The 136,930-nt window shown below is 40.5% G+C and overlaps 22 protein-coding genes and 2 non-coding genes across 35 annotated transcripts in view; 8 read left to right on the top strand and 16 right to left on the bottom strand.

Moving 5' to 3' along the window:
- LOC102706031 (ABC transporter G family member 14) overlaps positions 1-180 on the bottom strand; it is a 4,730-nt gene extending 4,550 nt beyond the window's left edge. Inside the window, exon 1 of the mRNA XM_040526824.1 lies at positions 1-180. This exon is cut by the window's left edge and continues 361 nt beyond it. The gene's annotated coding sequence lies outside the window, so the exon portion shown is untranslated.
- Positions 181-31,463: 31,283 nt separating this feature from the next.
- Positions 31,464-38,216, bottom strand: LOC102701747 (protein FAR1-RELATED SEQUENCE 5-like). 8 transcript variants are annotated; one of them, XR_005812317.1, is made up of 5 exons: positions 35,230-37,937; positions 33,066-33,254; positions 32,809-32,917; positions 32,581-32,716; positions 31,464-32,509 (listed from the first exon to the last, which is right to left on the bottom strand). XR_005812317.1 is itself a non-coding variant. In XM_006659102.3 (1 exon), the coding sequence occupies exon 1, from the start codon at positions 37,740-37,742 to the stop codon at positions 35,184-35,186; it is 2,559 nt and encodes an 852-aa protein (XP_006659165.3). In that variant the 5' UTR covers positions 37,743-37,937; the 3' UTR covers positions 34,539-35,183. The 8 variants fall into 8 exon arrangements, 1 of the variants encoding a protein (XP_006659165.3); XR_005812318.1 differs by having other exon boundaries at positions 31,465-32,716; positions 33,066-33,145; positions 33,225-33,254; XR_005812316.1 differs by having other exon boundaries at positions 31,464-32,716.
- A 360-nt stretch (positions 38,217-38,576) lies between these two features.
- LOC102705742 lies at positions 38,577-41,926 on the bottom strand. Its single transcript, XM_006659805.2, has 3 exons — positions 41,378-41,926; positions 40,971-41,250; positions 38,577-38,935 (listed from the first exon to the last, which is right to left on the bottom strand). The coding sequence occupies exons 1-3, from the start codon at positions 41,924-41,926 to the stop codon at positions 38,856-38,858; spliced, it is 909 nt and encodes a 302-aa protein (XP_006659868.1). The 3' UTR covers positions 38,577-38,855.
- Positions 41,927-42,938: 1,012 nt separating this feature from the next.
- LOC102705457 lies at positions 42,939-45,166 on the bottom strand. Its single transcript, XM_006659804.3, has 3 exons — positions 44,436-45,166; positions 43,999-44,311; positions 42,939-43,266 (listed from the first exon to the last, which is right to left on the bottom strand). Exons 1-3 carry the CDS (start codon positions 45,081-45,083, stop codon positions 43,205-43,207), a joined length of 1,023 nt encoding a protein of 340 aa, XP_006659867.3. The 5' UTR covers positions 45,084-45,166; the 3' UTR covers positions 42,939-43,204.
- Positions 45,167-45,897: 731 nt separating this feature from the next.
- Positions 45,898-47,906, bottom strand: LOC107304786. Its single transcript, XM_015840397.1, has 3 exons — positions 47,228-47,906; positions 46,784-47,084; positions 45,898-46,293 (listed from the first exon to the last, which is right to left on the bottom strand). The coding sequence occupies exons 1-3, from the start codon at positions 47,813-47,815 to the stop codon at positions 46,217-46,219; spliced, it is 966 nt and encodes a 321-aa protein (XP_015695883.1). The 5' UTR covers positions 47,816-47,906; the 3' UTR covers positions 45,898-46,216.
- Positions 47,907-48,714: 808 nt separating this feature from the next.
- LOC102705182 lies at positions 48,715-51,111 on the bottom strand. Its single transcript, XM_040527113.1, has 3 exons — positions 50,275-51,111; positions 49,839-50,106; positions 48,715-49,064 (listed from the first exon to the last, which is right to left on the bottom strand). Exons 1-3 carry the CDS (start codon positions 50,875-50,877, stop codon positions 48,994-48,996), a joined length of 942 nt encoding a protein of 313 aa, XP_040383047.1. The 5' UTR covers positions 50,878-51,111; the 3' UTR covers positions 48,715-48,993.
- A 912-nt stretch (positions 51,112-52,023) lies between these two features.
- On the bottom strand, positions 52,024-58,202 carry LOC102704909. Of its 2 annotated transcripts, none has more exons than XM_040526703.1 (3): positions 57,789-58,202; positions 53,726-54,353; positions 52,024-53,629 (listed from the first exon to the last, which is right to left on the bottom strand). In XM_040526703.1, exons 2-3 carry the CDS (start codon positions 54,307-54,309, stop codon positions 52,885-52,887), a joined length of 1,329 nt encoding a protein of 442 aa, XP_040382637.1. In that variant the 5' UTR covers positions 54,310-54,353; positions 57,789-58,202; the 3' UTR covers positions 52,024-52,884. The 2 variants fall into 2 exon arrangements, with proteins under 2 accessions (XP_040382637.1, XP_040382638.1); XM_040526704.1 differs by lacking the exon at positions 57,789-58,202 and adding an exon at positions 54,452-54,861.
- On the top strand, positions 56,130-56,837 carry LOC102704636. The gene has a single exon (XM_006659801.2). It carries the CDS (start codon positions 56,130-56,132, stop codon positions 56,835-56,837), a length of 708 nt encoding a protein of 235 aa, XP_006659864.2.
- A 5,551-nt stretch (positions 58,203-63,753) lies between the features above and the next one.
- Positions 63,754-67,511, bottom strand: LOC102701287 (RNA polymerase sigma factor sigA). Of its 2 annotated transcripts, XM_040526786.1 has the most exons (10): positions 67,245-67,511; positions 66,368-67,132; positions 65,897-66,095; positions 65,664-65,756; positions 65,396-65,524; positions 65,090-65,143; positions 64,913-64,990; positions 64,754-64,816; positions 64,359-64,471; positions 63,754-64,155 (listed from the first exon to the last, which is right to left on the bottom strand). In XM_040526786.1, exons 2-10 carry the CDS (start codon positions 67,102-67,104, stop codon positions 64,047-64,049), a joined length of 1,575 nt encoding a protein of 524 aa, XP_040382720.1. In that variant the 5' UTR covers positions 67,105-67,132; positions 67,245-67,511; the 3' UTR covers positions 63,754-64,046. The 2 variants fall into 2 exon arrangements, with proteins under 2 accessions (XP_040382720.1, XP_006659164.2); XM_006659101.3 differs by lacking the exon at positions 67,245-67,511 and having other exon boundaries at positions 66,368-67,216.
- A 3,823-nt stretch (positions 67,512-71,334) lies between these two features.
- Positions 71,335-72,115, top strand: LOC102701013 (DNA polymerase delta subunit 4-like). Its single transcript, XM_006659100.3, has 2 exons — positions 71,335-71,565; positions 71,649-72,115. The coding sequence occupies exons 1-2, from the start codon at positions 71,421-71,423 to the stop codon at positions 71,873-71,875; spliced, it is 372 nt and encodes a 123-aa protein (XP_006659163.1). The 5' UTR covers positions 71,335-71,420; the 3' UTR covers positions 71,876-72,115.
- Positions 72,116-72,201: 86 nt separating this feature from the next.
- LOC102704356 (MOB kinase activator-like 1A) lies at positions 72,202-75,740 on the bottom strand. The gene is made up of 7 exons (XM_015840613.2): positions 75,564-75,740; positions 75,114-75,162; positions 73,999-74,107; positions 73,747-73,840; positions 72,997-73,130; positions 72,722-72,885; positions 72,202-72,576 (listed from the first exon to the last, which is right to left on the bottom strand). Exons 1-7 carry the CDS (start codon positions 75,584-75,586, stop codon positions 72,505-72,507), a joined length of 645 nt encoding a protein of 214 aa, XP_015696099.1. The 5' UTR covers positions 75,587-75,740; the 3' UTR covers positions 72,202-72,504.
- A 2,063-nt stretch (positions 75,741-77,803) lies between these two features.
- On the top strand, positions 77,804-80,266 carry LOC102700730 (40S ribosomal protein S3-3). Its single transcript, XM_006659099.2, has 5 exons — positions 77,804-77,954; positions 78,042-78,361; positions 79,464-79,518; positions 79,611-79,742; positions 79,847-80,266. Exons 1-5 carry the CDS (start codon positions 77,925-77,927, stop codon positions 79,994-79,996), a joined length of 687 nt encoding a protein of 228 aa, XP_006659162.1. The 5' UTR covers positions 77,804-77,924; the 3' UTR covers positions 79,997-80,266.
- Positions 78,556-78,734, top strand: LOC121055247. The gene has a single exon (XR_005812394.1). It is a non-coding gene; the product is annotated as a small nucleolar RNA snoR143 (small nucleolar RNA).
- LOC121055246 lies at positions 79,023-79,192 on the top strand. Its single transcript, XR_005812393.1, has one exon. It is a non-coding gene; the product is annotated as a small nucleolar RNA snoR143 (small nucleolar RNA).
- Positions 80,267-80,698: 432 nt separating the features above from the next.
- LOC102700451 (probable polyamine transporter At1g31830) lies at positions 80,699-84,755 on the bottom strand. The gene is made up of 2 exons (XM_040526820.1): positions 84,465-84,755; positions 80,699-82,580 (listed from the first exon to the last, which is right to left on the bottom strand). The coding sequence occupies exons 1-2, from the start codon at positions 84,465-84,467 to the stop codon at positions 81,105-81,107; spliced, it is 1,479 nt and encodes a 492-aa protein (XP_040382754.1). The 5' UTR covers positions 84,468-84,755; the 3' UTR covers positions 80,699-81,104.
- Positions 84,756-88,026: 3,271 nt separating this feature from the next.
- On the top strand, positions 88,027-90,052 carry LOC102700167 (60S ribosomal protein L13-1). The gene is made up of 5 exons (XM_006659097.3): positions 88,027-88,072; positions 88,252-88,388; positions 88,930-89,063; positions 89,383-89,541; positions 89,624-90,052. Exons 2-5 carry the CDS (start codon positions 88,280-88,282, stop codon positions 89,846-89,848), a joined length of 627 nt encoding a protein of 208 aa, XP_006659160.1. The 5' UTR covers positions 88,027-88,072; positions 88,252-88,279; the 3' UTR covers positions 89,849-90,052.
- Positions 90,053-92,595: 2,543 nt separating this feature from the next.
- Positions 92,596-95,441, top strand: LOC102699886 (acyl-CoA-binding domain-containing protein 1). The gene is made up of 4 exons (XM_006659096.1): positions 92,596-92,713; positions 93,413-93,530; positions 94,692-94,754; positions 95,103-95,441. Exons 1-4 carry the CDS (start codon positions 92,702-92,704, stop codon positions 95,186-95,188), a joined length of 279 nt encoding a protein of 92 aa, XP_006659159.1. The 5' UTR covers positions 92,596-92,701; the 3' UTR covers positions 95,189-95,441.
- Positions 95,442-95,564: 123 nt separating this feature from the next.
- LOC102699611 lies at positions 95,565-96,436 on the bottom strand. Its single transcript, XM_040526819.1, has 2 exons — positions 95,798-96,436; positions 95,565-95,719 (listed from the first exon to the last, which is right to left on the bottom strand). The coding sequence occupies exon 1, from the start codon at positions 96,371-96,373 to the stop codon at positions 95,810-95,812; it is 564 nt and encodes a 187-aa protein (XP_040382753.1). The 5' UTR covers positions 96,374-96,436; the 3' UTR covers positions 95,565-95,719; positions 95,798-95,809.
- A 764-nt stretch (positions 96,437-97,200) lies between these two features.
- Positions 97,201-99,223, bottom strand: LOC102699330. Its single transcript, XM_006659095.3, has 6 exons — positions 99,073-99,223; positions 98,779-98,973; positions 98,137-98,303; positions 97,860-97,941; positions 97,690-97,758; positions 97,201-97,570 (listed from the first exon to the last, which is right to left on the bottom strand). Exons 1-6 carry the CDS (start codon positions 99,169-99,171, stop codon positions 97,400-97,402), a joined length of 783 nt encoding a protein of 260 aa, XP_006659158.1. The 5' UTR covers positions 99,172-99,223; the 3' UTR covers positions 97,201-97,399.
- An 858-nt stretch (positions 99,224-100,081) lies between these two features.
- LOC102704079 lies at positions 100,082-102,691 on the bottom strand. 2 transcript variants are annotated; one of them, XM_006659799.3, is made up of 8 exons: positions 102,552-102,691; positions 102,315-102,383; positions 102,142-102,171; positions 101,391-101,423; positions 101,244-101,314; positions 100,916-100,997; positions 100,643-100,732; positions 100,082-100,561 (listed from the first exon to the last, which is right to left on the bottom strand). In XM_006659799.3, exons 1-8 carry the CDS (start codon positions 102,639-102,641, stop codon positions 100,517-100,519), a joined length of 510 nt encoding a protein of 169 aa, XP_006659862.3. In that variant the 5' UTR covers positions 102,642-102,691; the 3' UTR covers positions 100,082-100,516. The 2 variants fall into 2 exon arrangements, with proteins under 2 accessions (XP_006659862.3, XP_040382928.1); XM_040526994.1 differs by lacking the exon at positions 102,142-102,171.
- A 6,591-nt stretch (positions 102,692-109,282) lies between these two features.
- Positions 109,283-111,012, top strand: LOC102722883. The gene has a single exon (XM_015840566.2). It carries the CDS (start codon positions 109,316-109,318, stop codon positions 110,840-110,842), a length of 1,527 nt encoding a protein of 508 aa, XP_015696052.2. The 5' UTR covers positions 109,283-109,315; the 3' UTR covers positions 110,843-111,012.
- A 1,566-nt stretch (positions 111,013-112,578) lies between these two features.
- On the bottom strand, positions 112,579-114,691 carry LOC102703797 (pentatricopeptide repeat-containing protein At1g07590, mitochondrial). Its single transcript, XM_040526755.1, has 2 exons — positions 114,297-114,691; positions 112,579-113,853 (listed from the first exon to the last, which is right to left on the bottom strand). The coding sequence occupies exons 1-2, from the start codon at positions 114,606-114,608 to the stop codon at positions 112,603-112,605; spliced, it is 1,563 nt and encodes a 520-aa protein (XP_040382689.1). The 5' UTR covers positions 114,609-114,691; the 3' UTR covers positions 112,579-112,602.
- Positions 114,692-115,460: 769 nt separating this feature from the next.
- On the bottom strand, positions 115,461-118,166 carry LOC102722601 (pentatricopeptide repeat-containing protein At4g22760). Of its 2 annotated transcripts, XM_015840393.1 has the most exons (4): positions 116,429-118,166; positions 116,257-116,364; positions 115,911-116,148; positions 115,461-115,780 (listed from the first exon to the last, which is right to left on the bottom strand). In XM_015840393.1, exon 1 carries the CDS (start codon positions 118,116-118,118, stop codon positions 116,523-116,525), a length of 1,596 nt encoding a protein of 531 aa, XP_015695879.1. In that variant the 5' UTR covers positions 118,119-118,166; the 3' UTR covers positions 115,461-115,780; positions 115,911-116,148; positions 116,257-116,364; positions 116,429-116,522. The 2 variants fall into 2 exon arrangements, with proteins under 2 accessions (XP_015695879.1, XP_006659156.1); XM_006659093.2 differs by having other exon boundaries at positions 115,461-116,148.
- A 3,063-nt stretch (positions 118,167-121,229) lies between these two features.
- On the bottom strand, positions 121,230-130,527 carry LOC102722319 (protein TOPLESS-RELATED PROTEIN 2). The gene is made up of 25 exons (XM_006659092.2): positions 129,903-130,527; positions 129,625-129,804; positions 129,431-129,544; positions 129,166-129,324; positions 128,257-128,437; positions 128,054-128,180; positions 127,846-127,955; positions 127,615-127,753; positions 127,405-127,514; positions 127,205-127,274; positions 126,972-127,045; positions 126,748-126,843; positions 126,536-126,631; positions 126,138-126,265; positions 125,698-125,932; positions 125,444-125,611; positions 124,213-124,320; positions 123,992-124,141; positions 123,591-123,701; positions 123,330-123,509; positions 123,049-123,177; positions 122,712-122,807; positions 122,309-122,494; positions 121,989-122,161; positions 121,230-121,892 (listed from the first exon to the last, which is right to left on the bottom strand). Exons 1-25 carry the CDS (start codon positions 129,980-129,982, stop codon positions 121,691-121,693), a joined length of 3,402 nt encoding a protein of 1,133 aa, XP_006659155.1. The 5' UTR covers positions 129,983-130,527; the 3' UTR covers positions 121,230-121,690.
- Positions 130,528-136,930: the final 6,403 nt, after the last annotated feature.

The raw sequence follows: 136,930 nt of genomic DNA, 5'->3' as shown, positions 1-136,930 counted from the left end.
CTAGAGCTGCAGTGTGGTGGCAGATATATAGTAGCTAGCTGAGGCTGAGGCTGAGGCTGAGCTGAGTTGACAACCTTGTTGTGATGATGAGGAGAAGAAGATGAAGGAGATCGATCAGGCTAGCTTGAGCTCAACTAGGCTGACTCCCAAGTGAAGTGTTGTCTGGTTTGCCTGGGTGATTGCAGTTTCCAGGGTATTTATCATAGCAGAAGAGGAGAGAGAGAGAGACAGTAGAGAGAGAGAGAGGAATGTGAATGTGTGTGGAGTGGGGGTGAAATGGCAAAGGCAAAGGAGGAAAGAAGGGGGGGTAAGATGGACCTACCAATTGGGGCAGGGGAGCTAACACTTGTTGCTGTCACTTTTTTTTATTGGCTAGGATTGCCAATTAGCATACCCTATAAACATGTATATTGTTAGTTACTACTACCTCCATTTCATAATATAAGATGTTTAACTTTTTTGGTTATAATGTTTGACCATTCGTCTTATTCAAAAATTTAGTGCAAATATAAAAAATGACAAGTCATGCTTAAAGTTTTTTTTGATAATAAAGTAAGTCACAAGTAAAATAAATGATATTTTCATAATTTTTTGAATAAGACAAATAATCAAACTTTGCAAGCCAAAAAGTCAAAATTTGCATATTTGTTTAATGATTTTGTGGTTAGTTAGCAATTTGTGTGGTGTGCAAGGGGTAATACACCACTAGATGCTGATGGTATATATCCAGTAGAAGTTACAAATAATGGTGGTGGTAGTTATTGTTCAAACTTGAAAGGGAGTTTATAAGCATGGTGCAGGCTTGGATCAGTGGATATTCAGAAGCTACAGATCATCTCACTTTCTTTTCAGGGAGTAGAGAAATTAATATTGATTGGTGTAGTGTGTACATAATGATTAAACTGGGCAGTTGGTTTGCAAATGGGATATAAATGTAAATATGGCTACAACTTACAAAAATATTAATCCTTATAAACATGCATTCTGGGTAGAGATGGTGTCAAAAATGCTTGCGAGATTGTAGGAAATTGAACACAAGACAAGATCAAGATGACAGGAAAATTAATGATGCACCCAAGAGAAGGAAAGGGGAAAAAAATAATGTTATCTTGAGGGAGAGAGGAGGAACAGAGAAACCTAAACTAGAAAAAGAAAAGAGAAGCTCTAGTTTTATTTGTGTACTTGAGACTAATGAAAGTCATGTGTGGATTCGCACTTTGCCACCATTGTGGTGCTCATGCAAGCTTCATCATGATGTCCTGCCATCGATTGGTCAATATTTAAATGAGATGGTAGTATCAAAGCTCGATCTAGAAGAACTATTCTAACAATGGTAAGGTTAAGCCTCCTTAATTTGAGCATGGTAATTTTCATGACTTCTGTAGGAATTGAACTGAATTTTTGTAAAAATCCCGCAAAATTCTTATATAAATATGGCAAAACCCACATAACCAAAATTACTACTCCATCCAGTTTAATAATTCTTATCGTTTTGGGCAATGATATTTTCTTCAAAATATATGTTTGACTATGATTTTCCACTAAAATATATGAAAAAATAACTAAAAGTTTACTTCTATTAAAATACTCTCCAAGACTCATCTATAGTTATTCCAGTGTTTTCAAACTAAATACTTTACAATTTATTAATAGTCAATGTTTGATCATACTCTTATCTAAAATGACAAGAATTATGGACTATAGAGAGTAATCTTTTGTTTGTTAGCTTATCGGTCACATCTCAAATTTGAATTTTGAAAATAGTTTGAATTTTTTTTCATCACAATATATTTTATAGACTTGAATTTAATCAATGAGTGATATATATAAATATAAAAAGATTTCCCCGTAAAATATTTTCTAGACTAGTGGGGTTGACCAGGATCATTTGGGTCGCTTTGCAAAAGTTAGATTAGGAGCCAGAAGCTCTCCCAACTACGTCTGTAATTCGCTCTCACCTTCATTAAAGGTTTTTCATTACTGGTATGTGTGCTGTGGTGATGTGAATTAATTAATGAAAACGAGTGGATCTTTCTTGGAAAATTTGAGTATTTGTTGCCGACCTTTTTGAAACACACCCAACCCCTCGGTCATTCTACAAGGTGAGTAGACCCATGTTCACATAGCATCCCACTTACACTTGTTGTTTTTGTTTCATATAAAAAGATTAACTCAGAGGTACTATGCTTGAGGTGAACTGGGTATATAAATCGATCTAAATCTATAAACTTTCTATGTAAGACTAATCCCACCACACGAACACTTAGGTCAAACGTGCCTAACAGGACGAATTGAAATGAGAACACACACGGGTTGTGGTATTACACTCCCCCATCAACGCTGGCACCCCCAACAACTTACTGCTACTTTGCAGGTGAATACCCATGATCACTCCTTAGTATCACGATGCTACAACGTGTCCCTCCAATGGCCACCACGTACGCACACTCGTGCAGCATGGGTTGAGGTTTTGATATCACTTGTAACATCCTGGCTCTCAAATCCTCATAGGCCACTCTACACGGTGAGTAGGCTCACATTCAAATAGCACAACATTACATTTTCATCCTCATTGGGTGTAAAAAGGTTAACCCGAAGGTGAACTGAGTATATAAGCTAGCCCAAATACATAAACTTTTTATGTGGAACTACCACCAACCGAACATATGGTGCTAACAGGCCGAATTGGAACGAGAACACACGCGGGCTAGGGTATTGCACCTTTAGTATGGAGCTCGGCTCCTCGATAAATACTCCCTCCATATTTTTTTATATGACACAGTTGATTTTTGAATTTATGTTTGACCATTTGTCTTATTTAAAATTTATATCTAAATATGTAAAATTATAAAGCATACCTAAAATTTCTATAATAATAAATCATATTATAATAAAATAATTAATAATATATGAATAAGATAAAAGGTCAAATCGAAGTAAAAGTCAACCGCGTCATATAAAAAATATGGAGGAAAGGGAACGTATAGTATTTGTGAAGAATGCACTATACAGAATGAATATGAATAGAAGCAGAGAAAGTCATAAAGAAAATGAACTTGAAAATAAGATAATTTGCTTGTCATGATTTAAGCATGTATATACTTAACTCATTATATATGTTTGGTGTATCCTGGTAGCCCGGCATAATAACAGAGATGAAAGGCAAAAAAAAAAAAAAAAAAAAAATTCAAGCATGGGACCTGCAAGCAGGTGCGGATCTATGGGGGTCCCAGTGGGGCAAAAAAAATTCTAATATAAGGTATACATTTATGTGAAAAAAGGAAAATAATTCTAAATAAATAGAAAAATGGAATAATCTCTTAATAACGTGTTATAATATTTTTTTTAGTTATTATTAAACTTGTACGATATATTTGATTTGACATATTATTTATGGTATTTAAATAAATTTATATAAGTTGGACCAACCAAACTAAGAATTTTAGAGACGCCACCACCTGCAAGAGCCTACATATATATGACAATGCAAACATGAGTTCCTGTCACTATATCAGCATAGGTATATCGCACTGGTCGGTCTTGCAACGTCTTGGAGAGCGACAGCTTATTAACACTTTTTGAACAAAAAATAATGAGGATGGAAGATTAGTTAGCTGCTGCTGCTGCTGTGTTAGTTGGCCTTTACCAGCTTTTCATGTTATGACCCATGCATTAACGAGTGAATTTAATCAGTGGGCTGGTTTGTGGAGGCTGACACAAAGAGATCAACTAACCCATCCATGTTCTCAAGCAAAATGCTATAGGAGTAAGAGCTCACATATGTACTTGTGTCTGCAGAAACTTGTGTTAATTTCCTAGCCTCTTTTCTGATTTCACTGTTGAGTTAATTGCATGCCTATGCTTAGCTTTAACCATCCTAACCTAACGCTATCGAAGACCAAATTTTTAGTGGTGTGACACTTGTAGGTATTATCCTAATTAATGGGCTTGCAACTGATCTTCAATTATATCTGAGAACGTACGTGTTTTAAGCCATGCAGGGTGTGTATGTGCTCCCATTTCTTGGTCCAATTTGTCATGAAAAGTTTTAAGTTAATTCAATAACATGATAGAACCTCATCTTTTTGGCTTATATTAACCATAAGCAAAAAAGACTTATTGATGATTAAAAAATATTTTATGAATAAAACTTTTATATACATATTCTTAGTGATTTAAAAGCAAAGGCTAAAAAATAAACTACGATGAAAAACCTCATAATCAACTCCAAATTTATGTTTTAGAATTCATTTTGGCTTTTAAGCATAAGCATAATATAAAAGATTTTGTTTAAAAAAAAGAACAAAATATATACTAGATTGTAGTATTATCTATCACTATATACATATGAAATGTCAAAATTAATATAATCATCTAAAAAATATCAATTCGCATTTGCATCTGGATATTTTTTCATAAATATGTACAAAGTGTTTTTAACCTGCATGTACGTATGGTGACATAATATTCTTGACCATTTTTTTTCAAAACTATTGATAACTATTTGGACAGTTAGCAATCGAGAAAGGAGGAGACATATATGCACTCAAGGTTTTAAAATCCATATCCATTATAATCGTAATTCCAATTCATTTTAATTTCTAGGATATGTATGTTGTGTGGGACTCTGTTTGGCTATTTTGTGAAAGAAGCTGCAATTACCTGAACATTGTTTGGCTTTTTCATGCAAAAAGTCAGACGATATACTTACAAATGAAAAACAATTATGTATTCTTAGCAATCTAAAAGACAAGGCTGGAAAATAAACTTCAGTAAAAAACTTCAAAATCAACTACAAATTTAAAGTTAAGAATTCAAATTTTGGCTTAAAAGCATATGCAGAACTGAAAAGAGACGGTGGCTTCTAAGTTGAAAATTCAAATTTTGGTTTATAACTAAACATGTTGGTGTACATGAAACATATTTAATTCGAAAAAGAACCTTATGGGCGCATGCCTGCATGTTTGAACTGAAAGTACAAGTACTAGCTAGTAAATATGTGTACCTAGGTATAAATATACTTGGTAAAGTACATTCATGATCACCAAAGGGAATCCCCTATTGGGTGCCACCTCAGGTGTTCCACACTTATCTCTAAGCTACGCCTAGTGTCTTATGTATATACGTGAATTGCAATACAAATAAACAGACACAATATAGCTGTACTTAGTACCTACTTTCTGCACTACCCATCTCTCCTCATGAGTTTTGATGACTTGAACAAACCCAACTAGTTTGATTCAAGATACATTGAACGCAACTAGTCTGTTAATATTATTTGTTTTCTCTAATTGTTAATATAGGCAAATAAAGTAACCAGGGTCTACTATTTTAGAATAAGTAACTATACCAGGGGTTACTTAAATTTCCATTTTTTTTATAAAAAGTTAAAATCAGTTACTTTGAATGAAATTATCAAAATTTGGAATTTTTGCTAAATTTGAATATTTTTCTATTAAATAAAAAATATTTTTTCAGTCGGTAGAACATCCTATGAGAACCTACCAAAATTTTGTTCCAAAATTATTAACCCTGGATATAATATGGGAAATTCTAATATCAATTTGTTGATACCAAAATTTGGACCTAGTGATAATATGACAAGATTTGGCCTCACTAGGAACATCCCGAGCCTTTCCTAACAAATTAAGGCAGATTACTTACCCATGGGTTACGAGACAGGCGACATAGTGGTGGTCCGGCCAGTAGCTCTGATGGTCTGATTGACAGACTCCAAGACTGAGTCTAATTGAGGTCTTTCTCATGTTTCCTTCTGTGCACACAAGGTTTCCTATGTAGTTAATCCTAAGACCTAATAACTAGGACGCACATGGTGGAGGCTTTATGGAGGCAAACTAGCTCAACCCTTTTATAAGGGTCTAAGACCAGATCAATTGAAACAACCAATAACACAATCAACAATCAATCCAATTAGCCTGGTGAACCATTCTTTTCAATTTACCTCTCTACTTGTTCCCTAGTTTGCACATCTTTGTTTTGTCTATGTTGTAAGGTATCCGTCCTTTGCCATGAGAGTATGGATATCCCTTTAGGTTTGTCTCATAAATCTTCTATTTTGATCTCGAGACAAGCCATATCCACAAAAGCATTTTTTTCATCCTTAAGGAGGTACCATGAGGTATTACTGTTTTCTATATAAAATTTGATATCTTCTAGTATCTAAGATACCAAGAGGTACCAAATTCTATATAAAAAACAGTGGTACCTCCTGGTACCTTCCTAAGGATGATAAAATTGCTCTATCTCCAATCTATTGGGATTAGCTCCACTGGCCAGTTTTCATTTTGAAAACCCATCTTAATATATGTCAAGGTTGTGACGACTCCGTAACACAGTGAATCTTTAGGTGACACCATGTTGGTTAGAAAAAGCTCCAACACAAATATTTGAGAATTAATGCATGATTGATCACAAGAAGGATCGACGAGAGACAAAAAAGTATTGTTCGCCAGGTATGACAGATGTATGTGTGTCAAGGCCGGAAACCTTAGTACAAGTTTGAGTTATGCATAGCACACTAAGCATTAAAGATGATGTACATATATGAACTCGAATGGAGATGATTGCGATGTCCGGCTGTTGGGTGCGCTCTCGCCCAAATTAATTCTAGAACAAATTAATTATCTACAAGTACATGTACCATGCTGGTTCATCTTTTCATACCTTTTTCCATTTCTTTCATTAATTTATGCCTTGACAAGTTTTAAAGCATTTCATCTTCATATGGAATCCATCCATTCCTGTGTGCAATCTAATCTAGTGCTCCACACCCACCACCTTTCCCATTTTTTTTCTCCTTTGTTTATTTTCTTCTCTCTTTTTTTTCCCTTTCAACAGTTCAACTACTTGATCACTATAATCTGTAGAAAATCATGAAAAACTTGTAGTGTCACTACTCACACCTAACAGCTGCATCTTGGAAGAACAAAACACATATATATAGATAGAACAGAAATATACATACAGTGTAATTAAATTTATAAAATCACTCATGAACTGGATTAAGTGATATCTGGAAAAAGCACATACATACATCACTATATATTGGGTATCCGTTGAGAAATGAGAGAGATCTTGAAACAAGATATGCCTTTGGGCAGTGATGTCACATTAACATTAAAGCCCATAACTTTGGCTCCTTGCTGCACAATTATGCAGGTCCCAGCACCTTTACTTGCAGCACAAAAGCTAGGTACCATGCAAAGCTAGATCATATTACTGATCATGTAGCAGTCAGTACCCATGCATGCACTGGGATTCTGATGAAGAAGTAATTAGTGAAGGTTAATTAAAGAACATGTAATTCTGCCTTCTAGCTCCAAGTGTTTGGGTGTGTGACAATAGTTTATGAATATGTTGGAAAGGCTAGCTAGCTGAGCAATCCAGCCATGCACCTTTAGTAACGTGTCACCAAGTTTGTCCAGGGAGGTGAATCTGTGCCACTCATGTCAAATTGTCATTTGTGTTTATGCTTCTGCCACTAGCTTCTTTTCTTTTCTCCCCCTCTCCTTCTTTTCCTCTTTCTTTCTTTCTCTCTCCCTTTCTCTCCCTCTTTTTTTTTTCTTGATTGCCTGCACTAGACTTGTAGCAGCTTGTTGATAGATCCTACAGATTTGTAAAGGCTGCCAATTTGAGATCTCCGGTAGATCCAGGGGCGAAACCAAAAATTTACTAAGCCTATGGTAAAAAAATGAAATATAAATCATTTGATAAAATTTTAACTAAAAATAGTAATTTTCCAATGTAATTTTTTAGCTAGGCGTGGGGCTCCAGCCTAAACTACTCCACGGCTGGTACCGCCCTTAGGTAGATCAATTGTATATTTTTGTTTGAAGGGCATTTGCACAAGCATTTTGCAGGGGGCATTGGCAATGATACATCTGAGGACCAAAACCAGCCACCTCATGACTATTACATATAGTACAACCAAAATCAGCTAGCTAGTTACCTTTGCATGACATGAAAAAAGTATAGCGGTACTTGTTCAGTTTTTTCCCAACAGCTACCATCTATTGCATGCCTGACCTGGCTGCAAATAATCATGATGTGAGCCCTCCCAAAGGTTTAGTATAGTGACTATAAAGGGCTGTGGTGTTAAGTTTCATGTTTCTGCTGGTGTGCTATCTTTACTTAAAGAAAAGAGATTTGCTTCAATCCAACAAAAAATACCTCGAGGTATCGGTATCTCGCGGTACCAAATCATTTATGATCATTGGATCTAATAGTGCACATCATACTCAGCTAGATCCAATGATGGGAAATGATTTAGTATCTCGAGATACTTTTTATTAGACCAGAGCAAATCTCTTTAGAAAAATTGCGCAGATTGTAAAGCAATGCAGCGATATGTGCCTATCCAGAGATCGTCGCAGATGTTTACAGATCCATATGGTTTTCTTTTTCGATCTATCGACATAGTGCAAAGCATGCTTATGGTAGGGGCAATCCTTTTGGTGCAATGTGTGGTAGTGAAGTTGACTATCATGTGCTGAGCCCCTGAGATATATATCGTAGACTAATGAGCTAATTAACTAGTGGCACATGATTTGTAATGTTGCAGTTGTGTTTCTGGCCTTAAATGGTGGAGAGGTTAATTCTTTTTATGTGGATGATGTACTTTGTGCTTGTTTAATTATTGGCTGTGAGCATATGATGGGTGATTACAAGGGGGGTAGACCCAACTGCTACCTTCAGAATCTAGTGAGGCAATTGAGGGCAGGCACTTGATTTGTTTTCTTGCAACCATATGTGTGCAACTGCATGCATCTCTCTCAACTCCCATATCATGTGAAGTTATTCCAGCATCAACTAAAAATTTTTGTTGCATTCAGATATATGCTCCAAATTAAAAATAATAATCCCAGATACCACTGCTAGAGTGTGCTCCACTCATCCACTAGGGATTAATTTGCTACTCATGAGTCATTTTCACATATCAAGCACATACAAATTAATTGGAGCAATTTTACAGTCCAACAAAAAGTAATAAAAAGTACCTCGCGGTACCAAATCGTTTCTGATCGCTGGATCTAACAGCACACATCCTACTCAGCTAGATCCAAATAATTTGGTACCTCAAGTTAGGTACCGGTAGCTCGAGATACTTTTTGTTGGACCGGAGCAAATCTTAATTAATTGGGGACCATTTGTACACATTTTTTTCGCAATCGATCGATCGAATGAGGCCGCGGATTGATGGATTTGTACATGACAATCGAGCATGCACACATGGCCTGATGGCGATGCCTCAGTGTCGATCTGCTAGCTAAGCCAGCACTTGTTCTTCGAGATCATCATCGATCGATCCAGTGCCCAGGGAATAAATGTCAAGTCGAATAAGATCGGTGGATTAATTATTTTTGATCATGAAATGATCGATCGATATTGATCCCCACAAACATGATCCATGTTTGGTTATAATCGCATACCCTTTTATGGCCTATATATATAGATGTGATTCCTGAAGTTATTGGTCATACTCATACCATGCAATAATTAATCCTTATCGATCGATTAGCTTTGGAGAATCCCATGCAATTGGCATGCGCTGATCTGATCAATCAGGTGTTAATGGAAAGGGCCGACTCCGGTATATTTTACTAGTATTAGAATTTAATCCATACCGTTGATCTACTTTTATCGAACGGATGTAATTAAATTATACTATCAATAATATTATATGTAGTAAGAATTTAAAGGGGTAATATCGTCCTTTTTGTCGTGATCTTTATTGCAAAAAAACAAAATTACAGAATACCGCTAATAAGTAATTAACAAAGTTCAAAAATACTATTTTTCTACTGATAGTATAATACTACCAGTAAAATGTACCGAAGAGTTGCCCTAATGAAAAAGCTAGTGCATATGACTGCACATATATATTAGTTCAATGCTGTGCTAATGCTATTGCTAGCTTCATGAATCTGAAAGAAATATCTGATTATTAATTAGCATTCCTTTCTTCCAAGAGCAGCATATTTATATAGGAATCTAGGAAGAACATGCATGCTAACTGACTAGCTAATAGGTAGAGAAATGTGTATGTATTACGCTTTGCATATATTGACTAAGCTTTATAGACAATTCTCTCTAGCTCTCTGATTCAATTGGTAAAATGAAAGATTCTACTATCTAAACAATTCTCTCTAGAGATCGATCGATGTACACATGTGTCCTCAAGGAACATAGGGAACAATAATTCTACGAGAATATATCAACTTTCTTTGGGTTTGCAAGAACAATTAAAGAGTTGGTCCATTGAAAAAAACACTTAAAGGAGTTGGACCAAAAAGTTGTAGAGAGATAGATAGATAGCTCGTAGCTGGATGGATAGATTCTTGTGGTTGCTTGTGTACATGTAACCTAATATGTCTCTGCTATGTCTTTAGGTCTTGGCCCCTAGCAGGGTATCTTCCTTTCCTGAATGCTTGCCTGTATATATAATCTATGGGGTTAATAAGAGCATGGCAGGCATCTTTTTCATGGTTGTTGTGAAACTAAAACCAGATGCATATATGCCAAGACTCATACACGAAGGCACATGCTGCCCACCATTGATTGATTCTTCATGGATGCATATATGTGTGTGTGAGTGCATCTAGACATGCAGTTTATATATATACTACCTCCGTCCCTAAATATTTGATGCCTTGACTTTTTTATACACGTTTGACTATTTGTCTTATTCAAAAAATTTATATAATTATTAATTATTTGTATATAATTTCATCTATTGTTAAATATACTTTTATGCATATATGTAGCTTTATATATTTTCTAAAAAAATAAATAAAACGAATAGTCAAACGTGTATAAAAATATCAACGGCGTCAAATATTTAGGGATAGGGGGAGCATTTTTTTATGATATATATGCAGGACATGTACAAACAACAAAAGCCATTGCAACCTGATAGAGAGGACTAATCAACTTACTTTTGGGCTATGTGAGGGGGTGTCTGTCTGTGTGCTGAAGATCAAGAGGGGAATGAGTGAAAGGGAATTCAACTCTTCAAAATCCATGTGCTCACTCAGAACCGATCACCCCTCCTTTTGTGCAATGGCAGTAGCTAGCAGCCAACAATGAGACAGAAAGCCTAGCAAAAGGGAGGAAAAGAAGGGGAAAAGGGAGGCTATTGTTTGTGGGTGCTGCAGGGAGAGGATGAGTCAATTGGATTCTCAAGTACATACATTATAAGGAGAAGAATGGTTTTGGCTAGCCATGCATGCAAGAATGTATCCAGCACTACCAGCCATAGAAACAGGAGCATCAATTCAGTACTCCTCATTTGTTTATATATGTTTTATGAGTTTTACTTACATCATTCCTTTTGAACCGCGAGGTACTATACCGTGAGGTATTAATATCCTCACTCGTGTTATTCGTCCCATGACCAAGCTGGTATCTCGAGGTACCATGCAATCGTGATCGTTCGATCTATCATCACCAGTAGTCAGGATTTTAATACCAACTTGATCGTGAGGTAGATAGCACGAGTGAGAATTTTAGTACCTCGCGGTACAAAGGAAGGATGAGAGTAAAGCTTATGTTTTATATATGTAAAAGGCTAATTAATGTATGCCTAGTCATATATACACAGACACACGAACCTCATTCATGCCTGTAACAAAGTGGCCATGAAAACATGTTAGGAAATATGTTACATGTCATACCGTACATTAGTAGACACACATTGGGTCACTTTATGTTTAGGATAGATTAGGACATGTCATATATTATAAATACTCACACACTCTTTTTTTTTCTTTTGAAGTGAATGGGAAATTAAAAAGGAGGAAAGAAGCAGACAATGGATGACCAACCGGGTCCCCTAAGAGATGCTGCATGCCTCACTCCATATATTTCTCTTTCTCCTTCACAAGCGAGGAAATAGTACAACAATCTCGATCACTCAATCATGACCACTGGGAGAGTGCAAATTAATTAGGCAAAAGTCTATTTTATAACTTGAATTTTTATGAGAGTTTGAGAACACCATCATGAGCTATCAGAACATGGTGGTAGCTGCAAAAACAACATTTTGGTCGATTGTTTTTCATTGAAGTGATCACTAGAAGACCTTCCTTAACATCTTGGAAGACCTTAATCAAGGAGGATTTTACTCCACTTCTGCATAGAGTAAAAGAAACAGACAACATTTTGTAATCTCCTTTTGATTTGTTTTCTTCCTCTAGTGGTATACAATCTATTTTACATATTTGTCAACTCTTATATTTAATATAGCACAGTAGGATACTCTCCTGCTATTTCAGATCATAAAAAAAAGAATCAAAACTGCCAACCTCTCATCATTGTCAAAAAATTAGAGAAGTTTTGGGAGACGACGTGAGTTGTGCGTTGCTAATTAATGTGGCCCAAAGCATATACAAAATTTAAAATTTATAACATAAATAGAAATTGGATTTAAATATTTGAAACAAAAAAGAGACTACCACCAGAGTATTATACCCTAGAGAAATTTGGTACAAATAAACAAATACATTACAGTTACCTTGTTTGCGTAAAATACAGTACAATTACCTGACAAAAGTAGTTCCTAAACTAAATAGGACCACTTTGTTTTGCTATTGATCAAATTGATTTTGATTTCAACTACGTACTCCTATGCACAACTAGGATTTTTTTGTCATTTTTATGGAATTTACTAGTTATAAGTATTAGAATACCATTTTAGCCATTGGTATTTTTTTTGAATCTTTACAAATTGTGATGACAAAGTTGAACAGTAAATGGTTTAAGTAATTTAAGTTTGGAGGCTGTCCAGTTTGAAGTTCTAAGTTATACACAATTGGTGTTTCTTACATATTAAGGCATTGAGAAAAAACAAAGGAGAAAGAGGGGGTGGGAAGAAAGCCACCCTTTGTACTCCTCACCCCTTTACAAAAGAAGTCAATGTCAATATCTTGATACCTTTTCTTTTTTTGAGAAAATGAAAATCATTTGGGCTTCCACATTTCATTGCATCTTCCAGGATCTACCATTTTTTTTATTTGACATCTTAGAATTTGTCATGTCAAATTTACAATTATATATATGTTTATATAGATAGATTGATTGGTCGTGGGTGGTTCCTAATGGTGGGGGTCAGTGCTCACCACAGATACTGAAGAACAAAATTAATTGTACAAATAATATATATATATATATATATGTGAAGTTACAAACATAAATAATATATAGGGAGATGTGTAGAATAGATTGCATAGATAGATAGATGGTATGGTGATACCCACCAGATCTTGTACTTGTGATCTGCACTTGCTTCAATTGGCCCAAATGCAGCTGTGGACAAGCCACCACCTGCACCCCCATTCAACAGAACATATCAAACCCTCTCCTCACATATAATATCTGAATCACTTTTCCAAGCCATAAAATTATTAAATTATTTTATGATTAGCTACCCCTGTCCATCCTGTGCTACACACATGCATACACAGTGGCATGAATCATCATCAACCTGCATATGCCAACTAAAGTGTGGCATGCACTCAGGGGCACAGGTACATAAAACATACATTGTGGCCAATCTCATCTAGACAGCACTTAATTAAGCCCCATTTAGTACATAGTAATTAAGGAGCTAGTGCAGAATATGTTAACTAATTCATCGATAGTATTAAATAATTAGCTACTTTTTAGGAATATTATATATTAATCAATTTGTTGTTTCTGGAATAGTGTATTAGCTATACTTGGATGCTCCTATGCACAAGTGGTGCAGTCCAACCAGACTAACAATATTCCTCATGTGATGAGCTACACATGGGAATAAAGGAAGGTTATATTCTGCAGAACAATTAAGCATACAATTCAAGGGGAGAAGGGTGGTATATGTACTTGCTGAATCAGACATGTCAACCATAGCCACGTGCCTGCCCATTTCCTGGTCGTTTTCCCAAGCACATTTTTTGTTCCTTTTTTTTTATTTTTTTCTAAGAAGTGACAAGAAGACATGTAGAGCTGTCTGTGATGCTTGAGCTCCATACCCAAAAATAAACTTGAGCTAAGCCCAAGGAAGCCTTGATTGTAGCTCAAACCTAGAGTTTTTAGGATCAAACATGATCGGCCAACCCGATATCGAGCGGCCAAACTAGCTACTAACTCTGTCCCATAATAACTTTATTTTTTGATTTTTATGTCCAAAATTTGACCGTTTATCTTATTTTAAAAAATTATAAAAAAAACTTTAAAAAAAACTAGTCACGCATAAAGTAATATTCATGTTTTTACCATCTAGTAACAATAAAAAATATTAATCGCAAAAAAAATTAAATAAGACAAAGAGTCAAAACATTGTATCTAAAAACTGAAAATGAACTTGATATGAGACGGAGGTAGTAGTTAGGATGGCAGAATTTGCTATTGAGCATTGTGTAGGATAATTGTTTTGTTGCTTAGCACTTCCAATGCCGTCGTACGACACTAAAATTTTATGTTTATTTGTCTAGGACATTAAAAATAGTTTTTGAGAAGTCAGGACATGCATACAGAGAAATTAATGTCCTGCATACCATGGGTTTGTCTATCTCCCTCGAAGGCATTATGTGGGCCCAACATGTCATCATCCCTTCCACAATCCCCCGCCACGATCCCTTTTCATGTGGAGACCACATATACATCGGCTGCGTTCGTTTGGAGGGGAGGGTGAGTTAGTTATCCGGCGTGGAAAACGTAGTAATAGATTATTACATGATTAATTAATTATTAAAAAAATATAAAATAGATTAATATGATTTTTTAAAACAACTTTCCTATCAAAAATTTTCACAAAAAATATACCGTTTAGTAGTTCGGGAAACGTGCGCGCGAAAAAAGAGGGGTGTTAGATATCTAACTTGAGTTGCCGAACACGGCCATAGTAATGGATATGTTCTTACTTGATGTGTTATGGTAGGAAATCTATTTGTAATATTCTTTTTATTCATCTATTTACAAGAAGAACCTATTTTTTAAAAAAATGCAAAATATACCCATTCTACTAGCACAAGCGATATCTGGCCAAACCAACTAGGCAACATACAGTAGTCGTCATCCCCCATTTTCCAAAGTATGTTACCCTGCAACATGCACCAATTTCCATCTCCCAAGACATGCATGCTTCCCATGCACAACGTCACCGCTTCCCTGGCAACAAAGGTGTGAAGCAAATACATTCAATAATTCATGTTTCAATATATATGTAACGCATGCATACTCCACGCTATAGTTTTCAACACCATGTTATCCCTCCTTTTGGCTATAATGCATGTGAGGCAATCAAGTATTTTAAAAAGACACGCCATTCTAGCAAATTGTGAAGAATAAGGGATATTTTTCAGAAAAATCTTATGGTAGTGATAACATATAACACAGCTCTCTGAAGTGTGCAATAAGGTGGTCACCTATAACATGGCTTTACCACTAGAGTTACCTAAGACCCGGGGCATGTTATTCAATGATATTGGAAAAATGGAAGCCTAACTACTTATTATCAAAGTAGATGTCTTTTGAATATGAGTGGGGTTCCTAGTCTAAGTCGCGCCTTGCATAGAAAGTTTGTGCGCATTGGATACTTTTCCATTGCGGATATGGTGGTGTGTGTAGACACAAATCCCTTAGCAACTCCCCCGCCCTGTCGGCAAAACAAGCATCTAGATGATACTAGCAATGCATTTGTCTTCTTCACTCTAAACATAGCCATAGCCATAGCCACACATACATTAATTGACCTAATCAAATTTGATTGAATTAAAGTTGTTACCTATATCTAGCACGATAACAATTTTGAAGGGTGGACTTAAAGCAATTGAGCAAATAAACACAAACATTGATAGCATTAATTATAATATAAACCAAACAAACTCAAAAGGGACATATTATCATAAGAATGTGATTTGATGTTGTTATTTGTATCATAAACATATAGTTGGCACACCGACAACAAAACCAACTTTCAAAGTAACAGCATAAATTACAAATACTCATATTTCTTTATACTAATTGAAGGATCTCTTAGAAGTCAACCCATTTTTCTTAGGAGGTTAAAATTCTATAAATTTGCATGTTAATATAAAAAAAACTCTTAGGGCTTGTTCACTTTGCTGCCAAAATCAACATTTACAAAAAAAAATGCTAATACCGAATTTTGGCACATTTTTGTATTACAAAATTTTGTTAACTTTTGGTGTGCTTGGTTTGGAGTCTTTCCAAATACTTATAGTGTTTTTATGAGAGGAAACTTCGAGAACTTCCAAATTTTTTAGTGTAACACCATGTCATCATGTACTCAGCAAAACCACCTATAAAACCACTCTAGGGGATATTTGAACTTGTTTCGTACTTTAGGGGGTAGAATATCTAGTTTCATATATTAGGGGGTTAAGTAGACCAACCCTGATAGTTCAGGGTTTGAAGTAGACTTTTTCCTATTTAAATATGTTGAAATGATGGATGAATTTACCTTTTGTGGGATATATAGATGAATGTATGTTAAATATGTTGAAATGATGGGTAAATATACGTTGAAATATTATGAAAATAATATAGAGGATGATGATTTGGCATGCCTACATATTAATCTTTAGAATCTAATAAATTGTAGATGATGCGGCATGCTTGCATGAGCTTTAAATATAATAGTTGTTAGTGGGTGATGATATGACATGTTCGCATGTTAAGCTTATTTAGAATGCTTGCATGAGCTTTAAATATAATAGTTGCTAGTCGATGATGACATAATATGTTTGCATCTTGAGCTTTATAGCTAGTGGGTAAGAACTATATAGGAAGAATACATATGTACTTAATTATGACAAACACATGATATGTTGTAACATTAATAGGGACTAGCATGGTTTCATGTTCAAATAATTCTAACAAGAAATTAGTTGGCTATTCCATTTAGAAAATTAAATAAACCATAAAAATTTAGCTTAGAATTTTATAACCCGTAGTACTTAAAAATAGGTTCGGGACTAGCTTGTTAACAAATAATAGGAAGTGGTTTTCCACACCTTAAGGGGCAGATATCTCCTCATTGTCGCATGTTATACGCGTAGCAGTGAAAAAAGTACAAACATAATAAGATGGATTAATATGTGATATATCATTAGGCAAGGTGGTGAGAACTGAGGGAAGGAAGGCACGGCGAGGGTGGTGGGCATTGTTGAGGCTAGCATTGGACAGTTGTTCCCAAGCTGGCAAGAGCTCTAGATCTAGGTGAGGGAGGGAGGCCAGTCATGGCAGGATTTTGAACTTGTGACCTCTCCCCCTCATGTGCTCACATTATTTATCAACTCACTTGCAAATAAGTGTTGTTAGTATTAGGGGCACAATTAGGCCTAGGACAACTAGCGTGCAAGCCCTGGGCCTAGGATTCAAACTCCGGATAAATTCCTTACAAATTTTAGAAGAAAATAGTGAATTTGTAAAAAGTTTGGATAAAATAGCAGATTTGAGCCCTAGACGGGGCTCCTAACTGGTTTTGCCCCTGGTTAGGATGATATGCACGTATTTGTCCTGTTGACCCTTCCAATCAGAGATTTGAATCGCATATTTGGGCATTAAAATGACTTGAAATAAAAAAATATATCGATTACAAAATTCTACTGCCTCCGTTTTATAATGTAAGATGTTTGACTTTTTTGGTTACATCGTTTGATCATTCGTCCTATTCAAAAATTTAGTACAAATATAAAAATGATAAATCGTGCTTAAAGTTCTTTTGATAATAAAGTAAGTCACAAGAAAATAAATGATATTTCCATAATTTTTTGAATAAGATAAATGATCAAACATTGTAACTAAAAAAGTCAAACATCTTACGTTATAAAACGGAGGGAGTAGATCTCATCAAGAGATACAGTTTCATGTACTATTTATCTTGATCTAAGTTTATATGAAAAAAAGTTATGTTCGTATCAAACCGGAAGTAATATGAAAGGGGTGATCAGTGTTGATTCATAGGAGAATTAATTCACATAGATGAGGCACTCAGTAGTAGTGCCACTTTATATCTAGAACCGACACTAATAAGGTCGACCAAAATTTAAACCGGTTCGTTCCTGCCATGAACCGGCACACGGTATCTCACTAATTTAGTGCCGGTTCATTCCCACAAGCGGCATTAATTACTATAATCATGTCCATCGGTGCTGGTTTATTCCTCAAACTGGTATCAATATTTGTTATCAATATAATGCTGGTTTTTGTCTGAGCAGAAAATTCCCATCAGTGCCAGCTTTTGTCCGGCTAGCAAATTCTGTGGTAGTGACCAAATTAAAGAAACCACGCTGGGTAGGTTTACTGTTAATTACACACCTATCTAACTTTTTAGCCCATGTAAAAAAATTAAACAATGGTACATGGGATATAAAGTTGAATTCGGAAGACCATATATATTGGATATTCATTTCTAAATTAATTGCAGTGTTCTTGAACCTAACCTACACATGTTCAATCAGAGAATCAGACCATATCAGGGAACCAGGCTGAATCTACTTAGAGATTTTAGTTAGTGTGCATGATGGAACACTGATTAGAAAACCTACATACACACGTCAAAGCTAGTGTTAAAATATGTGTCAACATATATACATAGGTTTTACAAATGTTGTGTGAGCTGTCATTTTGCACCGGCTTGACTAAACTTTCTGTGCAATTTTTTTCCCTACCATGTGTATTTTACTGGTAGTATTATACTACCAGTATAACAATCTTAGTCATTGATTAAAAATGATATTTTTATACTTTATTAATTAATTGATTAATAGTATTTTATAATTTTGTTTTTTTGCAATACAGGTCACAATAAAAAGGATGATACTACCCCTTCAAATTTCTAATACATCTAATATTGTTGGTAGTATAATTTAATCACGATACTACCCCTTCAAATTTCTAATACACCTAATATTGTTGGTAGTATAATTTAATCACAGTCTTTCGATAAAAATATATATCTCACAGTGTTGATTAAATTCTACAGTCAGTAGAATGCACTGAAGTCGACGGGCCCTATTTTTTCCTCTATTCTCCTTTTGATTTTTTGGATCATGGAATCATACAAAGACTAGGGCATCAATCCTTGGTCTAGCTAAACCATGTAGCTTTAGCCAGTAGAGCTGAATAAAATGCAGATACGGCCGCCCTAGCATCTAGGGCTAGAGCAATTCGATTGATCGATTGGAGCAACTTTTAGAATCTATTACTTGCGTTAGCATCAAGGCAACACATCAGCTTGTAACATTAACCATCCCTTTAGCATGAGAGTGATCGAGATAAATTAGTGTGTGTTCTATATACAAGTATATAGTACACTAGGCCACTGTGGCCGACAAAAGTTGGGGCCTCTGGATTTCACAAACTTTGGCATCATCACAAACCTCATGTAAGTGCATGGTATCCGTAGGAATTAATGGTTTTCAAACATCACAATGGAATAGGGATTATTCTAGATGATATATTCGCTTTTTAAAAAATATCTTGTTTTTCTTTTTGTTTTACATGAATAAAACCACATTCAAGATTTTGCACAAATAACCCAATAATGGGCATTGTTACGGTACGTACCAGACGGCTCGGAATCATTAAAGAGTACCTTAAAAATCTCATAATAATAACTGCACTGCCAAGCGGAAAAAGGGATAATTTTCCATTGGAAGAGAGAGTTGATCTTAGTCATTTCCAAGCCGAAGTTTACTACATCAGAGAATATGCATGTCAACAACATAAAGGACTAAGGGAATACAAAATTAATGACTGTGGAACCACAGTGCTAATTGCAAGTGTGATTATGTTGTTTATTCTTGTAAAATGGAAAAGTGATTGTTATTTTATTATAGTCATAATTTGAGGAATTGCTATGTGCCTATATGTTGAACTGTGGAGCTATGCATTTAACTTAGATTAGTTCTATAGATTTGATGATCAACTATGCTATCAACTGATATTGGTTTTGACAATGTAATATACTCTATATATATATATATATATATATATATATATATATATATATATATATATATATATATATATATATATATATATATATATATATATATATATATATATATATATATATATATATATATATATATGCAGGATATGATCTGATTCCTTGACATGGATGAATAATTTCACAGTAGGAATTGAAGATTTCCTGATCTTATCAATCAGTTGGGTCCCCCAAAACTCTCACTTCCAAGTAGTGGATTTGTGACCATTGTGCATGAGTATGTAGGAAGTGACGTAAGTGTTAGTACACCTGGAGTAGGTAGGTCTTTTTCTGGCCTATAATCTAGCCATTATGAGCATATCAAAGGTGAAGCACTAGATAAAATAATTTTGCATTTTTGGACGTCGCTTCCTGTCCATTCTCTATTGGTAATGGAGCAAATCTGGAGCTGATGTTGTATCCTAGGACAAATTATGGCTCCCACTTACAATCAAACTTTCCACTGAAAAGTTCTAAACAGAGGTCATAGGATAAATACTACTCTGTTAGATCAATAAAATATTTGATTATCAATAGCACTCAACCCAGCTCCTCAGGGCACTCCCAATGCGGTACCAATAGTAGTTTCTATCTCTATTTATTATGTTATCATATAAGCAAATTGATGATGTGGCAGGTCATTTATTGAAAAAAGAGATAAAAATAAAGAAATTGGTTCTAGATTAAGACCCAGTATGTCTTCAAGTAAAACAAGACCGTATGTGAAAGCGACAAGTGGGGTCATATTGTATGTGAAAGCGACAAGTAGGGTCATATGATAACAAGATACAGAAGTTACACTGTAAAAAATAGTTTCTTAACATAATATACTAGAGTATAGAAATCAAGATAGTTTCTAGCATTGTGAGTGCCCTCAGCTGGTCAAGCGGCTGCTCGGGCTCAATAAGGGTGTGGGATCGACTAGCCGTTGGAAAACACCGTAAAATAAATACCGCCGACGGGTACTATAGTTCTTCACTGCTTAGGCTCAGTGTTCCTGGATCCACCACTTACCCCAGAAAGTTCTTATTTCTTTTCTTTTAATTAATTCCTCAACCATTGTTTAGGCCGGTATTGGAGAATGATATTACATCTCCAGCTTCACAGCCATAGAATTAGTCAGCCAAAGTGGAAATTAACTAGAGGTACTTGTTGAGGGATATAGTTCACACATATTTAAAATTTTCTAACCTTGCCTAAATTCACCAATTGATAAATGTATATAATTTATATATATGTCTAGATTCATTAGCGTACATATGAATCTAGACAAGGTTAGAAAGTCTTACATTATGAAACGGGGGAGTATGAAACTATCGAAGAAAGTTTCCATCATATCCCGTGGCATTGGCCCAAAGAAGTTTCAAGGGCAAATGAGTAGTTGATTTAGAGTTTTAATTCCAACAAGTAGCAAGCAATTAGCTGATATGCATGTCTTCATCAGAAGGAGAAACATGTGTCATGATTTTTAGCACAAAAGTTTCACTCTGAAATTAAATGTGTCTATTAGATGATTTGCTAACTAAGTACAAACTTCGAAGTATAAAATATCGCACATCTGATGGCTTAAGTAAAGATATATAAATTTATTTTTAGTTCCAGTTTGTTTGTTTCTTCCCATATTTATTTCACACTAACTAGGTTTATTTGCTTTTCCACTGGTTTTTGTCTCCTGCATGATTCTCCGTTTGTGCACCCTCGGTATATGATCAACCATGGGCAGGAGAACAGTAGAAGATTAAACAAAGTTAGATTAATTACACCTAAATCAATCATAGAGAGCTTCAAACTGAGAAATAGACTCTAAGTGTGTTAAACTTTATTACCCTCTATTCCATATTGAAAGTCATTTTAGTTTTTTGCTTAATCAAATTTCTCTAACTTCGACTGAGTGATCTTAAAAAATAAATGCACTGACATATACAATATAACAAGTAAATACACAGTCAATATATTTCACGGTGAGAGACTAATTTCATATCGTAGACATTAGTACATTAATTTTTATATAAACTTTGTCAAACTCAGACAAGTTTGATTTAGACGAAACTAAAAAAAATATAGTATAAAATATAGGGAGTAGGTGGCAAGTACAATAAATCAGATAACAAATTCAAGCATTCATTCTACTTTATACTTTCTCCGTCTCTAAATATTTGACGCCGTTGACTTTTTTATACACAATTGACCATTCGTCTTATTCAAAAAATTTACATAATTATTAATTATTTTTATATCATTTTATTTATTGTTAAATATATTTTTATGCATATATATATAACTTTATGTATTTTAAAGAAATTGAATAGGACAAATGGTCAAACGTGTATAAAAAAGTCAACGGCGTCAAACATTCCGGACAGAGGTAGTACCAGCCAGTGAGACAGCAACAGCGGTTTGCCCGGTATGCATGCATCTATGCTAAACATTTATATGCATGCTGCCGTACCCGGATACATGACGAGATATTCTGTGGGCAACCGAAAGTTAAATATACCAGGAGAAAAGTGGTAAAGTGAGTTTGAATTTAATAGATGCCTAACTAAAATTAGTCCAATTCTTAAATTAATTAACCAGGGGGATCTGTACTTAAAGTAAGTTATCTAGGGTAGAGGAGTGGGCAGGGATGGATTCTCCAAAATCCAACTTACATTGGTGATGATCAATAATGATCTTGATTTGCGCAATAAAAAGCTCTCTCAAGTCTAGTTAAAGTTAATTATGCCCTACATTGAAGCCCAGTTGCTTAATTAAATTCCCACCAAAGAAAAAGGTTCTTGGTGAATTTGATAGTTCTGCTCAATTTGGTTGATTTGCATCAATACCCAGGGCCAACCTATCTCTCTCTCTCTCTCTCTCTCTCTCTCTCTCTCTCTCTCTCTCTCAAACTAGATGTTATAGAAAGTGTGTGGTCTACTTTTCAAAACACTAACAATTATTTGTTATAGACTAAAGTATTTAGATATGCCAAGAGAATTATATTGGTAGAGTTGCCATCATAAGTTTCATTGCACATGTACATTTGACAGTTGGTTTTCTAATCATATGTTAGTGGAAATTATTTAAAATAATGGTACATAGAAATCATAGCGATGATTACACTCACTATTTTCTTTTTTTTTATGTGACAGATCATCGTACTAGTACTTTTGTTTATGCTAATAATGGTACATAGAAATTTTTCGTGGTCTAGCTGCAGATATTCTTTACAATTTTATATCTATTTGAGAAGAGTAAGTTCACTGTACAACTCTTTACAATTATAGTTAAAGGTGTCTATAGCGAGCTGTATTAAACAACATCTGTTTAGGAATTAATTAAGAGTGATAGATGACAAATTAACCTGATTGCACCGATATTTAGTCACAAAACATAGTTTATCTTTAAAAATATAGTTGTATATGCATCCTAATTTATGCTGAAGTCAGAAGTACTACCTTTGATTTATTTTTTTAATTTGACAAAATTAACTTTTGAATCTACATTTAATCATTCATCTTATTCAAAATTAAATTTTTATTAATTATTTTCTTGTGAATTGTTTTATCATTAAAGGTATTTTAAGCATTGCTTATAATTTTGCACATTGGGCCAAAAATTTTAAATACAAAGAATGGTCAAACGTTGATTCAAAAGACAACAGCACCAAATAAAAAACACGAAATAGTAATACTTACATTATCTGAAATAGAAACATCATTTTTATGAAAAAAATATGTCCGTTCTTGACTTTGACTTCATCTCAAAATGTCAAATTAAACCCAGATGGAAAGATAAATTAACAATGATTGATTTGTTTTGTTTGAGTTATAGCTAGGTTGCTAATTTTAGTGTATAGCATAGTTTGGTGGATAATAGCCTCTCATTATCATGAATCATTCCTTGTTTAAGTGGGTGTTCATTTTTTTAATTCTTGGGTGTAGGTACAGCAAGGATTAATTTGTCCTTTCTGCAATGGATTGGTTTGGATTGCGAAGTTCAGGAATGCTTTGTGTAAGATATACATTATATAGGAGTAAATAGTGGAGCCTTTTAGAAAAGAAATAAAAATAAATATGGGGTTTAGCACCTACAAATCTTCAGTGCAACTCGTAGCAAACTACTCCCCCTAAATTAACAAATAATTCCAAAAGAATCTTTCAGATATGAGCAAATCTAACTAGCTATAGCAGCTAGTGCAACAAAAAATAGTTGGTGCCTTCTTCTTTTCCATCTTTTAATCAATATAGATTAGTTAATTAATTGATTAATTAATCATATCATTTTTGCGGTGCTATAAGCTATGGGGCAGCTAACTAATTAATTCAACTGCATTTTCCTCTCCTGCAGCCTCAGCATGATGACCACATCGATCCCTATTCCTTTTGCATCTCTCTGTACAAAAATTGGAGATATGCCGTCCTGACCCAAATATCATTGACTCATGTCATTGAGATACCAATGGCATATTTCTAACTTTATAAAATTATAATGGCACGTTTAGAAATTTCCCTAAAAAAATTCTAAGGATGTCATTATAATTTGGGAAAATTCCAAGGATGCCGTTATAATTTTGCAAAATTGGAGATATGCTATCCTAACCTAAATGTTATTGACTCATGCGGGTCCTACATGTCATTGAGATACCAATGGTATATCTCCAACTTTGTAAAATTATAATGGCACGTTTGGAAATTCCCCAAAAAATAAAGCTGATCACTACTACTGTTGCTGCTACGACAAATTTCAATGTTCAAAGTTCTATATATTCTGAACTTCTTCTTCTCCGATGTAAAAGGAATTTGTACTCAACATGTGCCGTCGATGGCGATGCATGTATATGTGTGTATGAGATCACATCAGACACCATAGTTCTTCGATGCCTTTTCAATTTCCTCCTCCTAAATTGGGAGGTTTAATTGATTCTGGAATTGTTAATAGCACCTATTCCCAATGTGTTCAATACCATCGTTGCCTACGGTCGCACACGGAAGAATATATACGAATAAATCTCTTCAAGTATTAAGAAATATCTAATGGTTCCGGGCAAACACCAGTGCATTTTGGCACTTTCTAGTGTATAGAGTATTGTTAGTATTAGGTGAAATTATCCGGTTCACTTTTTTCGGTGTCGTTATGACTTCGTCAATCTTAATATATTCATTCTAGTCGTTGGAGGTGCTCAATGAGTAAATTTTGTCCAAAGTTCATCGGGTGAGTGTGTATACATTATGAGTGACTTGAGTTTATAATGTGTTTTGTATAATAAAGTTAGAGATACTTGCGCATACACCCACACACACCGTACTCATGTCTACACACGCCAATAGAGGTGTATCCTACACACATCCAAAGATATTGGAGGCATAGCCTCACAAAACGTGGTTACATGCCTTAACAACATGCATATGTACTATTCCTCATGAGATTTATCTTAGAAAACAAGAATGCCACGCCAAGTTTAGGACTTGATTGATGTTGCAATATAAGACCCTACGCATTTTTACATTATTGAGTCAGATTGTTATAAGTTGGGTTATTATAAGCTGAATTAGATAACATATAGCACAATAGGTAATTATTTTAAAGTATCCGAGAGTAGTGGGTCTTAAATCACTCAATAATCTAAAAAGCACCCTTGTAGGAGTTTATCATATTACAGTAATATGTGCTCTAGATTATAATAATATAATATAATCTATTTTTTATTTTAGAGTATTTCTAATACTCTAAATTACAATAATCCTAAGCGGTAACAAACAGACCCTAAATCGTTCCATTTAGTTCAGCATTGGAATCATGTTGTGAAGCACATATTAGCAAATAATGCTACGGACTACTAGTCTCAGAAATTTATTGACCTTTTGGAACATGGGAAAATTTAAGGATTTTTAGGGGCCCTGTCAAACACAGGATATGAAAAAAAATGGAAAAAACACAGAATTTTGATGTGAATACCAATGTGAAACAGAAGAAAATTTCCATGAGGTTGGAGATCATGCTAGCTTTCCTTCAAAATCTCCATTTCTTTAGCTATAGGATTCAAATCCTGCAAATTTTCTATGGTTTTTCAACGATCAAATATTCAATCCTATGGATAATATTCCTTCAAAATCCTATGGAATGAGTTGATTCATAGAAATTTAATTTGGAGAAAAACTAATGTGAGGTCTCACCTCATAGATTTATCTTCTTGTGTCTTCAATTCATAGTTTTTCTTGTATGTCATCCAAACAACTATTTTGGAATAATCATGTTTTTTTTCTGTTTCATGTAGAATTTCTTATTCTTGTGTTATCACAATCCCTCATTTCAAAGGAGCCCTTAGAAATTTCAAAAGAACTTTTTTTTAATTTTTTGCTCATGCTAATATCTTGTCAAGCAATTATATGATGATAAAATTTCTTAACTAACCTTTCCAAAATCTCAGGAATTCAGACATCCTGATCTGAGATTTCAATCTTAGTAACGTTAAGTTCTCAAACATTTTCTGTGATGTTAGAAGAAATCCAATTTCTTTATAAAAAAAACAGATTTGTTGTCTGACATTCAACAAAAATTAGGAGAAAATAGGTCTTTTATTGGCGATTGAATGCACACGGAGAAGCGAAATTAGGAGGGAAATATGACCCCTTCTTTAGCCGTTGGATGCATGCCGAGGAAAGAAAAAATCGCTACACATTTGGGAAGTCAACTTGCAACCTCATCATGTACACACACCTCCTACTACGCCAAAAATGATTTTTGCAGACAATGGGACAAAAATTACGAGCGGAAGAATCATCGGGTGTCTATAAAAAATAATATAACTGATGGTTAGATTATGCGCCATGCGGTCCATAAGGATGTCTGCCTGTAAATTCCATTACTTTTGCATGTCGGTAACCTTATGGGCCGCGTGTAAAAATCATTTTTGCATGCGGATCTCTTTATGACCGTCGCTTACAAAAATCATTTTTGTTGGCAGGCCATGTCTACTACTTATTATATGGAGATAAGATCACATATTCATCCCTCTCTCGTCCACTCTCTCTCTCGCCTCTCCACGCATTGTTCCTACCTCTCCTCCACGTCCTCTCTCTCGGCGACGATGAGTAGCGTGTGGTGGCTCGGCGACGGCGGCGCGAGGATCCAACGCGTGGTAGCTCGGCGCACCCATGGAGGTGGCTACGGCGACGGTGACCTGATCCAGCCACGGCGACCCCTGGGAGGCTGCATCTGTCAATGGCGACCTTGAGGAGGCTAGATCCGATGGTGGTGGTGACAACGGCGATGGGCGTGATGTGCCACGGAGGTAGTGACGGTGGCGGTGGCCGGATCTGGCTGCAGGACCACGGGGAGGCCAAATCCCACAGGGGTGGTGATGACGACAATAGCGGCGAGCCACACATGGACTAGCACAGGCAGCGATGACGACATCAGTTAAATCCAGCCATGTCGGTCGCAATGAGACTAGATCTGGCGGAGGTGGCAAAGACGCTGATGACGACGTCAATGGTGACAACGAGCTAGCAACCGACACTAGATGGAGCAATTAGGTGATTTTTTTTGTGAATTTTTAGGATTTCTTTGGATTATTTTTGTCACGATTATTATTACAGGTGGTGGATAAACAGCACCATCTGTAAAAATAGATTTACAGGTGATGAATGAAACGGATCACCTACAAAAATGCATATTTGCGGGTAGTGGATGGGTGCACCGCCTGTAAACATGTATTTTCGCAGGTGACTGCCCAGCTGCTTTGGAAGATTGACCGCATGTAAAAATTGTTCACGAAGTAGTGTCCCCCTCTAAGCGACAATGAGTTTTATGTGGTTACATACAACTTACACCCTAGTCGTAATGTAATTACATGTTGGTTACATAGTACTCACACTAGGATAATATTTTAGTTATATTTGGTAGATTTGAGGGGGGTGTTCTATAAAATGTTAGATAGACAGCCCGCCAAAATCCTCTTCGAAATAAGTTGCAGCCTTACCGGGCTGTTTGTTTTCGAATCTTAATTACAAAATGTCCAAAATGTTGAAAGAAAACCGATGAGTAATATATATGTAATATAATTGTCCAAATTAAAACAGTGTAGTCCGAGAGGTAAGTTCCCTTTTGTCTTGGAGCTAGCTACCACAGTTTGAATTCCACCAACTATATGAGCAACTAAGGGCATATTTAAAGGTAGAGTTTAATAAGAACTTTTATTTGATCCACATCAGTAATAAGAATCTATTTTATGATGGTACGTATAAAGGTTGAGTCATGTATAGTTTCTTTATTAATATAACAAAATAATTTTTACTACACTACTTTTATTTTTATTTATCCTCATGCAACAAAGTTTTATTTAATAAATGCTAAAAGTCGACTCTAAGTTGTTGTTGTCATGTGTAACAATGATTTTTTTTCTCTTCTTTCATCTTGATTTTTCTTTTTTCTCCACATCACCAAATTTGCTTGTACGGTGATTAGTGGAGTAAGCTAATAAACAGCTCTGTACATGATGTAATAAATCATTTACATCCTTGAAAGAAATTGAGTTCGGTGACCAATAGAGCTTCACCTTAACTCGAAAGTGGAGGGACAAATGCAACTTTTCACTACCAAGTTAGGTTTATTGTGTATTTATCTGCACTTGTTTGTGTGATATGTCTTGGCTGCTAATCTTTTAATTATCTGGGTTTGTTTGTGTGGCATGTCTTGGTTGCTACGCTTTAAGAATGACTGTGATAACCCATTATGCCTCTTGCAAACAAAAACAAACCCAAGTTGGAAGAGTTTGGCCCTCTCCTTGAGATGTCAAATCATATGTAGTAACAAAAAATACTATGGCAGCAAACCAGCTTGAGATGACACACTTGTGATTGATTAAGCATGACAGGCCATGATGCATGCACAACGTACATGCCTTTGCTAATCCACCTTTGGATTCAAAAGAATTGGTTAGTTTCTCTAGCTTTCCTCTGCACTTGTAGCCAGGATTGATGCCACTGCAATTCTTTCTTTAATTTTTTCTCTCTCTTGGGGGTCAGAATTAGTGATGGGTGATGATACCATTACCAGCATCTGATTTTAGCATGGACATCTGGTCTTGATTTGGCAAATCAATCACCCCCCATATTTTACGAAATCTCTTCCCTGACAAAAGAAAAGGCAAATGGCACTTTGATATCAGCATGCGTTACGCATTAGTTTTAATTATTGGTGACGGAATCATTTGCAGCGTGAGCGAGTTGGGGAGTTAGTTCTTGGATTAGTTTTAAGAGGCAAGGCCCAATACCAACTAGGCTAGTTGCATCAAACTCCCCAAAGCTGATCTGATCTTCGATCTCTTTCTTCTCCTTCATCTCCAGCAACTTTACTTTGAGTGAGCATGCACATCTGCTCATCCTTTCCCTGTACCATTGAATAGTTAATGGAAGTGAAGATATCATTTGGGTTTCCAAAAGACATTGAGGATATCACTTAGGGGGGGCGTCATCTCGCTTTTGCACGTTGCGTGTTATGGCTCAACTAGAAGTCTAGAACACTTCACCATTGTCCTGAGGTACAAAGGCTACATTCGGCTCTCTCCTTTCTAAGAGCAATTTTACCATCCTTGAGGCGGTATCAAGAGGTATCACTGTTTTCTATGTAAAATTTCATACCTCTTGATACCTTAGGTCCTAAAAGGTACTAAATTTTATATACAAATAGTGGTACCTCATGATACCTTCTTAAGGATGAAAAAAAAAAGTTTCCTTTCTAACCCCAAATTTACTCATTTTTCCTGGTATAATTTTTACGAAAAATTTCTATAGAAAATTTATTTTAAAAATCATATTAATCTATTTTAATTTTTTAATTAATAATTAATTAATTATGTACTAATCTATTATTATTTTTACGTTTTTCATGCCAGATAACTATCGTTCTCCTCACGCCAAACATGGCCGGTGTCTTGTTCTCTCCGATGCCAAATATAAAGTCCATATTGAAACACGGGGCAGGAAAAACGTATGGATTGAAGTGGTATGTTTCAAATTCTAACGCAAAGGAAAAGTTTCCAAAAGATTGGACCTCTTATATATGAGCTATAGGAATGCAGTCCTATAAAAAGATTCCATCCTTTCATATAAATCGATGGGTTCCGTAGGAAAAAATTAAGGGTTTCTTTGGAATGCATGATTCTTAAAACACAGGAATAGAAAATAAAATACAAGATTAGAGTCCTGACAACCTAAATCCTATGGGTTAGAGAAACACATGAAAATACAGAAAAACCGTTTGAGGCTCCTTTGGAATGTAGGATTTTTGAAACAGTGGAACAGAAAAAAAAAGGGTATGACTGAGATGTCCCGTATAAGCAAATCTCATGCGAATGCAAAACACGTGAATTTGCAAGATAATGTGTTTGGATAGCTCATAGCAAAAAAAAACAAAGAAATTTGGGTTGCTTTTAGAGATAAAGAGAGATAAAGGGGGGAAGAAGCATTGGAATTTCAAGGGAATATTAAAATGAGGTTGGAGTTCATGGGCAAAATTCCTATGGAATTGGGGTATAGGATTGCAATCCAAAGGAATTTAGCTAGCTTCAATCATATGTCCCAGACAATCTATTAGGAAAATTTCCTTAGGATTTGGATCTTTTGAAATTCCTACGAAAATAACCCATTCCCCCAAAGTAATCCTTGGATCGAACACAGGAATTAGGAAAAGATGGAGATAAAAAGAAATTTTTCCAAGAGATTGGAACTCATGTTTAAAATCCTCTAAAATTCCTATGTTTGGAGACATTCCTAAGAAATTTCAAAGGAATTTGGAAGAAGCATTTCTTTGTTCCAAATGGTCATTTAGGAATTTTTTTTTCAATAGAAATCTAATCCTTCAAAATTACTTTGTTCCAAAGAAGCCCTAAGTTGAGTCCTCCATACTCTCTATGGCAATCCTCCATCGAAGGGTCCCCGAGTCATTTTAGCTTTGCTTGCTCTTTACTTGTTTCCAATAAATCATTTTACAAGTTCACTTCGAAGCACTTCTTATATATATTCAAATGTTCCTCACAAATAAACGACGTGTCTCCTTAAAATATAGTGTGATTGAGGAGTACAAAATCATTCGAGTTATGTTCCTAGTTCCTGTATACAACTCTAAAACGATGGAGTAACTAGAACTGCACTACCCAAAAGTGAATACTGTTAGAGAAGGGTATTTTTACCCAGCATATATATCCAATGGAATATATGCAGCTATTTTTTTTAATTTTTAAATCTAGGAACTAGCCCAAGTTGGAAACTAGCTCGTCACTGCAACCACTAGTCCACATGCCCTTTCACTACAACCAAAAGTGCATACTTGGTTGCAAAATATTTAAAAGGATAACTGCAACTTAGTTGCAATCTTCAACATACGCTGCCGTCCCTGATAGTTAACAAAATATTTTCCACTTAGCAGTTCCTATCGTTCATAAAAACAAACACCACCTTATCTTTCTGTCTCTTTCTTTGCCAGCATATCGTGTGCATTTTTAATCGATTGAATTGCATGATGTGAAACCACGCATCGAGCCAAAATGCTGCAACTGTTATGCAGAACTATAGTTATGGCTGGACTTAAATGAAGTGGTTCACTTCTCTTGTAAACAAGAAAAAAGGATGAGGAACCAACTGGTCCACGTTGAGTCTGCCCAAAGAAAGGGGATACAGCATCTATCTAGAAATAAACAAACAGTGCAAAGATAATTCATAATCAATCAGATGAAAAGAAAGGTTTGACATTGCACTACTGTTTAATTGGGGGCATTATGCATATGAACTCAGCAAAGCAAATAGAAGAGACAGAGAGAGAGAGAGAGAGAGAGAACAGGAACCTGAGAGTTGGTAAAGGCAGGCATGCTGCCCCTTGCCCCTGGGTGGCCAATGACAGGCCAACATAGTGGTCTATCCGTTCGGCCACGAGCTCCATGCCAGCGACAACACACAACACACAGCACGCCTCCAATCTCTATCTCAAGCCAAGGAGACCGTGGGCCGGCGCGACGGATTTGGTGGGGTTGAGCAAGCCGATGGGGACATGTACAAGGAAGAACCCACTGTTGGGAGTTGGGACACGTCCGCTTGGGCCTGGAAGGGCTGAACTGAAAGCTCAGGCTCAGGGAGCCGCTTTGCAATGCTCCCATTCTGATCCTGACAGCTGCAACCGCACAAGTACCACCTAACTCTGCAATTTGTAACTCAGAAACCACTACCAGAGCATCCATCTTACTCTCCTTTCCACGCGCAAGACGAAGATCTTCGAGTGGGAGCCCGATGCACATGGCAGTTGGCACATTCCTTTTCTTATAAATAACAAGAAAAGGTGTTCCTCTCATTTCTGTTCCCAGGTAAGATGCAGCAGTGGTTTGTGTGCCAATGCTTGATTGTTGAAGCATCCAGTCTCAAGCTATAGGTTTTGCAGTGTGTCTGTGAGCATACATTGCTTTCAATCTTGACATATCTTGGCGCGCTGACCCTCCTCTTTCTTTGCTCTTGTCATTACCTGCACATGGTTGTGGCGTTATGTGCATGCGGCATGCTCTTCGAGAAGAATTCAACCGATCTAACAGCAACCTCCAACTAGCTACTGTGGAATCAGAGTGCAATGGACTGGACTGTGGATATGCCTGCAAGGTGGTGCCTTTTTCTTCACGCTTGCCTCCCTAATGGGGAAAACAGAACTTCCGTTCAACTCCCTGCCTTGATCATTCTGCCAGGTACAGTAAGAGATTGTTAAGGAAACAGTCAACAGAATGTGAAAGATTCTTCTGAAACCGTATCAAAGCGCAAAAGAAAACTTACTGTTCTATCAGCTTGCTGAATAGCTGTATCCAAAGGTTGTCTCCCTTGATACGACATGGTTGATGGTATACAGCTGGTACTGCACTCGTTTCTTCATATCGATGTTAACCTATGAGCAAAATTGGCAAATAATGTTATCACAATGTGTTCACCCTACCTATCCACTGGTACCAAAACATTGACAGGTGGGGAAACTGCTAAAAATGTGTAAACAACAGCAGTTTTAGAACAGAAGTGATGTGAAACGACCACAATACATATGCTAAATCCTCATATTGCTGAACTGTATTATATGCTTTGGCTCCTTCCAGCCTTGGGCAGTATGATTTTTTGTCCACTTCACCAGAAATCAATCAAATCATGTATGTGAAGATAAGCTCATCTAACATTCTGTGGCAACTGGCAAGATAAGCTACCTGATTCAGTGCCCACTACCCAGCTCATTCCTACAATAGGTAACAAAGATGATCTCAAAAAATAACGACCAAAGAAAAGCATCATATCAAAAGGGAGGAAACAGAATGTTAATGGATTTCGCCAGGAGTGAAACCATATCAGAAAGGAACTGCGAAATGCCTAGGATTAAGTAAATGAAAGTACCAAACATGGAAACTATAAAGAAATGTTGAAAGACCAGACTATTTGCCCATTTGCGGTACAAACTGAATAGTTGAAAGAAATGAAATAAAAATATTAAGTACTTGAACACATGGCCAAAGCATCAATAGGCAGCCTTAACTCATTGTCCCAAAGCTTCATGCTAAGGGCCAAAAATCTTGTAGCATCCATTGAGAAATAATGACAGCTCCAAGGACTAACAACACTAGAAGAAACCCAATATAATATTTACAAAGTGATCAAGATCAGTTCATAAATTTGAGGGATTACAAATACTACAAAAGTTGCATTAATCTTAGTTTCATTAACTCATGAGGCACTGAAAATGGGAAGTGATGAAAGGAAGACACACCAGAGTTATGAGAACTACTGACCTTGCATAGGTTTTAAAATAATGCTGGTACTGTTTAAATATAGCAAAACTAATATCTATATTTAATTGTTTAGAGCCATTGTGCAAACAAATGAAAACTTGAAACCCCATGGTTGCAAACTAATTAACAACAGTATTCTCAGTTTTACAATGTTTGTCCATTATCTTAGGAAGCTGGCTTCAAAAGTATCGCTCATTGAAACAATCAAGTTACGTTGAGAAAAATTCATCCATACCATAAAACTTTGCTAGGCACCAATAAATACTACTCCCTCTATGTTTTTTTTTATACGACGACATTGACTTTTATGTTTACATTTGATCATTCGTCTTATTCAAAAAAATTATATAATTATTAATTATTTTGTTATAATTTGATTTATTATTACGGGAACTTTAAGTATGGTTTATAATTTTGCATATTTTGATAAAATTTTTGAATAAGATGAATGATCAAATGTAAACATAAAAGTCAACGGCGTCATATGAAAAAACATAGAGGGAGTACAATGAACTCCCAGTGAATATGCAGCCAAGCTGCTTTGAACACTTCAGTCTGTGGAACTTGATTAATACAAGCAAAAACCAGGAAAAAGAACAGTTCGACCACGACCAGGAATTCACACAGATTGGGCGTGTACATCCGTAGAACACTCCTTGCCGCCGAGGAAAGCGGCAGGAGCGTACTTCCATGGATAGAACAAGGGAAAATTTTCACTGCAATGCTGTACAGGATAACATTTTAGAATCATGACTACGATCTTATATACTACATCTGTTCTAAAATATAAGCATTTCAAGATTGTTTAGCATAGACTAAGGAGATGTTAAAAGATACACTTTTAGTCACTTTAGTGGTCCATTTTTGAACTTTGTTGATTATATTCCCTTTCTAAACATCTGATTGGCTCTGGAATCATTGGATTCAGAGCAGAAATAATTATATTGTGGTACAAATTTTGAATCCTAGAAATGCTTATATTTTGGGACAGAGGGACTACAAAAGAGGGATCCACTTTACAGTAAACTTTATAGCAGCTGATAGTTAGAACAGTGTTTTCAGTAAAAAGATTGAATTGCAACTAGCAAACGAGGTAAATGTCCCATAATCATACGATAGTGTAAAAAAGTTATAATGTAATTTCATATTAAAAAGGAGCTACATTTTACAGTAAAGTTTATCTAAAACTTCCATAATAAGGTCTCTGTTTCTACAACCTTTTTAACATTAGTTGGTTCGCTAGACCCCTTACAGTTAATATATGCACTAAAAGCGGGGAGGAAACAGATACAATCTAGGTGGTACTTATGAGATCAAATGAGCTACTATTGTACAAGTTAGAACAGGTAAGTTTGCATTGTTTCCTTAACTGTGATATATATGTTATGTAATATCATCATTCTCCAAGAGAGAATTTTTGGATGCTGACCTATTTAAGCTCTTGCCAGTACAATGATTAGAATCTTTTCCCTTCACAGACTTCTTGATCGGCTTTTTTACTGATGTGATAGAACTTTGTAAATTTTGCTGATATCTGCTTTTCCTTAAAGACACTAGTTCATCAAGAGCTTTGTGCAATGCCTCTTTAGCAATCTTATAGAGCTCAGAGGATGTTGAACCCTCTTTTGCACATTTGATCGCATCAGAATGGAGATCATTGTACCTTGCAGTTGAAGGATCATCATGGTATCCTCTTAAATCTATGTAATCATCCAAGGTGACAATACTTTTTGCATGCTTTGTCCAGCGTTTCAAGATATAAGCCATTGGAAGAGAACGTACACCTTCAATAATGAAAACACGAAGAGCATGCCGACACAAGATGCCACAGCTCTCAAACAAACAGCAACTGCAACCCACTGTCTTTTTTTCTGGATTGAAAGAAACAGTATGTGCCTCCTCATTCCCTTCACTTACTGTAACACAATACTTGTGTAGCATCACATCCTCGACCTCAAGTCTATCTGCATGGTACCCAAAGGACTCAACAAACTGCTCCTGAAATTTATCAAATATTGACCTGGTGAATATAGAACTTGCTTGCTTTTCCACTGGTGATGCCGTCCTAAGTGTTGGCATTTGAAACGTTGTCAGATAATCTGCCTGGGCTTCCTTTTCATAAAAATTACAAACAGCTTGTTCAAGTTGCTGAACAGCCACTCGCAATTGGGTCTTGCACGAGAAGTGCTTCTCAACAACATTTTCAAGATTATGACAGCTCTGTGGAAGTAGATTTCTGGCACAAAATACCTTCTTTGTGTATGCAGGGGCCCATTGTCTGCGAATATCGTATAGAGACCGTAATAGTTCATTATTTATGAAGCCATATTTTCTGATGACTGAGTCCCAACATGATTCAAATGATTCTTCTAATCTATACCAGTCAATGCATTTTCTCAGATCAGTAACGAAATCTTCTAGTTCTAAATCTAAACTTTGTAGCTCTTCCCTGACAACACCCAAGATATGCTTCTCACAGAACAAACAATAGGTATCGGGTAGTGTTTTGGTAGCTGCAGCAGCCATTGCTTGGTTAAACTCTAATACCAACGAGACAGGAGGACCAGGAGGCATTGATTCAAGCCATTTTTCAAACAACCATACAAATGATGCTTCAGAATCATCAACAATTAGTGCACAGCCAAACACAACAGGCTGCACATGATGATTGACACCTGAAAATACCGCGATAGGTATATGCTCCTTGCTGTTTCTGCACAGCATACCAAACCTAACAGCATCACCAAAATGGAGGTAAGCCATCCTAGCTTTCGCATCAGCCCAGAAAATATTGGCTGTGTGACCATTCTTGTCAAGCTGCGCAGCATAGAAAAATGAAGGATCCTCAGTTTGTGCCTTCTTTAGATATCCAAGGAAGCTTTGAACATCCTCTGGCCCTAGATCATTATATCGCAACTCTCTATGATGCGGGGAATCTAGACCGTTCAATAGGAGATTACGGGTGTCAGAGAAGTTCTTTGCAATAACAAGTACCTCACCCTGTGAGCGAACACAACGAACTCTACTTGTTGGTGCCGGGTTCAGCTCATGAGTATGCTCTAAGATGAGTTTAGAGACCTTCCAGGCATCTCTGTCTTTCCGAATAATCTCGAATAATGCATCACAACCATCCCTGGAAGGATCCAAGGCTTGCACTCTCTTGGTATCCCCTCCATTGGATTCCCTTCCAGAATGGTACCGATGCCTCGAGCAGACAAGCTTCAGCATCTTGAGTGACTCATCCTGCGACTTGCGGGACTGGCGTACACGAGCTTCAAACCCAACACGGGTCGCATATGAGTAGTAGAATGTCTTGGCAGCCTCAAGGGATTCAAACTCCATACCAATGTAAGGGTCGACCACCACATCACTCTCTGTGGCAATGTAGTGCACTCTGCTGGGCATACCGACCTCATGGTTATGCTCCTTGACAAGCTTGGTGGCAATCCACTTGCTGTCACCTCTACGTAGCACCTCGAGCATGGCATTGCAGCCCTCCCGAATGGAGGCAGGCCGCTTCCTCGTCTTCTTCCCCTCAACAACATGCTTTTCCTTGCTGAACCCTTCCTTTGAGCAGACAAACCTCAACATAATGACAGACTCACTGCACTTAGACCTCCGTGACCGAGCAATGCGGACGGAGAACCCCACACGCCCTGCATAGGCAATGTAGAAGGTCTTGGCGGCCTCGCCGGACTCGAACTCCATCCCCAGCCGGGGCTCAAGGCATGGGTCGGAGTCAACCGGGAACAGCTCCTTGCAGACTGACTGCGACAGCGCCGGCGTCGGCACCTGGTCGACGATGTGGACGCCGCCGTGCAGCGGCATGTTGTCGACACCATGGACGCCCAGCGAGGCCCAGAAGTTGATGCTGTCGTCCTCGAGGTCCACCACCTGCGGCTCCATCATCCCGTGCCCCGCCTCCTGCCCATCGACCTCCATCCAGGAGCATGGGGGTTCGGCAGTAGCCGACCTAACGTGGGGTATGCAGATGCAACTGAATCCCTCAGATTTGTTCGAAACAAACTGCCATTAGTACCGCCGCTCAAATGGGGATGAACTGAAACGTCTAATTGGGATGAACTGGTAGTGCTAATTGGAGCGAACTAGATCGATTCAAGTTCAAATGGGTCCCAATCTACCTAATCCAGCGCAGAGGAGGGCGACGAGAAGCACGAATACCTTCAGTTCGATCCGAGCGGAGATGCTCGCCGTCGCCGGGCCGGGCGTGCGTGAGGGAGGACGCCGGCCAGGGGCTGAGTGGTCGGAGGGGAGGGGAAGGGGAGGTGGTCGTCCAGGCCGTGCCTCCTGGGTGGGGCCCAGCTCGCCGGCCGCCGCGCGCGAGGTGTCGAGGCGGAGGCGGAGCCGGCTTTGGGGATTAGCGGAAGGAAGAAGGCAGCAGCAACAGCTGGAGTGGTGACGACTGGTGAGTGCTATTTCCAGTGAATGTCAGGGTTGTTTTTGCAAATAAGGAAAAAAAAGGAAGAAGAAGTCTGAACTTCTGAAGTCACGCTGCATTCAACTGCATGTCCATTTTGTTACTTTCAGTGAAACTTCTGTTGCAGCGCCATCATACAAATCACCCAAAACAAAATCAAAAAGAAAAATTACTCAAAACAATGGCTAAACTTGACCATGGAAGAAATTCCGAGCAATCTGCGATCCTGCGTGCAAATTGGCACCATCAAAGTTCCTAAATAGCCAGACAAGCATAAACCCTGAATGCTTCAAAGTTCAAAATTCAGAAGATTCAGTTACGGTAATCTGTGATTGGAATTCAGAATATCATGCATGTTTCTACCAAGTTTAGCATGATCGGTATTATATTGAAGGATTTAAGCATATTGTTGTTATGTATACATGATAGAGATGGTTACTACAGTAATCATCACCGTAATCAATATTTTTATCCGATAACCCTATCTTACATGTACGAAATCACTTGATATGTACACCCTGACAATTTTAGATTTTTCTACTCTATTGACTCTAAACTAGCACACTAATTTTCTGTCAAGTCCCATGAATTATGCCATAAAATCAGCATAAAAGGATTCACTCTATCATCCGTCTGTAATCCTCTGATCTCGTTAGTGACAATGCATCTAGATCTGGGGATATCAACAGCTCATCCACTGCAGTCAAAGCAAAGAAATGATGCAATTAGATAGTGTGATACATAAACAGTACTACTGTTACAAGTGAAAGTAGTTTCGAGTATAAGCAATGGGCTGGAACAAACAGCCCATGCGATGAAGGATAAATAACTCTTTGCAGCATCAATAACGCTGCTGCTGAGAGATGGCTAGAAGAAAACCTTTTAGGAATCCACATGGGTGTCCTAAATGCCACTCAAGTTGATCGCACCGAACCTATACAAGCACTCCAAAAGGAAGGTCAGGACAACGACTAGGGCATTGTAAGGGGACAGATGGTTTGATAACATCCGCTATGTTTTAACCCTGATATGAGTTCATGAGTTCTTCCTGGTTTGCTGGCACGGATGCAAATATCTCCCTCGCACCAAGGACGTTAGACACAATTCTCTAGAATTGAACATGGTCCAAGGAATACACTAGCAAGTCAGCCTACCAAGCACCGTTTCTAGGATGCACAACTCCCATCAACAAACATGAAATCTTGGACTCCTTCCAAGTGCAAATTATTTGTGTGGCCACTCCTACAAAATGGAGTCTGGACAGCTGACCAACTACAACAAAGACAATGGCCCAATAACTACTTATGCCACTATTGGCGCAACTTGAAAACAACACATCACATGTTCTTTGAATGCCCGACTACTCAAAAGATACTACATGGAATTAAGATATGGGATGAGATAATGACAATAATGAGATGCCCTCAACTTAAACCCCAGAACTGACGACATGCGGACAAGCTCGAACAATTGTGGATCAACAACCTATCTGCAGCGGGCAAGGAGCACAAAGGAGACATCAAAACATTATTCCTCCTACTCTCATGGGAGAATGGGAAATCTAGAAGGAACAAAACAAACAAGTGTTCACGAACAAAGGGGCCACATTGCAAGGGATAGTCAGCTGCATCATTGAAGAAATATGGACATGGTGAGCAAGCCGAGCAAAAGGACTCATATCACTAATGCTAAGTAACCGGAGTAGCACCACGCCCCCATCTATTTCTACCACTGTCAGATAACCATGCCAAAGTTAGCACCTTGTAGCTCTACGTTGTCATTATCCCGCTTCTCTCTGCTCTATGTCATGAGGGACTAGAGAGTAGTGTATGGTTTTCCTCAATGTCTTCTTGATATAATCTTATCTGATGGGTTTTAAAAAAAACAATTTCGAGTAACTGTGTAATTTAAAAGTTATACTCGGTGTCCTAATTTCACACTAAACTACTGACGTCATCATTTGGTCTCAACGACTAGTAATTCTGCTTGTCTACAATATTCAGATCATTATCTAAAAGTATTTACAAAATTCAGCTGAATCCTGCTACCAAGAAATATAGAGTACACCCAAAGTTTCATGATTGACATGAAAATTCGTCATATAAGTCCAAATATATTTCACTTTTGCAGTACTGTTTTTTTCCTTAGAATATGCAACCGCATATCTTCTGTATTAAGGTTTGAGAAAAATAGCTTGACAACAGCCAACAAGTTATGTACGGGAGCATTTTTCTCATCCTTAAATTGATCTATCAACAAAGAGAGAACGAAAAACAATGTTTTCCTAAAATATTCTTCAGACAAGCACAAACAATGCACCGGACTGCATTTTTCCAAAAATTCAATAAACAGGCACAAACAATGCACATTACTGAAAACTGCGTTCCGTTCGCCGCAAAGTTCAGAACAGCATAAGCAGTGTTCAGAAATTTCAGCATGCAACACGCACATCGAACTAATACGATTCAGAACTCAGAACTAATATGATTGCAGCTTCCACAAATAATCTCCAGTGACTAGTGATGCATGCAGAATTCAGAACTAACAAGCGATGTTCAGAAAATTCAGTAACACTCATATCGAACTAATATGATTCAGAACTCAGAACTAATATGATTGCAGCTTCCACAAATAATCTATAGTGACTAGTGATGCATACAGAATTCCGAACTAACAAGAGTGATGTTCAGAAAATTCAGTAAAGAGATCGAACTAGGCTGCTGCTGTTTTACCTGCGCTGTTTGGCCTGAAGAGGACGATGTGCAGGGTCTCCCTGCTGCGAGGCAGGTCGATGAGCAGAAGGGTGACCTGCCCATGGTGGCCGGCGCGGACGCACAGCGTGTAGTTGTTTCCCAGCCGGACCTGGAACTCCTTTCTCAGGTTGGCCACCGACCTCCCGGTGAACTGAAACGAATCCCAGCCTTCCTCGTCGGCGTCGAAGTTGCCGTCGTCGTCGGCCGTCACGAACCGGATCTCCCGCTCCAGAGGGGAGAAGAAATCGTCCCAACAGGTCTGATCAAGATTCAAGAATGGTTACAGAAACTGTTTGATCAGTTCACAAATTGTATCATAATCTTTGACACAAGCATGTTTTGGAGTTGCATCAAACTCGGGAAGGGAGGGGAGAGGAGGAACTCACATCAGCAATGGCGATCGGGAGCTCGGGCCTTTCGGGACTCGGGGGCACGGGCACCACCTCCCACCGCAACGTCTTCTCGTCGTTGAGGCGTCCGTCAACGGAGACGCAGCGGAAGCAACCCATGATACGCTCGTAGGCGCGCAGATAGCGCCACGACCTGTCGTGCAGAAGGACGACGCCGCTGGCGCCGTGCTCCGCTATCACGTCGATGCCACACCCGATGGCCCGCCACATGATGGCGTCGACCTCCTCCTCATCGCGCTCGCGCTGCGCAGCCTCGAGCAAGCAGGAGCGGAGAGGGCAGCAGCCGCAGCAGCGCTCGGTGGCGTCGGCCCTGGCCCCGAGGAACCGGCCGTAGGCGCCGCGGAACAGCAGGTACGGCTCGGGGGGCGCCCCGGCGAAGAGCGCCTGGACGGCCCACACCGAGTTGCGCGAGGCGCCGCAGTGGTTCTCGTGCTGCACGGACCGGCCGTCCTCGTCGGCGACGAGGTACGAGTCGTACTCCCAGCTCCGCAGCCGCACGAAGTCCACGCCCTGGAAAAAATCCATTCCCGGCTGCGCACCCCCCCCCCCCCCCGCGCGCTCGAGGATTGAGGACGCGACGCCGGCCGGCGAGCGGGAACGAGAGAGCGATGCGCGGTGGCGAGGCCGCGGCGTGGCGATGGGGAGGAAGACGAGAGAGCCAACTAGTGGAGCCGAAGAGCGCGAAGGCGGTGGCATTTGAAGGCATCGCGAAGGCACGCAGACGGAGACGCAGGTCCCTCTCTGACAGGTGGGGCCATGGTTCATGCTACTACCAAGTAGTACCAAATTTGCTCAAAATGAGTCGTAGATTCATGATGGAATACGACTAGACTCTATGAAATTCATGCAAACGAGTTCTAAACTTGTTCTGAACGCTGCTGTAAACAAGACGAATCTGTCCAATCCTTCCCAAAGGACCGTGGGATTGTCCAAACGACGTATTCACAAGTGAAGAATAATTCGTGAATAAAACTTTGTTTATACATGTTCTTTTGGTGATCTAAAATCTAATGCTAAAAAATAAACTAGTATAAAAAACTATAAAATTAACTTTAAATTTAAGATTAAAGATTCACATTTTTCCTTATAAGCATAAGCTAAAAGATGAGCGTGAGCGTTTAAAGAATTTCCATTGATTCGAGGAAAAATTCAGCTCTCAAGTCAAATTGCATTCAGCCACATGTCAATTTTTACTTCCAGGAATTAAGGTTACTTTCAGAGATACTCATCTATTGTTGCAGCACCATCATACAAAATCGCTCAAGATAAAGTGTAATCTACGTAGACAGCAAACTGGAAAGTGAGAATTTCAAGCAATCTGCAATTCTACGTACAAACGGGCATCATCATAAAAAAAAAATAGTTGCATATATCCGATAGGATATAAAGGTCAGATAAAAATACTATTCTATAAAAAAATAAAAAAAAGGACACCATCAAAATTTCCAAATTGAGGGACAGGCACAAAGCCCTGAATGGTTCAGGAGATCCATTTACTGCCATCAATCATCAGAATTTAGAACATCATACACATTTCCAACTAGTTTAGCATGATCAGTAATATATTGCAGGAGTTAATCGCAATCATGGCATCAATCCATACAAGGCATGAATACTAGATTGTCATCCGAAAACCCTGTTTCAAAGCATGTAAAACCTTGGGACTACATTCATTGTACACCCCGACGAATTTCTGGCTTTTCAGCCATCCTGCAGCTGAGAGAAAACATACTAAAACTGAAAGTTCCACGCTAATCTTCTGTCGATTTCCCTGATCCTGTCAGAAATTCAGCACCGAAGGATTCACTCAAATGAGGGTTGATCTGGCAATGCATCCACATCTGGGAATATCAACTCATTATCCGCTGCAGCCAAAGCAAAAAAATGATGCAGTTAGACAGTGTGAAACAACACCAGCAGCGTGTACACCCGTGTGCTTGTATGCTATATAAATAGTCATCAAAAAATATGAAAAAAATTGACAAGATAGATTAATATGAGTTATATCAATCCACAAATATACAACTTTAAATTCAACTTCTACAAGTTGTAGAAAAAAAAACAAAACTGGAACTAAGTATACGCATATTCATAATTGTTTTTGTTATTTTTGCTACAACTTATAGAAGTTGAATTTAAACTTGCATGTTGGTGAAGTGATATAATTTATATTAAACTATCTTGTCAAATTTTTTCATATTTTCTGATGACTATTTAGATGGCATGCAAGCAACGGATGTACATACACTCCTGTGCTAAAAAACTTCATCCGTACTATTCAGAACAGTGCAACTGATTCTGCAAGATAAAATACTATTCGGATGTCTAATTTTACACTGAACTACTAATATATGATCATCTTCAGACTGTGACCCACAACAATTCTGCTTATCTACAATATTCAGAACATTAGCTAAAAAATCTACAACAAGAAACACAGAGTACGCAGAATTAATTCTGAACTAACACAAAGGACCTGAAAGAAAAAACATCAACATTGCCATTTGCCCACAGGATTGTCAGTAATCGCTAATCAAGTTCACAGCAAGATTCAGGAACCAGGAGTACCTAAACAATGTTCAGAAAATTCAGCTTACCTGTGCTATTCTCCCTGAGAAGGACGACGTTCAGGGCCTCCAGGCTGCGAGGCAGGTTGATGAGCAGAGGGGAGAGGTGCCCATGGAGGCCGGCGCGGACACACAGCGTGAAGTTCTCGCCCAGCTGTGGCCGCTCACTCGCCGGCGTGTTGAGGAGCACACGGCGCACGACACTGTCTCTCAGGATCCGCACCGACTTCCCTTTGAACGGAAACGACTCCCAGCTTCCCACGATGTTGCCCTCGTCGTCGGCCCTCACGTACCGGATCTCCCGCCGCCGCGTGGGCAAGCACACCGTGACGCCCAAATCGGCCTGCACGAATTCAAGAACGGCAGCACAAGGAATTTTATCAACTCGCGGATTGAATTGTATACACTACACAGTTAGTTCTTGGAAGAAATCGATGGAGAGTAATCTCGCAGCATCAGGAGCTCACCTCGGTGGCGAACGGGAGCTGGGGCCTGCCGAGACTCGGGGGGACGCGCACCAACTCCCACAGCAACGTCGCTTCCTTGTTGGCGTTGCCGTCGACGGAGACGCTGCGGCGGCAAGACAGGAAACCCTTGTTGCCGCGCAGGTAGCGCCCGGACCTGTCGCGCAGAATGGTGACGCCCCGGGCGTCGTGCTCCTCGAACACGTCCCATCGGCCGCACGCGATGGCCCGCCACATGATGGCGTCGACCTCCTCCGCGTCGCGGTCGCGCTGCGTGACCTTGAGCAAGCGGCAGCGGCGCTCGCCGTTGCCGTCGCCGTCTCGGGCGTCGGGGCCCCCGAGGTAGCGGCCGTAGGCGCCACGGAAGAGCAGGTGCAGCGTGGGGGCCGCCCCGTCCCCGTCCCCGTCCCCGTCCCCGGAGGCGACGAGGCGCCGCTCCACGGCCCACACCGCGTTGTGCGAGGCGAGGGCGAGGCTGCCGTGGTAGACGGACCGCCCGTCCTCGTCGGCGTGGAGGTACGTGCCGCACTCGTAGCTCCGCAGCCGCGCGAACACCACGTCCTCGAAAACCTCCATCCCCCGCAGGGACCCGAGCATTCTGAAGTGGCGACGCGACGGCCCAGATGGGGAGTGGAGATAGCCCTCTTCCATGTTGTGGTCGGAGCGAGGCGTGGCGTGGCTTGGTGAGGAAGACGAGAGGGCGGCGGCGGCCAAGTAGCCGTAGGCGAGGAAGAGTTTGTTACGACGGTTACGCTTCGACGCCGAGGCGGAGGCGGTGCTTTTGAAGGCGTCGCGGAGGGACGGAGACGAAGACACAGGTCGCGCTCTGACAGGTGGGCCATGCGGTCAACGACGGTCAACATAGCCAATGACGGGTGGGCCCGTGCACATGGAGTGCAGCAGGTTTTCGTAGTACAAAATTTGCTCAAATGAGGCGTAGATTCAGGGTTGGATTTTCGTGTTCTGGTCGCTGCTGCAAACAAATTAAAACAAAATTTGCTCAAATGAGTCTACATTATTGAACTTCGTTCTGAGCGCTCATGCAAATTACACTTTCTCTATTTCATATTACTCCATATAAGGTTCGTTAGTATCTATATAAATTTTATAATTTTTATAATATGAAATGGAGGTAATGTTTGAAATGAGTGGGTTCACGGAATTAGTAGGGTCGATTAATCCAGTGATTCAGTAAAAAAAAAATTAGATGGATCTGAACTACTACTTTTGATCTCCATGTCATTCTGTAATTTTCAGGTTACTATCAGTGACGCTTTGCTATTTGCAGCACCAGAACACAAATCACTCAAGATAAATTGCAGTATTGCAAACTTGGCCATGCCAAAAATGTCAGGCAATCTTCACGTTAAACTTTTCAAGAACTCTCCTGTAGTCCTGTGTTCTTTGCTTTTGGATCTAGCAATTGGTTTAGGGTAATAATCACCGGAACAAGTAAAAAGCACGATTAAACTAACTAGATTCCACACTGAATGGTTCAGGAGATTCAATTGCGGCAATTACTCATCACAAATCAAAATGCATGAACAGTACTGCATTGCATGAGTTAAGTACAGTGTTATTATCAATCCATACTTAGGCAGGAGTAATTGTCACCCTAACAGCTACAGAATTTTCATTCAGTTATTCTGCAGCTGAGAACAAACATAAAACTGTCTTCTAGCATCGGTTGAACAGAAAATTCCACTCTATGCCTCTAACCAGCACACTAATCTTCTGTCGAGTTCCCTGAGCCTGTCAGAAGTAGTTCAGCACAAAAGGATTCATCAAATCAAGGTTACTTCTTCCTCTGGTTCATCTGGCAGCAATGCATACGGATTTGGGAATTTCAACTGCTCATCCGCTGCAGCCATAGAAAAGAAACGATGCTGTTAGACAGTGTGATACACAAGCAGCACAGCTCTTGCAAGTAAAAACGGCGCAAGTAAATCTGAAAGTCAAAATGCTATTTGGATATGATAAATACCATAATAGACAATCCATTCAGCTACTACTAATTCTGCTTATCTACAATGTTCAGATCATCATCTAACAAGATCCACAATATTCAGACAAATCCTACTGCCAAGATACACAGAATACACCAAATGTGCATACAATTTTCTGGTGATGTCAAACTTGAAAATTCGTCGGATAAGCACAGATATATATATTTTGCTTCTCAAACACAGGCACAAACAATGCACATTACTGAAAATTCAGAACTAATGATCATTGTTCCGTGCTCCTTTCACATCAAAATTCAGAACTAATGATCATTGTTCAGAAAATTCAGCAAATTGTCCTCTATTTCAAAAAATTGTTCAGAAAATTCAGCAACAAGCAGATCGAACCTGCGCTGTTGCGCCTGAGGACGACGATGTGCAGGGTCTCCTCGCTGCGAGGCAGGTTGATGAGCAGAGGAGTGAGGTGACCATGGCGGCCGGCGCGGACGCACAGCGTGACCTCGTACTCCACTCGGTTCGCGAGCTCCTCTCTCAGGATCTGCACCGACCTCGATGTGAACTGAAACGAAGTCCAGTCACCCTCTTCCTCGCTGAAGTTGCCGGCGTCATCGGCCTTCACGTAGCGGATCTCCCGCCGCTGACCGGAGGTGCTCGACGCCGACCTGTCGAGGGTCTCGGCCAAGTCGGGCTGCACAAAATCAAGAACAGGTAGCAGAAAAAGCTTGATCAAGAACTGCACAACTAGAACCAGAAGTCCAGAACCCTCATGTTCTCGCAAGAATAACGCAACGCATGAATGGCGAGAAGAGAGGGGAGGATCGAGGAGCTCACATTGGTGGCGAACGGGAGCTCCGGTCTGTCGAGCGTGGGGATGGGGAGCACCTCCCAGCGCAGCGTCCTCTCGGCGTTGAGGTTGTCGTCGATGGAGACGCTGTGGCGGCAACCGAGGAGATTCTTGTTCCCGCGAAGGTAGCGCCCGGACCTGTCGTGCAGAAGGACGACGCCGCGGGCATCGTGGTGCTCGAAGACATCGGAGCCGGAGCACGCGAGCGCGCGCCACATGATGGCGTCGACCTCCTCCTGATCGCGGTCGCGCTGCGTGGCCACGAGCGAGCCGGTCCGGAGCGGGCAGAAGGCGTAGCAGCCCTCGTGGTCCTCGCGAGCCCCGAGGTAGCGGCCGTAGGCGCCGCGGAAGAGCAAGTACCGCCTGGGGGGAGTCCCGGCGGCGAGGCGCTTCTCCACGGCCCACACCGCGCTGTGCGAGGCGACGCCGCGGAGGCTCACGTGGTGGACGGATCGCCCGTCCTCGTCGGCGGTGAGGTACGTGTCGCTCTGCCACATCCGCAGCGCCGCGAACTCCACGCCGTCGAAGACCTCCATCCACGGCTGGTGCGCTCGCCTCTCGCACAGGGTCTCCATGCTAGCTGTCGTCGAAGCGAGGCGCACGCGGTGGCGAGTAGCGCTCGCCTCTCGGCTTTCTGGGTGGCGAGCGGAGGAGGAAGACGAGAGAGCCAAGTAGCCGTAGCCATCTCGGCGCCGAGCGGCGGGGTATTTGAAGGCGTCGCGAGGACGCAGGTCGCGCTGGCTGACAGGTGGGCCCTCTGGTCAAGCGTGGCTAACCGTCGTCAATGACTTAACGCCGTTAACTTGTGCAACGGAAGATGTGGAATTTGATCAAATGAAGTGCAGATCACACTTTACAGAACATCGTAAATTTCATACTCCTAAACGATTTCTGAACTTCTGTTTGCTGCTGGAACCAAAAATCGATGTCTGAACTCTTGAGTCACACCGTACGCAGCTGCATCTTCATGTTTCAAAAGATTTAAAAAGTTTGATAGAATTTTACTCTAAATATCAAATATTTACGATCGGACGAAGTTCTATTGTCGCAACACCACCGTACAAAACGTTCAATATAAAGGTCCCCTTCTTTTCGCTTTACGTTTGTGCTTATAAGCTAAATTTTAAATTATAGAACTTAATTTTGAAGTTCATTTTTAGATTTTTTTTTAATTGTAGTTTATTTTCTAGCCTTTGTTTCTAGATCACAAACAACATATACATAAAATTTTTACCCACAAATTATTTTTAAACCGTTTATAAGTGGTTTCACCTGTGCTACTAAACAACTAAAAGATAGGTCTGAAAATGTATAATGCCATGAAAAATGCCAGGCAATCTGCATGTTAATAATGAAACGTTTGTCCTACAAGAAGGAAAACAGTTGCAGAAGAACCACAAGACAGGCTATGGATCAAAGACATCCACGGCGTCAAAAACCCTAAATGCTCCAGGAGATTCAGACATTCATCAGTCATCAGAACTCAGATCATCATTTATATTTCAGAATTCATAGTTCAGCTATTGCAGGAGTTCAAGCACACTCTTGTCATCAATCCATACTAAACATGAATACTAATTGTCACCATTGTAATGCTTAGAGCAACATGAAACTGCATTCCAGCATCGGCTGAACTGAAATTTCCACTCTTAAGTCTCTAACCAATACACTAATCTTCTGTCGAGTTCCCTGAGCCTGTCAGAAATTCAGCACAAAAGGATTCACTTGATCATGGATTCGCCTTGCTCTGGCTCTATGAGATCTGTATCATGCGCTCGCCTTCCTGTGATGCATTCAGATATGGGAATAACAACCGATCATCCGCTGCAGTATAGCAAAGAACCGATGCAGTTAGACAGTGAAAACAGTGCAAGTGATTCTGCAAATAAACAGTGCAATACCATTCAGCTTATCTACAATATTCAAATACATCCTACTCTCAAGAACAGAGAGAACACCCAAATTGCATGGGACTTTCTAAAATGTGCATTACTGAAAACTGGAAAATCAACAGTGATGAACTGAACAGAAGGACCTGAAAATCTCTAGAGATGCATGGCATATTGTCATGTTTTCCTTTCACAGAAAAAAAAATCAGAAATACATATGAAATATTAAGAAAAATCATCTGCAAGTATATGGAATGAGGTTTGTTGCATGCATATCGAATTTTTTGCCGGGTTGACCGGAAAGGGCCAACCAGATTTTCATTAAGAGTGAAGGGAAAATTACAGCCTAAGTATCAGCAGTAAGCTGCTGAGGTGGGAACTATACACAAAAACCTGAAAAACCAGATTTTCATTAAGGGTGCATGCATATCGAATAATGCACATTACAGAAAACCGGAAAATCTACAGTACTAAACTAAAAATAAGGGCCTGAAAACAGTGTCCAGAAAATTCAGAGCAGCATAAACAGTGTTCAGAAAATTCAGCAACATGCATATCCAACTAAAATTGCCCACATGATTCAGAACTCAGAACTAACATGACATCAGTTTCCACAAATGATATCTAGTGATGCATACAAAATTCAGAACCAACATAAGTGATGTTCAGAAAATTCAGTAAAGAGATCGAACTGTAGGCTGCTGTTTACCTTCGTTGTTGGACCTGACGAGGACGACGTGCAGGGTCTCCCGGCTGCGAGGCAGGTCGATGAGCAGAGGGGTGACCCTCCCATGGCGGCCAGCGCGGACGCACAGCGTGAAGTCGTAGTTCACATGGCACGCGAGCTCCTCTCTCAGGAGCTGCACCGACCTCCCGCTGTACTGAAACGAAATCTTGGAGCCGTCGGCCTTCTCGACCATGATCAACCGCCGCAGTGGTGGGGAGCATGCCGAGACGAATCGCTCGGACCATCCGTACTGCACAAGATCAACAATGGTGGCACAAAGAATTAGGTCAGTTCACAGATTGTACAATTGGAACCCATCAGCATCACGAAGCGCACAATTAGAACCAGAATCCATCACCCATCACCATCATGGAGGACAAAACACAAACACAAGAATCGCAAGAATCGAGGAACTCACTTCAGTCGCGATCGGGAGCTCCGGCCTGCGGAGACTCCAGGAGACGGCCACCACCTCCCACAGCCCCTCCGTATCGTCGTCGGCGAAGATGTCGACGGAGACTCTGCGACGGGGAGACAGGATACACTTGTTGGCGCGCAGGTAGCGCCAGCTCCAGTCGCTCAGTCGGACGACGCCGCGGGCATCGCGACGCTCGACTACGTCGGTGGGGCAGTGTAAGGCCCGCCACACGACGCCATTGACCTCCGACCACTCGTAGTTGCGCTGCGCGGCCTCGATCGAGTTGATGGGGAGAGGGCACCACCGGCAGCGATTGGCGAGGTCGGCGGCGGCGGACCCGAGGTACCTGCCGTAGGCGCCACGGAGGAGCATGGACGGCCCGCCTGGGCCAACGGGCCCCGCGACGCGGAGCGGCTGCACGGCCCACACCGCGTTGTGCTGCGAAGCGCCGCCGCGGAGGCTTCCGAGGTAGACGGTCCGCCCGTCCTCGTCGGCGTGGAGGTAGGAGCCGTACCCCCAGCTCCGCAGCCGCACGAACTCCACGCCGTCGAAGACCTCCATCCCCTGCCGCCGGGCGCCCCGAACGGACGACGAGTACTCCATGCTGTGGTCGGCGTGAGCGATCGAGTCCGCGCGCGCGCTGGCGACCTGGCGTGGCGTGGCGTGGCGTGGCGAGGAAGACGAGAGGGCCAAGTAGCCGTAGCCGAGGAAGAGTTTGTTACGGCGAGCGGCGGTGGCGTCGCATTTGAGGACGTCGCGACGGGGCGACGGAGAAGCACGTTTCCCTCTGACAGGTGGGGCCCTGGTCAAGCGTGGTCAACGTGGTCAATGACGTGAAAATTTGATAGAATGAAGCGCAGGTTCAGGATTGAATTTGAAGTGGGCTTCTATAAATTTCAAACAAAATGAGCTCTCAACTTGGTTCTGGTGATTAACATGAGTTATTGGTATCACACATGAGAGCATTTTTCCTATCCTTAAGAAGGTACTATAAAATACCACTGTTTTCTACGTAAAATTTGGTATTTTTAGTATTTAAGGTATCAAGAGGTATCAAATTTTATATAGAAAACAGTGGTACCTTCTGTTACCTTTTCAATGATGATAAAATTGATTATGGGGTTATTCCTTTTGCTCAGGTGATTAACATGAGTTGCCTCAATAGGTAAAGAAGCTAGTACTAACCATCTAGACAGTAGATTGCAATTACAATTTAAACCGGTAGTTTAGCATCTGCAAAGTGCAACCTGGCACCATCAAGATTCCCATCTGGATAGAAAAGGACCTACCGTGAATATTTCAGGAGATTCAGTGATTGTCATCACTCTTCAGAATTCAGAACATGCATATCTCTACCTAGTTTAACTAGGGGTGGTAATAGGTCCAATCTTTTTGTCTATTAAATTTAAGGATTGAATTTAAAATGAGTTAAAAATAAAATTAGCTCAGATGAGTCAAATTTAAGTGTTGTGCAAGCACTGCAAGCGAAAAGAGTGCAAGTAATGCTGCAAATCAAGATCCATTGAAATTAGCACTTGTGTGATCAAATTGAAATGAACATCCATTGTATATGCAGATAAGCCTTGAAGTGCTTTGGGAACCGTCCATTTTAGGTAGACCAGAGACAATGTTTACACATCATTTCAGCTACAAGCAATTTTGCATGTCTTCAATATTCAGATAAAACCTACTCCCAAACATACATTACTCCCAAAGTGCATACAATTTTCTGTTCATGCCTGCCATGCATTTCATCAACAGATAATTCTTTAGTGTATTTCTTCACTCTGCTGTTCTACAATAACAAGAGTATATCTCAGTAGTCAGTAGTTCAGTACACCCAAATGGCCAGATTGCATACAATTTTCTAGTGATGCCTGGTATACATGTATGGACATAGATTCGGTGAACATTGTCCCGTGATATTTTCGGTGACATTGAGTCACTGACGCGTAAGACATATGTGCCTAGACCCACATAGGTCCCATACGTCAGTGACTCAATGTCACCGAAAATGTTACGGTGCAATGTCACGAAATCCGGTTCCTATTCCATCCAAAGAGAATTAAAATTCACTTCTTCTCTTATATGAATGAGAAGTCACAGGGATATAGTCGCTGACGTAGGCCTACATGTCATTGAGTCTTTTTAACTTTTACGTCGGTAATCTTGTTCCTTCCCGCCGTGGATGGACACCTCGAGACTTGAAGAAGGATAAACCGGGGCGGATTGGGCGGACACAGCTGGGGGATGAGCGGCGGCGGCGGATTTCGCTGGGAGTTCGTCGGTGGCGAGGTCGCCGCGCGTTGACGGATTGGTGGGGGAGACCAGAGTGGAGACTAGTTTGACCCAATGGATGAGGGTTACCTTGACAGACCCGACGATCCAGGATTGGATTTTAGTAAACTCTACAAAAATTCGTGGAACAAACTTTGAACGTTCTTGATCACTGCAAACGGAAAAAAAAGGAGTGTCCAATTCTTCCAGAGAAGTGAATTTACAAAGCTGGGAGGATTTCATGGCCGCCATGGATGCTCGATTGATCGGTCTTTCCCTTCTCCGCCTGTGCGAGGAAGAAGACGAAGGGTGGGAGATGGATGAATGCACTGGTTACGTGTCCAGGTCGAGGGGATCGGGAGACGACGTGGTAGCCGCCGTCTTCTTGTTCTTGGCCGCCGCCGTCTTCCTCCGGAACGGCCGGCACGCCTTGACGCTGAGGTCGACGGCGGCGGCGAGCGCCACGAACATGGCGGCGTCCTCCATGCACGTGACGTGCCGCATGGCGAGCTGCACGAGCGGCCTGCTGCTCCGGGCCTCCCCCTCCACGCGGCAGCTCATCACGAACCCGCCGCCGACGCACGCCTCGCCCAGGCTCGCCGCGCAGTACTCCGCCCCGCCGGTCGCCGCCGGCGCCGGCGCCTGCCTGTCCATGTCGATGGCGAACTCCCCGCCCTTGTCGCTGCGGAGTGGCGTCTCCGCCACGAGCATGCACGAGTCCTGGCCCTCTGGGAGGAGCCGCAGCCGGAGGCACACCGTGTCCTTGCTGCCCGCCGCGCCGCCCTGATCCCGCCACGCCTCCAGCCGGCCCCACGGCTGCCAGCTCTCCACCGCCGACGAGGACCTCGGCGCCGTCGCGCCGGCGCGCGCGATCAGCCACGCGCCCGGGTTCGACCGCGCCACCGTGTCGCGGCCGTTCGCCGCGACGAACGGCGTCACCATGAACGCCGCGGCGACGGCGGAGCCGGACAGGTCGTGGATCACCACCTTCCACCCCTTCCTCTCCCTCCTCCTCATCATCTCCGCCTCCTTCTCCTCGCCGCCGGAGCTCGACCAGTACTGATCCACCTGCGACCCCCTGCCAACCAAAACAACAACATCAACGACGTGATCGACACCAACACGACGACGACGAGCCAGCCACGGCGGCGTTGATGGCGGCGTCCTCACTCACCGCCTGTCGCGAACAAACTTGCAGCTGAAGATGGGCTGCCGGATGCGGCCATGGAGCTGCACAACCTGCGGGTTCAGCGCGACCTCGTCGTCGAACTCAAAGATGTACCGGGGATCGGCCTCCAGCTTCACCCTCAGATGCAGCTCCGGCCTGGCCTCGCCTCTGCCAACGCCAACCCAGCCATGGTGAGGCATCGCCGGCTTGCCATCCCTCCACTCCGCCGCGCCGACGTCCACCATGACCACGCCAAGAAGCCTCCTCATCCCGGTCACGATGCCGCAATGCCCGCCGCGCCGGCCAACAACGTACACCGCCACCTCAAGATGAGACCCATGAGCTCCGAAACACCCCGGCGCCGACAGCGCATTCAGATCAGACTCGTCGAGGGAGAAGACGGCGGCATTGGTGTGCGGATCAAGGTTGAACTCCGAAGAAGTGATCAGAGGAACTGGAGCTATCTGGACAGGGAACCCTTTCAGCCGGATTTCGCAGAGGAAGCTCCGGGCCGCCTTCCTCGCATTCGCGCCGGGGAGCTTCAGGCCAAGCTGCCCAACTGACAGTCTGACAAAAAACTGGGGATCCATTTCTCTCTGTCACTGGAACTTAACAGCTACTTCCATTGCTCATGCTGAAAATTTTGACAAAAATTTGCTGTCAGATATAATTTGATGGTACAATCAATTGCAGGAAATGGAATGTCTGCATCCGATTTGCCTAGATTAGTACTAGATGTGCAGCTGATCTTGAAATTGTGCCAGTGATGGTGCAAGATATGTCATTACATAAGTAGCAAACCCAAGAACAAAATGCATAGAGCATGTTTCAGTGATAGCTGTGTGCTATACGCATGGCACATGAAAAGTAGCAAGACTGCTGTTGCGTGAGGATATCACTTTCAGTTTCCATTCAAAAAAGTATGACCAGATTCTATGGAAAGGAAAAGCCTAACCAAAAACCAGCAGATCCATAACACAAGGCATGAACAACCAGATTCAGTTCACCACTTGAAAATTACAGATCAAAGGCACAATTTCTCCACCACATGGTAACCAACTTCTATTAGCTCCAGCCTATGCTAAGGTTTAAGATCATTCCAAATCAAACAGCAAAAACTAATTTATTTTCAGTAAATAAAAAAATGGTTTACTTTAAGTTAACTGGTTTTCTTTCTCAACTCCAAGTGGATTTTGCCAACATTTAGAATTAGCTTTGAGACGTGTCCTTAAAAATAATTCTGATGCATTTGAAAGCATATTTCACCCTAAACATCTGCCAAAAGAGAAAGGATTGCATAGGACACGACGCATAAGATACTTTGCCTTTCCCCCATTTGTTTTGTGCAACCTTTGGGATCCTTGACAAAAAATTTAAAGAAAGATGAATATTGATCAAGTAGCATATTCCTCCCCCTTGACAATCACTAGCGCAAGCACTAAAAAAGGCACTCACTCTGTCACTCAAAAACACCTCTTAGCTTAAACAACTAAAAGGGAGAAGAAAGAAAAGGAAGTGGATTTTAAACTCTCAAGGGAATGTCCCCCATCTATTGCATGTTATTCAAATAGTCATAAAAAAATAAAAAATTTTGTGAAGATAGATTAATGTAAGATATATCACTACACAAACATGCAAGTTTAAATATAATTTCTACAATTCATAACAAAAATAACAAATATGACTGTGAATATACGTATACTATTCAGAGTTCAATTTGTTATTTTTGTTATGGATTGTAGAAGTCATATTTAAACTTACATATTTGTGTAGTGATATATCTTATATTAATCTATCTTTAATTTTTTTAAAATTTTTAATAATTATTTAGATAGAATGCAATAGACGAGAGGACATCACTCGAAGGGTTAGAATACTTTTAGAAAGAAAGAAAGAAAAGGAGGCATCTGGTGCTTTGCAATCATGTCATTGAGTGGTTATCAATGGCAATTGACACTGCCATTAACATGCCCAGCTCTAGCTCTGTCCAAAGCTCATCATCAGTTCAGTCAGTGACAGTGCCACACTCAATCCTGCAACAACTGCAAAAGGCTTGAGCAACCAAAGCATCCAAGAACAGCATCAATGGCGCGCCGGGAGACATAAGCTAGGACGGTGTCGCGAAAAGGGGCGGCGGCCATGGCAGCAATGGTGGCTGGCTGAACCAAGGTAGCCCAGGATAAGAATTCTCCCTTGCTCCCATTTCTTTAACCCACCAAGCAAAGCTTCCTCTGCCAAGTATGGTCAATCAGCTTGCGAGGTGGAGATACCAAACCTTCCTCCTCTCCACCAAGAATTACTCCTCCGGCGAAGGCACGCCACGGCCGCCGCGCACATAAGGCGGCCGCCGTCGAGGCACCAGCACGTCGCCTTCGTCTTCCTCCCTCATGCTGCTTCGTCGCGGCTCACAATGCGCGGCGCGAACGACAGCGGTGGCGTGCTGACACACGAGAGGCCGCCGCTGCCGCCGCAGGGGCATTCGTGGCGGCCGCAGACGCAGCTGCACCACCACCCGCGGGGGCGGAGGGCGCACCGGTCGGGGGCGCTGGAGTGGGCGGCGGCGGTGGTGTTCACGGTGCTGGCGGTGGTGGTGCTGGTGGCCGCGGTGTCCGTGCTGGTCGTCGTGCTGCTGCTGCAGCCACGGGCGCCCTACCTGGCCATCCGGTCGGCGCGGCTCGACGACCTCGTCTACGACCAGCAGGGGACGCTGGAGGCGGCGCTCTCCCTCGGCGTCGACGCCGAGAACGGCAACGCGCGGTCGGAGGCGGCCTTCACGGCGCTGGAGCTCCGCGTCAGCTTCCACCGCGTGGTGATCGCCATCCTCCGCGCCGACCCGTTCGCCGTGCCGCGCAAGGGCTCGCTGCCGCTGGGCTACGTGGTGCGCTCCTCGGGGATACCCCTGGACAGCTCCGGCATGGCCGCCATGGAGACCGCGCTTGCCGACGGCGTGGTGCCCTTCTCCGTCGCCGGCCAGGCGAGCACGCGGTGGAAGGTCGGCGGCCTCATCCCCTTCAAGTACTGGACGCGCCTCCGCTGTGACCTCCGCTTCTTCTGGCCCAACGGCACCGCCGTCGACCTCAGCTGCAGCTCCAAGCCCAAGTCCAAATCCATCACCTAGCTACTTCTCATCATCCATCCATGATCCATCCAAAAAAAAAACTTCATCTTTCTTGCTCCAATTCAAATATCCAATCCAAATTCCATGGATTTCTTCTGGGTGGGTGTGATCAAGAACAGGCTAATGCCCTTTCTTGGATTCTTTCTTTGTTTATTTTAATTCACCTCATGTATAGATTAAATGACTACTACTCCCCAATTTGTACAATTGATTAGACTGGCAAATTAGGTTGTGTAACTAAATTGAGCCTTGCAACTGCAAATATCATATCCTAATTAAGGTTGACAAATAAAATGGAAGAAATTGAAGGGCAGTGGAAACTGATTTGTAGAAGGATGGAGCCTTGCTGCAAGATTGAAACAAGACCAGTAGTGCCTCTTTTTTTTTTCTTCCAAACTTTTGTTGGTTGGAGGGAAAAAAATTCTATGGAGGGAGCCAGGGAGGAGGAAAAGGGCAAAAGGATAAAAAGAGAAGACCATAGAAAGAAGCAAGAGGTGTGTGCTTTTGCTAATGGAGATTGCGGTGTAAGTGCCATGCATGTGCTTCTTCCTTCTTCCTCCTCCTTTCCCCCTTTGATCCTTGTCATGTTCATTTGGTTGCTTTTGTTGCAAGGCTTATCTAGAAGAATAACTAGGCTCAGATCCCAAGAATCTCCAACTAATCCATTCAACCACTTATATATGGATATTGATTTTCATTATCGAAAAAAATTAAATTGTGGGCTTCAGAAAAAAAATTAAATTCTTTCAACCACTCCCAAGCTCGAATTCTCGAACCTTACCAATACATACATGCATGCATGTATAATATATATATATACACACACACTTATCTATACTTGCTGTACCACAATATTAACTAATTGCAGTAGTAATCAGTATTCTTGGTGCCTTTAATTGAGCAAAAGGAACAGCAAGAAAGAACTGAGACTAAAACTGAATTGAACCATACCTGTCAAAATCGGTTGGTTTCTTGGCAGAGCGAGCTCAGCGACGAAGAACACCGGAGCGGCCGAGGAGGAAGAAGAAGAAGAAGAAGGAAGAAGAAGCAGAGCAACTGAGCAAGGCACCACTATAGCTCAGCCACGCGACAGGCAGCTCCTCCCAGACTGAACGGCGTGCACGCCGGAACCCACCCCGCCGGCGACCCGCGCTGCATGACCTCGCCGCTGCCGCCGCTGAACCCGAGCTCCATCGTGGTTGGGTTTCGGATAGACGATGGCGGCCTAGTCGTCGCAGGTGCAGAAGAGCTTGGAGCAAGAGCAAGAAGAGGAGTAGAAGAAGGTAGCTAGCTACTTCTGGTGGCTACTCCTAGCTAGCTAGGCCAGACACAGTGAGACCTGCGAGGAGAGAGAGAGAAAGAAGAGAGGAGGAAGAAGACGACGACGGCGGCGACGACTTTATATGCCGCGGCCGCTGCCCAATGCGATTGCTCCTACCCCGCTGCAAAAAAAAAAAAAAAGCTATTAGGTTAGTGATCTTTTGTTTAAAAAAATATGAAACAATGTATTTATAATTAAAACATTATATAATTTATAAATAAAACTTATATATATATTTTTTACCATCCTTAAAAAATAACTCAACGTACCCTACTTTTAGCGTAAAAAGTGTGGTACATCTTAAGGTACCAAAAATTTATAGTTTAGATTGAGAAAATTTTTAGGAGAAGTGTCACGTTAAATGTTTGACTAGATGTTGGAAGGGGTTTTTGGACACGAATGAAAAAACGAATTTCACGGCTAGCCTAAAAACCGCGAGACGAATCTTTTGAGCCTAATTAATCCGTCATTAGTACATATTGGTTACTGTAGCACTTATGGCTAATCATAGACTAATTATGCTCAAAAGATTCGTCTCAAGATTTCTTACATAACTGTACAATTAATTTTTTTGGTTCATCTATGTTTAATACTTTATTTAGGTGTCTAAAAATTCGATTTGATATTTTTGGAAAAAATTTTAACTAAACAAGGCCTAAAATTCTGAGCGCGCAAAAGAAAAGGCTAAAAAAACAAAGTAACAAACACCAAAATTAACTATAATTTAATGTTAAAACTTTAAATTTAAGCAAAAATTAAAAGACGAGGCCAGTAATGTATCCTATTCTTTCTGTTTATTAGATGAGCAATTAATGCAAGTGTTTTCTAAAACATCTAAACGATATAATTTACAAATGTTTTACTATGTAAAAGCTTTTTATAATACTCTGCTAATTTTTAATTTTATAATAGCTAGCTCATGTATTTGTATACCTGAATAATTATAAAAGTTCCTTAAATTATTAGCTAAGAATTCAGTTGATTAACAAGGAAGGGAGAGCAAATCAAGCAAAGGTCGTGTTTGTGTGGTGTGCTCGCAGTATGCAGAAGTAGAGCTTGTGTGCGCGAGAGGAGCAGTTGGTGAGCTAAGCAGGCAAACGCGTGATTAAGAGTGGTAATGGCGGGGGATTACAGTGCTAATTGCGTGATTAGACGGGTTAAGGGGGCGCCGTGCGCGTGATGGGGTGATGATGCGTGAATGATAGGGAGGGGGGCGCCAGCTGGAGTCCAAAGCGGCAACTTGCGCCTTCGCTTTCCGACAGCCAGGCATGGACAGCAACCCAGGCCCCGTTCGTTTGCCCAATTAGATATCTTATCTAATCGTTTTTCGCGCGTACGCTTTTTAACTGTTAAACGGTATATTTTTAAAAAAATTTCTATAGAAAAATTGTTTTAAAAAATCATATAATCTATTTTATATTTTTTTAATAATAATTAATTAATTAATTATATATTAATCTATTACTACGTTTTCCGTGTCAGAATAAGTTAACTTACTCCCACAACCGTGTCAGAATAAGTTAACTTACTCCCACAAGCCAAACACGGCCCCACTCCACCGCAATACTACCGCACACATAAATGAATTTCCTATTTTACCCCTTATTTTCTTTTCTCTCTCTCACACATTTTCTTCAAAACATGCAGCGTCCTTTTTCAGCGGCTGGCTACCGTCTCCGTTGTAAAATATTAAAATATACTCGATCCATCCTAAATATATATGACGTCATTGATTTGACCGTTCATCTTATTAAAAAATTACTTAATTACTAATTATTTTTATATCGTTTCATGTATCGTTAAATATATTTTTATGCATATATATATTTACATATTTGATAATTTGTTTTGAATAAGACGAATAGTCAAACGCGTATAAAAAAGTTAACGGCGTCAAACATTTAGGGACGGAGGTACGGAGGTAGTATTATGCAGTACAATGTATTATTTGATTAGGAATATTTATTGTTCAGGATAAGATTTGATTAAGTAATTGGAATTTCGATGAGTAATTTTATGTTAGAATAATTCTATAAATTCTAATAGTTTTATGTATACTTTTCGATACAAATGTATGAATATCATTTATTTTGTATTTAATCTAAGCATTTAAAAAATTATCGATGACCAGAACTTTTAAACTTTGATTAAATATTATTCTAAACGACAAATATTTTTAACTAGATTAAGTACCAAATTATCATGAACATGTTTCGTAAGCTCCTAGTGGAGGGATTATTTAAAAACATATATATAAGTACATTTCTCAACTTTTTAGTATTTGATTCATTTATTTGTGGACATAAATAATGGTCGTAAAATCAAATAATCTAACATCCTATCTCTACAATCTAAATATAATAGAGCCTAAGAATGTTCCAAAACCTTTAATGAATGTAGAATGTTTGAATTTTCATATGAATAGGCAGAAAAACATCCCAGGTTTAAATGGAGCATAGATGTATTATAATAAGAACAGGGGTAGATTAGTGTATAGGGTGGGTTTACCGTCTAACGAGGATGATTATTTAGTTATTTCACGGAAAAATCCAAATGGTATATTAGCAAATAAAAAATAATTTATAAATAAAAAATGTATATATGTATTTTAGTGATCTAAAAGCTAAGGGTGAAAAATAAACTTGAGTAAAAATACTTTCAAAGTCAACTTTAAATTTAAGATTAAAAATTTAAATTTTAGCTCATAAGTATGCGAAAAGATAGAGGTGAAACTCTCCGAACAGTGCGTGGGCACCCAACCCATGAAAATACAACGGTTCAAAAGCTATTTTGAAGATGTGAGATAAAGAGAAAGATCGTGCCTGAATATGTATGTCGTCAAACAAGAAATCAAAAGTCATTGTCGTGAATAGTTTCTGAATTTATGTGCAACATTTCCCCATAAAAAAATCATGTTGGGTTATTGTACCTTGGTTTAATTGTGCTATTGGCGGCTTGGCGACTAAACAGCGTTCCATCAATTCATCGTTTATGACGATCAAATGTTGGTATAGTCTCTGCTGGCAGAAATTTTTTTTTCAAGGGGTGTACAGTGCCACCGCAAATTAGGGTGCTCATCAGGCCTAACATTATTTTTTCCTTTTGGCCTAACAAAGTCTCTGAATGTTTCTTCCACCCTTTCAAACACATACACCTGTGCACCATTATGGAAGTGGCTGCCCAATTTAAGTGGTGTTTAGATTGAAAAATTTTTTGGGAGAAGTGTCACATCAAATGTTTGACCGGATGTCGAAAGGGGTTTTCGGATACGAATAAAAAAACGAATTTCACGGCTAGCGTAGAAACCGCGAGACGAATCTTTTGAAACCTAATTAATCCGTCATTAGCACATGTTGGTTACTATAGCACTTATAACTAATCAAGGACTAATTAGGCTCAAAAGATTCGTCTCAAGATTTTTTTCATAACTGTGCAATTTGTTTTTTTTTCATCTATATTTAATGCTTTATTTAGGTGTCAAAAATTCGATGTGATGTTTTTGAAAAAAAATTGAAAACTAAACAAGGCTTTATTTAGAACTTGTGATGAATTGGATCGACTGGAAAGAGTTTTTAAAAGTTCTGTAGAGAAATACAGGTCAGAAGACTTTGAAGTCAATTGTCCACCGTCAGTCATGGGCATACAACAATCCAAGAGTGGAGACTTCTAGCCTGTGCTCCTAGCGGTGTTTTGGTTTTTTTTTTAAAAAAAGTCAAACGTAATATTTGCAAGCGAAAAATAATTTATGACAAAAAATATATATTTATATGTGTGTGTTTTTAGCGATCTAAAAGCTAAAGTTGAAAAATAAACTATGATGAGAAGACTAATCAACTTTAAATTTATGGTTGAAATTTAAATTTTGGCTCATAAGCATAACAAGAAGCGAAAAGATGATGTGCTAATTTTTAGACTAAATTGGCAAGCAAAATTATCTTCCAAAATTACATTTTACTCCCATTTTTCTTTCTGATGATCCCATCACCACTTCTTCTTCTTCTTTTTTTCAATTCACATGGTCCTTTTCTTAAATGTAATGGATATTTCATCAAGCAAATCAAAGCATCCGGCTTCTGCGTAAAGTGCACTCCTAAAGTTTATTGTGGATTGGACAGAATATACACATGGAAAGGAATTTGTCATTTTATAAAGGGATAGGAAGTCCAAGTTAGTACTGGGATAAAGGTTGAGGTGATTTAGACACTTCACATGAACTTGACTTGTAATTTAGGACTTGTTAGTTCTCAATTTTTTTTAAAAAAACATCACATCAAATTTTTAAACACCTAAATAAAGCATTAAATATAGATGAACAAAAAACTAATTGCACAGTTACAGAAGAAATCTTAAGACGAATTTTTTGAACCTAATTAGTCTATGATTAGCCATAAGTGCTACAATAACCAATATGTGCTAATGACGGATTAATTAGGCTCAAAAGATTCGTCTCGCGGTTTTCAGGCTAGCCGTGAAATTCGTTTTTCCTTCGTGTCCGAAAACCCCTTCCGCATCCGGTCAAATATTTAACGTGATACTTCTCCCAAAAATTTTCTCAATCTAAACCCCCTTATTTGCCTTTTTTTTTTGTTTGTGCATTGGTAAACATCTATCTTTGTGTCTGCCATTACCTGTACTTCTAGTACTCTGAAAAATGGCAGAAGAAAGGTTGTTCAGGACGACAACGCACAATTGGCATGAAGGGCAGGTGTAACAGAAACAGATGCTGCTGCTGAATGCTGATGCATCTGAATGATTGCGTTCTATCGACCATGCCTATCAATCTCTCTCTACCTGAACCCAACTGCTTCACATCCAGCTCTTGAGAATAGTTTTAATAGTAGCTTCACTTTCAGATATGCTGTTTTGTTCAGGCACTGGAAGTGAGGATTGGAGGAAAGCAAACTGATTACTGAATTGATGCTTGCAACAGTGTGGCAAACGTGTTCAGCTTGTTTTTCTCCAATATCTCACATTCAATTCGATTGCCTGATTGGAGTACTCGGGACAGCACATGAACACATTAGCTTTTGGGACCATATATGTGCCATTTGAAATGAGGATTAAAGGGAACTGAACCACCTGAAGAAGATCAGAAGGTTCAGTTTCCTCTAATATCTCACCTTGAATGGCCCATTTGGAAAAGTGATTATTCCCATCACATGTGCAACAGATTTAATAATAGTTTGATGTTTCCTGAAGATACGTAGTTTGTGTTCTGTGCTTCGGAGTTCTATGTGGATAAAATTGCTGCACTGCATATCAATTTCTTTCTCAAATTTCCAGTATCCACAAACTCTTATGTTTTTGAATCTCTTTTGGAAAACTCTGCTCCGTTGCCACTAAGCTCATTTGCACTGCTAGCAGTAGTTGAGAGTTTAGAATAGTACTTAATTTGATAAGATTGGCACAAGATTTAGTAAGGATTATTATAAGGATTAGTTCATTACATGAGGTTCAGTGAGTTCAGTTATGCCATGCTTCAATAGTGAATATTCCTGTATACACCAATTTCTGTTGCTAGCCTTGTCAGTTTAAGCATTTTGTTTACATGTAGTTAGAAGTTTAGAACAGAACAAAAGGCATGTTAAGAAATGATTCAGAATTTTAAATATTGCTCTATTGATCAAGCTAAATCATACTTACATATACATTACAGAGTAATTGTAAAACTTGAAGGAAAAAGATCATCTCTCTGTTTCCTGATTGCCTTGGTCATAACACAGGCATAAGAGATTTTGATCATGCATGCCTATTGTCACAAAATGTACACGTATAATTATTTTCAGGTAAGTGGCAGTACGCCTTTTCTTCAATGATGAACCCTATGTTTTCCGATTATATACAACCACTGCGTTTGTGGGTCTGACTCAAACAAAAAGAGCCTCAACTCAATAATCCTCAAGCAATGCATCCATATTTTTCCTCCTCGCAGCGTGCTTCAGCTTCTCCATCGCAATAAGTCCTAGTTGCCTCACCCTCTCCCTCGACAAACCAAACCTGAAGATTATTTTTTGAGGTCCGTATTAGAAACTAATAAATATACCAAGAAATTATCATGGATACTTTGATAAGAATGGTCAAGTTTTAGTTTTCCTCTTTTTTTTTCCAGGCAAGCAAACTTCACTAGGCAGCTCAAAATGAACCGGATCCAAACAAGATTTTCTTCCCTGGTCCATAACAACTGAAGAAATAGTACTTACTGTCTGCTAATATCCTCCCATGTATGGCACTGTTTTCCTATGCCGTGATATAACCGGATAATGTCCCTCTCACGCTCGTTGAGTGTTGAGTTTAAAAGCTTGTTGACTTCTTCCTGGTATCAGTACAATGTTTATGTTAAAGCACATTCAATGATTTTTCTAGGACATAAGGTAATGAAGTCATCCATATGTCATAACCAGTATCAACTCAGAGTCTTATAGCTATAATATGTTTGTGGAGTCAACGTTTAAAAAAATTGCTTGGAGCCATGATGATTTTTTATCTTGTACATGGACTATTATTTCCCAAAAAGAAAACAAAGAACATGGACATGGACTAGAAGAGTAGTAGCAAGTACTAGAATGTCTTCTGGAACAAATGTCTCTGTGGTTACCTTGAGATACTGCTCCTCAAATCCATACCATGGATCATTTGCTACATTTTGATCCTCTATGTACTGAGAACAAGGAAAAGGGAGAAAAGGTTAACCCTGTGGAACATTTTGCAATAGAAATGTATAATGGGGTTTCAAAGTAGCTATATAGCTGCTTACGCTGTGCAGTGTCTCTCCAGGTAAACCGTTCAAGGAAGGAAATGCCTGTTGATCCAATGATAGAACCTTGTTCACGGCCTGCAATTTTTCAACCAGTGAAAATGATTGTGGCATTGCCAGAAATATCAATGAAATTGAACAAAACAAGTTCCACCGAGCAAGATAAAGATATATTACCCCTGTAGCATTGTGTACTTTCTTTTCAGATATGTTGAGCGACTCTGCGATGTTCTGAGAATAACCACCAAAAGTTTCAAGTTATAATCTTTTCGGAAAACCAAGAAGCATAGTTAAAAATGCAACAACGCGACTAGAATTACTTCCCAATTCACAAAACTGAGAACAATCACAAAGGTTCAAATTCAAAAAAAAAAACAATCACAAAGGTTCAAACACACAAAGAAAACTAAAACTATAAATATTTTGCAGTTCAATGAAACAAAAGTAGCCAATACTTTATTTTATTAGTACAGTAAGCCTTACTTCTATTGTTGGAGCAATTCCTTGATCTTCCAACGCATACTTTGCACTACGAATAGCAATTAGCCGCTCATGCAGATAAGTTGGAAGCCTGAATGTTTTTGAGTTTTCAGCTAATGCTCTTGAAACACCCTGGTGTTGATCAAACAATGAAATAAGGAGGATGTATCAGGTATCAATCGAGTTGATCTCTGGCTATCTATAACTTTGAAGGAGTACAGAGACGTGATTAGCTTCCATCCATTTTCACAGGATAGCACAGAACTCTCACCTGGCGTATCCACCAGTATACATAAGTGGAGATTCTAAAGCCCCTCGATGCATCAAACTTTTCGATCCCACGGAGTAACCCTATCAGACCTCCCTGCAAAATGTGATTGAATCACAACACACTTTACTACATGTCTGAAGCACATAAAATCCTTCTAGTATGTCAGACAGATGATTGGACTGAAGGGACTCTGTTACAGTTACAAAGGCAACTGAATGAACTGATGCCATTACCTGAATCAGGTCAGCCAACTCGACACCAAGGTTATCATACTTCTGTGCAATGGAGATGACCAAACGAATGTTGCTCATTGTTAGCATCTCCCTTGCGAGAAACGACTCGCGCATCCTTGAACGTAGTTCAGGAGGTGATATCTTCAGTGAATGTGCCAGCTGCTTGTATGATGGCTCATTCCCCAGCTTTTCTTTCAGCCTGGTTCGACATCGGAGGAAGAAACCATCAAGATCAAGAATAGCAATTCCAATGGCTATTAATGATAAATCAAACGAATCAGAATCACTGAGTTATTTTAAAGTATCTTGGTAATTGAAAGAATGTGAAATCATACGGTCCCTGATGAATTTCTCACACCGAGCAGTTCAGTCCGAAGCTGAAGTTAGACGGTGAAATGTGAATAATATACTTCCAACAATTTCAATCACAGTTTGCATTATGTGGTAATGGTAATGGTAATGAAAGCATACTTTGATCTTTGCTGCTGCAGCCAGATGCCATCCTTGATCTTGTTGGAGAGGTGGACGACCTGCTTGTGCGTGAGGAGCTCCTTGCTGACGGTGCCCCTGAGGTAGATCCTGTTCCTGCTCTGCATCAGCTCGGGGCTGACGGCGAAGTGCGCCGCGCCGTTCTTGGGCCTCCCCCGCCTCCGGCCGCTCATCCTCCTCTGCCGCGCCGAGAGAGTGGACCGCGCCACGACGACGGTGACCTTGTCCTCCTTGATTTCGTCCTCGGCCAAGCCGATGGCCATGGCGTGTTTGTCGCCGCCGCCGTCGTCGGAGGCGTGGTCTTCGTCCTCGAAGGGAAGCTCCCACTGCTTCTCGAGCATGGACCTCTGCAGGAGCAGGATGGACTCGAGGGAGGACTCGAGGTCGGCGGCGTCGCGCGAGGGGGAGGAGGAGGAGGAGGAAAGCGGCGGAGGGGGAGGAGGAGGGGGCGGTGACAACAGAGCCGGCGCGGAGGAGTGGTGCCTGAGCGCGCGCATGACCTGCGCGCGGCCGTGCGGGGAGAGCTTGAGCCTGTGCGCGGCGACGGTGAGCTTGGGCGTCGCGGGCGCCGGCGGCGCGAACGGCAGCGCGTCCCCGCCTCCCCCTCCTCCTCCGACGCTGAGGCTCACCTTGTCCGCCATCAGGTCGGACGGGCCGAACGATGTGCTGAGCAGCCTGTTCCCCGCGCTGAGCCCGATCACCGCCGGCGTCGCCGTCATCTTCCTCCCAGTCCCAGCCTCACCCCACCTACACGCACGCCGCCGCCGGTGCTGTCACATGTCAACCACCAATCCAATCCAAACCAAACCAAAAGAAGACGCCGCCGCCATCGCGCGCGTTATCCCGCTCGCCGTCGTACCTGCACCTGCGCCGGAAGACGAGAGCAACCGCGGAGGTGGCAACGTACAGCACTAGCAGCAGCAGCGCGCGTGGAGGAGGGAGAGGAAGTGGAACACGAGGAGAGGCGGAGAAGTGGTTACAGAAGTGGCGCTACTTCCACCACTGCACTAGTGGTGGTGGCGCAAGGAGGCCACCACACTCTCTCTCCACCTCCCTCCCTCTCGGATTTTACCGCGGGGCCGGGGAGACGGCGGCGGCGGCGGAGTTACCAGCGCGGTGGTCGGAGTGGGGGAGGGAGAGGATAGGGTAGGAGGGGGGGGGGGGGCGAGAGGGCGGGAGGCCATTGGTCGGGGCGAGATATTGCGCGGTGAGGCTTTCGTCGCGACGCGGGCGCCGTGGCGCGGGCGCGTCTCCGCCACGAGATCACCCGAAGCGAAGCAGAGCCAGCCCGCGGTGGGGCCCGCGCGCGCAGCGACACGATAGCGCGCGGTCACCGCCTCGGGAAAGATCCGACTCCGAGGACCCTCGTTCCGTCCACACGTCGCACCCACACGACGCATAGGCGTTCAAAATTTTTTTCCAAAAACATCATAACAAATTTTTAGACATCTAAATAAAGCATTAAATATAGATGAACTAAAAAACTAATTACACAGTTATGTAAGAAATCTTGAGACGAATCTTTTTAAGCCTAATTAGTCCATAATTAGCCATAAGTGCTACAGTAACCAATATGTGCTAATAACGGAATAATTGGGCTCAAAAGATTCGTCTTGCGGTTTCTAGGCTAGCCGTGAAATTTATTTTTTCATTCGTGTTCAAAAACTCCTTCCGATATCATTTGACGTAACACTTCTCATAAAATTTTTTTTCAATCTAAACACCACCCTAAACTATTCTGTTTTTCTTTTTTCTCTCTCTTTTCTGTATTTTTTCTCTCTACAAACAGGAGCTTCGCTCTCGTATTCTTTTTTTTTCTTTTCCTCTAGAAACAGGGGAGGGGGTTCACTTTCATGCGAGTCCAAAATCTAGCTCTCGACAGTGAAATAGCAGGATATTTTACAGTCTTAATCCGTCCAACCATGTACAACTTTCTGTGCCGTACTGATTTCTCTGTTTCAAAGTAACAAAATAACTTTTTTAAAACCTATAAAATTATCGTGGCGTTGCCTAACCGTGTATTTTCATTAGGACGTAAAAATTACTGGTGTTTATGGCCTATTCAATTTAAAAATATATAATTTGTAACCAATCAAAAATAGATTGTTTCAAGAGGTCCTTCGTTCTAAAGATATAGAAGAATCCCCTTGGTAAACAATGTCTTTCAGCCTTTCAAAAAAACAATGTTTTCCATAATTAAAACGATGGATTAATATCTTCAAAATAATAAGATACTTAGTAATATACCACACATCTCTATAAATGATGATGGAACACATAAGCACGTCAACGAAACCCATGTAGAAAAGAAACGGATTAACCACTTAATTGTTTTTGTTCTCTGAATTAATGGTTTTTGCGTGACGTGGGATGCAACAGTAAATAGTAATAGGATAAATATGTTTAGTCCCAATTTCATTCTATAATATAAGTGTTTATATCACTCTTTACAATAGTATTTTACATATCAATTACTTAACAAATTTATTCATATCCCACCCTCACATATCTTGTTATCTTCATTTGGTCCATATTTATTCTAGGATCAAAATTTATTTCCTTTATTAACCTTAATATCCTAATATCAACCAGTAGAACTGCCTTTTCTTCTTTATTCGAGAATAACACACCACTATCAAAATCATGTTCAACTATCCTTCGTATTGTAATACTTTTTGTTTATAACCAGATTTGTATTTTGATTAGTGCATATTGTTTATATAATATTTTTAGACTTACTAACATCCTCATAAATCTACACAATACTATAAAGTTATACACCATGAAACAAAAGTAGATTTTGATAATTGAGTGAGATGCATGGTTTTAAATAACTACAATGTAGTGCAATAGGCAAGGTTGCTACCATACCCCAATGGCCTACATGTAAATCACAGTGGATGCACACATCTCTCTTCTTGATATATATCGCTATTGTCAATGAACGTACATCGAAAGCAAAGGCTTGAGCTAGTCCTCTTTGTGTGTTTAACCCATGGGGTGAACCACACACACGAATCTAGGGATTAAATGCCTTGAGCTCAGGAGCAGAGGAGTGGGCATGGATGATTTAGACATGTTCAATAGTTATTGAGTGTAACCCTCTAGTACTCTTGAACTATATTAGTTTTAGTCCTCGAATCCATCTTTTTTTCTTGGTCACATTTCGATACTACCTTTGAGAGTACCACATTAACCAAAGAATACGCCAAATAAAACAACAAAGGGGTCTACGGGCCTCGGCTACAAAGAATTAGGTATGGCTGGTGTGGTGTCGCATCATCGTATGGTCCTCTACCACAGTTATCGGATTGGGTCCATCATTCACCACAAGAATCGATTGAGGGTGGGGTGTGAGGTATAGGTTAGATCGATTGTAGGCATGTAGCGGCACCCAACTATCATGGAGAGTGGTATATGTCTTGTCCCTCGTACATCAAGGTTGATTTCCATCTTGTAGCTTTAACTAGCGGATTCAAGCGATCATTGCACGTGTGGGAGGCAACGAACCCTACCTTACTAAATGCATTAGATGGAGCATTTTAGACTATCGTAGTCTCGAGCACCTTGGGTCTCATCAGGGGAGAACTAAGCCGAGCTCTTGACAAGATTTTTCTATGATTATTTTTTTTGTATTTTTTAAAATGAAACTGTTTTTAGAATGGTTTGGAAACAAACCAACAATTTCTCTCCTCGTTTCATAGGATTGAATCATTTTTAGCATGTGTTCGTCAAGCTTCTAAATGATATCACTTTTATAATTTATTTGTTTATATCCTCAAATAACTATACTTAGTCATTGCTCAACACAAAGAACATGCATTTTGTGTATGTACCAGGGTTCGTAATATCGCGATTATCATCGCGATAATCGTAATAATCGGATATACCGCAAAGGTACTATTCATGGTGATAGATCGCTATACGAGTGACATATCGTGTAGTTTTTACACAAAACCGTGATTATTGATTTATTAAAATTGCCGTTATTATCATCATGATATCACAATTATCGTTTCTACCAAAACCAGGATGATAATCGCTACCTTCCGTACGATAATCGCTCCCTCCCACGCGGTTTGTCCACCAAAACCGTGATGATTTTATTCAAAAAATTTGAGTTTAAATTTGTATGACTTTCATGTGATTATCACGATTGTCGTCAATAAATATGGTGTCGCTGGCGGGTTGGTTTGACATATTAGAGCAAGGGTAATAATATAGCCAATAAGCTGGCTATAAGACTTCTTATAACCTTCTCTTAGCCTACCTATATACTAGTTAGCTCTTCATCATTAATATAGGACCCATATGTCACTCTCACAGATTTCCTTGGTTCCTGTGCATAAGCTGGTTACAAGCTAACAACCTGCTTACAACTCCCTCTCATCCCCTCTCTCCATATAAGCATATAGTCAGCTTATAGCCTGCTACGATACGTGAAATCCTGGTATGCACGCATGACATGGCACGGACGTTTTGCACCCCCAGGAACTAATTTAGAGCAGGTACAATAGCAGGCTATAAGCCAGCTATAAGCATATTCTAAAGAGATAAGGAGGGAGAGAGAAGAAAAATGAGCTACTAATTTGTAGCCAACTACACACGGACTCCAAGACAAAATATGTGTATGACATGTGGAACCATGTATTGATGTTTTATAGGTAACTATTGTATCAGTTGACTATTAGATTGACTATAGATGAATTGGAGCTAGTAGTTGATTATACTGTTGAAGTTGCTCTCAGACGACACGATTTCGAGACACGTCACGGATGGACGGTTTGGATTTCACACCCCCGAGACGAGACCCGACGCCCAACATTTCAAAATTCAAAATTCGAATCGCTGTCACAACGGCCGCAACTCCCTCCCCCTTTCTAACCCAACGCAATCTCCCGGTATAAAATCCCAACGCCACTCGATCCATCCCGGCCACAACCCAACCATCCGCGACGCCACACTCCGGAGAGAGATCATCGAGAGGGAGAGAGATCGGTAGCAGCAGCGGAGTCACCACCGGAGGCCCGGAGCCATGAGGAGCGGCAGCGGCGGCGGCGACATGAAGTCCTTCTTCCGGCAGCAGAAGGCCCACGCCGCCGCCGGCAGTGTCAAGCCCACCGGCGGCGTCTCCAAGAAGGCGTCGCAGCCGCGCCACCACCAGAAGCCCGTGGCTCAAGGTAAGCCCCCCGCCCGGTATCTCCGTTTCTCCCCCCGCCGGTTCGCTGGTTTGATCGGGTACATCTGCTGTGTGTGTTTGTAGCGGTGCCAGATCTCGCCGACGACCCGAGGAGGCGCATCGACGAGGAGGAGGAGGAGCGGGAGAGGATGGGTCGGGAGTTCGACATGGACATGCGGTACGGGCCCTGCCTCGGCGTCACCCGCGCCCAGCGCTGGCGCCGCGCCGCCGCGCTCGGCCTCGCCCCGCCTCACGCCGTCATCGCCGTCTGCTCCGACGACCAGCCATGTCTCTGGGAGGGCCGCGTCTAGCCACACCGCCCGATCAGCTTGTGTTCGAGACTTCGAGTAGGAACAACCTTCTCTTCTCTTCGCTTCTGCTTCCATCTGCCACGCCTCGTGGTACTTGCATCGCCTGCCCAAATCCGCTTTCTCATGAGTCAGTGATCTCTACCATCTTGTGTTAATCTGATATTACAATGTCTTCATTGTATCAACTATTGAATCTTGATTGGATTAATACAACTCGAAAGCATGATAAATTAGCCCAAAAATTTTCATTCCCCCAATCTTGATTGGTGTGGGTTGCGTATAGCATACAGAAAATCACACACATTTGAACCATTGGGTTGTGAAAAGGAAGCAATAATAGCAACTGACGATTGGATTCATACATTGTTCTTTGCAATATACCCCAATCAAACATTCCTGTTATTACATTACAAGCACGTTTACAAAGGCAATATCGAATCAGGTCGAACGAACGTAGGTACACACAATGACACCAAGATAGCATTAGCAATGTCAATTGTTCTTTTTATGTCTGATGTCTGGAACAGTAAGCTCTATGCCAGTAAAATAGTGTTGCAAGTAGCCTGATCCCTCGATCGTCAATGTAAAGAACTCGGTATCCCCGTTCAGTTCGGTCCCCCGTATTCTTCTCAGTAAGGAATAATCGATTCGATGAGCTCCTGGAGTGGAGCCAGCTCCTTCTTGTCAATCAGGCCAAATTCCTGCACCACATACCAACAAGAACGAAGCACGTAAATTTTTATGTTCCCCAATTTCTATCGACCAAGAAATCTGAGATGATCAACAGCGCAAGTTCTGGCAAATGATGATCTTACAAATTACAACCTACAAACAAAAGAGCCTTACAGTTGTAAACAGAATGAAATGCTTGAAGCAGGTATTAAGATGGGCCTCCTCCTTGAGGCTGACAATCTTTTGAAAATGGGAGTGATATATGTGGGCATAAACACGAAACAAGCGCTTGAAAATTGTCTTTACGACCTCCTTGAAGTTTGGCGGGAATGGTGTGCCTGGTGAAGGAATTAAAATAAGATAAGTAATGAGTAGTGTCAACACTGGATCAGTCATTAAGTTATGCACAACCATTCCAACATCAATTGTTTGTGAGAAACAATGATTACCAAGCTTCTGGGGAAATATAGATTCATCATCAAGTTGGCCTTCAATCCAGTCCATTAGGTACTCCACATATTTTGGTGCTGACACTTCTATGGGCTTCTTTATCTGGACACCATCAGCCCATCTGTACTCATACCTGCATAAATTCCATGTTTCTGTTGTTAATTGTTATGATGTGACCAACATTTAAGTAATTCTGTATGAAAATGAATCAGGGGCTTGTGGCCATGACAAGTCCACTTTGTTATAGGTGGAGTATAATTCAAAGTATCCTTATCATAGCTGAAGTATAATGCAAAGCATTCATGGAAATTTTCGTTCCAAGAAGGGTCCATCATGCTTGGTCCATTTAGTCAATGTTCAAGCCTAATTATACCAGGACAAGTGGAAAGAGGCAAAGCACTGAAGACAAGATAAGGCCAAAGTGATACTCCTAAAAGGCAGCCATGAGGCATTACTTTACTTCGTGAACCAATGTTTCCAAACTACTGAACCATATCCTAAGCTTAAATGCCCTAATATTTGGTATAAATACTGGACCAAATTGTTTAAAACATGAGAAGGTAATTGTTTGCATTTAATTTTTTAAGTAGAAAATGATAGATCAGTTTATGCATGATATACTATAAAGAAGTTTACATATGCTGCTACAGACTTTGAGGCACTGACAAACTTCATTTGTAGTATAAGATTTCTGTTTGTCTTGTTCTTATGTTTTACAAATCCAAAAACTGACTGATGGAAAAACGTACTTTGGGCCTGCAGTCATTGTTGGGCAGCTCTCAGGTGTGCAGAATTCAGCAAGTGTGCCATACAGCAGATTAACTTGGTTAAAGAAATCCACAGCTGAAAATCAAAAGATGTGTTAGCTTCGACAAAATGACTGGGTTAAGTTGCATCCTATACCGCAAATTATGTTAGATACAACAAATTAGAAACATAAAAAATCAGATGAAAAATATCAAGCATACATCAATGTGAAAAATGAAAGGGAGGAACATTACTATTCACAGCCAGCCACTCATTGATATCTTCTCCAGGCGGCAACCTTACAGCTTCCCTAAGGTTTCCACTGCCAAGAGTGGCATCGATGTGCTTTCGAAGCTGCGCCCCCTGCAGCTCAAAAGGGAATTGTTCAATGGCATATATAACATGGAAGTGACAAACTCTACTGTATTGAGAAAGGCTACAGAGACCATTTCATGTACCAAGTTTAATTGTAAATTATAGTTTATGCCAAAACATATGTGCTCGTTTGACGTGGTTTACGAATCCAAGATGTGTATGAAGATTGTAGCAACGAAACAAGTAGAATACTGAAATTGAGAAAGAATGGTTTTCTAACACACACCAGTTGCCATGCAGTATCAAATGATGTATCAATATAACATGAATGTTTAGTAATGCACACCAGTTGCCATATAGTATCCCTGATGTAACAATACAACATGAATTTTAAGGCTTTCAAGCAAAGGATGTGATATGTTAGATGTCAACTAAAGCAAAGGCTTTTAACTCTTTGAACCTGGATGTGCCAAATTTTCTGAGCGCTTTGGAATAGTCATTAAGTAGGAGTATAAGTTACGACAGTGAGCTAAATCCAATTTTGGCCAGTTTAGGGAAAAAAGGTTAAAACTATTTTCCTTAAATAAACAGACAATAACCATGTTGATTAACAAAAGGCCAAAAAGAATGCCAAAATAATTGGTTGGCCTTTGCCTAACAATTAAACAGGAAACTAAACGGTGCCTCAGAATTTGTCCACTAGCATAGAGATACATTCATTTCAGTTAGGATCTATCGCCGATCCATTTGCATCATGCATTTCACAGTCCTGAATTTAACCTCCTGAGATGAATTATACTAATAGCTCTGATTAATAATTACTACCCAGTGACAACAATTAACGAGGAATCCAGAACTCAAGATGTAAAGATGTTTTTAACTTTTAAGCAAAGCTAGAGGGGCGATAACTCAGGATCTAGTCATAATTGGACCCAATTTGATGGCCTGAACCAAGAGGCAAAGCAGTTTTCACGCAACTCGCACGATACAGTGTGGCACAAAGTTAGTACCAATTACCAAAGGAAAAGGAACCATCTGCTAGAAAAATCCTCACCTTGCTGCCCGACGGAGCACTCTTCTTGGGACGGAACGTCTTCTGGTTCCTGAAGAACACAGAAACAAAGTTCATCAGGGAGGTTGGCATCGTGGTTCGAAACCAGCTAAGAACACGGACATGAAAAGCCCAGAATTCGGCATGATCTCGAGGGAAACCGTCTTTGGAGAAACGGAATCGAGCATAGCAGGAGCTCCTACTCCCATGGCGGGCGGAATTACTGAATTAGCTACTCCCTAGTTCTAGTTCTAGGGCTGCAGCAAGGAAGCAGCACCGGCCGAACCAGGCTGCTAGAGCGAAGCGAGCAGCAACCGACTCCGCCCCCGGATCTCGGAGACCACCGCCGATTCCCAATTTCCCACACCAAAAGAAAAAAAAAACACCAAGCACCACCCAACAAGAGGAAGAAGAAGAAGGCGAGGAGGATGGTTCGGGATCGCGGGAGCTCACCGGCCGAGACCGAAGAGACTCATGGCCTCCTCCTCCTCCTGCTGCTGCTGCGTGTCCTCTGCTCCCGATCCGAGGATGCTGCTTGCTGCTGCTGCTGCCGCCGCCGCGGGGAGAGGGGGGGAGAAGAGGAAGAACTCAGCAAGAGGAGGGAGAGTGGGGAGAAATGATTCGCACGCACGCGCGGCTGCTGCTGCGCGGTCAGGGTGGGATGCGGCGGGGGAGGAGGCGCGTGGGCCGTCGGATGGAGGGAGCGGACGGCGGATGGGGCGGGAGCGGAGGCCTGGCTGGCATCCATGATCGTCGTCACGGAGCCCCGAGGAGATTCCCCGGGTCAGATCAAGATCTATCTTGGTTTGTGTTTTTGCTTTTTGCAACCCGCCGTTCCTCCATGTGGTCTACACATGCCATGGATCCCGGATTAAAACTCCTTTGCACTAAATGAATTCTAGGGTAATTTAAAGGATTAAATTTTTATGGAGAAAATTATTGGGATAAAGTAATGTTTTTAAAATTCCTTAGGAATATCTCAAAACATAGAAATTTTGAGAATTTTCAACGCGTCCAACTTATTGGAAAAAAATTTGTCTCCCTCTTAGAGCCTGTTTGGAGAGCTTTAAAATTGTGAGAAACAACCGATGAGACGAGAAGTTGGCTTCCCAGAATCTAGAAAAGTTGGGTATCCTAGCTTATAGCTTGAAAGTTAGAGTTGTGCTAAACGATATAGATTTTATTTTTTTGGAGCGGAGCTGCTCCTAAAAAATAACTACAGGGTGGAGTTGGGTTTTTGCTGCTCCACAGCTCCACTCCACGTCAAAAAACCCACTACCCTTTATTATTTTATTATAATTACTCGAATTTGCCACTCATGTAGGACTATATATTATTACTAAACATTTATGTTATAGGTTAACTGTCATATAGGATTTTGTAACCATATAGTGGTGTTGTTCAAATTAAAAAAATAATCGATATTTAATTATATGAAAAAAAATATAATTAAATTATGACTTAATCATGACTCCATATGATCCACAAAGATATTATTGTCAATATACTCTGTATCCTCTTTTTTAAGAGTTCTGGAGCAGACCAAACTAGTCAAACAGTTTTGATCTGCTCTCCAGCTCCCACAGAAGCAACTCTCACTGGAGTTGGAGTTTGGAGCTAGGATCTGGAGTTCAGAGCTCTACCAAACGGGCCCTTATAGTTCATTTTCTTGATTCTGCAACTCCAGATTTTCAAAAGCTGAGTACTGTTTGGAAGATCTTCTAACTTCTAAAAATTATGTGAGAAGCTGCGGCTGCCAGAAGCTCCTCCAAACATGCTCTTTATAGTTCTTGTTTTTATCTACAACTTGGTCCAAACGGGTATTCATATATTTTTGAGTATTTCTTCAATCTATATGATTTATGTTGATATCATACTCTAATCCTGTATTTTTACCTATTTCTCGTGTTTTGGAAATTATGTTTATTTTCCTAACCTGTTAGGTTATTATATGGTAGAAGGGTTTGGTTTTCTTTTTCCGACGGGGAAGATATAGTGATATTTGAAGCCAGAAATTCCAAGCTAAAAAAGTTAGATTCAAGTTATGATTGAAAATTCCATCCGGATATGTCATGGATCAAGATTCAAAAATTATCTATTGCAAGCCCCCCCTCAATGTTGAAGGTATCTTGGAATACCATGAATACAAGGATTTGATTTTTTTTTCTCTTATAACTGATAAAATTCAAGTTAAAAAGGACATATTAAAATTTTTTATCCAAAACTACTCCAATAGAGCTAAAAACTAACTGACACTGACAAGAAGGAGGACACTTATGTGCAGAGCTAAGCAAGTTACGCACAGCACACTCCATGCCAACCAACAACCCATCTTTCTCGTTACCTTATCCTTTCGACCTTTCCTACTCCAACCATCTATATGCCCATACATTAGATAATGTGACGAGAAATTAAGTCGGGCCTCAAAACAAGATCAACAACCTAAGACCTTCTCAAATTAATGGTGACCTATATTAGGTCCATGCCCCCTCTCCTTCATGTCCCCAATCTCACCCTCACCTCTCATCATCAACAATACTTGGGCCTCCATATGGGCTTTTACATTTGCAGTTGGGCCCGTCCGGCCCATCCGGACCACGTAACACCACCCGGCCCACCTCTCGCGAGCGCTCTCACCCAAACCCTACCCACGAGCGGCTACCTATAAAGCCGCTCGTCTCCTCCCCCCTCCCCCTCTCGCGCCGCCACTTCCCTTCCGCCGTCCTCTCCCCCACAAAACCCTAACTCCCCCTCGCCCGCGCGCACCTCGCCGCCGCCGGAGCAGCCGGTCGCTGCTCCTTGTCCACACCAGCCATGGCGACCCAGATCAGCAAGAAGAAGAAGGTACGTACGGACCCCTTTCCGTTCTGCGCTTCGATTTGAGCGTCGTGTCGATCTGATGGGTTTCTGTTTGTGGGGTTGCGGGTGCAGTTCGTCAGCGATGGCGTGTTCTACGCCGAGCTTAACGAGATGCTGACGCGGGAGCTGGCCGAGGACGGCTACTCCGGCGTGGAGGTGCGCGTCACCCCGATGCGCACGGAGATCATTATCCGGGCCACGAGGACGCAGAACGTTCTCGGCGAGAAGGGGCGCAGGATCAGGGAGCTCACCTCCGTTGTGCAGAAGCGCTTCAACTTCCCCGAGAACGGCGTCGAGCTCTACGCCGAGAAGGTCGTCAACCGCGGCCTCTGCGCCATCGCCCAGGCCGAGTCCCTCCGCTACAAGCTCCTCGGAGGCCTCGCCGTCCGCAGGTATAACAAACCCCTCGAATTGCTACCTCTCGTTGTTGCCAGATAGGATTGTTCTTCGTGATGATTATAGGATCTTGTGGGACAACCTGATAGTCTAGTGTGAGCGCTTTACTGGTGGTTACACATTTGTTTGTACAAATTCTACATGTTAACAGCCTTCCGATGTGTGTATGGTATATGTATAGTAGTGTTAATTGCAGCACCGCACTGGTGATTTTTTTTATCCTGCTTACTGCCCATGTTTGTGGGATATTGGGACTGGTGCATAAAGGGAATGCTGTTCTTTGGAGCAGCGGTGGCCAGACAACCGTCGAGATAGATCCACAGACGAATGGCTAATGTGTTATTTGTCTACTAATTATATCTCATATTTCCTACACAATTAATCACTGCCTTCTAGCAATTCGATGCTCCAGAGTTTGCTCGTATAATTCTAGTAACGGACAGTAAAATTTAGGAAGGGATGTTTTATGGGTTTGTTTACCCTTGGGGTACGAGGTGTCAGTGGAGTCGTTAGTCAGGCAATATGTTTTCTATGTGTTATAAAGTCTTTTCATGTGTTCCTTTATGCAGTGAGATGATGCTGTTAAATAATTTAGATTGCTATTTTTGCTGCAAATCCCACTACATTTATAGTATGACTGTTTTACTGTGACTGTTCCTGCGCCAGGAATTAGTTTAGTCCTGCTTTCCTTTTATGATGGTAGGATGTTAAAACTGGTGCACAAAGGAAATGCTGCTCTTGAAGCAGTGGCGGCCAGACAACCGTTGAGATAGATCCACAGATGAACAGCCTCTCTGTTGCTTGTCTACTAATTCTATCTCACATTATTTGTGACATTCATTCATGTTTTTGGTCTGAGTTTTTCCTGCTTAATGAAGTTTGCATTGATATCTCTTAATATGTGCTTAATGTGGGGCAGTTTGTTCTTTTGACTTGGTAACCTGTTTGCCCTTTTCATGATAATGCAAAGAACATTGCCATCTTCTTTATGCAGGGGTCTTATGATCTTATAATGCCACCTTAGATCTACCTAGTGTTCTTTTCTTCATCATGCTGATGTAGCTGTCATGTTCACTAATATGCTTGTTTGTGTGGTAGGGCTTGCTATGGTGTTCTTCGCTTTGTTATGGAGAGTGGTGCCAAGGGTTGTGAGGTTAGTTTCTTCTAAATTTGAATAACATATGGAAATATGCATTTTCTGTCCTTCCATTAAGGTGAGCTAATCTCTTCAATGCTTCTATGCAGGTCATTGTGAGCGGAAAGCTCAGGGCCCAAAGAGCCAAGTCCATGAAGTTCAAGGATGGCTACATGATCTCATCTGGTCAGCCAGTGAATGAGTACATTGACGCGGCTGTGAGACACGTGCTCCTTAGACAGGTTTGTTTGGTCCACTACTAAGGAAGTATAATATATTAGTATAATATTCTCAATAACCTCACATGATAGTCAACTGAATATGCTTGTTGATTTGCTCTTTGCAGGGTGTTCTTGGTATCAAGGTGAAGATCATGCTCGACTGGGACCCCAAGGGCAAGGTTGGCCCGATCACCCCTCTGCCGGATCTTGTCACCATCCATGCTCCTAAGGAGGAGGAGGAGCTGCGCCCTCCGGTCTTGATCCCAGAGGCATAAGCTTATGAGATTTCACATCTTTTTGAAAGCCTTGGGCATGTTTGACAGTACCCCTTAAAACGCCAGTTTGGCATGTTCTAGCTAGGTCTCTGTCTTATGATAAGCAAGGGCAATGCAACACTTGGTTACATTAAGTTTTATGGACAAAAAGTTATGTTCTGGTGCTATGTTATTTTTTGTTTAAACTAAGTTTTGCCGAGACAAGAGTTACATTCATATGTATGTCAAATCGTGGTTTGTACCTTCTATGCTTCCATCTTGTCCGTTAGCAAATTCGTTCTGTTTATTGATATATACATTCAATCTGCGCGTGGTGTAAACTTTGCCTGCTGCGATGGGTTGGGAGCAAGAAATCACTGTCCTATTTCTTCTTTATATCATCAGTCACTAGACCCAGAATAGAAAATATTTGAAACGTTATCTGAACATTACTTTGCATTTTGCAAGTCCCAGTTTCGAACACAGTAATCGCTTTGTGTTTTGTGCCAACACACGAATCAGTTTGTTTAGGTGCTCTCCTGTCCTGTGGAGAACTGGACTGGAAATACAGCAATCAGGACTATTCTGAGCCTTTTTCGCTGGGCTAAGCGGTGTATATTTTAAAAGGTTTCTTAATAGAAATTAATTTTGCTATTAATTGGATAAATTGGTATCATAAAAATCATAAAATCTTTACTTTTTCATAACCACAATTTGGCACAAATGGTTGGTTATTCTAGCTGTGACAGCATTAGTAACCTTCCGTTAACTAACGTGAACTCTTCCCAAGCTCCTTTCCCTGTACCGTCATGATATTGTACCATACTAGCATGTGTCAATAACTAAATCAGCAGCACACGTATCATGCTATAAATCAGCAGCATAGATATCATGATACGAATAATACTATTGGCAATAGCTAAAGTATTCCTCGAACTGACCTGGGTTTACAATCCTCCCCGATGCCAACATGGTATACAAATAGCATGATGACAACTCTCTTTTTGTCTAATTAAATGAAGATCTTTGGGAGCCCACGAGGAGAAACAAACCGAGAATTCAATTTCATTCTGCCTAGCATGGCAATGGTTGGGGAATCTACTAATCTCTATTTCCATGCATATGCAGGTCAGAACACAAGCGGCGTTGTGCTATCTTCCTCGGCGATTGAATCCGGCAAATCTGGGAGCTCCGCGCTGATGGAGAACTTCAACCACCGCCTCTTCTCCACGTACACCAGCCCCGGCTGCAGCGCAAACCCGACCAGCATTGCTAGGATGCTGACCACCATCACCTTGAAGGAGGCGAGCATCATCACCACGACGATCAGGATGGTAGGTGGGATGATCATCAGGACAGCGCCGATGGTGCCCAGCGGGATCTTGTAAGGTCGGGAGGCGTTCGGGTGGACCACCCTCAGCTTGATGAAGGCGATGAATTCCAGGATCATACCGAAGCAGTAGAGGTAGTTCTCAGCAGCGATGATCTCCTGGAAGCTCATCCAGGACAGCAGGACCACGCCAAACGCAGAGAACAGGATGCCAATCAGTGGAGTTCCATAGCGAGATCTCTTGGCGAAAAATTCTGGTAGCATTCCCCGCTCGGCCATCCCGAGAAGCTGGTAAGAATCACTGCTCATTTCAGTAACAAAATTGCCCATGTTCGACAGTGCAGCAGCTGCTTGAATCCATGAGTGCAGCCAGAAACCACCGAGAATTCTCGCGACATCTGAGAAATACCCGTCTGACCACAACTCCCGATCGACAGGTACTGCAGCTGTACAGGCGATCAAAGGGTAGAGGTATCCCCCCACCACTAAAACTAGAGCATACGACAGTGCCCTTGGCAGTGTTCGCTTTGGATTCTCGACCTCTCCAGCCAAGGTACTGATTGAATCCCAATAGTTGAGGTTCCAAAAAAGTGTGTTTAGATACAAACCCCAATTCACATTCCCCAAGTCCATTTCAAGCCATCTTGAGGGTTCGATTCGGGGAATAGCTATTAATCCCATAACGAAAAATGGGAGGAGAGAGAACACACCAAGAAAGACTGCCACCCAGCCAACTATTGTCAAGCCTCTGTAGTTCATGTAAGTAAGTGCAACTGTAAGGATAAGCACTGCCAAGGTCCTTGGGAGACCACCTCCAAGAACTGGAACACTGGACTTGAGATAGTCGAGGAAGAGGACTGGATAGAGAGCATTATCTATAACACCGCTCAGCCACTTCGCCCAGCCTTGCTGAAAACCCCAGAACGGTCCAAGAGCTGAAGAGACCCAGACAACGTAACCACCATTCTCAGGAAACATAGTTCCCATCTCAGCAGTAATCAGAGCTTCTGGAACACTCCATATGAGTGCAAACAGCAGAAATCCGACAATCGCTAGGAGTGGACCGGCAGCCTTGACACTATCCTCAATCCCAAAGGGACCCCCAGAAACTTCATAGAATATGAGGAAAATGAGGGGGACAATGGAAACCTTTCGGATGCCATGACCTCCCTTATGCTCTTCGCCCTCATTGACACTGCTGTACTTGATACCAACAGAGTCCCCCATGGGAAGACAAGCTGAATTTGCCCGTGTTATTGCTGTGTTCCTCAATTTCTACAATAGGAAAGGATAATGATTAATACAAATGCAATCCATGGGATGTTCCTTGTTTGACCGTGCAACATATGTATTTGAAATGTAAATGATACAATCTTTGAATAGGTAAATGGAACTTGAGCGATGGATTAATAGTTATTACCCACAACTACTAGGTTCTGGAATATGGGTACATATAATAAAAGAAGCACTGAAAATTTCAGAACCCCAACTCACCCACAAACCAAATGACTATTTTGGTCACATAGGACAAGTATAGTTTACTTGCCTGCACCAATAGTACTATTACAAGCATTGTGATTAGTTTTTTATAGTGTATGGTGATGTAGCTAGTTTAGAATTTGAACTTTTCAAAAGTCAAGCAATGACTTTACATAACCAGTCAAAACAATTGCACCATATGAGTTTTTAAGTTGGCATAAGAGCAAGTTCAGGTGAAGAGCAAGCTATCAGTAAGTTTAAAAATAACCTGAGAGCAGAGAACATAAGAATTTGATCATCAAATAAACTGCGGAAGGTAGGACTCATGAGAGCTAAAACATGCCATCGCATGAGCCCCATGGTGGAAGTACATGACATAAGAAAATCACCATAGACACCAAAGGATTAGATTATCATTCTCTGGTCATCGTATCAGAGTGACATTTCGAGTGAAAGCGGGTTGATACATCCAATTTTCTACTATCATAATGGCATGACAAAGACAGCGGCGAAATGAGAAGTTTATTTGTTAATAAATGACGGGGAACAGTGGCATGAAAAGACAGCAACTCTCTGTGAGATTTTATTTTCTTTATTCAATAAATTTTGTGGATACCACAACGATAACTGCTACTTTTGTCCCCCCAAACCTTCAAATTTTTTTCCCTATGTCTCTATTATTTAACCATTTGTCTTATTTAAAAATATAATTAAAAGAACTTAAAAGAACTAGTTACGCATAAAGTAATATTCATATTTTATCATCTAATAACAATAAAAATATTAATTGCAAATATTTTTTAAATAAGATGAATAGTCGAACTAATGTATCCGAAAAACTGGAAAATGAACTTATTTTGAGACATTTTGAGACAGAGAGAATATGTTTTTCCTTCGTGCTTCAAAGATATCTTAAAGCCTAAAAAATCCTCAAATAATTAAACAGAGATAAAGAATCGTTCTGTAGCAAAGCTATAACATGCAACATTTCTACCAGGCCAAGAGAGAACCTATTTCCAATACTGAAGTGTACAAAACAGCAACGACCGCAACTTGCAAGCAAAAATTTCCAACGTGGAAGGCGGAAGCAGCCCTTCTTTCTGCTAGAAAGCATTAGTACGCATCTGGAAGGTGAAGATTTATTGGTTTCTTTGGAACGAAACATCGGATGGCACATGGGAGTAGAAGTAATTAAGGACATCAGGGATCAATTCAATGGATGACAATCCTGAAGTGATGAACACTGCAACGCCTATATCCATTTCTTTCGGAGAAAAATAACAGAGAGAATCGAAAGAAACAGCCACATCTGTTCGTCGGGATTTTGCAGGTAATTGAAGGGAGAGCCTAAGAGTTCTATGCTCGATTCAGAATTCGATCGACACCCATCCGACCGAATTCCGGAATTCGATCGCTCACTAGAACACTAGGATTACTTCACAGCCGCTAACCGAAACGAGAAGATCTCCGCGGCAAGACAGGCACGCACGGCATCCGAATCCGCATCAGCAGCGAGTAATCCCCGAGCAGAGCAGCAGCCACATCCCACAGACGCACAAAAAAGAAAAGAGAGGAAAACAATCGAAACCATCACAGGAAGGGGGGGGGGGGCACGCGAGCGGCGTGCGGAGTCTAGCACGGAGCGGGGGGAAGAAGGCGGCAGAGGGCACCGGCGCTCACCATCTACCTACCGCGCGCGGCTGACGCGGGCGGCCGTCGACATGCACCCGTGGCGCCGGCCGGCCGTCCCTCCCAGCGGAGCGGCGCCACGAGCCCCCCGCCCCCAGCCTCTCTCTCTCCCTCCCTCCCCCCGTCGCCCCACCACCACCACCACCGGCGGCGAGCAAGCGACGGCGAGAAGTCGGAGGAGACGGTGGCCCACCTGTCAGAGAGAGAGAGAGAGAAAGAGAGAGGGAGTCGAGTTGGGCGATGCGATGTGAAGACTTGGGAGGAGTTGAGATGCAAGTAGTAGTTGTGTGTGTGCGCGTGTGGTGCGCCGCTCCACATGGCAAAATAAGACGGACACGCGTGATGGACACGCATGCTGCTGATGCTGCCCAGGCGCCCTCGCGGCGTGCGCCGTTGGATCTGGTCCGATCGCGGCGGTGCAAAAGTGCGAAACAGTCCAAGTCCAGCTGAGACTCAACCAACAACAACAAAACAATGACCAGTTTATTATTCTTGCAGCCTACAGGTGACATAGCTTAATACTCATCGTTTGCTGTAAGATTTGATTTAAGTTTTACCCCCTCCTTTTCTTTTCACCTATACCAAAATTTAAATTTTTAACTTTTCTTTTCGCCTATACCAAAATTTAAATTTTTAACGTTAAATTTAGAGTTAATTTTAAGAATTTTTTTTATCGAAGTTTATTTTTCAGCATTAAATTTTGGATCGCTAAAAATATGTATTAAAAATTCTATTCATAAATTATTTTTTCATTTGCAAATATCGTTATCTTTTTTCCCAAAAAACCAAGCAATCACTCTTATAGTCCTAATCATCGATGTTTTTAATTAATTAGTTTAAATACAAGATAAATGATATATATATATATTTCCCAAAAAATAATATCATGATATCATAAAACTTATTATGTTTCAGGAATTTATTTCAATATAAAATTGCTTATCAAATTTTCGATGTTTGATTAAATCATATCCTAAATATAAATATTTTTGACCAGGACAGTAATACTCACCAACTACTAATAATAACAGGAGGTTAGTATTGTTCCTAAGTGTTATCCACGACATCAAAAGGCACCACTTATAAGATACTCCACTAACCCACAAGTTGCCAGCTAAAAAGATAGTTTCACTACTAAAATTTATACAGTAAATATGACAATTTGTTCAGGTGAATGGCCAGAGTGACTAGGGAGAAAAGTTCTAGATAGCGTATCAGGGGTCATTACGGATTATAGCCACATAACGGATTGTAGACGTTATTGCGGAGCTCTATATTCCAATAGTGAAATAAATATACTACTTAAAATATTAATAAATTGTATATGTATCATCAGTTTATATGAGATCAATTTACTCGATAAATTATAAACAATAATTAGTGACTCCATCCGTTCTAAATTATATTTATGTCTATGATTTAAAATTTAAATTTATGCACTTATTTCCATAATTTTAATCATTCAAATAATTTCAGAGCAAACTAAATGTTTGCAAACAGAATCTAATCAATTCAATATTTAAAAATTAATTAATAAATTCACTAAAACGAAATCTTTTGACATTTCACTAGTTTATGCTAAACAACCTAAAATATTTATATTTTAGAACAACAGGTGAAACAAGAAATTTCCTAAACCTAGGGCTTAATGATAAAGTATAAATTATTTGGATAAATTTTAACTAAAACTTAATATATCTCTAATGCATTTTTTAGCCATGCGTGGGGCTCAAGCCCAAGCTGACCCATGCCTGGTTCGCCCCCAAATAATTTACTCATAACATATCATTTAGATAAGTCAAAAAAAATTAAATTTTAACAACATGTACCAAATAGTGGCCACAAGCCCACGACAGGCTTTCATTATTTTTGCCGTGAGTAGGAACGTCTTGGGGGCCGATTGTTTGTGTTTTTTTAAAGAAAAAGTCGAACGATATATTTGTAAACTGAAAAATAATTTATAAATAGAACTATTTTAGCGATCTAAAATCTAAGGCAGTAAAATAGACTATATTAAAAAAACCAAAAAAATTACATTAAATTTAAAGTTAAAAATTAAATTTTGATATATAATCATAAGTTGAAGCGAAAAGAGACGCTTGTTGCCGCTATTTGATATTTTGACTAGGAGATTAATAGTCACCAACTGGTATCGTTGCTAAACGTCATCCACGACATCAAAAAAACCCCTTGCTAGATACTCCAGCCCACAGTGGCCACCAAAAAGATATTTTTACGACTACAGTATCTATGTTCGCTCTGCATGCTAAAATTATATTAGTAAGAGAAAAGGAAAAAATATTTTAACCATTAAATTATGGTTGGTCTAGAACATAATGGTGTTGATTGATATATTTATAGGAACAAAAGATGACTTGTATATAAAATCTAATTATACTTCCAAATCAATTGCATAGAAAATAAAATTTAAGAGTTGCATATTGCGTAGAAAATGGAATCTATTTCTGCTTCGATTATCTAGATATGTTACGTCATTTTAGGACTAATTTAGCTAACTAGAGATTACTAATTTACATTATATAATTTGTCTAGATATCCATTGTCCATTGAGTCATTGGTAAGAGAAGTACCAAAGTCTAACCACACCATAGTACATATCAACTAGGAAAAGTGATTTAACCTACATTTGTCTCCTAATAGAGTTTACATGACTATCCATCCATCAGGTTACGGCTCTCTATTGTCATGTTAAGTTTCATGATGATAAAACGTGGATAATAAAAATATTTTTTAGAATGTTTTTAGTTTTATCTTCAATTGATTAAAGATTAAGATAAAAAAAACATAAACATCCTAGATTAATTTAGAACCAAACTTTAAAATTTAAAATTGACACAAGACTATTGTTTTACCAAACACATGGTAAACGCAAACTCCCGTATACAACAAGCTCATCCGGGTGAACGTGAGCAGTTTTGGAGCGTGTCTCAAGGAAACGCCTTGACAATGTTTTATGTAGCTCAATTTGAACTAATTGGCTGATTGGTCGATGTGCACCTATACTTTTAAAATTTTATGTCGTTTTGAATACATTGTTCCTCGAATATTTTTACTTGACAAAAAACAAATATATTTTAACGAACGTATTACGTATGCATATCCAGCCAGAACGATGAACGGCGGCGGCGGCTCACCTCACCTCGAAACAAAAGAAAAAGCAAAGTTGCCTCGCACATGCCACGTGGAGGCACGCATGCCACCGGGGGCGCCACGTCACGCACACCGAACCACGTCAGAAATCCACAGATTCCCCCACTATACATATCTTATTCCGTATTCCTTTTCTTTTTTTCTTTTTTAAAAAGCAAAAACAAAAAAGGGCAACGAAATGGGCCGCTGGTCCGCTCAGAAAAGCCCACGAGGCCCACTCAACCCATGAAGCTGTCCATCCGGCCCATCTAGAGATGCTGAGCGGATGGAATGATCTGGGCCGTCGGATCTAGGGCTGGAGGCGGGCGAGCGCGCGGCGGCGGCTCCCTTATAAGCACCCAACCCTACCCTCAAAACCCCCCCTGCCGCCACCGCTCGTCTTCCTCCCCTCGCGCCGCCGCTCTCCTCTTCGCTCCGCCGCCGCGCAGGTACCTCCTACGCTCTCTCTCTCTCTCCTCTCCTGCCCATTCCGGCGCGCTAGCCTAGCCCCCGGCTCGACGCGCGGCGCCGGTTGTTCCTCTAGTGACGCCAATTCGATTCGCTCTGATCTTGTTTGCTGATTTCGCGTTGGTTTGGTGATGTGTGTTCGCCTCGGTGTGGTGCGCAGGTAAGGAGAGGAGGAGGAGGAGGAGAAAATGGTGAAGCACAACAACGTTATCCCCAATGGGCACTTCAAGAAGCACTGGCAGAACTATGTCAAGACATGGTTCAACCAGCCCGCGCGCAAGCAGAGGCGCCGCATCGGTGAGCTCTCATCCTCGCCATTTCGCATGACTTCGTAGCAATTGTTGCTGCTTTCGCAGCTGTCTGTTACCGCTGCTGCCTGTGCTCAAACGTTTATTTCAATTGAACCCGTTAATGCGCTGTGTACTTTTCTATCCATTTGATGCATGTCCTATTTATTACATGATCATATTCTATATTAGAGGTCAATTCATTGTTATCTTATTGTATGTTGCCAAGTTATGTTGCTTGCGTATATGAAATGTTAATTCATTTGTTGATTCTTGATTATTATTTTTTGCAAGTATTTCCTTGTATATCACCAACCATTTTATTTTTTTCGTTATGCACATTATTTTGTATGCAATGATTAAGTTGTTTCTGACACTATCCATCACCATCTATCTAGGGTGAGTTGGTAAATAAGTATGGCTTCATATACATTAGATTGATCATACTTAGATTTCTTATTAACAGTAGGAACTCTACAGTATCGATTGTTTGTTGTTCATGCATATCAATCTCTATGGAAATCATCTTACATGTTTTTGATTTTGCACAGCTCGCCAAAAGAAAGCCGTGAAGATCTTCCCCCGCCCAACATCTGGCCCTCTTCGCCCCATTGTGCAGTGCCAGACTTTGAAGTACAACATGAAGTCGAGGGCTGGCAGAGGCTTTACCCTTGAGGAGCTGAAGGTGATATTTACTTCATCAATCTCTATACTGCATTCATTTTAGACTGTTTGCTTAATTTGAATTGCTTGCTTGATAATGAAGAACATAGTTGTAGATCTTGATGAACATAGTCAAGTAACAATTGCTTTATCAGTAGAGAAGAATCCACCTTCTCTTCTCTTAGTGCCAAATTGATATAGTAAACATAATTAAGATGTTAGCTTAATAGTTTGATGCTAAAAATGTGTTCTTGCAACAATGTCATCTGTACAGAAAAATAATGTTTGCACGCATTATATACCTTTATATTTCTGCTGATGGTGTTTTCATATAATTGCAGGCGGCGGGCATCCCAAAGAAGCTTGCTCCAACCATTGGAATTTCTGTGGACCACCGCCGCAAGAACCGATCACTTGAGGGACTGCAGGCTAATGTCCAGAGGCTGAAGACATACAAGGCCAAGCTGGTTATCTTCCCAAGGCGTGCTCGCAAGGTCAAGGTATGTCTGCAGTTTGTTTTACTTGCAAATGTTTATTGTAGGTATTGTTTTCTGGTTATGAACTTGAACGTGCCCTTGTCAGGCTGGTGATTCCACTCCGGAAGAGCTTGCCACTGCCACCCAGGTCCAGGGTGACTACATGCCTATTGCTCGTGGTGAGAAGCGCTCGGTTGAGGTTGTGAAGGTTACCGATGAGATGAAATCGTTCAAGGCTTATGCTAAGCTCCGTGTTGAGAGGATGAACCAGCGCCATGTTGGTGCCCGCCAGAAGAGGGCTGCGGAGGCCGAGAAGGAAGAGAAGAAGTGAAGGGATCGGACATAGTATCTGTTTTTGTTATATTCAGCAGCTAGTGGATGCTATCAGGGACTAAATCTAAATTTTGTTTTTGTGCTGGAAATAGAAACCAACTTATCATTTTGGTATCAGCATACCCCTTCTGTTTGATATCTGGTACTGATTTGCATGCTCTGCTATCGAATGAAATTCCGTCCATGTGCTGTGTCCGATTAATCTTTGCGGTGCCATCTTGTACACGCTTGTTCTGGGTGTTATTGCTGATACTGATAATTAGAGATTCTAAAGACAGTTGTTTTAAAAGAGTGCTGCTATACATATGACCCAGACCTATGTTGTTTGACTAATTGTGAAAAGAAGATATGTAACCATAGATCAACTAAAGACTTAAGATCAATTAAAGGAGAAGGAGAAGCATGTAACCTACGGAAGCGGGAGTTGGTTGCCGTGTGATCTGCTTGTCCCATACCTTTGAACTTTTGAGAAGACCTGCATGTGTACAATGTACACGGCGCATGACTTGACTGCAGGGGTACGTTCAAAAACTTCCAAAACTTGGAAAGAAATTCCGAAATACAAAATTTAAGTTTTTGGCCAAATTTTGAATGTTTACAACCTTATAATATGATATGTTAGGAATTTTTTGTTTAAACTATGGAAGTTTGTCGATGATGGTCGTGTTTAGCTGGGGAAAGGGGTCCTGCTAAACAGTCGCTTTACAAACTGCTAAATAGTGTATTTTTTACAAAAACATACTAATTTATTAGTATGTTTTTCGCGCCGGATAACTAACCCTCCCTTCTCACCCAAGTGAACACGACCGATATATTATAGAAACAAATCGTAGAATTAGGCCAAAGTTAGTGACTAATCATACTATTGGGCTAGTGGTATACTCCTTTGATCTCCTTCTATTCCATTGGACTGGCATATTTGTGGGAATAAAAGTCAAAATTGTTTTTAGAAAGAAAAAGGATGGTTGATGTATGTTGCGGTGTGTGGATTGTGGGCCTCGGAATCAATTGTTGCTTGATGCTCTGAAAAAATACCAATGCAATGTAATGTAATTTTGTACTCCCTCACTAGCTCCCTGCTGGACTGGCAATTTGGCATACTGGTAATGTGCCATGGCATCTCAGCGACTATTTTTTCGTTTCGGTTTATGGTTATAAACTAAAAAATTAAAATTAAAATTTTATATTTAGAGTAGAATTTAGGGTTTTTAATCATAGTTTATTTTTTATTCTAGCTTTTAGATCGCTAAGAACACGTATATAAAATTTTACCCACAAATTAATTTTTATTTACAAATACGTAGTTTAGTTTTTCTTAAAGGCTAAACAATCACCCTGTTATATTCTTATCTGATCAAATCATTGTAGAGATTGAAAGGTGATGATATTCTGTGCCCACTAACAGTAGTAGTAGTAGCCTCTTGCACAACTTGGAAAAGAAAGATTGATGGATTTGCTGCCGCACTTTTCGGTTTGACGGGTGCGTTCTTGCTAGCATATGCTGCTATACTACAACTGTACAAATTTCAACAAGATTGTTTTGTCTGATTTTTCAGTGTATGCATGGTGATGCCATCATCTGATCTGATCTCTTTGGGTAACGGACTCGAATCATAAATCATATTGTATTGATCAGTCAGCAGCTTATAGACATGTTTCTCACTGTGAACTCCAAAGAGGAACAAGAAGCTCCACTGCTCACCTTATGGCTTGTAAAAACGAAGATAAAAGAATTAGTGAGAGAAACACAAAAACTGAGCTTCCCATTGTTTACCTTTCAACTTATAATTTTCTGACAAAATTTGATTTTTGAACTTGGTTTTGGAGTTGATTTTGTTTTTTTCTTCACCAGAGTTTATTTTTTTTATGATTGGCTTTTAAACTGTAAATACCATAGATATAAAAGTTTGCTCTCAAATTATTGTTGTTGCTCACATTCCATTCTACAGCTTATGAAATGTAGGCCTCACGATCATGCAAATATACGAATTGACCGTATATAACTATATAAGAGCAGGTTGGAGATATTTATCACTGAATTGAGCGTAATTAAGCTACTAGTGACTGAGTGATTGTTAATTAAATATGATAAATATGTTAATCAAGCAGAAGTTGGGCGAGATCAGCTTAACTCCTGCTTACATGATACTGCTATTAGTACAGTGTAGAAGCCGTTGTAGACTTGTAGCTCTAGTAGGCTAGTTGCTGAACTTCAATACTGTATGCTAAAGCAGTTGGCTGCTATCTGCACCATGGTCCTAGTCAAGAAATGCTTATTCTCATACTACTACATGATAATTGCACAAGTTCTGAGCAAACAATCGAAAACAACATAACTACTTATGTATTTTCCTATAAATATATAATCATGCAAGTTTCTACAAAACTTTGCTGAAGATCTCGACAGTCAAGTTTTTGTTTAGAGGTATTGCCAATGTTCTCCCAACATGTAAATTATTTTGTAAGAGAATTTGAGTTATGGTAGAAAAATACTCCCCTGTTTCATATTATAAGACTTTTTAGTTTTGTCTAAATTTATCTATATATATAGTTTGTATATGTGTCTAGATTAATTAGCATACGTATAAATCTAGTTAAGACTAAGAAGTCTTATAATGTGAAACGGAGGTAACAGTTATCTCTCTTAAATCTAAAAAAAAAGTTTTAAGGGCTTTCCTGAAAAACTAAAATTGAGCTTCAGCACAGGGACTTAATCTGAATTAGAACAAAAGGAAGGGATTTTGGTGCTACAAATTTGCAGGACCTCGCTATAAAAGAGATCCGATCTCACCCCTGATCGGCGCCGTCGTTAATTCCAAGAAGAGAAGAATCCCAAAACCTTCAAGCCGCCATGGGTCTGCAGGTATAGAGATCGCTCCCTGAACCCACCAGCATTGTCGTTCCACGCTTGATCCCGCTAAAGATGGCATCTTTAACTATCATTTCCTCTGCTCGGTTCATGCTTCGTTTGTTTGTTTGATTGATTGATTTGACCCTGTGTTTCTTATCGGCAGGAGCGGCCTTAGATTTCGCCTAGAGCAGTTTAGTTTGGGATTTTTGCTGGGTGGTTTTGAATTCTGCCAAGATTTGCTTGTTTAGGCAAGATCTGTTAGGCGTGGGCTGTTTTTTAGGTGTTCTTGATGCCGTTTGCCTTACCATCTGATGAGATCCACTGACTAAATGCAATCTTTGTGTTGAATTACCGATGTTCTTTTAGCTTTCCTGACTTCCTGTTAATGTTAGCGCAGAGGAAACCTGACGCATCGTTATGGGCGTCCCTGAGCTGCATTTGATTATTGATGGTGCCTTAGAACATAGATCGACTTCGAGTTTCCCTGCTATTACTGTGCATCTCTTTGTCTGATTCGTTCAGTGAGTCTGCCCAAAAAAAAAAAAATTATGAGATGCAGTCTTGTTGGTTAAGATGTCGCAATTGTTTTGTAATTTCTAGTTTGCTCTGATAAGTACAATTGGCCGAAGGTTGGAGTTTCTGAAGAGATTCAGTGTGACAGTGTGGGTATAGCTTGATCCGATAATAATTTGTAACTGATATCCATTGCAGGAGGACTTTGAGGAGTACGCTGAGAAGGCGAAGACCTTGCCTGAGAGTACTAGCAATGAGAACAAGCTTATCCTCTATGGACTCTACAAGCAGGCCACTGTTGGAGATGTGAATACTTGTATGTATATTTGTTAATATTCAGTACTTACTTTTGTTTTCTTAAGACATGTTATAGATCTGAACACAATTCTTGAGTTGTGTTTGGTCAAATTCAGAGGCATGGTACAATTTAAAAGCCAGGGATCACTGTCCCAGACTCCCAGTACAAGATCTTATAAAACCTGTCTTATTTGAGACAAGAGCATCTTAATATTAAGGCGGGCAGTTTATAATATGAGGAATTTGTATCCCCTTCTGAGCTTTTCTTCAAATTTAACTTTAGTGTATTGGGTTGGACTTTGCAAAATGTTAGCTCTATTTTACGTTACAAGATCTTCTAGTTCTTATATTTATATGGATAGTAATAAATTTAGACACATATATAAAATATATTCATTAAAACATCTTATAACGTAGAACAGGAGAAGTAATACTCAACCCGCATCTTTGCCATTATTTCCCAGAATCTTTCACATCAAACTGGACACTGGTGGATGTATTGTAATCTGTCCATGTTCGATGTATTACTGTTAGTATGTACTTTTTTTCATACTCGATGTTTTACTGTTAGTATGTACTTTTTTTTTTCATAGTTCTATATTTTTTTTGGTTTTCACTCTACTAGTTGTGTTAAACCTGTAAATGAAAATCTTTTTTTTGAGGGACTGTAAATCAAAATCTGACTGCTCCTTTCAAACGACTATATTTATTTCCCTCATGCCCCTTGACTAATCGATTAGTGTGTCGTGTACTCGTGTATCGGCCAGTGTCTCTTCCCATGGGGACGTAGTATTAGGCCATCCTCAATGTAAGTTTTATGAACACGATTACTAGAGTGATATGTCATCTAAAAAGTTTGAAACTAGGATAAAACATTCATCTCTCAATGCATAGTTTCAGTTGTCTAGGTAACAGTGCATAGAAGGTTTCATCCCATAAAACTCATTTTATCTCTCTCTTCATTAATATCTCGTCACATCATCAAAAATATCTATATGATATCCTATTTATTGTCCATGGAACTTTTATTGAGATTGGCCCTAGCAAACTAGTCAATTGCTGCTCTGAGTTTGATGTGCTTTGCCAATAACTCTGCATTGGACATCTTGTATTTTGTTTTATATTTACAACGATACCTCTCGACCACTGCTCACAATTTGCCTCTTAAATTCTTCTGAAGCTCGTCCTGGCATGTTCAACCCGAGGGAAAGGGCGAAATGGGACGCATGGAAGGCTGTTGAAGGTTAAAGCTTCTCTCTACCACGTTTTGTTGTCCATTCTACTATCTGCGTCCTAAAAATGTTTCATCTTTCTCCTATCTCATGCATGCCAATATATAACCAAAAGACTAAAATGTTCTTCCCCTTTTCAATTTCCAATACATTTGTCACTCTTCTTTCTTTAATTCCAATGAATTTATACACTACCTTTTCAAACTCTAATGCAATTTGTGGGAAAATTTTTTCTCAAAGATGCGGAGGGAGTAGTAATATTCGCTATTTCTCCATGCTGCTCGACTGAACTTTCCACAATCGTCACAAACTGAACTTTTCTCAATTGTCGCAAACTGAACGTTTCGCAATCGTGGCAGGCAAATCAAAGGAGGAAGCTATGAGTGACTACATCACCAAGGTGAAGCAGCTCCAGGAGGAGGCTGCTGCTGCAGGCGCCTCCTGAAAGTTGAACGCTATGCTACATGGTTACTGTCAGCTGAACTCTATGCTATCTGATTGCTGACAACTAGACCATTCTATCCATTTGAGATGTGAACTATGTACCTCTTCCTGTACTGTTGCATAATTTATCCAGACATCTATCCATCAGGACTCTATTAGTCCTGTGAATCATAATTATCTTTAGAATCTTTATCTATGTGCTCATGTACAGCACAAAAGAGAATAATGGTTGGCAAGCCAGTTGCATGCCCCAATCTCCAGTGAAAATCATCATATTCTGGATCCTATGTCCCAACTCAAAAGGGCAACACAATCTGCAGAGCGAATCTATTGATCAGAAGGCCAAAAACACATTCAGTACAAAAAAGATGCTTAATTGTTCATAGTTATGTCAATATTTTACACTGCACTGCACACACATATATACCGTTTAGTCATATATTCATTTTACACATGCATGATCTCATCTGGCAATGGCAAGAAGCCAAGAACCGTGCTCTGTCCTGCAAAAACAAAACAAAAAAGATCTCATCTTTTTTGTTCTTCAGAGATTTCCATAGCCCAAGACCTGACCACCTGAGAAGCAAAAACAAAACAAAAAAGATTTCATCTTTTTTGTTCTTCAGAGATTTCCATAGCCCAAGACCTGACCACCTGAGAAGAGGTTGAGGCAGAGCAGGGAAGCAGCCAGCAGCGTCCCAGGGATCCACCACTTGACACCCTCGTCGGCGAACATGGCGCACAGCACCAGGCACAGCAGCAGCAGCATGTAGAACCCCAGTCCGGAGCAGACGCCGCCGCCGCCTCCACCGCCGTACCGGCTGTCCGCCGCCGGAAAGTAGTATATGCCGGCGAAGTAGGCCGCCACCAGCAGAAGGATCAAGAACACCATGATGTTCTGCAGCAGCAGCATGGACAGCACCAGCGCCACCGGCACGATCACCACCTCGCTCCGGCGGCTGAGGAGGACGGAGACGAGCATCAGGAGCCCGCCGGCGAGGACCAGGGTGACGGCATTCTCGGCCACCGTCTCCGGCAGGTTCGCCGCCATGTCGTACCACTCCGTCAGGGTCTCGTTGTAGTTGACCCAGACCAGGGCCACCACGATGAGGAGTGGCACCACCGGAGACGGCCCTCCGCCGCGGCGGCCCGGACCCCACGCCGGCGAGGTGCCCCAGTAGCTCATGATCACCACCTCGTCTTTGAGCTCTTGCTGCTTCGTATGCTACTTCAGTTCTTGCACTGGTTTAAGTACAAGTTTTTTTGCTCTTGTGAAGCACTACTAAGTACTCAGTTGTAAGTAGCATTAGCAGTGAAAAAGTACAGGTTTGATAATAATTAGTCTCTGAAATGTGGATTGGTATTCATCTTGTTCCAACTAATTTTAACTACCGACTTGTGTCCTGATGTCAATTGTCTTGGAATTTAGTTGAGGTAGGGACTTGCTTTAAGCTGGTAGATGAACTGATTTTAGAGAAAGATGTCATAGAAAATAGTGATTTGTACGTCATGTCATTTTCATGCATTTTTCATACTTTGTTTTTGTTTGGCTGGGGTTAACTGGAGCAAATCTTCTATTGCCTCCATTTGGACTTAGGAGCTAGCTCATTTAGCAACAGAAAATGATGGCTGATATCATCAAGTTTACCATGGGTTGCTTCAACCATAGAAAGTCAGAACAGTAGTTGTGGACTCAGTAAAACTGCTTTCGTTGCTATGATTATCTAAGAATGTGATGACAAAGCTTGTCATCAATCACGCCGGACAAAAATGCAGTTCATTTCAGAGCTTCAGATTAGAAAGTTCACTGGATTCAAGCAAATCACTTCATTAGCTACAAGTCAGTGCATGTCAAGATGAAGTATATCTTTCACTAGAACCAAGCAAACCCCATATCCTTTTCTTTTTGCGAATTAAATCATCACACCGTTGAGAGGAAACCTGAAACTGGAAGCATTTCCAAAAAGTGGATTACCTTTCGGTGAAAAATGAATGATGATCCAATAGATAAGAGAGACTAGTAAATTAATCTCCGTAGATATAAGGAGATTTGAGTAGTCATTTAGTCATTAGCCTCCAATATGATGTTTTTACCTTTCCCCCTCAAATATATATCACTCAGAATTCTTTTGCTAGATAAGATCATAAGAGTGCATCAGCAATTGGCTGAGCTTTTTGATACACAGTCAAAAACCTGTGAAGTATTTGCAGCCTATTGAAGGCCATATACAAGCAAGGCCCCTACTCCAGCAATGCCGATTATCAAACTGACGATCACCGTAATAGGTGGCAGAGCACCACCGATCGCCTTCCCGGTTTCTGGATCATACTTCGCAAACCGTTTCTTTGGCGCATTGCATTGTGGGCAGCCATATTCATCAGGCTGAAAAATGGATGAAAAGCCACAAATGAATTGTTGGATACACCTGATTTCGTTTTGATTTGAATGCTAAAAGGCTGATTCTTTGTAAAAGAATGCAAGTGAAATATGCTCCATCTTACCTGTTCGTCGAAAGGCTTGGGAAGGAAGTAGATGTATCCACAATCAAGGCAAATGTGTGTTGCTCTAGCCTGTTACAGTTCACAACTTGCAGGTTGAGGCTTAAGGTGGAAAGAGTTCATGATTATAGGCAACACAAGGACTGAAGCATACAGGACTATCTTGAGCTTACCTTCTGTGATTCAGTCAACTTCCTGCCAAATCTAGGAGGCGCTGGCCTTTTCGGAAGGCGCTTCACATCAACTGATGCACCCCTGAGATTGCGCGAAACGACAGCAGGAGATGAAATGTAAAGAACTTGGAAGATCCACAATCATTTCTGGGAAGAGTACAATATTACCTACTAGTAATGCAGTCTGAATTCTGAATGCAACCACATAATGAGTGTATATATATGACTTTGAAATAGTGAAAAAATTGCAATTCTGAGAAGGATAAGTGCTTATTACCTGCTCACCACAAAGTAGACGGAGTCTGGCTTTGCCTGGATGGCTGTCTTGGTGAACCCCAGCTTATCTGCAGGCCAGAGTTCATCCCCAAAGAAGCTACTTGTGTAGAGCACCTGGTCACCTGATTTCAGCCCTGCTCTTGCTGCGTTCCCTCCTGAGTCCACAGCCTATGGCAATGCCAAATCGACAGTCACTAGTCACTAACAATTACAGGACTTATGCATTTCCAGTTCTAAGGCAAGCTTACATATTAAAAGAACTACTCCCTCTTGTTTCAGGTTATAAGATGCCCTGACTTTCTTTAGATTTAAATGGATAGCAATAAAAAAAAATATGTAACACACATATTGGTTCATAGATGAAAAAAAAGCCAAAACATCTAATAACATGAAACAAAAGTAATAGTTTTCTGAATACGAATCAGATATGCCTAATCTATAACTCTTAAACCAGTTAATTAACTGTACAATCCAATCCATTCCTCCAAATTTGTTAGGAAATTTCTCCAGGAAATGTAGTGAGTAATCTATGTTGATTCTTGAGACAACAATTCGGTATTCTACCAAATACTCGAAAAGAAAATACAATTCAGTAGTGAATTTTCCATTGGTGGATCATGCAGACAAACAAGAAGACACTGACGGTGATGACGACGCCACCGCCGGTCTTCTGGCCGAGGGTGAGCCCGAGCGGCTTGTCGACCTCAACCTCGATGTTCTTCGCCGCGCCCGCGGTCCTCGCGTTCACCTGCAGCACCCTCCGCCGCCGGCCGCCGCCGCCGCCGACAGAGGCCGCCCACCGCCTGTCCACCAGCGACAGCCCATGGAAGGCCGTCTTCTGCAAGCAGCCAGCATCAACAGCAATGGCCATCACCACACATCACCACAGCACCAAGAACCAACCAAGCAACAAAATGCATGAAACCACACTGCTTACCGTTGATGATGAGAGGATGGAAGGGGGAGGGGAGAGCTGAGCTCTGGCAATGGAGGAGTGCTTGGAGGGGGCAGGCACAGAGGAGAGTGTGGCAGCCATGGTGGTGAGAGGATGGCAGTGGAGTGGAGGTGGAGGTGGAGGTGGAGGGAGGAGATGGCTGCCATTTGGATGAAAATGGTGTGGCTAAGGCAGGAGTGGTGTGTGTGGCCTGATCATGGCCTCAGAACCAAAGGAAGGAGAGGGGTGGAAACTGTATGCCAGACACTGACAGGTAGGGCCAGTGCATGGATTGATATCCCCTGCAGTAATGCCTCTTAATTAAAAGTCATTGACAAGAGGTGCACATGTCAGGTCATGTATGAAATCTTTGAAGATTTTTGGATATTGGGATTTTCTGAGTTTTTATTTTATAGTTATTTGACGGTACAGACGAATGAATTAAATACTACAAGTTGAAATTTTACCATAGAAAGATCATACGACGAACTTCTATATAGAAAATTGAAAATGGCTATACGTACAATGAAAACGTACTTATCAGCGTATGATGCCAGCTGGTGCTTCAAACGCACCACCGCCACTGTTTCAAACGGACAGACCCACCACCGCTGCTTCAAACGGGACAACGTGGCTGCTATTTCATCGCATGTATAGCACCGCTGATAGAAAATTTACTTACCCTAGCTAAAACTATGGCTACATAAACATGCTTGGAAGAACAATGGCCATGTTTGAGATTTCACACTTCCACATGAAACGAGTCCATTTTTTATGTAGAAGTTGATTTTTTTTCTTTTTTATGTTCTAAATGCATTCTCTGTCTGATTTTTGTTTCAAATAGGCCTAAATGTCACATTTTTCAGTGTTGCGGTTGTTTGGTTATGAATCACAATTTTTTTGACAAGTTCTATAAATTTTATGATGCAGTGATACATACTTGTTATACCATGTTTTGTTTGTAATCATAGTTCAAGAATGAAAATCATAATAGATGATAAACAGTGCGGCTGTAAACAAGCAAGGATACCCAGAAATAGCTGCTCGACAAAAGTTGCCATGAGCCCATGACCACACTCCACTCAACTAACTTGTGGCCTGTGAACACAAACCAAACATGTCTCATGTGCAAAACAATAAGGATGAACAGGCACCAGGGCAGTGCACGTGTCTCCAAGATGATCACAGAACAAGGGATAGATACGCTACAGAAAGCACATAGACTTAACAAGATACAGAAAGCAGCAACGGTTTCAGCTGGGAGTTAACAGGTGACAACCATATCGAACATACAGACTGCAGTACTTGTTTCACATAACAGGAAATTCATGGGCGGATGACCCATCTTGATTCCTGGATCAACGTCCTATCTAAATCTACCAGCTATCCAAGAGATGTCTTCACTCCAGACAGTAAATAATCATCGGATCAGCTGAAAACCTCGAACTCAACGATCATTGTAGCTTTGGAGCTCAGAGTTGCATTGCATCAGCTGCAAACCGATTTGCAAATGTCAAGCCAAAATGAGAGCTACAGCAGAACATTGATACAAATGGTAGGGTTGTAAAAGAACCTTCTCAAGGACTTGTTTTCCTGCAGCCAAACCGTCGTCTTTCTTCAAGAGTTCAATTTGAGCCTTCATGGCATTGTTTTTCTCTTCAACCTATGTTATTGTGCATTACCAAAATCAGCAATGTCTTTGCAGGATAATCATCTATTAATATTCAGTTATTATTCACATGATAAGAAGAGTATCCCTTGAAAAATTAATTATAGACCATGGAGACTCAGTATTGGGAATATTGTCTACGTCTGCAGAGCAACTTCCAAGGTATACAGTAGTTACCTCTTCTAGTAAACTTTTCAGGTATCTAATTTCATCTTTCTTAGCCTTTGATATCCTTTGCTTGATGTCTTCAATATTAGTCCTGCAACCGGATCATCCATTATCCCAAACAAACTACATTGAATCACATGGAATGAAGAACATGTCAAGAAAGACATCTTTTATCCAGACATATCTTGAGTATTTATATGCCACAGTTTGAGAACAAATAACAGAGCAATGGCCATGCTTGTCCATGTGATTGTATTTCTTAGAAAGTGAACAAGAGATGAGGAGAACACAAAAATTTCACAAACATGGAGCCACAGAGGCAAAATATAGCACTTACTTGTCTGAAGATAACACATCCAGCTTTTGTTCTTCAACAAACTGATCTATCTTATCAAGGGCAGTGGCAACCTAAAAAAATGATGGTATACATATGCGCTTACTTGCAAGTATTAGTAAAACTTGAAAGTATTGCTTGAGACATTACTTGTAGTTCATGGCAGGATGTGTCAAAATCCTCCTGCAGTATGAACATATATTGCATCAATATATTGAGCACAGAAACAGTACAGTGTATGACTCTCCGACATCTGGTTCAACAAACATAACATAAGAGATTTCAATGTTATGGTCCACACACCAAGAAAAAAATGTATTTCATCAGTGGAAGTTGGCTCAAAACATGAACACATCTGGCCAGGCACAAGGAAAAGGTATGAAAGAGAGCAGATACCGGCAAACTTCACTAGGAAATAGTCTATTAACATATAAACAGTTAACAACTCATCATTTCGATTTTAACTCTGAATCATGGACCTTTGAGAAAGTTTTCTCACATTAAAGGCAAAGGGCAGACATCTAGCGAAAAAGAAAAAAAATACAACAATAAATCATTAATAACTAATATATACCAAGAACCAGATCGATGTTAAATCAATATATCCAGTCCAGCTCTGCCACAACTAATTGCATGACTCACAGGTGATAAAATAATCTAACAAGGAAAAAACCCAAGGAAAATATGCCTATGCCTTTATGTAAGGTTATAAAATCACATCCAGCACAATCAGCACTGTACATATATCCTAAACATACAAATAAGGTTTTTCTTGCGCAACAAAAACAAACTTGATAGATGAAGCAAACACATGATTTTAATCTAGTAGAAAATAAAATGCCTGTTACAATCCAGATTATTCTCTGTGTTAAGTAGTAGCCAGTTTAATACAATACTACACCTCTATGTTGCTGTCCAGAGACTTGATTACCTGCAAAAAAAGCAAGAAATGTCTGAAACTAGAGGGGTCACAGTAAACTACACACATGAAGCTCAATTCTGTAACCTCAATGATCGAAAAATCCACAATTCCCAAATACAATTCCTGGACTGGGAGACGATCAGAGTGCTCACATAAACGAACATCTGGTACAAACGTTCCCTCTCCGCATCCGTAAACGACGAGAAAGCCTTGTTCACATCCTACAACTCCACAACAACACGAGTCAATCGCAACAAACCACAGCAAGCCGACGGAACAGCGCACGAATCAGCTTCATGGGAAGCACACAATCTCGTTCAAGGGCGCGGCAACCGCGGGAGCTGACGTGGGATGCTTGAGAGGTGGGGAGGGGGGGGGGGGGACCAAACCTCGCGGGAGCAGGCGGTGAGGATGGAGCGCGCGGCGAGCTTGAAGGACCTGTCGAGGATGCCGTACCTCCCCGCCGCCGCTGCCTCCATCGGTGGTGGATTCTGGCGAGGAGCTCGCCGCTTAGGTTTTCCGATTCGAAATTTCGAGGAGCGGAAAAAAAAATGGCCGCCTCCTCCCACTCAAGAGGAAATGATCAAATGGGCCTTGTTGGGCTGACTGGTGTACACTAAACCAGGCCTAGATTTAGATGGGTCGAACTGATTTGGGCCTAAATGGGCCGCGCGACAGTTACAGGTGGGCCGAAAGCTATGGCTTGGGAGTGGGAGTGGGAAGAATTTTTTAGTTATATATTTTATTAAAAATTAATAAAGATAATTTTTTTACAAAAAATTATAAAACTAGACCCCATAATGTACAGTTAGTCGGCGATGTATAAACATCTAATAGTTATATGATATATTCGACATGCCAAACGTCCAGTGATGCTGGCTAGATGGACAATCAACGGTGCTTGTTACATTTGCATGCAATCCCTTAATGCCCACCTATTGGACAATTTAACCCGAGCAAGAGGCCCAGTGCAAAACGTCTCCGCTCTTGAGCGTTGAATAGGTAGAGGGGATAATTTTGTAGGCGGCCCTCGGAAGCAGATAAAACACCCACTAGAAAGGCACTAGCATTGTATTCGTGCTAACGCTACGACTTAATTTAATAATATAAATAAGATATTGTAAATTCTTTTTAATGTAATCATATATAAATCGAATATTTGAATTTGGTTCTCTATCTCATTTGTTAATTTGATTATTTAAACAATCGCTGACGAAATAGTAGCAAACCACCAGTTAAGGGTGGTTATTATAGTTTTGTCTAATTAATTATAGGTTAGACTATATTTTTAATAAATTAAGAGTTTTCGAGTTTGAACAATAATTGAAAAACTTATAAGGAAATGTTTATATGCTAATTTTAGAAACATTGCAACAGCAAATTGATACACTAATTTCAAAATCACTAGGATATCAAGGTCACATAAAATTTAAATTCTATAAAACTATACTCCTTCCATATTTTTTTATATGACGTCGTTGACTTTTAGGTCCAAGTTTGACTATTCGTCTTATTCAAAAAAATTATATAATTATTAATTATTTTGTTATAATATAATTTTTATTATAGAAACTTTAAGTATGCATTATAATTTTGCATATTTGGATATAAATTTTGAATAAGACGAATGGTCAAACGTAATCCTAAAAGTCAACGGTGCCATACATAAAAATATGGAGGGAGTATTTAGTAAAAAGCACTTTATACAAACATGAGTTGTATCAATTTTTTTTCTTCCTATAACAAATGAAATTTTGTTGAAGTTGTATATATTAAAAGTACAAAACAACTATGAAACTCTGAAGTCTAAATTTATTTTGAGTTTAAAAACAAATTTGTGTCTTCTTATATTACATAAAAAGATACTTAAATCATATATTAAGTAATCATATAATTCATAGCAAATATTTATCGCACAAGTTCTTTGTAGTTAAAAATATATATGACAATTTTTAACAAAGTGAAATTATTAATGATATTTTACATTAGTTGTGTTTCCAGTTCATTATTATCGGTACGTGCACATATCTTAACATGATTTTAAAAAATATACTACAATGATGTGTCATTTGACAAATTTACTTTTTTCACATAAAAACATGATGCTAACAAAATATTTATAGAAAACCAGATATTCATTCCTATTTATCAGAGATTTATATCTGATTATTGTTAGTGATTTGACTATTTATGCATCCAATAATAATGGTCTAGAGCATTGATCGATCTTATGTTTGGCATAGCTGTGGTATGACGTTGATCACGAACTTTATTATGTTGTTATCATTGTCGGTGTTCTAACGATGTGATTAAAAATTGTAATTGAACTTTGATTCTAAAGATAGCCATCGTATAATTATAGATATTTATGATTTAAAATTTATATATTTATCTTTATATAAATTCTAATATAAAGAAAGTGTTTCTAATTGGAAAGATATTTTATAACATATGAAATCTCTGTAATTGGTAAGATAATTTCTAATTTAGAAAGTCACTAATGTATGAAAAGTATATGTAAAGAAATGTGGAGTCTGTCCAAACCGTTCGATGTTACGAAGATGATTTTAGTCATTGGATTTGAAGAATGATGAACGAAGTATGTATGATGAATAAAAGTAGTCCGTGCACTATAAGGTACATTAAGGGAGCCGTCTACAGAATCGATAGCCTCACCTCTCTCAAGCACTCATGACTTGCCACGAGCATTTGCCTATATCGTCTAGCTAATTGGATATATATATATATATATACACACATACATATATATATGTATGTGTGTGTGTATATATATATATATCACCCACTAGCTGAGAATTAGGGGTATACTTTTGCAATTTTTCAAACCTATCTTTTTGTTAATTTTTAATTAAAAATATATAAATAAAAAAGCTCGGATTTGAAATGGGCAACCTAACAAAGGCACGACGAGGCACTTGTCAAAAGGAAAGACACTTGTCAAGCAAAACTAGAATTGTGTATGGCAGGTGGTCAAATTGTGAGCGTTGGCTCAAGATCCTATGAAGGAAATGATGTCTCTCATAACTATAAGTATCGGGGCAACACCACACTAACCCTAGCTACCCCTGTTCCATCCTGTTCGTCGTCGCTGCTACTCTTGGATCTTCCCCTTTCACCTTCGCATCTGTCATTGTGATCAACCATGCGCCAGAGGTTGTCGTTGATGTCACAATTTGGTAAGTTTATGCTTCGCTTTCATTTATATGCCGTCATGGTCATCTATCATAGTTGTGTTCGAAGTCACTATCGCTAGTTTTTTATCTTTCTCTTTGCTTTTGCGTCGCCATGGTTGTTCACCATAGTTGTGCTTGAAGCCATTGTCTCCACTACTTTGTGATCTCCCCTTTCCTCATCTATGTGCTGATGGGGTTGTCACCATAGTTACACCTAAAGCTATGGTCAACACGGTCACTCTTTATAGTCACGGTAGAAGTCACCACCGCTACTATGTGATTTTCCCCTTCTCTCTTGCTTATGTGCTAACATTTCTCGTTGTAGTTACACTAGAATCCATTGCCGCTACATTGTTTTCTTCCATGGACTATCTCAATTATGTGTTTTTGTGTTCATCCACCATACTTGTGTTAGGAACTCTTAGATTCTACCATAGAATCTCCTCCACCATATTGCGACGAAAATCTAACATGATTTATAGGGAACCCTTACTTGATCATAGATCCATGGTCACTTGTAAAGGTAGACACCATAGATCCTGTTGTGTAGATCATATCGGAGGAAGGCCATGAGATAAACATAAGTTCTCAGATATCCTCAAGAAAACACTCCATATTGCTCAATGCTTCCCCCGTTCTCTTGCAGTCTCGCTCAATATGGTAAAAGATGATTTCAACATGATTTTCATGTTCTAATATTGGTTGCCAAAAAAAATTCGACTGCCTCAGCTTGATCTGTATAGGTTGGATATCCTAAAATATTTATTTAATATTTATTTTCTACCTTTTTAATTATCTTTGCAATTCTTTCGTGAGCTCTATCTTTCATAAATTGTAAAAATATCAATGATTATCTCTTGTAACCATAATCTTCAGGTTGCGCCATGATCTCTATTAGCAGCAACACTACTATTAGGTGTGTTAAAAAGAGTCAAGGTGGATGCCACATTTTTGTTCATATTTGTGACATAGAAACATGTGCATTGTTTTTTTAAAGAATTGGTACAATAGTGTATTTATTCTGAATTAGTTGGGGACATGTGGATTTGTCATACCCTAGCCTCAAGCCAAACCTCATACATCATAGCAATAAGTCTACTTCTGAAATTGCCACTGCCACCTCCTCTCAAAGCAATGAACTTCTTGAAACCACTTACACCCTTCTTATTTTAGCTGTTGCTTATGCTTATAAGCCAAAATTTTAAATTTTTGACATTAAATTTAGAGTTGATTTTGGGTTTTTTACCAAGGTTTTTTTTCAGTCTTGGCTTTTAGATCACTAAAAATACATATATAAAATTTTTGTTTACACATATGACAATTGGTTTTTTCCATAAAAAACCAAACAATCACCTCCTTAGTTCAAAAATATTTAATAAAAAATAAAACAATACTAATGTTGTTTGATACTAATCTAATAAATGATTTAGATATATATACTTCAATTACATCTACTATCAAAATCTAAGTCTTCTGTAGTAAGGAAAATATAAATGGAATCATCCTATATTTTATCGGGGGTCGGTCAATCTCGACGAAGTTCCAAAATCCTCTAGTAAAACATTGTTTCAATCCAAGGTTCATCGTGCCATGAAATGGAGCTAACCCTAATAGTATTCTTGACTAGATTTGTCCCTACTGAATTTTAAAAATGCACTAGTTATGCTCTAGCCCCAAGGCAAATCTCTCATGTACTATCTCTGTCTCTAAATGTTTGACACTGTTAACCTTTTTATACACGTTTGACTATTCGTTTTATTCAAAAAATTTACATAAGTATTAATTATTTTTATATCATTTCATTTATCGTTAAATATACTTTTATACATATATAAGCTTTACCTATTACACAAAAATATTTAAATAAGATGAATGGTCAAACATATATAAAAAAGCCAACAGCGTCAAACATTTAGGGACCGAGGGAGTACATTGTAGCAAAAGGTCCACTCGTACTCTTGTCATTGCCACCACCTCCCCTAAAACTGAACATCTACAAACCACCAAATGTTTTCAAAGATAAACCAAAAGCTTATGTATTTATATTATATGCAACAAGATTTAGAGTTAATTGCATCTACTGTATATACATCTAAATCTTTATGTCTTTCCTTTTACATAAAATTTAGATTTAGATTAGTAATTGCATTGTAAATCAAAACCTTAATACTCATTTAATACATTCTTATCAAATATCAATACTTCTTATCAAATATCAATAATTCTGGTTTATCTTTTATTTTGCATATCTCAAGTGTCATTTGTAGCGTGTGTGATGTTGTCAAGTGGCGATGCCAATGAACCCAGGTTGCAGGCTATTATATAGGATATGTGCATATATGTTTTTCTTACTATAAACGATTTTAGATTTACATTATTAAATACATTCTAAATCAAAATCCTATCTATTCATTAGTAGATTTATTGGATTCCTATCAAATACCAATACCTTTGGTTTATCTTTGATTTTACATATCTTCTTTATTAATTGTTTTCCAATTCTGTGGTTTATAGAAGTTCGGTGTTTTATAGGTTGGTTGCCACCGAAAACACCGAACTTTAGGCAGGTGATGCCTTCTTCACTAAAGCATACCACCGTCTCCTAATTAAAATACCGAATTTCTGAAAACCAAAAATTTAGAAAACATCTAGTAACAATATATTTTAAAATCAAAGACAAACACAGGCATTGGTACTCGATAGGAATTTAATAAATGGCTACGTAGATACAAATGTAGATGTATATTGCACGTGAAAATCTAAGGGCTAGTCTGGAAGCTTCTTATACCTGTAGCTTTTCTTAAAAGTTACTTTAGAAGCTACCCCAAATAATCCATAACTTCTAAGAATTTATATAGTTACAGATTCTGTAAAATGAACTATCAAGTCAGAATTAGGTTTAGATGCAGTTACCCATCTATAAATCTGTTTTTCTCAAATAGTAGTATTTATATGTTATTTTGTTGAGGTAAAATTTAATAAAAAAATATCTATAAAGCTCCTTAATATAAGGAATGAATGATGGTGGGATGTATGTGAGGATAAGACATCAAAATTTTTGAGTGAAGAGCGATTGATGAGACAAATACTAGTATTTTGGTACAAAATTCAATTTACAGAAGTTTGAAAGGATGCGAGTAAGAAAAATCTTAAATGTAGACAGATATCCGTATAAAGAGAGTGTTTGGGACAAATGTTTGGACACTTATTAGACAGTAAACATAGACTATTAATAAAACTTATCTATAATCTTGGACTAATTTACGCGACGAATCTATTGAGTCTAATTAATCTATGATTAGTCTATGTGATGCTACAGTAAATATGCTCTAATTATAAATTAATTAGACTTAAAAATTTATCATATAAATCTTTTGCGCATTGGAGAAAAAAATTAGACTTAAAAATTTATCACGCAAAGTGAGATAGGCTAAAAAAAATTTAGCCCATCTAGACGCCCCAAACCGGCTTATTTCATTTCTGCGTTCGGCATCACCATTTCACATCACATCAGAGTGGGGTAAAACCCCAAAGCGGCGGCTATAACATCTCTCCCCTCCCCTGTTCTTCTTCTGCTTCTTCCTCTTCTTCTCCAGGCCACAAATTCCATCCCAAAAAGAATCCCCAAATCTCACCATGCTTCCTCCATGATTCCGCCGCCGCGCTCTCGCATGGCGTCCTCCGTGGAATCCCCCCTCCCGATGATCGCTCCGTGCTGCTGCTGGAGCTACCCGTTGTGGTAAGAACCCCCCCTCCTTTGCTGGTTCTTGAGCAAGAGGCCGTCGCCGCCGATCACGTCGGCTGGCGCGGAATCGCGGGGGAGGTGTGGGTTGCTTTGTGCTAGAGATTCCTTTTCTTTCGGGCCCTTTTGGTCTCGGTCGGATCCGTAGGGGGGGGGGGGTGGGGGGTGGGGGGGGCGGCGTGTTCTTGCGGGGAAGCTCGGTTCTTGCTGTTTGGGCATGGCCGGGGCGGCTACGGGGGCGAGCGGGAGCAGGGGCCCGATGGATCTGAACCTGTATCTCGGCCTCCCTCCATTGCCGCAGCCTCCAGGGAGGCTGGATGTCGCCGCCGATTACCCGCCGCCGCCGAACTCCGGCGGTTCCGCTGTGGTGGTGGCGAATGAGCAAAGGAGCTCGTCTGAGCCCCAAGAGGTGGCGGTGGCACCACCTGCGGCTACGCCGCCGCTGCCCGTGGTGGTGCCAACGCCGCCGGCGGGGGCGGCCTACTCGCCGTCGAACGCGCTGTCCACGCCGGAGCAAGTGCTGGTGGATCCTGTTGCTGCGTGGCTTGTCGATCCTGTTGATCAGCGGGCGGTGCCGCTCGAGACGCCCTCAAACATGGCTATGGCCTCGTCGGCGCCGGCGCAGTTTGCTAGGTATGATGCTGAATTCGTTCAAGCATTGGAAGCCGCCGGAGAACGCCGGCGCCCTCAAACGTGGCTTGTGCAGTCTGGTCGAGCAATCCCTACTGCTCTTATAAGGGGAGCTGAGATTGCCGCCGCAAGGCGGGAATCGGCGCAAGCTAGCCCAGCTGCTACCGAGAGAATGACGCCGGAGAACCGGCTGCGGAGGTTGATCCAGGTGAGCGATCAACACCGCATTGGGAGGGGAGGGCCAGGGCAAGTGAGCCGCGGCCACCACGAGAACAGCCCGGAAGCGGATAGTCTGGCACAGTCCATCAATAGGTCTCATAATTCTCTGGAGGCATCAAGAAGGCAGAAGCTTGATGGTGATGGCAAGGTTGGGAAAACTGATGCTGCCAAGAAGGATGACAGTTGCGGCGGATGCCACGGCAGCTTCGAATGCAATATCTGCCTTGAATCAGCTAAAGATCCCGTGGTTACCCCTTGTGGCCACCTCTTCTGTTGGCCTTGCATATACCAGTGGCTTCATAGACATTCAGAGTACTCTGATTGCCCTGTCTGCAAGAGTGAGCTGTTTGAAGTAAATGTCACGCCGATTTATGGAAGAGGAAGTGCTGAGCAGAATTCCCCTATAAATGGTATCAAAATCCCACCCAGACCAAGTGCACAGAGGACTGAGAGCTTGAGACAGCAGCTGCAAATGCCAGACAGAGGCATTGCAAACATGGTGAGGCGGTTGATCCAAAACCAGGATATAGTGGCAGGCCAGGCAGCTTCATCTGCAGGGGTTGAGAGGACTGGGGCTTCTGCACCGCGACCAAGGGCTAGGGGTCGAAGGCAAGCAAGACAAGATCAGAATGCTACGGCTCCTGTGCCCGCAACACAGCAGCAAGTGGGCAATGCTGACACTGGGGGTGGCAATCAGGCTCCTTTGCCACCTCCCGATGCTAATGATGCTGCACCGGCTGTTGCTGTTGCTCCCCAGCAGTCATCATCTGTGGAGCAAGCTTCAACTTCTAGCACTGTGGGTGTTGCAGTGGGAGGGCCAGCGCAAGGTAGGAGGTCAAGAAATTCTGAATCCACACCTACAACCACTAGGAGGACAAGGAGGAGGCAGCAGTAGGTAACTTAATGTTGTTATTGTAATTGAACATAAATATACTAGGTCTCCTTGTAACCATGACTATCTTTAGGCTCATCTCAAAATCAAGTAGATGGTATCGCTTCTTCTATTTACCATGTATCTACCATTCCTTAGGCAGGCAAAGGAATAAAGATTTCAATTTCAGTATCCATGGATGGATCTCTTTGTTGCTGTGTATTCTGGGACAAAAATTTCTGATATGACATCTTCTGATAAGCTGGGGTTTCAGGTGTTCTGGTTGCACCATGTATGTCTGTATGCCTTGGTACTGAAACTCAGAAAAATTATGGAGCCAAGTCATGTGTGTATCCAATTGTTCAGCTATAGTAGCTGAGCAACCAATGCATTATGCTTTTCAATTCGAGTAAATGGCGATATGAGTATGACTGGTCCAAGTTAGCTATAGTTCAGAAAAGCACTGTGCCCAGTGTTTTCCTTGATCATTCGGATTGCAGATCCATTTTTAATGGGAGCAAAACTTGCAGGTAGTAAAGTTTGTGATTTCACATATCATACATGCCATTGCAAAAACACTATTACCTACGTTTCACATTATAAGATTTGCTAGTCATCTCTAGATTCATATAATTGCTAATAAATTTAGACACATGTAAAAAACATATTCATTGATTCATGAATGAATCTAGATAGGGCCAAAACGTCTTGTAATATGGAATGGATTGAGTACTTGTTAGCAAGTTACTGCTAACCATTTTAGGGTTTCATTTTATTTCTGTTTTGCAGTGACATTCCATAAACGAACATCACACGAGATCATGTTCTGCTGTGGCCTGATAGATATACTCCTTGATCTGAAGCTATCATGAAGTATAATCAGTTCCTGTGTATCATGAGCTAACCTGTTATTGCAAATCTAAAGGGTATCAAAATGGCGGAACACATTGGTATGTCAAATTTTCGTTTACATTTCAGGTACATCTGAATATTGGTTTTGGAAAGATACAACATATATCCCTCGTGACCCCATGAAAATGTTGTTTACAACTCTTGGTGAACATCACCATTGGCCACGGTGAAGCAACTCATTCTGGAGATCAGACAAGATGGGGCAACAGTCCAGCAGCAACTGTGGAATTTGTTAGGTGACAGGTTGTCGGACTTTGTCAATGTACAACCTCTGCATTCTGCATCAACCCCAGGGCCCGGGGGCACTGTTTAGAAACAGAATGCAAATATAATCTATCCACTGAGTCAACATACCATATGGAAAACATGTGCAGTTTTTATTTATTTTGGAGTCACAGCAAAAGCTGCTTGGGTTGCACTTGCATGCTGCTAATTTTGCTGTCATTCAAATGGAGGCTGATATCTGAACATGTGCCTACTTTGTTTCTTGTGTAACCAGCACTTGGGGCAGCATAGCACGGTGTTCTTCAGCTTAATCATGGCTAGCTTAGCTTCTACTGTTTCTCTTCCAGTCATTTGTACATCCTGCAGCCCCACAGGGGGTCGAGGATCTGCAAAGTAGTTGAAAGGAGCACAATGATATCTGTAACATGTTGTATAACCAGTGGTCATTGTGATATCCTAACTATTACCTTTGCAAATTTTGATCATGCACCCCGCATACCAGTGATACCTTCAATGTGACAATTGGAATATCGAATGATTTTGAGCCACAAAATGTTCACAAGTTAACCACCATCTGTTGTACGGCTCAATTCAGCACTGTCTTCTGAAGATCATTTCGAACTCCTTCCCAGTTATGTACATAGTTATTATGTCTTGAACTGCTCTATCAAACCCGCAAGGCTGTATGTTTCAGCATCTGGCATTACTCCTCTCAAAATCATTGCTCTTAACAAATCTGGTTCATATACTTTTGCCTTCACATAAGCTTTAAGAAGGCTATTATACACAAATGAATTCCTACAGTACTTTGATTCATTCAGTTCGCTAAAGACTCTCTTTGCATTTAACAAGTCACCATTTTCTGCAAAGTTTTCAAGCAACATATGTGTTGTCTCCAACCATGGTGTTGAATTTTTCACCTTCCTGCTGACAACTTCTTTCTTTGCTATTTCCATTGTCTTCAGAGCTTCTTTAACAATACCTGCTTTCAAGCAGCCCAGCGCCAAGTGGCGGTATGTAATGGCATTTGGTTGGCAACCATTTGCTCTCATTTCTTTGAACACAGCCGAAGCTTTATCCACGATACCATGCCTACAATAAACTGATAAAATGGAATTGAACTGTTCTGTAAGCTTGAGCTTCCTTGTTGATTTAATCTTTCCCCATATCTCTTCTGCCTGATCAATTGAACCAACCTTCCCAAATGCTTCAATCGCTAAGATAAAGCTTTTGTGTCGAATATGAGGGAGACCTTGCATGAGGTCCCATGTCATCTTTAGCTCCTTTTCCTTCCGATGGTATCCATACAAGATAAGCAGAATTTCCAATGTAGACCAATTAGTTCCAGTCATAGAGTTCTCGATCGCTTCTACATATGTCTGAGAAACAGTATACAGCCTTGCAACAGCATGTGCAATTGCTAGAATGCCATATGTGATCTCATTTGGCTCGATTTTTTCTCTTTTCATATCATTGAAAACCCTTGCAACTCCATCAATGTTGTGTTCATAGGCCTTTATCTTCAGTAGGATGTTGTAGGTCGACGTGTGAGGGGTCACACCATCGGCTTTCATCTGGGTGAGTATCTTGGAAATAGTTTTCTGACGCCCCGGAGAAGAATGGAGGATGATCAGTCGGTTGTAAACATACGGTGAAATCGGCAAGGACAATTCCCTCATCTTCCTCTTGTAACCATATGCAAGCTTAATCAGGCCCAAATCCAAACAAGCCATAACAAGATTGTTGTAGAGCAGCTCGTTCTGGTATTCCTGAGGTATGCGAAGGAAGAGGCTCTCAGCTTCAGAAATGCCATGAACTTTAGCTGTGAACTCCAGAAGATATGAGTAATCTAGCTCACTAAGCTTGTAAGGCCTCTCTCTCATGATCCACTCCATGACCTGTGGCAATAAACACAGGAGATGCAGCTTTCACTTTCTGAACAGCAAATTCATGGTAAGAAGAAAAAAAAAACAAACTTAGAATCTCCATGTACTTATATCCATCCATTGTGCATGTTAAATGAAGAGAAGCTTGATTTCACCATGAGTAGGTAAGCAATAATCCCATCAAGAAGTACAAACAGAACACACTACCAGTCAGTTACTCGATGTTAATTTCGTTCATCTCTAAATCTTTACACAGGCAAGCACAAATATACAGAGATGGCAGCAAATGTGAATCTGCGACGACAATTTATCTAGGTGCTAAGTCAAACTCGGATCAATTACGAAGCGAGCGCTCACGGGAGGCTCAATGGATTGATCCGAGCCAGGAGAGGGGGGGGGGTGCGATAAGAGGGAAGAAGAGGACTAGAGAGGAGGGGGGTGCATGGGAGAGAGACCTGGAGGGCGGTGCGGTGGAGGCTGCGGCGGCGGAGGCGGTTGACGGCGTGGAAGATGTGTCCGCGGTGCACAGCGCGGCCGTCGGCCATCCACCCCCGGATCGCGGCGCACACCGACGCCGACCGCTCCACCCGCTGCGCCAGCGAGCCGCCCTCCTGTTCCGGCTCGTCGCGGGGCTCCGCCGGCGCAGGAGGAGGGGGGAGCACTATACGGGCGCCTCCAGAGCTCGTAAAGAAGGTCGCTGCTGCGGCGGCGGCGGCGGGGATCGGCGGCCGCCGGCGCCGGAGCAGCGCGCACAGCGGCGTCAGCATGGGTGCGGCAATTCGTCGAGCACGTTCCCTCCTACGGAGTAGGTGTGTTCTTTGCGGCGGCGAGGCCCTGAGAGTTGTGCAGCCGTCGGATCGGAAATCAACGTGTTAGATGGCACCCTAGCATTCAGGTCTCTGAGGCCGTAGGGCGTAGTAGGAATTAGTGGACGACCTAGAGCATTATGCCATTATGGGTGGTTTTACACTTTTACTGCTGCATTCTTGATGCATTCCTATGTTGTTGTTATTTTATTTTATTTTATTTTCGAAACATAATTACACGTTCTACTTCTATAAGTATAAGATTGACATCTTTAAAGGCGAACTATATACGTCATCGTCCACAGATATCATCTTCCACTAAAAAAAAAAAATAGCTCTAAATACAAGTATCGCAGAAGTCTATAACTCGAAACCATTTAAACGGATTCCACCGCAGTAAACCTAACCAACTAAAAATAAAAACTATGTCAATAATCATATTTCATCATACCTTAACTGCCAACCAAACTCATCATGAGAGTAGCTTTTTCTCTACTTAATTATTTGTTTACACGTTACCGTGGATACTGAATTTAGTTTTTTTTTCTCTACTTATTTCTTTACACGTTACCATAGATATATAATTTATTTTTTTTCTCTACTTATTTCATTACACGTTACAACAGATAACGAATTTAGATTACACATGACGTGACTCAGCACTCCAAATTGAAGTTGTAGAAGACATATGATATGTTGAAATAAAGATAAGTGGAAAAGAAGCCACGACGTCTGCTCTCTAGACCAGAAATTCTCAGACTAATTAGAGAGAGAAAAGAGAAGATTTAAACCATTAAATCACAGTGGGTCTAAATTCAATAGATGTATATGTATGCAATTCTACTTTTAAAACAAGAGTTGTACATAAAATCTAATGCTGTTTCAGTTATCTAGCTCCGCACAATTTTTCGCGTGATATCCCTAGTTTGATTGAATTTATCAACATTGCATACATTAATATCACCATCTCACATGCAACCGTATCTTAAACTGCAAAAATTGGGATAGGAATGAATGACAACTTTCTGGGGATCCCTAGTTTGGTCCAATGACCATTGTTCCAAATACAAACATATGTGTAATGTTTGTTCTTGGTCTATTCACCCCAAATAAGACTTTCAGAAAACTGATGCCTGCATGGGTATAAACAGGAAGATAAGGGAGGTGAAAACTATGAACAAAAGTTGAGCTTCTAACTCTTAACGATTGAGCATTCAACATCATAATTTGCTGGCCATAAAACTTGTACCAATGAGCCAGTACCTGGATACAAGCACATTAGTTGATTGGAATAAATATGCCAGTGCAGATAATCTGTTCCTGTCCTCCTGATAGCTCTCGATCATACTTCCAAGCTGATATAATATGACTAAGGTTGCAGTCAACAGAGGGAGTCAGGGACAGTTGGGCCTGGACGCTATTTTTGTCTATACCGGTAATAGTAAGTATGCTGAAGCCAATAGTGCGTTTACAAGTTGCAAGCTTTACACGGTAACTATTCCTGAAAAACATAGAGGCAATATAACGATAAAAATAGTATCAATACTGTAAGGCATATACATTACATAAGCATAACCAGAAGTATGAAGAAAGAGTGATGGCAACAGACCAATTGTGTATTTCTCACCAATGCTCAGATTTTCTGAGAACCTTGTATAAATCTGACAAGCTACCCAAGAGAGAGAAAGCGGACAGCTGAATCCAGCATTCTCTGAAACTATCAGGAGAAGTTAGAAGATTGAGATGGAAAACTACAAAGAAGTTAGACTTTAGCCACTCACCTTGTCAAACTTTAGTATTGAAACTTTGAATATCTGCATGTTGATTTATGAACTGAATTAATTGATCGAAATGAACAACATCAAGAGAATGGACTTATGCAGCCTGAACCCAACTACTCCCAGGCATCTTGTTTAAGCCTTTTTCTGCCATTATATTTCTTAGCCTCTTCACTTTGTCCCATTCATTTGCTTCTACATATATGTTACCCAAAAGAATATAGTATCCGCTCTCTCCTGGCTCAAGTTCAAAGCACTTGTAACCAGCAATTTCCCCTAGCTCAACATCATTGTGCAATCTGCAAGCAAGAAGCAAGGCGCCCCAAACACTAGCATCTGGTTTCATTGGCATCTGCACGATGAGCTGATATGCTTCATTCAATTTTCCACTCCGTCCAAGAAGATCTACCATGATGGTGTAGTGTTCCATTGAAGGGGAAATCTTATATTTCACTGACATGGAAGAAAAGCAAGCACGAGCTTCTTCCATTAGCCCTGCATTACTGTATGCTGACAACAATCCCACAAAGGTCACTGCATTAGGATCAATCTTTGCATCAGACATCTCCTTGAACAAATTAACAGCTTCGTTGAACATGCCATTCATCCCACAGCCTACGATCATCGCACTGTAAGACACCACATCTCTCATCCCCAAACCTCTGAACAAATCAAAAGCTCTGTCCATCCGCCCACTCTTGGTGTGCAAATCCACCAGAGCGGTGCGCAAGTGATCATCCAGTGCAATCCCCACAGACCCCATGAAACTCTCAGCCCACAATCCAAACCTCAAGTCTCCAAGCTGCGAGCAAGCCGAGATGACTGACGAGAACGTCTTCTCATTGGGCATCACCCAAACATGAGGCTTCAGCATCCGATTGAAGACAGCAAGAGCCTCCCTTGCGCAGCCATTCTTCGTGTAGCACGATACCATTGCATTCCACGCGTAAAGATCTTTCTTGTTCTCAATCCTCTCGAAGAGCTCGCCAGCAGCGTGGACATCGCCGGACTTGGTGTAGCCGGATATCATTGTGATCCACGAGACGTTGCTCCTCACGGGCATTTGCTCGAACAGCTCCCTCGCCTTGGATAGGTTACCCTGGGCGATGTAGCCGCACATGAGCGCGTTCCAGGATGCAGCGTTCCTCTCGGGCATCCGATCGAAAAGCTCGATGGCTTCGTCGAGGTGTCCAGCCTTGGCGAGGCCGGCGACCATGGAGTTCCAGGACACGACGTCCCGCACGGGCATGCAGTCGAACAGCGAGCGCGCCGCCGCCAGGTCCCCGGAGCGGAGGAGGGACGCGAGGAGCGAGTTGCGTGAGACGAGGAGGGAGTGAGCCTGCGCGCGCCCCCACACGGGCCGAGGCGGCGTTTCGTCAAGCAGGCTGTGCGCGTGGGAGGTGTCGGGGAGGCGCGCGTAGAGGTGGGTGAGCGCCGCGCGTGGGTAGGGGTGGGCGAGGAGGCCGAGGCGGAGGAGGTGCGCGTGGAGCGAGCCCGCGGCCGCGGAGAGGAGCGGGTGCGCGGCGAAGAGGCGGGAGACGGACTTGAGGACGGCGGCGAGCGCGAAAGGGCAGGGGCGGCAGGCCGAGCGGAGGGACGAGAGGTACAACGCAACGGCGCGGCGTGGGTGACCCTGGTCCGCGGCGGCGCGGATGGCCAGCGTCCACGTCGTGTTCACGTCGGCGGCGGGCATGGGCGGGCAATCCGTCGAACACTTGAACAGTAGGTGGCTGAATTTTGAACAAGGGAACCTCAACTCAGGAGTCAGGAGAGTGACAAGTTCTTCGGGGCCACCTTCAAAGATAGATCACCTTTAATAATAGATAGCATAAGTATTTAAATGACAATTTTTTAATGGTCTAGCTCTTAGCAAATAGCTCATAATATAAATGACCCTATAATTCATTCTCACATAGACTATCTCTTAGTTAAGAGATAATTTCTATCTCTTCTATTAAAAAATTGTATAGTATATCTTATATATATTATTTAGAAGTGGTCTCCCAGGATAAGTGTCAAGCAGCATTGGCATAACCGTTTGCTAATCAAATATCACTTGCTAATCAAATATCACTTCTGAGTGATTTTATGGGTTTTTGCGTAGATTAATATTTACCAAAAATAAATTATGGATTTTTTTATTAAATTTAACTGATTTGCAAAGCGGTTTGTCAACTTGAATTGACTTTTGTTGTCTTTTGTGACCCTGTTGATATAGATACTTGTAATATTTTCGAGTTTCTCAAATAAGGTAAGTAAGAAATACCAAAGTCTTAACTAAATTGTTAGAAGATTAAATTATGGTCATCACTGAAAGAGTTGAAGAGATTATATAGTCCAATGTCCAACATTCTATAGTCTGTAACTTTAAATAGTTATGTGGCTTGCAGCATTGATATTTAACTAAGACAACACCATCCTCTAAAAAAATATATCATCATCCAAGATTCCTCTATGACGCGTCACCATTTTAGGAGCTGTCCTATACATACAATAATTCTTTACTACATTTGTACGGTAAAACGGATCCCTCCTGCACTGCGTGAGCTTAGCTCCCGACGTCATGGCCTGCTATCCAAACCTCAAGCACGCCGTGAGCTTAGTCGTTTGATCGTACACAACATCGTACCAACACGTCGTATGTGTAGCATTCTCGCTATTTTAGGGGGTGTTTGTTTCTAGAGGCTAAAGTTTAGCCTCTAGTTATATCGGATGTTTGGACACTTATTATAAATAGTAAACGTAGTCTATTATATCTTGGGCTAATTCGCGAGACGAATCTAATGAGCCTAATTAATCCACGATTAGTCTATGTGATGCTACAGTAAACACTTGCTAATTATGAATTAATTAGGCTTAAAAAATTCGTCTCGCAGATTAGCTCTCGTTTATAAAATTAATTTTTTTATTAGTCTATGTTTAATACTTTAAATTAGTATCCAAACATCCGATGTAACATGGGGCTAAAAAGTTTAGCCCTATCTAAACAACCCCTTAGTGACCTGGAAGATATAAAAGATTCAGTATTGCTTATCTATGATTCTGATAATGATGCACTTTGCAACTTAAACCACACTAGCCATAGACGCATCCATTAGGGCTGCGTTCGTTTAGAGGAATGGTAAATTAACTTAGCGGGCGCAGCAAACATAGTAATAGATTAGTACATGATTAATTAATTATTAATTATTAAAAAATATAAAATAAATTAATATGATTTTTTAAAATAACTTTTCTATGAAATTTTTTTAAAAAGTACATCATTTAGCAGTTCGGGAAACATGCGCGCGAAAAACGAGAGGGTAAGTTAACTAACTGGGGCAAACGAACGTGGCCTAAGTGGGGTAGAGCCATGACTAATGCTGCCCGCACATACTAGACACTAATATTGCTTAATCACACGATCATAATGTTGCTAGCCAATTATCATCCTATACAATTAATCGACATCAAAGTATGCTTGATCATTGTGATAGCAAATTATCAAAGCATGCCAAAGTTAGGATCTGTTATTTAAAAGATTATAGTAACAAATGGATGAACCAGTACCAAGATGATATCAGTCATGGCTTGATAGAAACTAATCATGCTTAGGCATCACTAACGTATTGATAGTGGTACATGTTCTTATTTATTAAGATATATAGTTGACTAGTTGATGTTTTATAAATTGACTTATCTTGAAAACCGTTAGGTATACCAATATCTTTTCATATACGATAAATTATGTGGTTCAAAGAATATTGCTTTATTTTCAAATGTGAGGCACCGTTTTGGATGTTTTTTTTTAAATTGAAACATTTCTTTTTATTATTACGAGACAAATATGGTATGCATTGCATTTGGTTGTTTTTATCCATGATTGATATCTATCCCATCTGTACTTTAAAGTTGTATCCATCACTCGGTGGCAATGGAACGGATCCAACCACGGATTTTATATTTTTTTATAATTTATTTTTTGTTTTAGCTTTTAGATCACTAAGAACATATATATATATATATATATATATATTTTATTCATAAATTATTTTTTATTTACAAATATGTCAATCGACTTTTTAACTGAATAAGCCAAACGATATTATTAGCAAAGATAAAAGGAGGAAGCACACATTTGATGCTGGGCGGGCGCAAAGAACTCCTGGTTAGTGAACAATCATCATGGTCTCAAAATTAAGACACCATAAATTTCGGAAAGTAGTGGTATAATATACGAGGCAATCCTCCTGCCTTTTACCAGAAAGAGGAAAACAGAGAAAGACTACTGCTTCCACCGTAGCAACTGTTCTGCCCCTATTCAAATCTTTCTGTGGTCGTACAAGACAGTCGACAGTTTTCATACTTGCTGCGGCCATTGCCTGCGTGAAGAAAGTATATAAATTGTGTATAAAGAAAGCATAAAATTTGCATGAATCGGCGATTCATATTAGCCGAAATATTGTTCAAGAATCTACATAAGAAAATGGAGTTGCCGTCATCCCAGCATGTCAAATTCAGCGATGAATTACAAGCCAAAGGCCCGGGGTCCAGAAATGGACACTCAGGTCCTACTCCGTATTCCTGAATTCTGATATTCAAAGAAATTTGTTGCAAAATTCTTAACCTGGTCGCTCTCAAGATACATGTCCAGAACAGAGTGATAGATAACCAAAAGTGGGTATAAAACACTGGAGCAGAAGCATCATTACTGCATTTGGTGATATTATTCGTCCAAAGTTCCAAAGGTACCAGTCGCCAAACCAATCGGTTTCAAGGCCTAAAGAGTAGCAGCAAACATGTAGGAAATATGCGGAAGAATTGATTGAATCAGTCACACATTAGGCGGGCCAAAACAAATACCACCATCCAACACGCCAACCATATTTTACACTAGGAATACCTGCCTGCCCCGCAAAAAAGGGCAGGGAGCAAAAGAACATTCTCTAAGGTACCAACCACCACTAGCTCAGAGCTGGAAAAGCTTTACAAAGGAGGGAAAGATGGCAGCCATCTCCGGCACAGACACTGCGGCAGCCGCCAGGTGAGGTCAATATTTTTTTTGGTGGGGGCAAAAAAAAAGAACCAAAAACTAATTTAGACATGTCATCATCATCAATCACCACCTGTGCTGCTGCCACAGCCAAAGGAGACGCTGCAGACTTGATACATATCACCTCATCCCATAAATCTAAACTGTTTCTTCTTTCTCCCTATCTCCTACAATCCTACAGTTCTTTGGGCTAACGAATTTTGGCACTACTGGCCAAGTCACTAGAGGGCTGATCAGACTTCTGGTTTGTTAGCTGCTGCCGGAGCCGCTGATATTGTGGGGTGGGCTCCATTGTCTTGAGGAGGCGCCACTCCCCACTTTGGGTCTGTGTCCAACGGCTCCACCACATGAACAGCACCATCGCTCATGCCAACTGCAATCTGGTTTGGCTCCAAGGGATGCGCAGCAACAACCATGGGGTAGACACTTCCACCGCTGTTGGAAAAGATGCATAAAAATGGGCAGTGATGATAAGATGTTGGTCGCCAAGTCTAGGATTACCCAACAGAAATAGAAACAAGATACACATACCTAGACATTGAGGGTGGTATGTATGCAGAAGGTGCTATCCTGCATCGCAGCCTAAGAGACTCTGCCTCAAATACTCCAATTGCACCATCACAGAATCCAGCATAGATGAGGAGACCATCACATGAGTATATTGCACTCGAAATTGGGGCGGAGAGTGCCTCTCTTGGAGACCACTGCATTATCAAGTAATGGAGGTCAAAAATCAATGGGATGATCATAACACAATAATAGATTGAAAAGGAGCGCCACAAATGCTCATCACAGTAGCACACTGCAATACGTTAATACATGTAAATTTAAATCATGGTAATCTAACTAACCGAGCGCAAGCATTCTAGCTTTGCGTCATAGATCGCCAACTGGCTCTCATGAACCACCAGAATATGTGTTTGATCATTGTGAAACTGCACCCTTGTATCACCAACTAAAGCACCAGAACGATTTGGTGGAGGTTGGATATATCTCGATTTCTTCTTTTCCCAACCATCAATGCTCCAAGCACATAGCTGCAAAATTTTATTGCAAAGAATCATTGATTCAGAAACAAATATGTAGTCCAGTTACCACTGCAATTAGAATTTTTTTTTTCACAAAGCAGGCTAGAGGATGGCCTAACATGGGACTAATACAAGCCATGGAGGATTAAGCTTGCCCACACACATGCATGCAGAGCTCAAATTTAATTCAACGTATGTTCAGTTCAACAAATAGCGAAGTTCATACCTGAGCATCAGCCCCTGAAGATACAAGCATATTCATTGACTGTGAAAATGCCAACCCGGTGATCTTTTTCGAATGTCCCTTGAGCTTGCTTTTAACCTATGCCATATGGTTAAGACAATCAGCATTTAGACTCCATATTAAACATAAACAGAAGGATAGTTAAGTACATTAAGATCACCGAACATTTCAATTGGACGTATGCTAATAATTGAAAAAATACATATATCTAAAATGGCATCTAGAAAGTCTCACAAGACCTGATTCATAGGGTAACAGCAAATGATAAACAGTAGTTAACAACTGTAATCAGTGAGAACCATAAGAAAATATCACTCACCTCATCAACACGGACATTATAGATTTGAATGGTAGAGTCTTCCATTCCAATAGCAATAATATTATTGTCTTGGGGGTGGAATGCCAGGAATGTTGCAGCAGGTGGAGGTGCCATGAAAGTAGTCATGACCTGTAAAAGAATTCAAAGATTTTAATAAGCCAAAGAAGCCCATAATGCAACTATAGAACACCAAATATTTCATGGAAGTAGTAACTCATCCCTCATGACCTATGCTCTAGAGTAAATAACAAATTCTGCTAAACAGTGACGAGGCCATATACCTTGAATGTCATCATGTTGAACAATGAAACTTTGCCACCAGATGCAGACATCACATAAGAATCATTTTTGGACAGAGCAATACATGCAGTTGCCTCTTCGGGATTGCCATCACTAGTATCATTCGCCATTAGAATCCCATTTGCTGGTTGCCACATTTGAGGGGTAACAGATGCAGTGGACTGTATATGTACATGTATTTTAGAAAACAAGCAAACAGAATAGCAAATAAAATCCAAATAAGAACAATTCTCTACTCTAACCTTGCCGTTAGGATTCCTTTCAGTGCGTTGCCATTTCCACAGCTTATGAACAGCATTGGAGCCAAGAGCCAAAAGTGCAATCCCGTTATTTGTATATAGCAGACGGACAACCTGTGCAACAAAGAAATAAAATATTAATGCTTATCAGAAATTTTATATTGCCCAGAACTGAACAGAAAAATTACCGGGGAAAAAGAATAATAATATGAAAATGTCAACAAAAAATGTTTAAAATTTTTTATGTTTGTGAAATAATCGCACAAACAACAACGGATACTGTGGTCCTCCAGACTTTAAATAGAAAGACAAGTTTGTATGTTTCAGGTAATCAGGTTAATATTGCATGATCAATATTTATAATTCAACAGATATACCAAACAAGCACACATTGTTTAACATACTTTGCTTGAAGTTGCTGATGTATCTGGCATACGCAGTGCTCGGAGATGTCCTGAGTCAACAATGTCTGCCAACTTCCAAGTTTTAACCTTTTCAGATTCATCTGCAATTCTTGGCTTCACATCAGGGGTTCTGCTAACATCCATGGGTGCCTGCCATTCGTTCAATACAGTTAGCAACTGAATAGATTGAACAGTGAACAAAATAGATTCTGCAAACTCACCAAGCCACTCATTGACACTGTAGGCAGTGCTCGATCAGGTCTCTCCGAGTTCACTGCCATAGGACTAGACACATTCGAAACAGAACCAAGGGTGTTCACAATTGGGGGCTACATTAAGAACAAAACAGAGGTTATAGTCAATATTATCAGCCAACACAAAATGTAACATGAGGCAGTTTGATTGGAACTAAAGTATAATAAAAATATTTGCCCAAAATACAATGCTGTATCTTACAAATGAGCAGATGCTAGTAGTTTACAAGCAGAGAATAGGAGGTCCAAAACAGTTTTCAGTATGACGGAACAGTGTTCCCCTAGTCAGTCAACTAGGGCCACGTTCGCCACCGCAAGTTAGTTAACTAAGCTCCCCTCGTTTTCCGCGTGCACGCTTCCCGAACTGTTAAACGGTGTATTTTTTGCAAAAAAATTCTATAGGAAAGTTGTTTTAAAAAATCATATTAATCTATTTTATTTTTTATAATTAATAATTAATTAATCATGTACTAATCTATTACTACGTTTTCCGTGCCAGGGCATAGGTTAACTTATGCATGCATACCGAACGCGGCCTAGGTCAACTAGTTGGTAGTCAACGGCAAACCAACTCAATCATGTGGTAAACAGAGAGAATTAGTTGGTATGACCGATTAATATTACTTGGTGACTAGTCAGTTAAACAGCCAACTAGGATATAGAAAAATGGGGCAGGCTGAAAGTTTGGACCAAACGTGTGAGCTAAGAGGGGCGGGAACGTATGCCAGGGTTAGGACCTCTATTATTCCCATCCTCGTGCTCTCTCTCGCCTCCCACATGACCTCCCGCTATAAATTTAATGATGATGGAAAGTCAGATTTGCAATACCTTCAAAATAAGGTATGCTTATGAACTCTCAGTTTTATACTTGTCTTTTCAATAATCAATATTCAATAGTCACCAGTATAAAAATATGCCACAACATGGTCAGAAATAGGTATTACTTGTATGCAAAATTTTATTTTTGGCATATTGGAGCCACCGACTAGTCGGTGACTCATGACTACTCCACCTAGTCACTAGTCGGTAAGCCACCAACCAACTACCGACCAGCGTCTAGGTGAAGAGTACGACGGAACCAAACAAAATATATTAGAAAACAAGGTTCTATATAGAGAACCGAATCAGTTATCTTTTTATCTTATATGACACTAGGATTTAAGCAAACACCAAGAATGAAAAGTATATACATCAGTACCTTGGTATTAATTTGTTGAGGAGGCCCTCGAGAGCCCTCATAAGCTCTGCTCTCTAGCATCCTTAGCAAACGCTGTCCATCAGTGTTGGCTAATATTTTTATTCCATTTTCATTTGCTGTAACAGCAAGCAATGAACCTTCTCTGTTGAATCTTAAGCGTGGGCTTGCCTGCAAAAGTATAAGCATAAGGTTAAGTACAAAACCTTAAATGTGGGTGATTCCGATAACCGGATAATAGGAGAAATTATACTTACTGGCAGTCCACCATCACAATCTGTTGTCGTAAGTATATTGGTGCTATCCATATCCCAGAATTTAACAAGGAATTCATCTCCAGCAGCCAAGAAGTGGTTTCTGGTTGTGTCAAACTGGACAACACCCAGTGAGCGCTTCCTAAAGCCATTGTATGTCCTCTTAATAGCTCCTTCAGTCTCATTCCACTCAACCAAGTGTGAATCACCGTCTTTACTAGTACCACATGAGAAGAGCCTGAAAAGAAAATTAACAGATGAAAAGCATAAAAATGAAGCATCAAATCAAATTGCGACAAAAAGCTAGGATGAAATGTACTATCATTCATCATGCGACACATCCACTTAAGTTGTTTCTGTCTGACAACTATATAATGGACAAGCTTAATTTGTTAAGGTTTCACAGATATATTATTGTCTTGAACATTGCAATGTCTAATCACCTTGTTCCATCAGCACTGTAAGCCATGGTAGTACACCAATGTCCAGGAGCATCATAGTCAACCCTTGAGCCCAAACAGTCATATAGCCATGCCTTAATTTTCCCATCAATGGCAGTAGAGAATATAAACTGCAAACAAAATCAATGTTAAAGAAATGCATTGGAATATTCGATATGTCTAATAATAATCAGACAATATATAGTAGAAACTTCATATATACATAAAAATTAAGCAAGTGAACATGCAATACAAATACCAATAAGAATCCAATAAGCATATTATCATGAAAATGGCAATAAAATGCAAGACCCAGGATGATATGATCCACAATGCAATACAAATCAAAATAGTCAGATGTATATCCTAAGAAAGTCAAAATTGAAGTAATCCAGACATACCTGAATAGACTCCTTGTAGTGAGGGCAAACAGAGTAAACTGGAGCTTCATGACCTTCAAATGTGTATTGCTTTTGTCCTGATTGAGCATCCCATACCTGCCAAATCAAATGGGCATTCATTGGTCATTTTTTTTCAAGAAAGGGTTCAGAAGTAATGTATCATATTTTTTTTGAGAAAGGGTGAAGAAAATGTATCAGGTCAATAACCTCACCTTAATGAGTTTATCATCACCACAAGTAATAATTGAGAGGGTCTTGTTGGGGTGCGAGAAGGCAATGTCATTAACCCCACCAATGTGAGCATCAATCTGTGTCATTTGAGAGAGTTAGAAACATTTCAGGAAGTGTTTGGATGGGCCGGATCGAACCAAAGCCCATCCCACCATCCATAAATGCAGAAGGCATTCATATTCATTCTCAAGCAGTATCCATGTACCTCTGCTTGCTGCCGCAATTCTCCATTGAGCGCAAATGCATACGTCTGAACAATATGCTTTGAAAAAGCAACACCTGATAATCAAAACAAGTTTATAGAAGCAATATTGCAGAGGGGAATAATTCAACATCTCCACTAAGTAAACATTTAACAGAACACTACAAACTCAGAGAAATGCACAGATGTTATGTTTGCCTAAGATAGCATGCCGAAATGTGAACAAATTTTCTTACCTAGAATATTTCCATCAGGGCTCCACAGGCATCTATTGACAGATATTGCAGCATCCTTCATTAATGCAGCCTGGACATGGAAAAGGGCAAATTGAACACCAAAATACATCACACAAAAAAAGTATCATACCACTAGTAGAAGGACGAAAGGCAGTAGGTACACAAAAAAAATAGATTGAGAATATCATGCAAGTCATGACCTGCAAAGGCAAGGTGCAAGAACCAATATCCCAAACTTTGAATGTCTTGTGAGCTATCCTTTCTCGTGAGCCAACTTCCCATATCCCAATGTCACCAACATTTGTTCCAACTGAGTTACACAATAAGTCAATAATACAGTAAATAAGTGGACAGAACATGAAGAAAGTTTTTTTTAAAAAAAAGCAAATAGATGTGTTTCCAGTATGTACCTAAAAGAATGGTTTGTTGAATAGGGTGGAAATCCAGGCTCATAACATTTGAACCCTGGTTAAGATTGCGAACCACTTGTTTTGGAAGGTCATCTTGAGTATAAATGTTGGCAGGGTGGCTTGCACCAGAAAAGGACACCTAGCATAGTTTTCAATGCATCATAATTCATTTTATCATGCAAATCCGCAGACAATTAGTAAAGGCACAAGAAGCTCAAAAATGTCAGATACCTCATCTGGTTGGCCTACACGCATTCTTTTCATCAGATGTTCAGAATCTGCAGACTGATAATCAATGCCAGGAGCACTTGTTGGAGTCCTTGGATGTTTTAGAAATGCCGCTGCAAAGGAGATATTCAATCCAAGCAAACGGTCAAATTGACCCAATGCTAACAGTGACAACAACCAATTAGCTGAATTACTTTTCGGTTTATCTCACCTGTGTTTGGAGGCTGAACAAGACCAGGTGGTCCTTGTGCGACTGCAGCATGTGGCAAAGAGGGGTTTGCATTTGTCATCCAACCCGCAATTGCATTTGGAGATGGTGACACCACAGGTTGAAATGGCTGTAAGATTGAAACTTCAGTAGCAGAGTAAAAAAAACAAAATGCACTACTACTGGTACAGGTCTAATCCTCTTACCGCATGAGCACCCATTGGGGGAAATGCAGCTGACTTAGGGATTGGTCCGACAAGAGGCCCATTTGCAGGGGGAGGAGCTCTGGCTCCATTGGTAGGAGCGGCACAAGAGTGATCAGTGAAAAGTGTCTTGATGTCAGGGTTTGGTCGAGGATTTTTGCATAGCTGATGTTGCCAGTTAAGACTACAAGATGTAAGAAAGAGTAGTCCAATTAGTGTTATGATTCACAAGAAACTAAAGTAAGAGAACGCCTAACTGCAAACCTAGCAGGTCTACATATGAAACAGCAAAACACAAAGCATTTATCATATTGATGATGCAACGATATCAATTAGGTGATGCACAGGAGCATTGATTTTTAGAAACAACATTAAAGAAACAAAATTTGGTTCACTATTTAACCTTAGCATATTTGTCGTATTCCACTCGAGCAAGCTAATAGGGAGAAATAAATGTATCTAGGCAAACATCACCCATAATTTCCAAACATGCTGGTTAAAGCATGCCCATTCGTTACTGGATAACCAAGAACTATAAATGTCACCTAAAAAGCGGTTAGCGGCTAAAAGCTGTGTAACTTGCCATATATAAAGACCATGCACCTCGTCCTTACGAATTCATCATTGCTTATACAAATGGTCTCACAACCAGACAGAAAACAGAAATGGTAACAATCCACCTACTATATCATTACAGTGATAAAATGTGTTTCAAAACATATATACACGAACATAAGCGCCACTGAAACTTAAAACTGGTGTGTGCTATGTACATGAATTTAATGCAGCTCACAAAAGCATTTCTAATTTGCTTGTAAAATAGTATAAATATTGGTGTTAATGCAAATGCCATCCCTGGAAAACAGAAGGGGCAGAATTTAAAACATGCCAAAACTTAAATCAACCAAACACCTTTGATTGATTAATGTGCGGAGTCTTGAAACTTTAAATGGAGGGAAATTCAGCTTGTCTCGGAACAGTGGGTTTGCCTCGATAAGCTTCTTGAGCTCCATGAGCATGATATTCCGGGCTGACTTTGTGTCCCCATACTTGGACAACTGCTCATTTTGCCTGTTCAAGTGTTCATTGTTAATACACGACCACATCAACATTACTCCAATGCACTCGACATTTTACTCCATCAAAATGCTAGTATAAGCTAGCATCACCGTCATACCTAAAATTCTCCAACGTCAGCAGCTGAGTTATCTCCTTGAAGAGCTCCTCATTGAATGAGGCAAACACCTTGAGATCCTTAACGAGTATCTCCACCGCCTTGGCTCGATCATGCCTGCAAAAAGAAACCATCCAAGTGAGCACAATTTCACGCTGCCCTCAGCCAACTACCATTAGAAGCTTACAGTGAATTACCTGTCAAGGGCTTCGAGGTACTTCTGCTTCCGGATCTCAAAGAATATTTTCATGGAGTAGCGGTTGTCCTCCACCTTGGTGAAGCCGCTAAGGTACTTCTCCACCTCGTCCCACTCCCCTCCCTGCACCAGGTCTTCGAAATGCTTCATGTTGAAGTAAAACGCAGACTCCTGCTCCAACCTGAGCAACCGAAACACAAAGGAGAAGAAAATCAAAACCCATCTTATTACCCCCAATAAAAACCCATCAGTTTAATCGAACTCAAAAAACACACATACTTGTGGACCGTCTCCTTAAACTTCTCCTCGTCAAGGAACTGCAGGATGAGAAACACCAGCTCCCTGCTAAGCGACGACATGGCTCCGCCGATCCCAGCCTGCGCCTCCAGCTCTCAAAACCGAGCAGAAAACCCCGCTTCCGCGGCAGATCCCCTCCCAAATCCCCTCTAAAACCACCCCAAACCGCCTCAAACGGCCGCACCAAACACCCCTCTACTCGCTCAAACCTCCACAAAAAAAAACAGCAGCAACAAAAACCCAACAAGAGAACCCCCAAACCGACGGCCACAGAAAAAGCTCACGACCCTCCGGCCCCGGATCTCCTCCTCCGCTCCCGGCGGCGCCCCGCCGCCGATCTGGCGCCTCCCCGCCGGCCGAATCCGACCAGCCAGAGAGCCACCCCCACACCTCCTCCTCCTCCTCACAGCTTCCACCTAGGGTTTGGCCGCCGCCGCCCGCCGCCTCCGTCTGCTCCCTTCCTTCTCCACCGAGCCGCCGCCGCGTCCCTCCCTCCTCGCCTCTTATCTCCCCTTCTCTCTCCTCCTCCTCCTCCTCCTCCTCAATTTTCTCTCTCCGAAACTCGTCTCGCTTTTATTTTTTCCTCTCCTGCTTTTGGTTTTTTTGGCACCTTATATAGCGCCCCCGACCCGTCTCCGCTTTTATAGCCACCCAGACAGCCTCGTCCGATTACAACATTGCCCTCGCGACCCTACCCTAATTACGCGATCGCCACTGACAAGGACAGTGCCCTAGGGGCAGAACGGTAAATCCGCCGCGCGGGGCAGAAGCGGGAGTGGGGCGGCCGCGTGGTGGGGCCAGGGGCGTTTCGGTAACTTCCGCACGCGTGTTGAGGCAACTGGGCGCGGTGGTCGCGGGGCCCACGTGGGACGTGGGGCCTCGCGAGGGTAGCTCGGTAATTTTGGCCCCCGCGTTGGCCACTGTAAGTTTTTTGTTGCCGCCACGTCATCCTTCCTCGTACCCATTAACTTCCCTTTCTCGCATTTTTTTTCTTTTGCCTCTCGCGCATCCCTGGTTTCGAATTTTGAACGGTTCGGGGACGTGGTATGCGCACCCCGTACAAGTCACCCGGCTTTTGGAGGCGCTGGGTGCGTTCTTTTGACGAGATAAAATGTATCTTATTTTTTATTTTTTATAGCTATTTAATGTTATAATCCACGAAATTAGCTAATATAAAGTTAATATAAAGTAAAAAATTTATTTTAGAATGATGAGATGATGAAATTATATATATAGATTTTTTTTTAAAACGCATCATTTAATAGTTCATAAAACATACACAACATGTGTACTTGGTTTTCTAGGATGATGAGAGATCATGTATAGTCAAAAAGGATCTGTTTTATGATGGGTTTTTTCGTGATGTTCATGTAAATGTGATGGAGAAGTTATTCTGGATTTGAGTTGAGTAGCTTAGTTCATGTTTTTTGCCGTTTTTTGCGGATACGCTATTTTTGTCATTTCCCTCTTTACATGTGCTTATGATACAGTTGAGTCTGACTACTACTTGATTGCGCATTTTGGGGCTGGGTACTTGGATTATCCACGAGGAGAGAGTCATATAAGCTGAAAGGGTCTGTTTTGTGACTTGTGACTTTTTTAGTGATATCCATGTAAACGTAACGGATAAGTTATTTTGAAATTGAGTTGGGCATATTTAGTTCATGGTTTTTTTTCCTTTTGTGCAGATGCACTATTATTGTTGTTTTCCTCTTTTGATGTGCTTAGAAGCTTGCATCTTTTTAATAGCATGTGTTTATTCTGATCTAACAAATAAATTATGTTTCACGTGTGTTAGATGTTAAATATGTGATCTAAATTTGACTGGAATTATATTCGGATTAGTTTTCTAGTAGTTTTCTCCCAAACATTTCCTACTAGGAGTAGGTTAGATTTCCAATAGGATTCTTTCGGCTTTTTTCTATAAGGACTATTTGATTTCCTCTTATATATATCTCTTGTAAGCTGAATGGAAAGGGTGCAAGACGGTCCGGTGTATTCTCCTACGTTGTAATCATCATCCCATAATAGTTATTGCTCCGGTGTATTCTCCTATAATCATCATCCCATAGTTATTGCTGGTTGGCGCCCGTAGTTTTTCCTGCAAGGATTTTTCACGTTAAATCCTTGTGCCTCTATTTTCATAATATTAGATAATTTATAACTAAAAAAAGACACGTGCCAACGTATAATTATACATAATTAATGGTCACTCTATATGGTCTTATGCACAAGAGTACAAGATGTAAAACTATAAAAACACACGTCGTATTTAGGATATGATTGATTTTATTATCACTAGATAGTAGTATATCACTAACTAGTAGCACATCTTTTATGCATAAAAAATACGGTGTGAATTATTAAATGCAACGATACTACAATTGTTTTCTTATTGTAAGGACTACTATGATTATGTTCACTTGATATGAGCTGGACAGACAAAACGTTTTGCATTTGGATGGTCTTTTTGCGACGGTTTTTGACACCCATGTGATGTAATGGATAAGTATTTTTTAAATCGAGGTGTGGCTTCTTTCTTTCCTATCATGGAGGCGGTTTTTGTAGTTTTTTTTGTCTTTTGACGTGTGTAGGAAATAGCCAATTCTAAATATAATACTCCATCCATCCCTAAATATTTAACACCGTTGACTTTTTGACATATTTTTAACCATTTGTGTTATTCAATTTTTTTTGTAAAATATGTATATATATGCATAAAAGTATATTTAACAATAGATAAAGTGATATAAAATTAATTAATAATTATGTAAATTTTTGAAATAAGACAAATTATCAAACATGTATAAAAAAAGTCAACAACGTCAAATATTTAGGGCAGAGGGAGTAAGTAGATTTTTACATGTGTTTCTTCTAGTCTAACAAATAAAGATATGTTGCTTGCATATCATGTACGGAGTAGCTTATAACTTGAAAACATGACGTGTGCTGAGATATTAGATATACCCATTTACGTTTTTTGCACTAGTAGTTACCCCATCCATATTAGTATCCGATTCACATATCAAGAAGACTAAAATACTAGGACAGTACTTTATTTTAATGAGATCTATCCGAAATTAAAAAAAGATCTGAACATATCAAATAGGAGTACATTAATACTATTATGGTTAATCACTTAATCCTTTGGCATGGTCTGGACAAACAAAATAAATTTAATTTACATTGTGCAAGTGAAAGCAATTCATAGACTGCTTGAATATTTGTTTTAAGAAAACCAATACGAAAGTTTGTCTAGAGGAGCTGGTCTGGGTTTGCTCCGGGGTACGCGTAGCGAAGCGTGTCCGAGCCCAAATTTATTTTGAGATTTTCCAGAGCTGTCGCTTTCCCGCTGCGTCGTAGTGCGCGAGTAGCTGTCGAGCCTTTAACACGATACTATAAGCGCTGTGCCTTATCACACCCACCGATATAAGCCGATCTGCTTATCTGACAACTGGCCATTCATTCTCCCATCCATGCACGCCTCTGCCGGGTTTCTTCCCGAATTTATTTCCCCCGACTTTTCTAACCCTGAAAAAAAAACGGAGGAAAAAAAAAAAGAAAAAGAGAGGAGTGGTCCGGTCCACCCGACGAGGCCACACCGAAGATTTGCCACCACCACGTCTCACGTGCCATTCACTGCCCGAGACGTGGCGTGTACCTTGACCACCGTGGAGTCACGTGCCGCCTCGCGGTTTGACCCCAGGGACGGGAGCGGGGCCCACCGTGCTAGGTGCGGACTATCTCACAGCTCCGTCCGTCTCCAAACGTAGCCACTGACCAACGAGGCTGCAATGGAAAACTTTTAGATTCTGATAAACAGTCAAAGATAATCTTTTATTTATTAAAATCTATAATCACAGATTCGATTCTTCTTCGTTTAGGATAATTTTTGAGAAAAATTACAGCTGAAAAAAAGCTTCCTAAACAGACCCGAGTCCCCAAGTAGTAGTAATAAGTATATTCTAAAATATAATTATTTTTTGTTTTCATAGTAAATTTAAATTGATTAAATTATCTGTCTAAGTATATAATTGGCTATACAATTATTAAAATAATAGATCATAAAAATAGTATACAAATAATTATATTTTAGGACGAATTGAGCAGTATATATTCAAATTTGATATAGTCAGAAATGTCGAATCCTGCATTAGATAGCTACTTTACTCGTTCAAAAATATTTATAGTTTAGAACAAAATTTAGTCAAACTATATAAGTATAGGATATAATAAGCCTATGATACTATGATAATACTGTATTTTTCAAGAAAATCTAAGTATATCATTTTTTATTTAAACTAAGTATATTTTGATCAAATTTTACTATCTTAAACAAAAATATTTTCTTACACAAGTGCTCCCTCTGTCTCCCAATAAGTGTATTTTATATTATTTATGTTCAACGTTTAAAAAATTTATAATTAGTATTTTTATTGTTATTATATAATAAAATATAAATAATTTTAGGTGTGACTTTTTCTTAATTTTTTTATAAATTTTTAAATAAGACGAGCAAATACGGAATTTAACAAATACAATTATAATGGGACTAAGCCCGTACATTTTTAGACGGAGGGAAAGGGGCACAAAGTTTGAGATAAATTACGGTGGCTGCCACCGGGGCGTGTGGTGTGTTGGGCGATGTGCCAGGGGCATAGTGGGGATGGGAAAAAATCCACGGCTTCCTTTTTGGTGGTGGTTGTGGGATCGATCGCGGCCGTCCGTATCTGAGCCGCAGTGGCGGTCACATGCGGTGTACTGCCGTCGGATCCTCTGCGCCCGTCTAGCTTGTGGCCAGCTTCGCAAACCTGACATGTTTTGGTAAATGACCGACCCTGACGTCCTTGGGTAGGAGTACAAATGTACGTACAGTAGTACTCTCCAACTTGCTAGTACTAATATAGAAATACTTTCCATAAATTAGAATTGCATTTTTTATGTAGGAAATTATGTTTGATTGGTTACATAGTGAACTAATTTTCTAGGTTTGGCTACTGATATGGGAATATTTTCTATAAATGTTTAATGAATTGGTTGATGATATATGACTACTTTCTAGTATAGATTAGAATTACAGTCATACCCTTAATGGCTTACAATGGCATATGTTGTATATTTGTCTTTGAGCAATAAGTAAATGTAGTATTTTTTAATGGCAAGACAACAATTTGGCCAGCCTTTAAAGTAATTCCCAAGAAGCTAGTACTAAAATTCTTTACTTATATAGATAATTCTCTCCATTTTTAGCCAGTCCCTAAAAGATAACTATATATAACGGGCTAATAGTCAGGGGTATTCATGCATGGTTGTTCACCATTGCAAGAAAAATAAAAATGCAGAACATATCTTTTTATTTTATTTTTGGGGACTAAGACGGTGATTAGATAACAACCACATAAAAAGCATCCACCCTATGAGATTTTTCCGTACCCAATTTTAACAGAAAACATTAATAAAAAAAGATTTTAGTACCTTCTTTTTTCATCGTCATGTCAAAACAACAAATGAACCCATACGATACACGACACTATAGCCAATTACGTTACTGGATAAATCAAGTTGCCATGTGCAAGTAGACGGGCATCTATCGCTTTTTTATCATAGTGAACTATACTTGTTCAATGCACTTGTGTTTGAATCAATAAAAGAAAAAAAACAGAAGCTAGTAGAAAATAAACATGAAGAGAGAGAGAAACAATAGAAAGAGAGAGGGAGAGAGAGAGAGGAGGTGGTGTCACTCTCAGTGTCACACTGGGAGGATGTTAGGGTAAAGTGCACAGGAGATTGAGAGAGAAAGAGGGAGGGAGGAGCAGTGATGAATGAGATGGGTGATGAAACTGTTGGGTACACATAATTGGGGTTTTTGGCCTTGAGCCCATAGGACGAGGGGCCTACGTTGTGGTGGGTACCACCCCTATCATGTGCGTGCTAGGAGCAGTAGTACCATCGGCCGGGCGAGCAGTGGACCCAAGGTGGAGGACGCTCCCCCACACCCCCACCCCCACTAGATAGATGGAGGGCTCTGCACTACGCACACACAGTAACGTCCAAGATTTTCATGTGATACCCTAGCACCGTCCAAAAATATATTCATTTTTTAGTTTTGAAATATAATGTTTGATTATTCGTCTTATTTAAAATATCTCTATTAATATTTTTATTGTTATTAGATTATAAAATATGAATGGTAATTTCTACGTGACTATTTTTTGAGCTTTTTAATAAAATTTTTAAATAAGAGGGATGATCAAACGCTGGACACGTAAACAAATGGAGTTTTTCTGGGACTGATATAGTACTATATAGGAGTAATATAGCTGTGTTCTTTGCATAGTCGTAGACAAAAGATAAAATATTATCTGATCTTTAGTACTTATTTTGTGGTATAAATAATGAAATTAATTACTACAAAGTTAAAAATCTAACTTAGAAATATAAAACAGGTTGAGTTCTGTATAGAAATTTTTCAAAAAAAGAATCACTATTTAGCAATCGAAAGTCGTGCGTGTAAAAGTCAAAAAATAATGTGCACTGTTTAAGGGCAAACGAACGCAATAAGTTTTGTTCGTCCAGATGCATAACCACAAATATATACGGAGTGAGTACTACTCTTTGTGTTACCGTGCACTGTGTCTTTTGCCAGCTTTTTTGTCGATATAACTATGTAGCTATCTTTGCATTGAAAAATGAAATCACAATAACTATTACATTTATGTGCACAAGTCATATGAATGAGCATAAAACACAACATATTTGTCGATGGCTTTCTATTTTAACTGGTAGAGTTACGATAAATGTTTGGATAGATGCCCTTTGAAAAGAGGCTAAATGTTGAAAACATTAAATGTTATTTCCAGCATCGATTTGATAGCTTGGACGGGTGAGGCGCGCGCACACAAAAAAAATCCATGGGTGATTGCTTGGTTTTTTCAGAAAAAACAAACGACATGTTTGTAAATAAAAATTAGTTTATGGATAAAATTTTTATAAATATGTTTTTCATAATC

The sequence above is a fragment of the Oryza brachyantha genome, chromosome 8, assembly GCF_000231095.2.
Source record: "Oryza brachyantha chromosome 8, ObraRS2, whole genome shotgun sequence".
NCBI classification, from domain to species: Eukaryota; Viridiplantae; Streptophyta; class Magnoliopsida; order Poales; family Poaceae; genus Oryza; species Oryza brachyantha.
The sequence above is the reverse complement of the archived record's forward strand: the minus strand, read 5'-3'. Positions and strand labels throughout refer to the sequence as shown.

Bases quoted from the DNA above. Each gene is read 5' to 3' on its own strand.
- LOC102701287 (XM_040526786.1), bottom strand. From the start codon at position 67,104: ATGACGGCGACGCCGGCGGTGATCGGGCTCAGCGCGGGGAACAGGCTG. The intron at 66,096-66,367 runs GTATGCTTTCAT...ATGTCGAACCAG, and splicing joins CTGCAGCAGCAAAGATCAAA to GCTGAAAGAAAAGCTGGGGA. The intron at 64,991-65,089 runs GTAATATATCTT...GAAAAATTGCAG, and splicing joins AAGTACACAATGCTACAGGG to GCCGTGAACAAGGTTCTATC.
- LOC102704909 (XM_040526703.1), bottom strand. From the start codon at position 54,309: ATGGATCCCCAGTTTTTTGTCAGACTGTCAGTTGGGCAGCTTGGCCTG. The intron at 53,630-53,725 runs GTGAGTGAGGAC...TTTGGTTGGCAG, and splicing joins AAGTTTGTTCGCGACAGGCG to GGGGTCGCAGGTGGATCAGT.
- LOC102699611 (XM_040526819.1), bottom strand. From the start codon at position 96,373: ATGAGCTACTGGGGCACCTCGCCGGCGTGGGGTCCGGGCCGCCGCGGC.
- LOC102701013 (XM_006659100.3), top strand. From the start codon at position 71,421: ATGAGGAGCGGCAGCGGCGGCGGCGACATGAAGTCCTTCTTCCGGCAG. The intron at 71,566-71,648 runs GTAAGCCCCCCG...GTGTGTTTGTAG, and splicing joins CCAGAAGCCCGTGGCTCAAG to CGGTGCCAGATCTCGCCGAC.
- LOC102700167 (XM_006659097.3), top strand. From the start codon at position 88,280: ATGGTGAAGCACAACAACGTTATCCCCAATGGGCACTTCAAGAAGCAC. The intron at 88,389-88,929 runs GTGAGCTCTCAT...GATTTTGCACAG, and splicing joins CAAGCAGAGGCGCCGCATCG to CTCGCCAAAAGAAAGCCGTG. The intron at 89,064-89,382 runs GTGATATTTACT...ATATAATTGCAG, and splicing joins TTACCCTTGAGGAGCTGAAG to GCGGCGGGCATCCCAAAGAA.
- LOC102705742 (XM_006659805.2), bottom strand. From the start codon at position 41,926: ATGGATTTTTTCCAGGGCGTGGACTTCGTGCGGCTGCGGAGCTGGGAG. The intron at 41,251-41,377 runs GTGAGTTCCTCC...AATCTTGATCAG, and splicing joins TCCCGATCGCCATTGCTGAT to ACCTGTTGGGACGATTTCTT. The intron at 38,936-40,970 runs GTAAAACAGCAG...CTTTGACTGCAG, and splicing joins CTTCAGGCCAAACAGCGCAG to TGGATGAGCTGTTGATATCC.
- LOC102705457 (XM_006659804.3), bottom strand. From the start codon at position 45,083: ATGGAAGAGGGCTATCTCCACTCCCCATCTGGGCCGTCGCGTCGCCAC. The intron at 44,312-44,435 runs GTGAGCTCCTGA...GAATTCGTGCAG, and splicing joins AGCTCCCGTTCGCCACCGAG to GCCGATTTGGGCGTCACGGT. The intron at 43,267-43,998 runs GTAAGCTGAATT...CTTTGGCTGCAG, and splicing joins TCTCAGGGAGAATAGCACAG to CGGATAATGAGTTGATATTC.
- LOC102701747 (XM_006659102.3), bottom strand. From the start codon at position 37,742: ATGGAGGTCGATGGGCAGGAGGCGGGGCACGGGATGATGGAGCCGCAG.
- LOC102722319 (XM_006659092.2), bottom strand. From the start codon at position 129,982: ATGTCGTCGCTTAGCAGGGAGCTGGTGTTTCTCATCCTGCAGTTCCTT. The intron at 129,545-129,624 runs GTAATTCACTGT...TTCTTTTTGCAG, and splicing joins TACCTCGAAGCCCTTGACAG to GCATGATCGAGCCAAGGCGG. The intron at 129,325-129,430 runs GTATGACGGTGA...ACACTTGAACAG, and splicing joins CTGACGTTGGAGAATTTTAG to GCAAAATGAGCAGTTGTCCA.
- LOC107304786 (XM_015840397.1), bottom strand. From the start codon at position 47,815: ATGGAGACCCTGTGCGAGAGGCGAGCGCACCAGCCGTGGATGGAGGTC. The intron at 47,085-47,227 runs GTGAGCTCCTCG...GATTTTGTGCAG, and splicing joins AGCTCCCGTTCGCCACCAAT to CCCGACTTGGCCGAGACCCT. The intron at 46,294-46,783 runs GTTCGATCTGCT...CTATGGCTGCAG, and splicing joins CCTCAGGCGCAACAGCGCAG to CGGATGAGCAGTTGAAATTC.
- LOC102705182 (XM_040527113.1), bottom strand. From the start codon at position 50,877: ATGGAGTACTCGTCGTCCGTTCGGGGCGCCCGGCGGCAGGGGATGGAG. The intron at 50,107-50,274 runs GTGAGTTCCTCG...GATCTTGTGCAG, and splicing joins AGCTCCCGATCGCGACTGAA to TACGGATGGTCCGAGCGATT. The intron at 49,065-49,838 runs GTAAACAGCAGC...GCTATACTGCAG, and splicing joins CGTCAGGTCCAACAACGAAG to CGGATGATCGGTTGTTATTC.
- LOC102703797 (XM_040526755.1), bottom strand. From the start codon at position 114,608: ATGCTGACGCCGCTGTGCGCGCTGCTCCGGCGCCGGCGGCCGCCGATC. The intron at 113,854-114,296 runs GTCTCTCTCCCA...TTATTGCCACAG, and splicing joins TCCACCGCACCGCCCTCCAG to GTCATGGAGTGGATCATGAG.
- LOC102699330 (XM_006659095.3), bottom strand. From the start codon at position 99,171: ATGGCTGCCACACTCTCCTCTGTGCCTGCCCCCTCCAAGCACTCCTCC. The intron at 97,759-97,859 runs GTAAGCTCAAGA...GAACTGTAACAG, and splicing joins AGTTGACTGAATCACAGAAG to GCTAGAGCAACACACATTTG. The intron at 97,571-97,689 runs GTAAGATGGAGC...TCCATTTTTCAG, and splicing joins CCAAGCCTTTCGACGAACAG to CCTGATGAATATGGCTGCCC.
- LOC102699886 (XM_006659096.1), top strand. The intron at 93,531-94,691 runs GTATGTATATTT...ATTCTTCTGAAG, and splicing joins TGTTGGAGATGTGAATACTT to CTCGTCCTGGCATGTTCAAC. The intron at 94,755-95,102 runs GTTAAAGCTTCT...CAATCGTGGCAG, and splicing joins CGCATGGAAGGCTGTTGAAG to GCAAATCAAAGGAGGAAGCT.
- LOC102704636 (XM_006659801.2), top strand. From the start codon at position 56,130: ATGCGCGGCGCGAACGACAGCGGTGGCGTGCTGACACACGAGAGGCCG.
- LOC102704356 (XM_015840613.2), bottom strand. From the start codon at position 75,586: ATGAGTCTCTTCGGTCTCGGCCG. The intron at 75,163-75,563 runs GTGAGCTCCCGC...TGTGTTCTTCAG, and splicing joins AGTCTCTTCGGTCTCGGCCG to GAACCAGAAGACGTTCCGTC. The intron at 72,886-72,996 runs GTAATCATTGTT...TTCCTTCACCAG, and splicing joins TATATTTCCCCAGAAGCTTG to GCACACCATTCCCGCCAAAC.
- LOC102722883 (XM_015840566.2), top strand. From the start codon at position 109,316: ATGGCCGGGGCGGCTACGGGGGCGAGCGGGAGCAGGGGCCCGATGGAT.
- LOC102704079 (XM_006659799.3), bottom strand. From the start codon at position 102,641: ATGGAGGCAGCGGCGGCGGGGAGGTACGGCATCCTCGACAGGTCCTTC. The intron at 101,424-102,141 runs GTGTAGTATTGT...TTCATACTGCAG, and splicing joins CTCTGGACAGCAACATAGAG to GAGGATTTTGACACATCCTG. The intron at 100,733-100,915 runs GTAACTACTGTA...ACAATAACATAG, and splicing joins TGAAAAGTTTACTAGAAGAG to GTTGAAGAGAAAAACAATGC.
- LOC102700730 (XM_006659099.2), top strand. From the start codon at position 77,925: ATGGCGACCCAGATCAGCAAGAAGAAGAAG. The intron at 78,362-79,463 runs GTATAACAAACC...TTTGTGTGGTAG, and splicing joins GGAGGCCTCGCCGTCCGCAG to GGCTTGCTATGGTGTTCTTC. The intron at 79,743-79,846 runs GTTTGTTTGGTC...TGCTCTTTGCAG, and splicing joins GACACGTGCTCCTTAGACAG to GGTGTTCTTGGTATCAAGGT.
- LOC102722601 (XM_006659093.2), bottom strand. From the start codon at position 118,118: ATGCCCGCCGCCGACGTGAACACGACGTGGACGCTGGCCATCCGCGCC.